A 144179-nucleotide genomic window follows, 5' to 3' on the forward strand; every position below is an offset into this window, starting at 1 on the left:
ATTTCATTGACAGGTTGATTAGCTCTTTCGGAGTGCAGATTAGCTCTTTTGGGCTCCCGAATCGCGTTCTTGGTCTCTATTGTAGCGTTTTGGCACCTAAAATGGTGTTTATGGGAGATTCCTCAATTCTGTTTTTATGTTTTTCTCTATTTTAGTGTTTTCAATCTGTAACTTAGCATTTTTGGTATGTTTTATAGAGTTTTTGGTATATTTGATAGCGTTTTTAGTCTATTTAACAACATTTTTGATGTGCAAAACAACATTTTTGGTCTACAGAATAGATTTTTTGGTCTATTTGGCAACGTTCTTGGCACATATGATGACGTTCTTGGTCAATTTGATGGCATTTTCAGTTTTTTATTGGTTTTGTAAATGTTGTATGTTGCATTCCTTATTTCTTCTTCTGGACTGTCATTTTCCTGAACCTAATTTGTAGATTATTGGTTTTGTAGGTACTCATTTCGCTATGAGAGACCGGAGTCATAAACCATTTTGTCATCAAAGAATGCAATCTAAACTACTAACTTTGTTTGCAGCCGCGAGATTTTGCACTTATTTTTGTTAAATTAGGCACATAGACTAATTAGATTTGAAATGAACAAACATGTCTTATGTGTTTTGATGATAGGCAAGTATGCTCTCACCTTTCTTAAGTGATCAGAAATCTAGACTCATCTTTTAATTTCAATAGTGCATATCTTTAGCGGGCCAACCCTCTCGAGGAGACTATTAGGCCAAAGCCATTAAGGCTGGTGAGAGGGGAATGACCCAAGTGGGAACGACTAATGCCAAGTACTCCAACCCACTATAAAATAAACATGATTTGATGAAAATCAAGTCAACAGAAGTGCTCGGGAATTTCTCTCCTACGTACCTTCGGGTATATCAAACCTTGGTTTTCAAGGTTGGGAGACCTCTTAATTGAGTTTATACCTTGACACTTTGAACAAATCCCATACTAGTTCCAATTAAAATTAGAAGCTACCTAGTTTACCTACGAACATTATTAAATTCTTAGTGCATGGAGGGGGAAGAATCTCTCCTTAAGATACTCGCCATATGTCCCTCTTGACCGTATGTGCGAACTCCCCTTTTGAGACCTTATTGCTAGGCTCATAATGGGACTCCACTAGCTCTCGCAAAGGCAAAAACACAGGCGCCCTTTAAGGGGTGACAAGGTTGTGTGAGCTGACAGGGTACCAAGTGTGGGCTAAGAACTAATAATGAAGTCAATCTCCTTAGGATAGACTGAATGATGTGTTTTCAATTGTTCAAAACCCGTGAAAACTTGGGATTTCTTTAAAGCTTCTTGAACATACACTTTATGTGTCCTTTGGGACAAAAATACAATCTGCTTTTTGTGTTTGTAAGTCAAGTCAAGATATCATCCATTGAAATACAACAAAAATTGCAAATTCAAACCTCAAATTGTCAAATTTACAAGTTTCACAACAGATTAGCTCTTTCGGTCCAAATAGTCACAACTACGATCTAAACAGTTGCACCTACGATCCAAACAATCACACCTATAGTCCAAACAGTTGTACTTTTAGTCCAGTCAAGATATCATCCATTAAAATACAACAAAAATTGCAAACTCGAACCTCAAATTGTCAAATTTACAAGTTTCATAACAGATTAGCTCTTTCGATCCAAACAGTCACACATACGGTCCAAACAGTCGCACATACGATCCAAATAGTCGCACATACAATCCAAATAGTCACGCTTTTAGTCCAAACGTCAGCTCTCTTGGTCTAAACATCAGCTCTCTTGGTCTAAATGTCAGCTCTTCTAGTCTAAATGTCATATCTCTCAATCTAAATGCCAGCTCTCTTGGTCTAAACATCAGCTCTTTTGGGTTGAATGTCAAATTGGTCATGTTTCAACACTAAATCTCCTAGTATGCACTTTTTGGGTCTAAATTTCAGTTATCTGAGTTTGAAAATTAAAAAGCTAGGTAAAAATAACAATCTCCTAAGTTCAAACACCCAATTTGTTGAGTCTAAACATCATTGTTTTGAACTTTAGAGTCACTGCACTACAAAATAGCATTTTTGGTATGTTCCTCAGTGTTCCTGGTCGGTTTGTCAGCATTTTTGGTTAGTATAGTAGTGTTCTCGGTCAACTCGTCAGTATTTCTAGTCAGTTTGTCAACGTTTATGGTCCATATAGTAGCATTTTTTGTCAATATAGCAGTGTTTTTGGTCAGTTTAGCAACATTTTTGGTCCATATAGCAATGTTTTTGATCATTTTATTAGCATTTCTAGTAAATTGCACCAAAATTAAAAAACAAAAACAACCCATTTCTCAGACAATCAAACATAGAGACTAGGTCATCTTCTTGGGTCACTCAATCAGGTTATCTTTTGCTAAAATAGATTCAAAGCAAGGCACACTAAGGTTCTCAAGTATTCATCTCGAACAAGTTTAAGATCTAACATCTCAAAGTGCAACATCACACCTTTTTTGATAAACTAATCACTCAACACATAGTTTCTCATCAGGATCTATCATCCTCTATCAAAAAACTGCAACATTTGACCAGGATAACATTGTCCCACATTGTAGGATATATCGTTCCTATTGGACTTGGTTTTATCAAAATCATCATCATTGCACTCCAAACTAAGATTGAAAAACTTACAAATCTACAAATACTTAAATTATCTTTTTGTGTCATATCACTCTATCATATCTACGTTGATAGTTGGTCACTTATCAAAACACCTTTAGACAATCGAATTCCTACACAATATTAAACACACATATATGCCCATTTTAACTAGAGTGCAAAGACATAAGATCGCTGAAACAAAAATTGAAACATTCAAAATAGTTGAAGATCATAGAAACATGGAATGCCAAAGCAAAATACAAGAAAACATAACAAGTCAACATATCAGAGAAATCAAACAAGTCCAAAATCAAAAGCCAACCATGTCAAAACCTCACAAGGATTCAAATACATCTCTGAAGAAAGGTGGCTCTTTTATGCAACTCTTAAAGAGATCCCTAAGGGATTTTGATGAGAAAGATCACAATCGCCCACCTATGTCTAGCAATGGCTCATTCCCCCATAAGCAAATTGACTCTCCAAAGGCATCTATTCCTACACCTCTTGAAAGCTTGCAAGAACCTTCCATAGAATCATCACCAAAAAATACACCCAAAGATGAAGTTCCCCAAGGGATATCCTTGATTGCCATAAAACCTATTTTAGAGGATCCTATTCAAATCTTATCTCCTTCATATCTAAGAATTGATTCCTTGCAACATCCCCATAATGCTCCCTTGCAAATTGAAGTCCTCATTCATAGAATGCTCGTTAAACGTGTCCTAATAGATGGTGGAGCTGGCTTAAACATTTACTCATTGAGTCTTGTCTGTGCTTTAGGTTATTCAGAAGATGCAATTGATCCCCCAAAAAAGATCACATTCAAAGCATATGATGAAGAAGAGCATTCCTCTAAAGCAATTGTGATATTACCCATCACAGTGGGACCTTTGCACAAAGAGACAGCATGCCAAGTTCTAGACTTGGACTTACCATACAACATACTCTTGGGAAGACCATGGATATATGACATACAAGATATTCCATCAACATGTCACCAGTGCCTGAAATTTCCATACAATGGCCAAGAAATCATGATCTCAACAGACTCAAATCCATTGCAGTGTTGTAGTAATCTAAAACTAGCTCAAGAGGTCATTGTTCCACTTAACAAAGAGGCAACATCTTCAAACACACAATCTAAGGAACAATCATTTGCATCAATTTTGTCAAGCATGGAAAAACAAATGTAGCTAAGAGATCGAGAGAAGGGAGAATATTTGCTATCATGGAAAAACAAACAAGAGAAACTTGAAATTGAAAGGGATGAAGAAGATGTAGGTGTCAATATAGTTCACACGTATGCAGGATAAACGTTAGGAACTAGTCCACTTGAATCAGAATCACATTCAACTGACTTGGACTTAATCGAGGACAATCAGGAGCTACTTGTGAAAGGTCATTTTGATGAGAGTATTGTTCTAGACATGGAAATACATATTGAAAATTTTGACATTTCTATCATGACCCCTAATATCCTCGAAACAATTCAACCTGAGGATCCTTTACCTTTAATCCATCTTGAACCTATGGACTGGGAAAATGAAAGACATACTGCCATTGATACCTTTCCTAATGACCATGCCATATCCTTATATCTTAATGCAATCGAACCCACAACAACTTTCACCAGGAATTTCGCTAATGTATCTTCAAGTCAAGTGGGTGCCAAATCTCCTAGTCACAAAAAATTAAAATAAAGAAAACAATATCAGGTCTAATGTTGGAAACCATTTATTGGCAACATTAGACTGAGAAAAAGTAAAAAGAAAGGATGCATCTAACGGTGAAAACCTCCTCGAGGCACCAGAAGATGGGAGATTTGACACTTTACCTAAACACTGTCAAGAAAGGTCATCTATCCTGATAGAACCAATAGAGGCAGATACCATTGGCATAACTGATCTATATCCAACAACTTCTCTATCAGAACTAGAAAGGCAAAAATATTTAGAACTCTTAAAAATGAGGCAAATCAAAAGATGGTCATATGTAGACATTCCAGGGTTCGATCCAGATCTTATTATACATCACCTGAATATTAGTCCAGAAGCAAGCATCAATAATAGAACACAACATGGATTAGGAGCAAGCATTTTATTCATTACACTACAAGGTCATACAATTCCAAAAGCATACAAATTAAGCTTTCCATGTACCAAAAAATATAGCAGAATATGAAGCTTTGGTTACAGGTATCAAAATGGCTATAGAATGGAACATTACACAACTCCAAGTCTTTGGAGACTCTCAGCTAGTTATCAATCAAATTAACAACGATTACCAAACAAAGGATGACAAACTAATGCTTTAAAAAAAGGTGGTAGATGATTTCAAGAAGTATTTTATAGAAATAAATTTTGAGCAAATTCCAAGGAATGACAACAAAGCAGCAGATGCCATGGCAACACTTGCTTCTCTCCTTCAAACACAGGAAAATCAAGAGCGTTACGAATTCCTGGTGGAAGAGTTGTTTTACCCTACTCATAATTGTCCTGATTCCCAAACTATTTGTCACCTTGTTGGGCATGATTCCTCCCGCTATGGCCAAACTTATACATACCTAAAAGATAACACCCTCCCTCCGGACTTGTCAAAAAACCAAAAGCAAAATTTCATTTGCCAATCCTCCCATTATACTCTTGTCACGGATACCCTTTTTAAACAAGATCTGGAAAGTACTCTTTTAAGATGTCTCGAGCAAGAAGAATCTAAGAAGGCCTTAAATGAAGTCCATAATGGCATTTGTGGCACTCATTCAAGTGGTCTTACCCTTTTGAAAAAAACTCATACGCTTGGGCTATTATTGGCCAACTATGGAACGAGATTCTTTCCAGATAGCTAGAACATGCAAACAATGTCAGATCCATGGAAATTTAATTCATGCACCAGCACAAGAACTTCATGCTTTGGTGACATATTGGCCTTTATGCCAATGGGGTCTTGATCTAGTAGGAAATATAAATCCATCTTCATCCAATGGTCACAAATTCATCCTTGTAGCTACATAATATTTCACAAAATGGATTGAGGTGGTACCTCTCATCAATATCACAGGAAAACAAATTGTTGCATTTATCTTGAACTACATCATCTGTCACTATGGAATGCCCATGACCATTATCACTGATAATGGGCGACCGTTCAAGAATCAGGATGTCCAAGAACTATGTTATAAATTCAAGATCCAACATAGATTTTCCACACCCTACTATCCACAAGGGAATGGGCAAGCAGAAGCATCAAATAAAACTATCTTGAAAATCCTCAAAAAGACAGTGAATGATGATGGCAGAGATTGGCATATTTAATTGAACCCTGCTCTATGGGCCTACCGTACTAGTATCCGCACACCAACACGTGCCACACCTTTCTCTCTTGTTTATGGATCATAAGTAATACTACCAATAGAAGTATAGATGCCTTCTCTACGATATCATTAAAAGGTCTTATCCCAAATGAAGAACAATGAGTATCTAGATTGCAAGAGTTAGAATTAATCCATGAACGAAGACAAAATGCCTTTGATCATTTAAAAGTATATCAACAAAGAATGTGTCGAAGTTACAATCACAAGGTCAAACCACGAGTCTTTCAAATTGGGGAACTAGTACTAAAGGAAAATCCATGAAACCAGTCAGATCGAGAAAAGAAAGGAAAGTTTGGAACAAACTGGTTAGGTCCATTTGTGATCACAACAGTATTTGGGTCAGGAGCATATCAACTATCAACACAGGACGGGGATCAGCTCAAGGAACCCATCAATAGCATGCATCTGAAGGAGTTTTATGTCTGAAAAAGCAAAAAAATCCAAAAACAGTGGAAAAAAAGAAAAATCCAAAAACAGTGGAAAAGCAAAAAAATCCAAAAACAGTGGAAAAGCGGAAAATACAAAAATAGTGAAAAACAATGAAAAAAATAAAAAAAATCAAATATGAGAAAAAGTGCAATAAAAACATATGGTGAAAACCTAACAAACATGCGTTATTTGTCAACTAGCTCTTCCATCTATCGGTTCATGCATCCTTCCACTTGCATTCCTTTCCATCAGCGTTGTTCATATCCATAATAAAGCCTTTGTACATACGCAGGCATCCCAGGTGATTTCTTGTCATGATTTGGATCATTGTATATATCATAATAAAGTTTGTTTCTAGACTGGGGGCAAAATCTTGAACCTAGCTAGGGGCAAAACATTTCATCGTTTTGAGCTTACTCAAACAGGTATAACAACAATTAGACAACACTTGTCAAGCAAAAAAATGAGGCACATCCAACATTGAACATAAGATCACATTGTCAACCATCAACTATCACATATCAGTCTAAACATGACAAACACATATCAATGGATGATATATCTTGACTTATGATTTTAACACTTTAACAATAATGGTTCAACTATTTTATCTTGATTTTTTGCTATCATGATTTCTAAGTAACTTCAAGATGTCTTTTACTAGAGGAACAAGGAAGGAACATGATATTTTTCTTGTCTGTTGTCTGTAAATTAATCGTTGATATGTGCAAAGTTGTCTCGGGACATGATCATCGGAGTATCATAGAAGACATTTCGGACTTGCATATAGAAATGATTAATACTATCTATTTTATGCGAGCAACACTCAGGTCATCTTGGTTCAATTATACCTTGATGCTTGTGCTAACTTGCAATATCAAAACCTAGGAAAGTAGTGCTCAGGTCATCATGGTTCAATTATACCACTGATGTTTGCACTCACTTCCCACATTTTAAAGGCTCAATGATGAAACAAATCAATGACCACATGACCGGTCCGATCACGGCATTGCATTTCATTCTTGCATAGGATCACAAAAGCTCATCTTATCCGAGGTCAAATCTATCACACGAATCATCAATGTATCATCATAGGTGTATACACAATTAGAATGATGACTCATCTCTCTCCAGTTATTGTCAACCCAACACAAATATTATGCTACCCCCTCAAATGAACCCACATCAACATATATGCATCTTCCTGCAACATGATATCAACAAACTATCAGTTATTTATCCAATCAATCTTATCAATTCTATCAATTGATCTCATCTGATCTATTCTATTATATCTTATACAAGAGGTGTCATTCCTTAAACTAGACTAAATCTCGATCTTATCAATCTTATCATCTTCAATCAAACTCTATCAATCATCACATCAAGAACCACATCAAAGTGATCGAAGAACTTGCACTTTGATCAACCACAGTTGCAGGAATCATCCTATAATCTATCAACAAATCAATTTCGCAAAGATCCAAAAACTCCAAAGGTCAATTTTCTCAATTGATCTCTCAAGGGGGCATCATTGTATCACAATTTAGCAATCAATGGCTGGGGCATCCTATCAAACCAATATCACGTCAACATCATCACATTGAGATTATTCTTTGATTCAACGTGTCATCACACATTGCTTCAAAGAGGGACAAAATATATACACCTAAAAATGGTTTGAAGATAATTAATTAAATAAGCAATTATTTAATTAATCCCCTTCCCAATTTAATTGAATTCATTAGCAATTTGATTAAATTCTCCCATTCATCTACTTATTAATAAATCTAAGGATTTATTTAATAGGTTCATTTCAATAGTCCCCTTTGATTCATTCCTTCTAATCCCCTAATTAATTAAAACAAATCAATTTATGAGTTGTTGAAAGTTAATTAGCCTTTTCCTATTATTTGAATTTTTAAATTCAAATTACCTACATGCCTCCTAAATTCTAACCACCTCCTAACCATCCTCTAACCTCAACCATTCCACCTAACCTTGGGTTTAACTAACCCTATCCTATCTTGCACATTCTAACCTCCTTATCCTAACCTCCTATGGTGTGGATACTATCTCCTTGAGACACATGGCACTTTTTCCACATGTCTCCTCCCTTGGACACTTGCCCTCTCACGAGAAAGTTTCCTTGACACTTGTCACCACAGAGATGACAAGTGTCCCTTCCTCCAACCTCTTCTCTAACTTCCTCAATCTTGGCCCTTGATATCTTCAGATTAGATCTGGACCGTCGATTCCTGCCACCTCAGCTTTGGCCTTGGAATTCCTATAAGTATTCCCCATTTTGGAGCAATAAGGATCCCTTGCATTCATATTCTTAGCATCGTTACTATAAGAAATTTGCATTTCAATTATCTAGTAATTAGCTTTTGGATTAATCATAGCATGTTAATCTAGTTTCTTCGATCATGCATTTCATATCATTTTCATAATCAATCATGATCAAATAGCTACTCAACTCTTGAGTTGCCACTTTGGAGGTTATTACTCTGCTGAGAGCCAACCAATCCAACACCTTCAAGGTCCTCGGGAATAGAGGAAAATGGGATATTTCAAGGAAGGCTTATGGTTTGCATTTTTAATCTAGTTTTCAATTAAGCTTTCCATTATGTTTTTATTGTCTCATTATATGTGTATGCCTTTCCTATATACCACATTTTTAGCATCATAGAAATTAATCCAAGAATTGAATTAAGGTATTTTTCCTAGGGGGACTTGTCATGAAAATCCTATGCACCCCTTATAGCAGATGATACTCAAATTTGACAGATTGGTAGATGCTATATTAGGGTAACACAAATGATTTGAGGTGTTCTCTAGAAGAATTTGAGCTCCAATGAAGATTCATCGATGAAATCTATGAAGTAGTTTGTAAAAGCTGAGTATCCGAAAGGTTTAGGGCATAACACATTTAATGCACCCTAAAAGTTAGATATGCAAGTAATAAAAGGAAACTTTATGCCTTCACTTGTCACTTTGCATTCGAGAGAAGAGAAGGAGAGCACTCTGCGAGAAGATTATCCAAGAGATCGAAGCATGAAAGTGATTCTTGTGCAAAACCCTAATCTGGGTAAGAAAGTATTTCTCTGCAAAACTTTTCTATTCAAGAATTATGAAGATGGATACCCCTCTGGTTGCCAATATTACTGAAAGAGCTCAACCCAATTTCAAGAAACATTCATTTCTTTCAGTCGAAGTAGACCTGTAAGGTGCATTCTCATTGGTTCCATACAGTGTTCTTCATGTGGAGGACATTAGGGTTTATATCCATGCAAACCTTGAGGAGTTAGGAAGATCTCATTTGTTTAATCTCTACAATAAGTAGTTGATAGATAAGAATTTTAGGCTAAAACCAGAATTCAAAGTATTGGAAGAGAAAAAAATTGTGTAGCTTGTCAAATTCTTGATGCTCGATGAACACGAGTGGGTCCAGTATGTGCTTAGTAGGATGCACGATGAGTTTATGTGGTTAAACAAGGCATTCAAAATCACCAAGAGTGTCATTAGGGTTGTAATAGGGTTATGCTCAACCAGTGATTTGTCTTCTTTGAAATTTGTGAAGAACCAGATAGCCATTGATGCAACTAGTTTGAAATTCGACAGAAGGGCTATGACTATAAATAATACTCTTGAGGATGATGTAAGATGTGCTTCCATGGTTATTAGGTATAAGATTTATAGCTCCACCAGGGAGAACTAAATACTCAATACTAGTATTTATGCAGCTTATGAGATGATCTAGGAAGACAAGAAGTATGATCTATGTGAGTTGCTCTGAAGTGAGGTGATGTAGAACCTAGAAAAGATCAAGCATGACAAGAATCATACTTTCAAATATGGTACTTTAATTATGTGATTATTCTTTTATTTCATGAATGAGTTTATGGGAACAAGTCAAGTGTAATGGACATATGACAGATTGGTAGCTATCTAGATCAGATAACACTTATACAATGTTGGTGACAATAGGACCCAGAAAGCCGCTCTTTGGGGATATTTCAAAAAAAATCAGAGTGCAATGCAGGATAGGGAGAGAATCTCTAAATATATTGTTGAGAAGTATAAGGATATTATTTGCTTCATGGTTGATATAGACCAATGCCTAATGGAAGCCATTGAACCTAGAACTGTTTGAATCATACCCATGGGGTATGAAGTTGATGAGAAAATTCTTGAGCTATATGCTCAATAGATCGCTTGAACAAATCAGTAGATCCATCAGAAGAGAGGTTTGACACATTTGCTGAGAAGGACATGCAATTACATTCATAGTTCAAGAAGTTGGAAATTTAGAAGAAGGTGAGGAAGCACAAAGAAGAATGTAGAAAGTATTGGCATCTCTAAGGAAGCAGTCTAAGAGGCCAAGAAAATATTTCAGCAAGTAGAGAAGCTAATAAAAGTTGAACCAACTGGTCTAGAAGCCTCTGCTCCTAAGCCAAGACAGACTAGAAGTGATGCTCCCTCCTCTGGTTCTGCCAAATTAACCCAATCTCCAACAAAGCCATCTGGTAAAGGTGAAAAGAGGAAGAAAGAGAAGAGTGCAAGTGTATATGTTACTATGAAGGATAATTAGGAGAATGGATCTAATGAAGAGGTGAAGCAAATGAAGACCAAGGGCACCAAAGCTACAAAAGTCTCTAAGGACAAGCCCTTCAGTGAAGGCAAAGCCAACAAAAAAGTGAAGATAGATTCTGATAAGCCTGACATGACAATCCAAGAGGCTAAGGAAGCTTTAATAGTGCAAGGTAATCTAAAGCCTCTTTCTAATTTTTATTACAAGTTTGATGATGCTAGGAAAAGAAATCTAGAAGAAGCCAATATAAAGTATTTAAACATTTTCAATAGGTCTCTTGTTGAGATCATGTCAGAGATCCCTAAAAGTTTATATAACCTGTGTGAGCTTGAATTTCATCCTTAGAATATTACCTGTAATAAGTTAGTTTCACAAAATACAATGGAAATGCATACAGGAAATCCAAAATCCACCAATGAAACTGCATGAAATAAATATTAAAATAAAACATTATTTTACCTTCATGGCTTATGTCTCATTGTGTCCTAACTCCACTATTCCTTGTTGCAGATGGTGTGCTCTCAAACAATGCACTATTGGCTTCCAAGATGGCATATGAAGAATGGACTGATAACTTGTAGTTAACTGATAGTATGATATGCAAAAGCTACATGATTATGCTAAAATGATTATGCTAAAATGCTATATGATAATTGCTATTGCTATTTGCTTCAAAAACTCACGGATTCATATGATTAGCTTGCAAAATGCACTTGAAGTCTCTTCAAGTCTAACTCTCTCTCAACTGAATCTCTTGATTTTATAGACCTTGAGAGGATAAGATGATGTAGCTCAAATCAACGATCATGATTAGATCTGCAAATTTGAATGGTTGTGAGCAAAGGTGAAGGTTGAGAGAAAGGGGGAAGGAGAAGACAAGTGTCACTCATCTCACCTTGACTGGGTTGTTGACTGAGGGAATCTAGGGATGGTTGAAGGAAATTTAGGCATGGTAGGACAAGTGGACTCAAGTCCTTCCCAAGATGTAGGGGGTGTTGGAGAGAATATAGGAAATGGTTATGAAATGTGTGTATGTACACAATTTCATTAATTTTGGAGGTTGAAGAAAAATGATGAATTAATATTTAAGGAATATTAATTTCCTTAGCCACATGTTTGATGAGTTGGCAAAGGGAAGATGAAGTGGAGATGGAGGGTGAGTTAGAAAAGGGGATTAAATAATTTAGAAATTATTTAATATTTGAGACTATAGGATAGGAGAATAACTATTAAATATTAGATATTTAATTGTTTGGAGAAGATAATTAAACATTAGATATTTAATTAACTTGGAGGAGATAATTAAATATTAGATATTTAATTAACTTGATTAGAGGAATAATTAAATATTAGATATTTAATTAATTAGAGGAATAAGATAGATGAATTAATTAATAGAAAGACATGAAATGAATTAAACAGATTAATCTTTTCAAATTAACTATTTAATAGATGAATAATTATTAAATAAATATAAAATATTTATTTAATTGCTCATAGCCAATTTTTAGGTGTATACATAACCTATTAGAATTGAGGAGAGGTATTGCAAAGGCGGAAGATGATAGGTTAAAGGAGTATGTGATATTTAATTTATGTCAGGTAATAGAAATAGAAGAGCTTAAGAGAATACTTAAGGAAGCCCAAAATCAATTTAGGAGAAAAACAAGAATAAACAAGATCATGATTGGGCATATAGATGAAGTGATTAAATATACTTAAAATATTTTGAAGCCAATTTTAAAACATAACTAGTATGATGTTGTTTCATCAACAAATGATCAAGTTGATGTAAATATTCACTATGTTCCGGAAAAGGAAGATGTGGATAAAGATAAGTAGCAAGATGAGTTGAATAAGGGTGAAGAGGAGGTAGGTAAAGGTAATGAGAATAAGGATACACAGAATCCTCCAAATTAGCCTATGGATTCAATGCCTTCTGTGGAGGCTCAAGCTCCAGTTGATGGTGTAGGTCTGAAAGAAGTCAAAGTAGAAATTGATGCTAAGCAAGAGACACTGCATAGGATGTACAATATTTTTTTGAGAAGGATAAGAAGATTTTCAATGATCCAACACTATCCCAAGGGTCTATTAACTTAGCCACCCTCTCTCATGTACAAAAACTAAAGTTAGCAACATTTGCTCAGGCTAAGGCTAGAGAGGAAATTTTGAAATCTCATTGAGGATAGTGAGCTACTTAATCTTGCATCTGGTTTCCTACAAAAGATAATGCCTACATATGTCAAGGAAATTTCAAATTATCCATCCAGGAAGCCAAAGAACTTAATTAACTTTGTGAGTACTCATTTTGAATCTTTAGAGAAGTGAGTGGAGATTAAGGTTCAGAATGAGTTTGTGATGCAGAGCCCTGGTATAGGTATAAGATAGGTTCCCCTAATCCAAGAGTGCACCAAGGACCCTAGAAATCACAACACACTAGAAGGGGTTAAGGAATATCAGTTTGACAAGTCCCACATCCCTTTCTTTCAAAGAAGCTCCCTCACAAGGTCTCTTTCATTGAGCATCTCATAAGGTCTTCTAGAGGCTCTTAAGGACCCTATGGCCAACAATAGGTTGGTCCCTTCTCAAATGAAAAAATGGATATTTAAGGTTTGGTTTGAAGTCCCTTAGATCAGAGAGACCCCCCTTCTATCATTGATTTAGGTTCCCTCTACTATTTTGGGGTAATTACTGCAACAAGGCCTACTAATCCTAGTAGTCCTGCCAGACCGGTTTTCCACACTTAGCTCCTTATTTATCCAAAAGACCTAGACAAAAAATACCATATTTGGATACCTTTTTTAGAGTTACAAAACATATCCTAAGGGTTTTGACTGGTTGGGAAAACAAGAACTCAAACCCTATTCTAGTTAGGAGACCTAATAGCCCCAATTAGGCCTATTTTACAAAGGAGTGTGTAGACACATACCTTAACTCACCAAAAAAAATCAAGGAAAACTCTTAGGACATGGAAAATACACAAATTACTAAGTCTTAGGTCATGATCAAACCTCTAACCTTTGATGTGAGACCTGTTTGCTTACACTTGCACGGTGGCCACATGTAGTTGCCCACCTTAATGCATCAAACCCTCACCTCCAACTGGTCCTAACCTGAAAAAGGCCTTCAAAATCATAAAATAAATTGGCCATACTTGCATCCCCTCCAAAGTCATGAGCCACCAATGAAGGATCAACAAGATGAGGCCATTTCTTTGCAAAACCTTAAGCAAAACTGTCAAATCTAGACCACTTCCAGAAAATGGCAGGTTTCTCCCTTGTCTTGGTGAATTAGGACCTTAGACTTGATGCATATGAAAGGTTATTGGCCACTCTAGCATATCCAAATGGTTTCCTAATTCCAAAATGATTGTACAGTACAATACACTATGTAGAATAACAAAATTTCAGGAAATTTTCAGAATTGTATTACTTCAATGATGCCAAAATATTTACAAAGTCATCTTCTCCCTCCAATGATGATTGGGAATGAAATTTTATACCTTCCTAAATGTTTATCAACCACCTTTTGAACCGAGGTGACCGTTGGAAAGAAGTTGCTATTTGCAACCAAAAGTTGTCATTAAAAGTTGTCAAGTCTGAGCAACTTTTGACATATGTTAAATCCGCCTACCTAGAGATGTTTCAACATGTCCTAAACATTCCTAAGACATCTCCAATACATAAACACCTATAAAATACTCAACTAAATACCCCTAGGCCCATATGCCCATGGTGGCTCATCAATTTGACAAATCCATGTCATTGGGTGACAAGGTGGGGTTTATTACAAAAATCAAACAAACAAGACTACCCTATCACATAGATTGAAAGGTCACATTCCCATGTGTGACCTTTATCCTTTATTTCACTTATCATCTTAGTCTTGAGGTGCTCCTGCACCATACTCCCAGGGTGAATGAATCTCAAGTTCACTTGAGATGAGGTCATGTAATGTAGTGCCATGCTTCTTGATCTGATCTTCATCCAACCAAATAGCTTTAGAGTCTGGTTTTCCTTTCCATTTGACCAAGTATTGTTTTTACTCATTGTTCCTGGTCTTCTTTATAATCTTGGTGTCCAACACTTTCTCAAGTCTAGGTGGCTCATGTTTGGGAATGTCTATGTCTGCTACATCTTCTAGGACCTGTTGTGAGTTGCCTGCATTAGAGTCACCTTTAAAAGAAGTTAGATCTCACACATTAAAAATAGGAGACATGCCAAGGTCTAGTGGTAATTGAATTTCATAAGCACTGGTGCCAAACTTCTTCAAGATTTGACATGGTCCTACTTTCCTCTGCATGAGTTTAGTGTGTTTGCCCTTGGGTAACCTTTCCTTCTTCAAATTTGCCCAAACCAAATCTCCAATTTAAAATTTCACTTCTCTCCTTTTCTGATCTACATGTTCCTTTTACTTGTCTAATGACCTTTGAAGTTGTATTTTGACTTGCTCATGAACTTCCTTTATGGCCTCAACAAACCTCTCACCATCTGCACTTATGGGATCCGTATGGGGCAGTTTTCTCAACTCCAATACCCCTCTTGGATGTAACCCATAGACAATCTGAAATGGTGACTTTCTTGTGCTTCTGTTTATAGTGTCATTGTAGAAAAACTTAGCTTGAGGTAAGATTGAATCCCACTTTTCACCATGTTGCCTTGTAAGACATCTCAACAAATTCCCTAATGACCGGTTTACTACCTTTGTCTGTCCATCCGTTTGTGGATGATAGGCTGATGAGAAGGACAAATTGGTGCCAAGTTTCCTCCATAAAGTTCTTCAAAAATGGCCAAAAAATTTGACATCCCTGTCAAACACTATGTTCAATGGGAGTCAATGAATCCTTGCTACTTCTCTGAAAAACAAATCTACTATATAGGATGCATCACTAGTGGACTTACATGGCAAGAAATGTGCCATTTTACTAAACCTACTCGCTACCACAATTACACTATCAAACCCCTTTTGGGTCCTAGGTAAACCCATTACAAAGTCCACTAACACACTTTCCCAAGGTCTTGAGGGAATGGGTAAGGGTTGATAGAGACCAACATTGGTGCTTCTTCCTTTTGCCTTTTGGCAAATGGTGCATGCATCGACAAACTTTCATACATCAACCTACAATTTGGGCCAAAAGTAGTGCCTCCTTACCAATTCAAGTGTCTTGTCCAAGCCAAAATGACCTGCCATAGCCCCACTATGCTTTTCCTTTATGATATTAGTCCTCATTGAGCACTTTGGTATGCACAATTGCCCACCTTTGAAAAGAAGTCCATCTTGGATCAGAAAATTAGAAAAATCCACATGATACCTTTCACCAAATTCAGTACATGCCTTGTATATCTCCTTAAAGTCCTCATCCGCAACATACATATCTTTCATTGCATCAATCCCAATGCTTTCTAATTAGATTTCAGATATGGTTAACACTCTCCTACTTAGTGCATCAACCACTTTGTTGGCTAGTCCTTTCTTGTGTTTTATAGAAAAGGTATAGGCTTGTAAGGATTCTACCCACTTCATATGCCTATGGTTTAACTTTTCTTGGTTATTAATGAAACTCAAGGCTTGGTTGTCAGTATAGACCACAAATTCCTTTGGTAACAAATAGTGCCTCCATTTTTTCAAAACTTGAACTAGTGAATGCATTTCTAGGTCATAAGAAGAATATTTTCTCTTTGCCTCATTGAGCTTTTCACTAAAGAATGTTATAGGTATGCCTTCTTGGATTATGACTGCTCCTATGGCCACATGGCTAGCATCATATTCAATCTGAAACACTTTGTTAAAGTCAGGTAAGGCAAGTACCGATTGTTGAGCTACCTTTTTCTTGAGAGTTTTAAATGCCTCATCTACTTCCTTTGTCCAAGAGAACTTGCACTTTTGACCACCTTTTATGGTTTCCAACATTGGAGCACATATCTGACTGAAACCTCTTATGAACTTTCTATAAAATGTGGCTAATCCATGGAAACTTCTAACTTCACCAATAGTCTTAAGAGTAGGCCAAGAAAGAATTGCATTTATCTTATCCTGATCCATCTTCAAGTGACCTTTGGAGATCACAAATCCAAGGTAGATGAGCTCTTCTTGCATGAACAAACACTTCTCCATATTGATCATCAGTTCCTCTTCACTCAACTTTTTCAAAACCATGTCTAGATGCCTCAAGTGTTCTTCCTTAGTCCTGCTAAATATTGAGATGTCATCCAAATACACTATGACAAACTTCCCTGTGAATTCTTTCAAAACTTCATTCATGAATCTCATGAATGTACTTGGAGAATTAGACAAACCAAATGGCATAACCTTCCACTCATACAACCCTTCATTTGTTTTGAAGGTTGTTTTCCACTCATCACCAGGCCTAATCCCAATTTGGTGGTATCCACTCTTCAAATCAATTTTAGAAAAATATTTTGCACCTCCCAAACAATCAAGCAAATCCTCTATCCTAGGCATTGGAAATTTATACCTTATGGTGATATTGTTGAGAGCTCTTGAGTCAGTACAAAGCCTCCATGTTCCATCCTTTTTGGGTGCCAAAACTGCAGGGACTGCACATGGGCTAAGGTTCTTTCCAATCAGGTCAGAATCTAGCAACTCTTGAATCTGCCTTGCCGTCTCCTCATTTTGTTGTGGTATGAGTTTGTATGCAGCCTTGTTAGGCAATGTAGCCCCTGGGATCAAGTCAATACAGTGACTGATCTCTCTCATTGGCGGCAAACTCCTTGGCACTCCATCTGCAACTATTCCTTGGTATTTACCAATGGTCTCCTTTACTTTTGGACTGAGATCCTTGTCCTTTCCTTCTGCTTTGTCATCTGCAACAAGCTTCTCCTTTGAGGTTGGTATTGGAAGCAATGCAAAGAATATTCCTTCTTCCATCTTTATCTCCTTGAGGAATGGTTTTCCCTCCATCATCATCACTTTGGACTTAGTTTCTTTATGCTCTTCATTGTTTTCAGTCAGGGGCAATGGCTCTATGACCTTGCCATTCTTTGTGATGGAGTAGGTATTCCTAAATCTATCATGGTGTGCTTTGAGATCATACTACCATGTTCTTCCAAACAAGAGGTGACAAGCATCCATGTTAACAACATCAAACAAAATCTTATCTTTATATGCACCTATCTGGAATTCAACCCATGACTGCTCTTCTACAAGTGTTTGTTGCCCATTTGTGGGCCAATACACCTTATAGGGGTATGGATGGGGTATCATCCTCAATTTCAACTTCTCTACCATTTCTATTGACACAAAATTCTCAGTAGACCTTGAGTCAATCAAAACTTTACATACCTTTCCTCCTGATTGGCAAGTGGTGCGGAAGATAGACTTCCTCCGAGGTGGCTCCATAGGTGTTGGTACCTTCAAGAGGGTTCTTCTCAACATTAGTGCCTCTCATGTCTCTAGATAACCATATGAATCAAGTTTACTACTACCTTGGTAATCTGATTCTTGGGTTAGGTTGGCTCTCCTCTCTCCTTGGGAAATAGACCCCATCTTCTCCAGGCATCTGCTGGCAATGTGTCCCTCTTGGTTGTAGTTAAAACATTTTATTGATCCTAATCCTCTTCCCAATGATCTACCTTTGAAATCAGGCCTTCTCCCTCTCAAGTTGCCTTTGTTGTTGTTGTTGTCATTCCTTGAGTATTCTTTACTGCCCTCTCCTTGAAACTCAAAATTTGATCCTCTTCCTTTGAAGTTGCTCCTTCCTCTTGGTTTCCTCTACTGATCAATATGCAAATGATCAACTAGATTAACCAATACAATGAATATAGGCCTACTTATATAGGCAAGGCCATATGGATGTACGAGCACACAATTATGACATGTGGCTCAATGAGAAACAAGGGTAGGTAAGAAATACTAAGGGTAGGTAGGAGAAATAATATAATATTCCACAAGAGGTGGATGACCCACCGAATGTGGAGTGTAATGGCAAAATAAGACCACAAAAGGTGGAATTTCTCCTACAAGCTCTATCCCTATGTGCACACTTCCCTAAGTGTCTCAAATCCAAACTACGAAGAGATGCATTATCCTAAGTTAACTTAAGTAAAGTGTAATAATATCCAAAATGAATATTTATTTACACCAACACCCCCCCTTAAGTGCAACTTAGGGGAATGAAGACTCAAGTCAATAATGCAAGATGGGTCCCGACTACTAGGCCATGATAGGTACCCATGTACAATATGCAAATGCAAGCAAAATAATGCAATGCAATCTCTCACAAACGAAGAAAGGGGGAAAACCCAGTGGGAAAAAAACTCCCCCCCAAAAGAGAGATGCATGTACAAAAGACTCTCAAAGAAGAAGGACAAAACCTCAAAGACGAAAAAGTCCCCCCCATAAGAGAGGAAGGAGAAGTCAGCTGACCCCCCCTAATGACACATCCCGCACCCCCAAGAGAGCTCGCAACTGCTAGAACTTACTCTCGGTGAAATGTTTGGTGAATATGTCAGCAACCTGCTCCGCTGTAGGACAATACTGCAAATCAATGACCTGCTCCTAAATGAGCTCTTGGATATAGTGCATATGAATCTCGATGTGCTTGGTCCGCTAGTGTTGGACCGGGTTCTTCAAGATCGCAATAGCACTCTGATTGTCACAATGTAGAACTGTCAGTCGTGGAGCGGTGAATCCAAACTCTGTGAGAATCTGTTGGAGCCAAATGGTCTCAGTCGCTATGTTATCAACACCTCAATACTCAGCCTCAATTGAAGAGAGAGCAATAGCATGTTGCTTCTTGCCTTGCCAACAAATGGGGCCCGAACCAAGGTGAAAACTGTAACCAGAAGTAGACTTATAATCATCAAGATCACCAGCCCAATCGGAGTTTGTGTAACCAACCAAGCAAAGTTCTGTGTCGGCTGCATAGTGAATCCCATAGTGATGTGTACCCTAGATGTAATGAAGGATGCGTTTGGCAGCTTTCCAATGAAGCTCATGTGGTTCCTGCATGAAGCGGGAAACCATGCCAACTGCAAATGAAATATCAGGGCCTGTATGGGTCAAGTAGATGAGACCACCCACAAGCTGACGATACAAAGTGGCATCAACTGGTGGAGAAGAACAATGAGCCTCAAGCTTAACTCCTGAAAGAAAGGGAGTCGGAGCAGGCTTACAATTAGCCATATGAAAGCGTGCAAGTAGATCAAGAGCATACTTGGGCTGCGATAGTGTAATCCCAGAAGGTGACTGTGAAATCTCTATCCCGAGAAAGTAGTGCAAAAGACCCAAGTCAGTCATAGCAAATCTGTCATGCAAAGCAGATTTGACCCTGCTAATGATGGATGAAGTACTCCCTATAATGATCAAGTCATCAACATAGAGCACAAGTATCAAGTGAGAGTCATCCTGTCGCAAAATGTAGACATTCGGATTAGAATGACACCTGGTGAACCCTATAGAGAGAAGAAAGAAATCCATCTTGGCGTACCAAGCCCTGGGGGCCTGCTTAAGGCCATAGAGAGATTTCCTTAGTCTGCAAACCAAGGAAGTATCCGGGATGAAACCCTGTGGCTGCTCCATATAAATCTCCTCATCAAGATCGCCATGAAGAAAAGCACTCTTCACATCCATCTGATGTACAACCCAACCATGAGCTACAGCAATAGCAAGTGTCAAACGAATGGAGTTCATCTTGGCTACGGGTGCAAAGGTCTCAGTATAGTCAACACCTGCAACCTAAGAGAAACCTTTCGCAACAAGTCGAGCCTTATACTTATCCACACTACCATCTGCTGCAAACTTGGTCTGATAGATCCACTTACATCGAACCAACTTTCTCCCCTTAGGGAGATGGACTAAATCCCATGTGTTGTTCCTCATCAAGGAACTATACTCTTCCTCCATAGCTTGGTCCCACTCAAGAACCCCTGATGCTTCCCTAAATGTCTATGGATTGGAAGCAGAAGCAATGAATGCATGTGGTAGATCCTGATGTTGTGATCGGGTTCTCCATGTATTTGAAGGATCCCCAATAAGAGAACCCGCGGACTCAAGTGTCTGTCGAGCCCAACGAGGTCTAGGTGGAGGTGGAGAATGAGGCTCCTCAACTGCAAGTGGACCCTGCGGAGGTGTAACCCTGCGAGTCGGAGTTGAAGGAGTCTCATCATCTGAATCACTAGCATCACTATCCACAATGGAGGAAGGTGGAGGTAGAGAGGCTAAGCTAGGAGAGCTTTCCTCAAAGTGAACACTCCTCTCAATGAACACCTCATGTGTCTCAGGATCCATCAATCTATATGCCTTAACACCTTCAGGATATCCAACAAATATGCAAGGCCAACTCTGAGGTTCCAATGCCTTGCATTTCTATGGAGGTATGCGAGACCATGCTGGACACCCAAAGACTCTGAAATGTCTCACAGTCGGTTTCCTACCAGCCCAAGCTTCAAAAGGAGTAATACCTTGCAAAGCTTTGTGAGGAACCCGATTCTGGATGTGTGTAGCACAACTAATAGCCTCTGCCCAAAAGGCAGGATCAAGAGAACATGCATGTATCATACAACTAGCCATTTCTTTGAGAGTTCTATTCTTGTGTTCTGCAACCTCGTTCTGCTGTGGAGTGTACACGACAGAATGCTGAAGATCAATCCTCTCAAATGTACAAAAATCCTCAAGTCTTTTGTTCACATATTCCCTTCCATTATTTGTGTGAAGAATCTTGACCACTTTCCCTGATTGCTTCTCTACATGAGTCTTGAAGTCCTGAAATCTGTCAAATACTTCACTCTTATGAATAAGAAAGTAGACCCAAGTGAAGCGGGATTAGTCATCAATGAAGGTGAGGACATAGCGGGCCTTACTAAATGAAGGTGCTGGAAATGGACCTACTACATCGCTATGAACAAGTTGAAGAACTTCCAAAGCTCTCCAAGCTGTCCCCTTATCAAACTTCTCTTTGGGATGCTTGCCCATGGAACAACCTAAACATACACCCTCTGAAAAACTGATTCAAGGTAAACCTGTGACCATGTCTTTAGTGCTGAGCTGCTGAAGATAGTGGTAGTTGAGGTGACCAAACTGCTCATGCCATAGCTTACTTTCTGAATTTGAATGAGTAAGCAAGGCCCTAGAAGGTGAACTTGGCACAAAGTGGGAGAATGAATAAAGCCTTGAGTTGTCATTGACTTGTCCCACTGCTACCAAGGCATCATCATCAAGTTCCTTTACCACAACTGAATCTGGTGAAAACTCAACCTTTTTCCCATTCCCATAGTGAGTGATTTGGTAGATAGAGAGAAGGTTGGTAGACAAGTTAGGAACATAGAGAACATTCTCAAATGTTCCATCATCCATGTCAACTGAACCTTTCCCTTCAACCTCTACTTGTGTATCATCACCTATGTAAATGTGAGGTACCTTAGATGGCTCCAATGAAGAAAACTGCTCCTTTGTAGAACCCATGTGATATGAGGCACCCGAGTCAAGTATCCATTGCTGTGAAGAACCTATTGTAGCCACAAATGCTTGCCCTTTTCCCTTAGAATGTGAGGAAGAGGAAGGAGATGAATCCTTCTTTGTGTAGGCGGAGGGCAAGTTGATGTTGTTTTTCTTAAGAAGATTAGTTAACTCATCAACTTGCTTTGTGTGGCATCGATGCTCATCATGACCATACTTCTTGCAATATGCACAAGTTGGTTTATCCTTCTTGGGTGGCGTCCCCTTCTTGGAAGAGGATGAAAAATCGCCTTGTGATGGAGAGGATGATTGTCTTTTTTCCTATTGTGGCTTAGACTTAGAGTGCTTCTTCTTCTTGTTGGAATCTTTGCCTTGACTTTCCTTGATTCCCTTGATTAGCCACCAAAGCCTTGGACTTTGAAGACTTGAGAAGTCCCATGTTCAACAACTTAGATTGTTCCAATATCAACATTTCTGTGAAAGCATCAAATGAAGGCATAACATAGGAACTCCCCATTGTCAAACGATGAGTTTGGAAGCTAGACACAAATGCTGCATATTCTGGTGCAAGCTTGTCCAACAAGTTGAATATCAACTGAGCATCCTTTTTGTCAATTCCACAATCCTTAAGCTTTGCTCTTAACTCATTTGCTTTAGTGACATAATCTTGGATTGTATCAAAACTCTTGGGATCCAAGTTGGTGAGCTCATTATCAATTTTGTAACCTCTGATTTCATCAACTTGACCATACAATTTCTAAAACATATCCCAAGCCTCCTTGATTGTTGTACACTTCTCAATGTGAAAAATGAGGTCATCTGATACATACTTGCGTAAAGTTCCAAGAGCCATGCAATTCTTTGTGAGCCATTCTAACTGAGCATTAGGATCAACTTTAGGATCAGGTGGTGCTGCTATTGTTCCATCTATGTAATGTGTGAGACCCTTTTCCATTAATTTACTCCATACTTTAATTTTCCATGATGCATAATTATGTGGAGTTAAAGGTGGAAACTTATGAGGACTCATTGCAACAAAAATGAAAGAGCACAAAGAGAGGCACAATCACACAAGCCACCCCCCCAAATTCACTCAATCAAAGAACCCCCCCAAAAGTGATGATTTGGCACTTTATAATTAGTGCGTATACAATGGGCCACTTGCAAAAAATGGCAAAGTGGACTTTTGATTACAATTTTACAACTGCCTCAATAAGGCCAAAAGAGACTCAAACAAGAATGCAAGAGATCTTAACTAAGATCCAAGCACTTTACAAGTACCTAATAGGCCAAATAAGACCAATATCTAAAAGTACAATTTCCACTCAAAATCTTTTAAATCTGATCATAGATTATGAAAGTAAACAAAAAAACATGCACTTTCAAAAAAAACGGCACCTGAAATGGAGGTCGTATGAGCTCAAACGAGGCCTTTGAAGTTGTAGAATTGAGGATTGGACAGGTACAGTTGAGAGAATCCAAAAATTCTAAAAAACTTGTGCACCAAAATCAAAAAATAACCACACCACTATGAAGATCATGAAATTTTAGCCCATTTCAAAAAAAATTGCACCAAAAAAGGAGCAAAAATGAGCAAGATATGGCCTTTCAAAGTTGGATTGCAAAACTGAAAAGCTCAATGAAGAGGGGGTCAAAAAATTTCAAAAGTCTGCTGATGTAGCGTTGACGTCAGCAATTTACTGACTTAAATTTAATGGCCGTATGATCGTTGTGAAAACTTCACTTCCCTGCTGATTGGGCGTCCGTACCGTACGGACTGCTGACTGGGCGCGGTGACTGAGCAGCTGACTGGGCATACAGACTGCTGACGTGGTGCGATGACTGGGCGTACGGTTGTTGACCGTGGGGCAGTGGCCCTCTGCCAAGTGGCGGGCGCGGGTTCGCCAGTTTAGAGGATTGCCGGCAGGAGGGAGGCGTCGCCGGAGGGACGGGCGGCGTGAGTTTGCAGGTCGCCGGAGGTGGAGGCGCGACGGTAAGCAGAGTAGCCAGCGATGTGCAGAGCAGCCGGTGGGAGGTACACGATGGTGGCGTGCGGAGCGAGGCGGTTGAGGAGAGTACACGACGACGGTGGGACCTGTAACCTGTAGGGTACTGCGGAGTACGGGGGGGGTCTGCGGACCCCCAAAACAACAAAAATATTTTTTTTTGATTTTTTTTTTATAATTTTTTTTTTCTGATCGCCGTTTTTTTTCCGAAAATTTTTTTTCCTTTTTTTTTTCGGAAAATAATAATTTTTTTTTCGAAATCCGTACAATAATAGCCAAAATGGGGAAAAAAAAATTCTCACCAAAATAGGTCGACTTTATAGTCGAAATTCATGGAAACGGCCTCCCGGATTCAACGATGATGTCTAAATCGTTGTACGACGCCCCCAAAAAATGAAGATCCCCAAATCCGAAAATAGAAGCCTCCAAAATGTCTCCAAAAAACTAATCAATGAAGCCCTATAGGCTCTGATACCATGTAGGATTTTGCCAAGATCAAGGGCACAATGAAAAGCATAAAAAAAGAGACAATAGAATGACAATAACAAACTTTATTCTCATCAATATGCAAATGATCAACTGATTTAACCAATACAATGAATATAGGCCTGCTTATATAGGCAAGGCCATATGGATGTACGAGCACACAATTATGACATGTGGCTCAATGAAAAACAAGGGTAGGTAGGAGAAATAATATAATATTCCACAAGAGGTGGATGACCCACCGAATGTGGAGTGTAATAGCAAAATAAGACCACAAAAGGTGGAATTTCTCCTACAAGCTCTATCCCTATGTGCACACTTCCCTAAGTGTCTCAAATCCAAACTACGAAGAGATGCATTATCCTAAGTTAACTTAAGTAAAGTGTAATAATATCCAAAATGAATATTTATTTACACCAACAATGAAAGGTATCCAAAATAGCTTATCTGAAGGTGGAAATGTCTACAAGTCTTGTTTATCATTTTCTAAGTTTGTTGTAGATATTGAAAAATAGGTTATAGAGAATGAGAAGCTACTGGAAGGTATATCTCAGTCATTTGACCCTTTGTCAATCTCGATAGCCAGTCAAGAAACTCAAGTTATATCATTTCTTGACAAGATCAAGAATCCAGGCCATGAAAAGGAGAAGATTATTGGTGGAGTTGGTGAGCTCTGAAGCTTCATTACTCCCAAGTTAGACACCATGCTTAGTACATTGAAGGAAGTTCGGGATTCTATTACCACAAATGATCCTGCAGATCTTCAGTTAGTGGAAATGCAAGCATATCTCTTCAATGGCCTAATCTTAGTTTTGGAGTGCCTTAAGAAAGATTGGGATAGTCACTTGAGTTTATTGAAGAACACTTTTTTAGATATCTTTAATTTCGTGTAAAGGTCTGTGTGTACATATGTATATAGAATTTTTGTGCAAATTTTTGGCATGCGGATTTCTACCTTTGCCATTGATGTCAAAGGGGGAGTGTAGAGAAGTGAAAAAGTAAAGAATGTTGTATTCATCTTGGGGAGAGTTCCAGAATTTTGAGATTTTTGAGTTTTGCAGTGTATTCATATGTTAGATTACTAATTCCGACACTTAGTCATTTTTCACTAACTTAGTCATTTTTCACTAAGTGTTGCCATCAATGCCAAAGGGGGAGATTATTGGCAAGAGACACTACTCAGGTCATTACATGTTGTCATTTATGGCAACTAAGGTTAGCATTCCCATCCGTAGTGATTGATTTGCTTATACCGGAAGTCAGAGCGAAGATTTGGTTAAGTCTAGTAAATTAGAATAGGGCATCTGACTGAGTACATTATATTGACCAGTATTTCATTTCAGTTGAATATCTTATGTTGCGGGGCTAAGGGAAGATTGATAGATGTCTATAGTACCTTATTCCATGATGTTAGCCTCTGGTGATAATTGTTGCAAGGTAGTAGATCTGGTATATCGATTTTTGAGCTGAACAGTGTAGTATGGTTGACTTGTAAGATTGATCATTGTGCGAAATTGATGGAGAAGTTTTGGTGATTATTTTTGTGTTCGAGGATGTTTAGCCAACATTTGGGAAGCATGTGGACAATTCTTTTTGGTCTGCACATGCATTGGAGATCAGATTCAGTCAATAGTTCATACACGTTTGATGAATATGTTAAATGTTCTTGAGTCGACATGTAGCCGATATGATTCCATGTTGTGGATATATAAGGATGATGTAATTTAATATTTTGAATACAATAAGGTTGTGTGATCGATGGTGCATAGTTTCACGTGTGCAATTCAAAGATTTGTGCTCCAGATTAATGCAAAACATCGAATCAGAGTAGTATAAGGAAGAGTATGAAATGCTTGATTATTGTGCTTAACGAAAACTATTATCAGGCAATTGTAGATGCTATCATTTAGTTCAAAAGGTTCTATGATCTTCTGTAATTGTTCTAAAGGTAGTGAGCCTAACCTTTTGAGAAGTGAGCTCTAGGTAGTGTGCCTGAATGCATGTGCATTCCCTATTGTAATATTTCTATAATTCTACAGAGTATAACTATATTGTGGCTTCATCCCCACCATGGTTTTTTCCTTAATTGGGTTTCCACATATAAAAATCTTGGTGTTATGGTGCTGTGGCTATTTGGTTTATGTTCTTGCATCTTTCTTTTGTTCATATACATTAAGTGGTTGAAATTACAATTCTATAACATTAAAGATTGCAGAACACTGATTCACCCCCCCTCTCAATGTTCCTTGATTCCAATAGCTATCTTGAACGTGGAATGACTTTTTCCTGATGTTGGAGAACTTGAAACTTAATTAATTTTTAACACATTTCATTCAAAAAATACCATAGGTTTTATATTTATATTAGCTATTAAAGGAGCTAATAATCATAAAATTTAGCTTTTGGCATTGATCACAAGTAAAATTCTATTCTAGAATGTAATTCAACATGAATTCCACTCTTATACCTAACTAATTTGTATAAAGCAAATAAAAGATAAAAGGGTTAAGTGAGAAAGTAAATGAGCCTATATTTGTGTTAGTGCCAAATCCAATTTGGTTGAAGAGGTAAATCCCACCAAATCAATCTTACTTGAGTAGTAAACACCTATCTGGAAACAAAATAAGGTGGGCATGTTTAAGAATAACTCAATCATAAAGAAAAATGAATCACTTGCACTAGATTCTACAATATGCTTAATATCTTCACACCATGTACTCAAGGTCGTAGTTCTATGTCCAAATAATTCTTGATTAATTTGCAATGAACAAAGTGATTCTTAATTGTACTAATCAATTCTCATGTTCCAAAAGAAAAAGAAAGAAAGAAAGAAAGAAGACCACTATACACCACATCCTTAAAACATAAAAGATGCACCTATGCATTATGGAAATTAAAAGGATTCCTGTATCCTAGAATGAATCCAATCATACTTTCAAATAGGAAGTTATAGACATATCACTAAACTCACAATCGACACTAAGTATATGCATATACTCCCAAAATGTGGCAAGATTAGATATACTAGGTCATAAAATGAATGGTTAACAAAAAGACAAATGTAATGGCCCAAGTTTTCCGTAGAGTGTCACAAAAGTGGAGCCTTGAAGAGCTCCTTATTTTCCTTGAGAAAAACATGACATGCACAAGCAAACAAGAGTAATTTGATACAAGTTGGAAGTTGGAATTTACACCCTTAATTTTTTATATTTGTATTTGTGTAAAGATAAGCAATGTTCACAAAATCCTTCAAAGAATTTGTTGAATTGCAACAATTTCATTCTCTTTGGTCAAATTCTTAGATGAACTAATTTACTAATGATGAACTATACTCAAGAACAATAAGCAAGTGTGCAAATATGCTTCTAGAATTACTTGCAATCAAATTTTGGATGTGCTTAATAAATTCTTCTATCACAATTCATTTACAATTGGAGTAAATCTTTACATAGACGGGTGTGACATTAATAGCACTTTCCTTTGATGATATAGTTAGAATTCATGTGATATATAAAATGAGCATTACTCCACCAAGATTATAGAATAGGGATAAATCCACATTTTCTATGTTCTACTAACTCTCTAAAAAGAGTCCCAATTTTATTAGCTTTCATTATAATGAGTAGAAGTATATAATCTTAAATTAATCTTTTGTACAAAAAATTTCAATACTATGGGTTGTTGTTTGATATTCTATATTGCTGCATCAAGTACTTAATATTTCCTTTCCTTAGTTCACAAACTTTCACATTTCTATATTTTGTATCTTTTACTTATTAACATTCGTGCATTCCTTAAATAAAAATCAACTAACTTCTTTTTTCAATGTGCAGGACCAAAATAAATTAATGATTGTTCTAACAAAATAAATCATCAACTTCAAAATCATGAAAATTGATATTCTGAATTTTTTTTTTCTCAATTACAAAATATTCACAATTAAAAATGTTGCAAATCTTTCCTTCAATTAAGTATAAGAAAATATATAATTCAATTATTTTTCTATTGTTTCACGATATATATGTATTTCGAAATCATACTAAAAATTATAAACACGATAAACAATATATATCTATCGTATATTAACTTACAACCTTTTAGTGCAAGTGCTAGTTTACTAATGATGGACTATACTCAAGAACAATCAACAATTGTGCAATATGCTCCCAGAATGATGATGCAATTCTTGTTATTACTTGCAATCAAATTTTAGATGTGCTTAATAAATTCTTCTATCTCAATTCATTTACAATTGGAGTAAATCTTTACATAGACGGGTGACGGATAATTTAGAACAACATAACTTTACTTGACTCCTAACAACAAGTATAAAAATTACATCCTACATAAAATTTGAAATTCAAATTTAGGTTTCAATTTTTTAAATTTTTTGACACAGGTTCAAACCACGAGCATGACAACCTAGCAGGGTACAAAGCTCGCAAGCATACCAGTCCAGTTAAGGATTTCATAAAGTAGTTTTAGCTACCCGACATGGGAGCATGAGTCTATAGGTTGAAACTTCTTCGACTAAGAGTAAAGGACTGAGGTATCCATTTTGCCAAATTCATCCAGAGCACGATCCAAACCTCAACCCCATTCAACCAAATTCATCCTCAACATGATCCCAACCTAGCTCCATTTGGAATCATATCATAACCTCATCCTAATGAACTCATTTTATACCAGAATAATATGAATCAATTTTGCATCTACAATCCCGAAATGTACAAAATATACATCTTACACACTAATTAATATCAAATACAAACTACTAGTTACCATTGACCCAAAACTCACGGAAAATAGGCATGAGTGCGAATTTCACCATTGTATATTTCGTTACAGTTCTGCATAAGATATCTAGATAAAATGAACAAGATAAAAGATTGCGTTGATTAAGTGTACGTAGAACAGCCACAGCTACAACGAAGCCACAACACAGCTACGGCTCCGACGCAGCCACAACACCCTCGAGGAAAAATATGTATGTAACAATGTTAATTTGAATCAGCCGTATGTTAATTTCAATGGCAGCCAACAAACTCATAGTGGGTACTTTCTCAATCAGAGAAACACCCATGTTTGATACAATAACAGCCTCCCTCTCACCCCAACTAAAAACACATCCTAAACCGTTTGCATTGCCATCACCAAGAATTCGCACAAAAAAATTGAATACGAAGAAGCTGTGTATATCCTCAGGCAAAGTATCCACATTTAATTTCAATACAGAACAACTCTGTCTATCCTCAAGTACCCCCTTATTACTAAGTGGATCATCATGTGACCATAGGCTTTGGGCTGTAAGGACCAGCAGCAGTGGGGACGATGGGTTTATTCCTGCTTTGTTAGAGAGACCTTCTTATGTTCCTAAGCAGGAAAGTGTAGATTATAACGACTTCGAGGAGGAGGAGGAGGAGGAGGAGGAAGAGGAAGAAGAGGAGGAGAATTCGGGGAGTTTGAGTTTTTTGTTAAATTATGTGAAGGATTCTGAAAAGGAAGATGAAAATAAATTTTTTAATTGGAATGATTGGGAGCTTGAAATTCTCAGGGAGACTCAGCCTCTTATAAGATTTTCGAAGATGTTACTTCATTCTACCAGGTAAGTCCTGTTTTTATTTTCTATTCTGGTAATTTTTTTGTTTTTAAAATTCCTGTGTGGGGGGCTGTTTTTATTTTCCTTTTGTAAATCTTCGGTAGGGTTATATAACTCATTTTAAATCCCGGGTGAAGCTGTAGGCTGAATTGTAAATCGTGGTTGGGCCAATAAAGTTCAATCATAAATCTTGGGTGAGGCTGTAGGCTGTATTTTATCTTGGCTGTTGCATTCTAGCTATTAGGGTTTAATGAAAGACAATCTTACCTAGCAGCCTAAACAATTCTAAGACAATATTCTGCATTAGAAAAAAATAACAACCATGTCTCTTGTATTAATTCTGAAAATTAACCTTGCTGAGAAAGAACCTAAAACTATTAAAGAGAACAGAAAAAAACGGCACAGGACTGTTTTACACCTCGAGATGGACAATAGTCTGATTGTTTTCTTCTTCTGGTTAATATCTGGTTTTACCTGTTTTTCTCAATGTCTTTCTTACTCCACATGGCTGGTCTCTTCCTCTGTTATGCCCCTGCTCTGTATTTTGGGCTTTCTTGCCGTCGTGTTCCCTTGTGCCACAATCTAGGGCACGTTCTTCCTTCATGAATAACTTGCCTGCGTCTCTGCATTTCATTCGGTTCCTTGCAGCTGTTTTCTTCATCTTCTTGTCCCCAGACATCCTCATGGATGATTGGGTAATGATCCCTAATCGTCAAAGACTCTGTGTTCATCTTCCAGGCAGATTTATATTCATGCTAGGACCATTATTAAACAAAGTTTCTTGAGTTTGAAACTCACATTACATTTCAGACAAATCTTATCATATCATCTCAGACAAAACCCTTAAATTCCATTTGCTATATTCTGATTAAATGGCTTCAAGACTTTGCACACCAATTGTTCGACAAAAAGTCAAAAGAATAAATGCAACTAAGAACAATTGCATAGCAACTAGGAAGTATTGTGCAACCACTGTAAACCTTTATGCAGCCACTGAAAACTGTTGAAGAGCCACATGAGACTTATTTGCATGTTCTATTTATTCAGAAGATATCATGTCCTTAATCGGGATCATTTATTATTATTTGCTATATTCTGATTAAATGGCTATTATCAAACTTCTTAGCCTTGAGGATGGCTTCCTCTAAGCTTGTGGGTTCCATGGCACTTACTATGTTGCGGGTTGATTCTTTTAATCCTTCCACAAAGAGGTAAATGAGTCTTTCTTGAGAAATTTCTGGCACCATGACAGCTAATTTTTGGAAATCGGAGGCAAACTTTTCTTCTGACCCTTGTTGCCTTAGTTGAGTTAGTTCTTTGAAGTACCATTGTGGATGCTTTTGATCAAATCTCTTGATGAGTTTTTGTTTAAACTCATTGTAAGTGATTATGTGTTGATGGCCTTGGGTGATAAGACCATGGTGCCACCATTCGTGGGCTGTTCCTGTTAAGTGTAGCATTGGAAATTTGATTGCATTCTCCTCTGTCATGGGACTTAGTGATAGATAAGTATCTAACTTTTGGAACCATGAGTATGCTGTAAATTTTCCAGATCCATCAAAGCAAGGGTGGGTTATTTTACTTATTCTATCTTTAAGATCCTCGTGAGATTGTCTTTTTCTTTTCATATTAGGGATGTCCTTCATTTTGCAATCACAATAATCTCTAAAATACACATTCCCCTTTAATTCGGGGTCAAGTTTAGAATATGCTTCTAGGATTGCATCAGCATTATCCACAGGCTGGGTGTTTGCTTCTTCTCCTTTGTCCTCCTGAACTTCGTTAGGTAAGAAGGGGGGTCTAGTTGGTCTCATATTGGAAGTATTATTGTTATGATTATTCTCTGAATGGTTGGAATTGGTGTCCCTTCCATTACTCTGGTGGGGTCTAGTCTGATTGTTACTGATTGATTTTATAGCTTGAAGGAGAAGTTGATTGGTTCTCTCATTTTGTTTAATCAGTTCTTGGGTGGTTTGAGCTGTTTGCTCCATAAAGGCTCTCAAATCATTGCTAAGCTGTTCACTTATCTTGTTTCCCCTTCTCTGCATTAATTAACTCCCACAGGATGGCAGGAAAGTTGCTCTGATACCACTTGTAATGTCCCCTTATGTTAGAACTTAGGAAATAGGGACAATAACTTACAAAGATCAATTGCAATAGACTTATTTCCACAAAATCTCTAATAATAATTAAAATAATGATAAACAATGCTAATCAGTGTAAGAATGATAGATTTGACATGCTGTTGATATTACTTATAATATGATGATATAAGTACCAATATCATTGATGTCTCTGATTCAACACTTAGATGTATGCTAGAGGATCTTGTCCTATATATCTGTACTTAGTGTAATGTAATTAATGTTAAGATTGTCTCTGCTGTATCTAATATGTTCACTGATAATTGTGCAAGAATGATCTCCAACCTCTGTGTTTCCCCCTTTTACATTTCTTACTCTTCTTTTATATCTTTATGTCACTCAAGAAGGGTTGCGATTCAATGAAAGGAGGTATTCCCTCCCAATGGATATGTCTTTTATTAGTATTACACTCTATGCTTTATCGCCGTCTTTCTATAACTATGTGCTGCTTTGTTATATACTTAATTGTTGTCGCCTTGTGTGCTATTTGTTTCTTTCTAACATATATACATAAGTCTGATTGGTCAATATATTATTCCTAACGTAGCAAATAATATCTTAGCCTTCTTTAATGAGGGTCGGTATGCTAAATTGTTTGCCATATGGTCATTACGGTTTGTTAGACAAATCGTCACCTTAATCTTTATATCCATAATCGCTGCCTTTTATCTTTCATAGAAAGTTGACCTTATTACTGCCTTAATGCAAAGTCAGCCACCTTACGAAGCATTTTCTTTACTATTCTGCAGGATGTATCTTTCAAATGTTACCAATATACCCCTGACTCTTACGCACCTCTTATCAATATGTATTCTTTCACGTATTCTTCTGGATAAGCCAAACAGAATGAGTATATGATCGACTGGTTATTTACTTATGTCTGCTATGAAAGATCAGTGAGTGGATGACTGAATATTGCCTTTCTTGAGTGTCTGTATATTGTATTGCTTGTTGTAACTGATATCCATTATTAATATAGTCCCTACTCATGATTGAGTGATGCTTTTAAATGATCATCCTCATCACCGTGAAATACTTCAATATTCTTCTTTGACTGGTTCATGAGAATCCTTCTAAACGGTGTTTAAGTAGGAAGCAACTCTGTTATTCTTAGAGTGCCCGACCAATGAAATAGCACCTTACTTTTGCAAAGATTACATATAAGATCCGATATGTCCTTAATCGGGATCACTGATTATTATCGGCGGTGCTCAATATGAATATTGTAACTGTTGGTATAGGAGTAAGATTTGTGATATCTTATTCACCCCTTCAGCCAATACCATACTTGGACTGTCTATTCTTTTTCAAGTTTTGTCAGAAATTGATGGGGACATCACACTATAATTGGCTTATTATCGCCTCGTGTAAAGTTTCACTCAAGAAGGCGGCATTTATTGGCAATTTCCAGAATCTGATCAGATTTCCTGAATAAAACAAGTCAGTGCAAATTTGCACGATGAATACCAATATCTTACTGCTATTAGAATTTAGGTCGTCAGTTTAATGAACCTACTGTTTCATCAACTGGAAAATCACTCAGTATTTTTTTTTCTTTTGAAACAACTAATACTATGTTATTTGAAAACATAATATCATGAGATTGATTTCTGACTTCAAAAAGGATAGAAATAGAAATAGTAACATTTATAATATGCCAAAATTCTTTACATCAGATACTCACACTTATTTATAAGATAAGGACATTGATTCATACTGGTAACAACTAATGCAAACATGGCATTTATGCTGAAAAGTAGGGAATGGGATAGTTCATAGTATAATTCTGGTCATTGGTGGAATCTTCCTTTTACATTTCATGGTCTTTTTATCACACTCATTAATGTTTTGCCCACACAACTATGCCCAAATGCAAATGATTCTGTTGAATGATTATAAAAGAAATACTTCTCACATGAAAATACAAGCATGCTACAGCATTTATTTCAGTTTATTATATTTGCAAGATATGCTCAGAGAACTATATTTACCATATTAATTAGGTAACAGCAGTAGTTAGTCAGTTTGGTAATGCTGTGCAGTGTATTTAGGAATTTAAGGATTCTCTGCTTGCAGATACAAAAGTGGGGAGAGGCTGACAGCACTGGATGAGAAAATTATTCTTGAAAAGCTTCTTCCATATCATCCAGAGATGGAAGAAAAAGTTGGCCCCGGGGTTGATTTTATCTCGGTATGAGCAGTTTCTCTCTTACATCTAGTTTTGTAGTGGTTACTTTTGTGCAAACAGTAGTCACTCTATGTTCAACAATAACCTTTGTGCATAAAATATCATTGTGTAAGAGACAGCTTCTGGAACAAGTAGATTATTAGCAACTATAAAGAAAACTAGTACTTTCCGTTAGTTGGAGGGTCAAGCCATCAAGCAAATGAACTCATTTTTACTGTTCCAAAATTTTCTGTATGGGAAATTTTCAGCATTGATTTACCAAATAAATTTGTACATCTATGATTGCCAAATTCTTTTAAGTTTTAACAGAGTATGTAACAATCTATCAAAATGCAGAGATAACTTATTCAAATACTTTTATCATAGAGCTTGATAACTTTGATGCCATGCCAAAGTTAATTTTATGAGTTGTAACTTGTGAAAATTATGAATTATTAATAAAAAATTTTACATGCCTTTAGAGGGTTGTACCATAATCAACTTCACGTTTGTAGGAGTAAACATGAAGATGCATTGTCTATTATAAATTTGGATAATTTGGGATTCATATCCAGAACCTACTCTTAGCTGGTTAATTTCTTTATCACGAGCTACCTGCCCATCGCATGATGAAACTTCCACAATTGTTTATCAGGTATCGGCAAATCAAGCCACACATGCTTTGGCCTTCATCTGGCTGTACTAACCATTTTTTGAGCCACGTGTAGTTTGTGTCCCTATACAGCTTACCTCAGGCCATGTTTCAAAGAATCTACCTCAACCATAAGGTAGAATTTAACCATTGCTTTGATACAACATTGAAACTTTGGATGAGCTAGGATTTGAACCTAGGGGTCAGTTGCTCTACCAATGATCTACTTTCCCATCTCATGGTGGGAACTTCATTAGGGACTCTTAATTGTACATTGGCACTTCCAATGCTCACCTTGGAAGATATAGTTCAGAAATCCAATGTTTTACTTGCTGCAAATAACAATTCTAATCAAGAGTAGGTTGTGGTCTCAAGATTTTTTTATTAAGTACATGTAAGAATAGTGATTTAGGGCATGTTGGTGTCTGTTTTATCATCTACCAAACATTAGAATAAGATACCCAAGGTATCCTATCCTCTCCTAAAAAATCACTGCTGATTCCAAGGTCTATATGTGCGAACAAGCGATATTAGTGGGATAGCTACTTGGGTAGTGTATGCTGAAAATCTCAAGGGGGACTTACGTTTATGAATGTCTTTTAAGCTTTTGGACTTAGATAGATTTATCAGTTTCAGGTTCTCTCTCTTTTTTTGGATTTTCCGGGATTTAGACTTTCAAAAAGGAAAAAAGGGATAGGGTTTAAGAAAGCTGATCTAAACCTACGAATTCTAGAGACAGTATTAACTAGGTGTTCTTAGGAAACCATACTTTGCTTCGCCACACTAAGGACAACTACACAAAGCGGGTGCAATATTCAACGGGTTGTGCTTATGATCGAAATGTTGGCATACACAGGGTATAGGCTCAGACTAACTTTGCACAGTGAAATGGAAATCATCCATTCACCAAAAGTATGAGCAGAGATACACCGTTAATTAATACTTATCAAATCCTTCATTCAATTCTAGCAACATGAAAGCAAATCTAAATTAACTTTTAACTAATGTGTTGAGGAAATTGAAACCATGCTAATCACTCAAATAATAGAGATTACAAAGCCTTAAGAGAAAGCGCACATGCAATGTATTATTTGAAAAATGACCTTCACGCAACAATATATCAAAAACCTCACACTCTCCAAATGAGAGGAGGTAGCCTTATATAGTTTTTCAGAAATCAATGAACGATCGAGATCAAACAATGATCAAGGGTCCAGATTGAAAGTTATAAACCCTAATTAGGGTTTCTCAATACTCTATCAGTTTGAAGGAATGAGAACATGACAAGTGGCACAGTTGCTATTCTCACTAAAGTATGCATCTAGTTTGCTTTTTGGATAAGTCAAGTTCATTGAATCTGGGCATGTTGACTTGGAGCACTCTGATTGGTCGAAAGATGACGAGGCGCCACCACAGCGTGAGTCACTCCTAATCTTGTTGAGGCGGTGCAGGAGCAGGTACAGGTACAGGAGTTGGCTCTTGGTCTCTTCTTATCTCAGCGTTGATATGTGCGGCAATTCCTAGTTCCTCGTCAAGGATAAAACACATGCGATGCCAATCAAGAGTGTTTCTTTTCACTTCCCATGCCAAGCTGTACAATTCTGTGATAATGTGTTCTTGTTCGTCGCTGAAATCCAAGTCTGGCTGAAGTACTGGACGAGGTTCTCTGCCTAGTTCAAGAGGAATGGTTGGCAGGCCCATGAAGCTCGGAAGGAAAATTGTTGAATTTCTTAGAATAATTTCTTGTTGACGACTCTATGCCTGCATCTTCGTGGCCCCAATTTATGTTACGCGAGAGGAGGGTGAAAGCTCTAAATAACCCCTTGCAAATATGAAATGATAGAATCAAGCTGTTTTGACATTAGCTATGATCATGCCCTCCTTCTTGATACCCTGAAATTTGGAGAAGAATTTCTCCATGCCTTCATCATAATTGAGGAAATTGGAATTTTTTTTGTGAAACATTTCCCATACTTAGCCAAATTTTGGCTATCTTCACGCTCGGATGAACCTTGCCCGTGAACTTGTCCTCAATCCTCCGTTTGGCTTGAAACTCTAGGTGCGATCTCTATGATGATCCTGCTTCTACGACCATCTGCGACCTGCAAAACCAAAGGAAATTAAGTTAGAAATCTATCTTTTAGTGCAAAGTTTCGAAGGTTAGATGGCAGAATGCTTTGATCTTCCGATTTCTCAACACTTTTAGCTTTGAAACAAGCTGCAAACACTTAGAAGGTCAGGCTTGAAAGAAAGAACGTTCAATCCAAAATGATCCTCTTATCAAAATTTTGGATAAACCCAATAAAGACACCTCCAATACACTCAGCAAAAAATGAGAAAATTGATAAGTCTGCCCACCAATCAACTTCACCTTAGACAGAAATGAGAATATAGAAGGAACAAAACTCAGAAAACTTGAAAGTTTTGGACTTGATAAGAAAAATTTAAATTCCCTCAAAAGTTCGCTCAATCTGCAAGAGATCATCCTGCAATACCTCCAATCTGCAATAAAACTTCTTAAAAAACCCTCAAACATGCAAGAAGCTTGCTTGAAAATGCTCTCACTCTTTATAAAATTCGAACTCTTATTGTGCAATAATGAGAGGAGAGATTGTTTATTAGTATTCAAACTTAAATTCAAAGTTAGAAACATGCAAATGCACTTCCATTCTTGACTTCAATTCGATCTTGTTTATGGAGGAAGTTTCTAATTTTAAATGGATTTGTACAATCATCTCCTTCAGTTCGAACCTCTTTACTCTTGCAAGTTCCTAAATTAATTTTTAGTTAAAATTCAATCCAGATCTGCAGACCTTAACCTTGACAAACTTTCTAATTAAGGTTCAAGTTCGAACTCCTCTCGAAATCCAAGTTTCCAATTTAATTTCTAGTTCTGATTCGAACTGAATCCTCAAGATTACATCCTTAAAAACTTTCTATATTGGCTACAAGTTCGAGTTCTTTGTCAATCTTCCAATATTTCCTCTTTGAAAACTTTCTATTTTGGATTTTAAGTTCGAATTGCTTCTCAAGTCTGCAAGATTCCTTATGATTTCCATTCCAATAAATTTCTAATTCAGTTAGCAATTCGAATTCTTTCATGGATTTGATGACATCACTTGCATTTTAAACTTATTTTTGAACTTGCTGTTGACTTTGCTTGACCTCCAAGTGTAGGGCAGACTTTTTGGAACTTCTACTTTATGTAGGGCGGAGTTTTGAGACTACCAAGTGTTGACACCTAAATATAACATTGGGCGGGCTTTTTGGAACTTCTATTTGGCACCAAGTATCACTTCATATTTAGCTAAATTTCTGTCATCAATTCTCCTTCAGATTGCATCATGTTAACCTCTGACTTGGTCTCGCTTGATCCATTTACTGACTTCCAATCTTCATGTTGCCATCATTGATGTCTCTTACATAGGGTGGAGGTTTTAGGTTCTTTGACACCACACTTGGAAGTGTTTACTAGGTAGGGCGGACTTTCTAGCTCATGGATGGCGGACTTTCTTGCTTCTTCACACTTTAACTCTCCCTTCATGGCGGACTTTGAATGGCTTGTTCTCTTCTCAAGTGGGAGGGCGGACTTTCTAATGATCACTCACCATCTCCTTAGGAAGACTTTACCGGGTGGTCTTTTAGCTCATGCTCCAATGCAGTCAATTATAGGGCAGGGTTTTGCAGCTGTGCACCTTTCACTTCACCCTAGGCAGACTTTGAATGACTTGGGAACTTTGAAGGGCAGGCTTTCCGTGCCTCATGCTCCAATGCTTGGGCGGACTTTGTGAAGTTGGGCATCTCCACTCATCATCTTGGGTGGACTTTTAGAGAGATCACCAAGGGCGAAGTTCATTCATTTTGTTCAAGGCAAGGGAAGGGTGTAGTTTTGAAGCTATTTCACTTGCTATCATCCCACAAGGCGGACTTTGATAGATATGCTTTGATGTCATCATGGATAGGGCGGAGTTCGGACAGGCCATAACTATTCACCATCATCCCATAGGGCGGACTTTTGAACTTCCTGCCATAACACTCACCATCAATCATTGATTAGCCAGACTTAGAAAATATTTGGAAAACTTCAAATATTTCACAATTTCTTCAATTTTAACTAGATTAACTTGAAATTTGAAATCCATACTCAAGCAAACCATCTGAAGCATCATGACCCCTAAAATGTAGGAACTTAGCTATTTAGGTCAAAACTTAAAAGTTTTCGATCACAATTGAAGCAGGTCAGTGGTACCAGTGCAAACCCTAGCTAGGTCCCCACTCCGAAAAAGCAAAAAGCAGACATCCCTAAAAAATAGGGAAAACTTTCTAAAAATAGCCATACTGAGGATCGGGCTAAAAATGCCAAAAACGAAACTTCCTAAAAAATAGGAAAAAGCAAAAAAGCAAACTTTCTAAAAATAGAGAGTTGTTCAAATTTGTTCAAATCAATTGTGTTCTTCATCCTTTGGCCTTTCTAGGCACTTTGACCGTATCCGGACTCTAATATCACTTGGCTTTGCACAAACTGACTTTCAATCTCTAAGACTTAAACCGTTCAAAACTTGACAAAACCGAGCAGAACTGAAGCAGAAGGCCACGAGCACTAACGAAAACCCTAGAAAGCAGGAAAAAAGGGAGGGTCCCCATTTGCAATGGGGCGATGTGTGAAAAAGGTCACAACAGGGCATAGGGTTAGAATCTTGGTGGACAACTCTCTAGATGAGAATCCAGACAAGTGATAGCATTTAACAAAATAAATAAGAATGCAAAAAGAGAGATATAACACTAAACATTGAATCTACTTTGTTCATCTATCTATTCCATGCATACTTTCGAGAAAGGTGTATGGATGTTTATCTTCTGTGTCATTACAGTTATCTATCTGCTATATTACAGATGTATAATAGTAGGAAGTTGAGCCATCTCCACAAGAAATGTAGTTGTTTTCTATGTTAGATTCCTATCTCTTGATGGTTTTGGATCTAAAGTGATTGTTGATGTGTACCAACCGAATGAGTTGGCATGTGACTTGACATACCGCATGTGTAGTGGGTGCCACCTTGGTTGCTATCTCGATTGTTGTCTGCTGACTGAAAAGTGATAGTTTGGATGCTGCTGTCAGAAGCTTTGTGAATTGGCCTTTGCGGTTCTGCTAGAAGGTTTATTGGATCCTACTAGAGCTGTGGTAGAAAGTGTATAATGTTTGATGGAGGTATCTTTATTGCAGAAGTATTTGTCTCTCTGTAGAGTGTGCTATGCTGCTGCTAGAGCATGTGTGGTGTTTGCGGGAAGGTGGACATGGGTCTTTGTGTTCTCTTGAGCATTTGGAGGTTCATTGGTGTATTGCAGACCTGGTAAGTAGTCCCACAGATGTTGCAAGCCATAAGAATGGCCTGGATGTTACCATAGGTACCTGGTTTGGTGAATCGTCTTGGATTAGTCACCTCTCCATGTGAAGCAATAGTCTCAATTGTGTCGAGTCTAGGAAGCAGTTGTGGAGCCTTGACTTCTAGCTGCTGCTTCACGAACCACTTGGCTTGCTGTAGTAGCTGACTCTTTCTAATGACTCTGCATACAGGAATAGCTGAGTTCTGTTAAAACATGGTTTCCATAATTTGATCTATCTTTGCTACAGAAGACCATTCTTTAGATAGTGATGAGGTGGAAAATGCTCAATACACATAGCTGCACAACACAATCTTCTTTTGAGTCAGTGCATTAGGTATTGAGCATGAGTTCACCTATATAATCTTGTATCACTTGTCCACTATCACAACAAGGCTGTGAGAATTTGCACTGCATGTACACATTTGACTCTGCATGTATGGATGCACGAATAGTAGTTTGCGTATCTCTATTGGCACTACATCATAGACTATTTCTTCTTAAAAAGGATGAATAGAATATGTGAAGTGATATTGGTGACTGGATTTTATACCTTGGGTGTTGCAAGAGTTGAAGCCATCTGTATTTGTAGGGTTTTAGATGAGGTGTGGTTGGTAGCCTCAATCTCTCAACAGTTTTCTAAGAATTGGATTCTTCACATTGTTGCTATCTATCATGAAGTCTTGTAGTTATCCTTTCATCTACATCTGTGACTAGAATAGCTCCTCTACGTCATCTTTCTTAGGAAGAAGGGTTGTTGCTTATGCGATGTTTACTTGGATGTTGGTTTTGCATAAATAATTTCATTTGTCTTGACATTAGTATCTCCAACTTCTACCTTTGTGAGCAGGTTCCTCTAAGCATGGCTCTCAGAGTTGGAAATTTGGAATAACTTCTTGTGCTTGCCACACTGCTTATCAATCTTGGATGTTTTGTTCTTGTCTGAAGGTAGTGTGTTCTTTGGTTTGTTGGTTGCCTCCTGCTTGACACATCCTCCGTTGTTTTGATCTTGATTGACTTTAGTTGGATTGTATTGCTAGATGAAGGCTACTGTAGTATTTGAGGATTCAATTGCTTTAACTTCATAGTAGGGAATGTATAAATTTCCACAATAGAACTCATCCTTGAAGGCTTCTAGGAATTGCTCCCAAGTTGGTCTATATTTTGCTTTTGATTGCTCCTATTCCTAGAGTGCATGGGCTTGCCACCATTTCTTGGTAGGCTAGGAAACCTTTAGGCAGACAATCTTAATCTTATCTTTGTTGGTAAAATCATTCATGGAAAAGTAAGATTCCATCTAATCTACCTAGTTATCTACAATCTTTTCATTAGTCTTACCCTCAGGCATTGGAATATCTAGGTTTACCTAATAACCTAGTTGAGACTCAACTACCAAAAAGTTTTTCTTGATGATGAGGTCAATGGGATGAACTATTCAAGGACCTCTTCGAATTGGTTGAATAGGAATTTTTGTTGATCCATGATTGCTTTTTTCATTTCTCTCTTGATCATCATGTGTATCTCCTCTTGCATTGGTTCGACCATTTTAAAATGGATTGGCAAGTCGTTTGATGGATCTTTTAGTTTGGTGCCAAGGCTCAAGAACTCTTACCATGTTCGAAAGGACATGTAAGATGCAAAGGAAACAACATTGATACCATTGATCTAGGGCCCTGTAATGTCCCCTCTCATTTGTCAGGCCACAGTTTGTCAAATTCTGGGCTGCAGCATTCCCAAGGCTAGAATTAAATAAGAAATTAAGGGAATAAGAGATTAAATAATTTGGAACTCCAAAAAGCTATAGTTATGAAAATAATTATTATAATTTTTCATTGAGTCTTAAGGAGGGGGCCACTTTAAGTTATAACATTATTTTCCTCTAGGCGATGGTACTTGGGGGTCATAAAATAATTAATATACTTGTATTCATTGCCTAAGTCATTTAAAGAAGAAGTCTCTAGAAGCATCGATGACTTTTTGTATTGGCTGGAGTTATTTTATTAAGGGGTGGAGGTAGCATTTCATTCATTTATTCAGCCAAAGTTTTTATCATTTTCTCTGCAATCGGCAATCTGTGTGCAACTTCTCAGGACGAAACCCCTGGAAGGAAAAATCTTTTGGACGAAACCCCAGGAGACTTAGCAGACTCATTACAGCGATCGAGTGCCTTGAATCACATCCAGAGCAGACTGCTGGTAATGAATTTCAGACGGTTAAAGACAAAGGAATTATTCTGAAACAATTTGAAGGGTTTTAGAAGTAATCTGAAAATAAAATCGCAGCACTTGGTATGAAGCATCTTAGCTATTCACAGAACACCCAATTGCCACGATCATTAATAAATTGCTAATTCCATCAGATCATTTCCAGCTATGTAATGAAATTTAGTTTATTACAAATATGGAAATCCAATGATGATTGCATGAAGCTCAAATTTTTCCTATAACTGTTGTGTATTGGTTTAATTTGTGATAAATCTATGAAATTTTTTATTCTCATAAGAATTGCCAGTTAGAATATTTCAGTGGTATCAAAGCTAGTGATCTTGCTAGCTTGTTAGGATTTTAGCGTTGCATGTCAATTTGGTAAATACCCAGATCTTGCATATCAGTTTTGGCGACTACCCAGATCTTGCATGTCAGTTTGGCGACTACCTAGATGGTTGCCTGTTGTTTTTGAGTGTTGCATGTTGCTTCTAATCAGTTGCATGTCAGAATCGTTGGTTGCATGTTATTTCTAACCAATTGTATGCGAGTTTGAATTGGTTCTATGCACTCTAGGGAGTCAGGATCGCACAAATTTAACACAAGGAGTAGGTCAGGGCAACGACAAGAGGCTGAAATTAACCCAGCTGAAGCAGAGATGGGTGAAAGAAGAAATGAAAGCCCACCAAGGGACTTGAATAATCAATTGAATAACTTTTTAACAGCTCTTGCACAATAGCAGCAACAAATGATGCAACAGTTTCAGGATCGTATGATCACAGCTATGGGACAAATGAGATAGTAGTGTACCTAGTAGAGGCAATGTTGGACATGAAAATCAAGATAGGCAGATTCTAATGCTACAAGGACAACAATCATATGGTCTGACAAACCTCTTTGCCCTACTTTTCTACCTAGACAAACTGAAGAAGAGGTGATTCTTGAGGAAGTAGCTGAGGAAACTCATATCACAAATGACGTGATGGCTACATATGATGACTACATGGCACCTCTGGAGCAGGTCAGGGGATTAATGAACTTGAATCAGTTCATGGGCTAGCGGAAAGATAAGGCTAGGTACCACCTAAACAGGCAAGATAGGAGGCCTAGAGGACAGACTACACAGGGTGCTCAGCCGGTGGAAATAAAGATGCACTGAATAAAACTCCCTTACCAACTTTTGATGGCAGCGGACAGTTGAGTGCCAGATCTTGGGTCCACAAGCTTGACACATTCCTATTATTCAAACCGATGGAAGAAGACAAGGCCATACAATTTGCCACGATGCATTTGGAGGGTGTGGCGTACGACTAGTGGTACCATGGACTAGTTATGTAGGATCATGCATTAATTCATTCATATGAGGAATTTGTTAATAAATTGATTGCATAGTTTGACAAGAAGGATGTTGAGGTTTATTATAGGGAGTTGGCACAACTGAAGCAGATTGGTCATGTTGAATCGTATATCAACGAATTTCAAAAAATAGTAGTTATGGTTCCTAACATGTCTGAGAAGCGTGTTACCATGCTATTTGTTGAGGTTCTAAGTGATAGATTGCGGGGTTTGGTGTGAAGGAATCACCGCTGCCGTTACGCCAAAAGCTTGAGCTATCAATGAATGCCACAATGGCTAGAGACAAGGATCCACAGGAGGTGGTTAAGCACATGTCACAAATCCTGAAGGAGTAGCTGACCACCAAGTCAACGATCTCCCCCTTAGCATTGATTGAGGGTTCCGCACCGATGGAATGAAGACCTCCCAAGATTCTAAGTGATAGATTGCGGGGTTTGGTGTGAAGGAATCATCGTTGCCGTTATGCCAAAAGCTTGAGCTATCAATGAATGCCACAACGGCTAGAGACAAGGATCCACAGGAGGTGGTTAAGCACATGTCACAAATCTCGAAGGAGAAGCTGACCACCAAGTCAACAATCTCCCCCTTAGCATTGACTGAGGGTTCCGCACCAATGGAATGAAGACCTCCCAAGATTCGAACCTGTAACCCAACGCTCTGATACCACTTGAAGGAATCACCGTTGCCATTACGCCAAAAGCTCGAGCTGTCAACGAATGCCACAACGACCAAAGACAAGGATCCACAAGAGGCGGTTAAGCACATGTCACTAATCCCGAAGGAGGTGCTGACCACCAAGTCAACTTGGTGAAGACTCATAAGCCTAGCACACTTCATGATGCCATTGACCTAGCACTTGATTTGGAGACCACACCTCCCTTCCAACCGTAGAAGACCTTCGGTGAATTTCAGTCAAAACAAAAAGGTTTCAAACAGACACTCCACCAAAATCAGAACAGGAATCTAGAAATAAATTGCATAGGAAAAAGTTATGTTTCAATTGTAAGGAACCATGGGAGCTCGACCATCGTTGCCTTGGTAAAGGCAAAGTGCACCTGATTGAGGCAATATTTGAAGATGAAGAACAAGATGAGCAGGAGATTAGTACTGATGAGGATAGTGCACAGGAGGATCAGCCATAGATAGAACTGGAATACACTCCAACAAAAGAAACTCCACGCATTGCAGCTCTTTCAGGAGTTCCTCGCAGTCGGCCTTTCTGGTTGAAAGGTGCTCTTAAAGGACAACGAATGGTGTGTTTAGTGGATAGCAGAGCCACACACAACTTCATAGATAGGCACTAGTGCTGAAACATGGACTTCAAGCCAAGGAGTTTCCTGGATTTAGTGTTATAGTTGCAGATGGCTTCCCATTGACTTGCACTAGGGTAGTACCTCAATTGAGTATTAAGATTGGCGACTACACATTAATAAGTGATTTTTATGTACTTGGGCTTAGTAACATAGATTCTGTTTTGGGATTAGAGTGGCTAGACTCACTTGAACGTTATGTTCAGGACTTCAAACAGATGCTGTTGGAATTTATGGTGGATGGTAAGAAGATGGTGCTTAAGGCAATGTCTGATTGTGGTCCACGAGTTGTGTCAGCTAGAAGGATTGAGGCTTTATTTCGACATGGTGATGTGGACTGGGTAGCCCAGTGTTTTGTATCCACTAAGCCTACTTCTAGCAATAAACCAAAATATCACGTGGATGTACAAATAGTGCTATATAAGAACAACATAGGCTCTGGTGATATACCTCCTGGACGTCCACCTGATCGGGGGTTCGAGCATGTGATAGAATTGGAGGAGGGCGCAAAGCCGGTAATTGCCATGCCCTATCGTCATCCGCGTCACTTCAAGGAGGAGATTGAGAAGACAATTAAGGAGCTTCTTAGCATGGGACACATACGGCCTAGCTCAAGCCCATTTGCCTCGTCGGTAGTTTTGGTGAAGAAGGATGGGACTATGCGCATGTGCATAGATTACAGTGCGTTGAATAAGAGGACTATAAAAAACAGGTATCCTATACCCAGGATTGATGAGTTGATCGATGAGTTACATGGGGCCGTGTACTTTTCCAAAATTGATCTACGCTTTAGATACCATTAGATACGGGTATGAGAGGACATTCATAAGACAACTTTCCGTTGCCATTATGGGCATTTTGAGCTCTTGGTTATGTCATTTGGACTCACAAATGCACCGACAACATTTTGGTCCTGCATGAATCATGTGTTTCGTGATTAGCTGAGAAAATATGTGTTGGTTTTCTTCGATGATATCTTGATTTACAACAAGACTTGGGGTGATCATGTATATCATCTGGATGTGGTCTTGGGCATCATGGAGACATAGTCATTATATGCAAAGGCTTCCAAATGCGAATTTGGAATGACAAAAATCTTGTATTTGGGACATGTCATCAGTGTTGAAGGAGTCAAAGTGCATTGAGAGAAAATTCAGGAGATCTTGGACTGGCCACCACCAACAAACATAATGGAGTTGTGTGGTTTTCTTGGCTTATGTTCATTTTTTAAGTGATTTGTTAGAGGATTTTCACAATTAGCATCTCCTTTGATGGATTTGACCAAGAAGGGTGCTTTCCTATGGTCAGAAGAAGCGCAAAAATCTTTTGATAAGCTTAAGGATGCTATGACCACATGTCCAGTACTTGCACTACCATACTTTGCATAGCCATTTGTCCTGGATTGTGATACTTCAGGACAGGGTATAGGAGCTGTACTTATGTAGAACAAGCACACGATTGCCTATGAGAGTAGGAAGCTTAAAGATGCTGAGAGGCTGTATTCAACTTATGATAAGGAAGTGCTAGCCATCATGCACATGCTAGCAAAATTTAGACAGTACCTAGAGGGGGCGAAATTTGTGGTCCACACTGATCATAACAACCTCAAGTATTTCCTGGAGGAGAAATACTTGAATGAACGGAAGAAAAATGGGTGAGTAAAGTACAAGCTTATGGTTTTGATGTTGAATATGTTAACGGAAAAAATAATATAGCTGCTGATGCATTATCCAAGAAACCGATGTTGTTGTGACCTAATCACACATCACCCCATCCCAGATAGGGACCCCCTAGCTTTTAGGCCCTTTCGGTCATTTGGTCTTGGTTTTTTGTGTGTTTTGGCGGCAGTCTCGTCAATCTCTCTGCTTTGTGGATGTTCAGGGGTCAGTTAGAGTTGATATGCTTCTCTGTCGAGCGAGTTCTAGGAAATCTAAGGCCTGTTTTGTTCCTTTTTATGGTTTTTGCCATTTGTCCTAGATTTTAGGGGTTTCTGTTAGGGTTTTCGGAAAATTGAACATACAATCGGAATCGGGATCCTTCAAGGAACCTCCCAGTAAAATTAGAACCCAAACGGTGCAACTTTCTATTTTTAGAAAGTTCTTATTTTTTAGGGATTTTTTTGAGTCCCAGAATGTCATCATTTTGCCAAAAATCAAACTTACTATTTTAATAATTTCTATTTTTAGTAAGTTGCTATTTATAGTAAGTCATTTCTGCACCCTGTCTAGGGGTCTAACGTTGACACTTTGAAGGTTTCTATTTTTGGAAAGTCAGTACTGGCAGGGTCAGTCAGACAAGGCGACAAAGATCAGACGTTTGCAGACATTTCTAATTCCGGAAAGTCAGATAGCAGACAGAGAAGGCCAAAATTGGTTAAGTGTTGGAAGCCCATGCCTAAAATGGAAAGCTCGGAAATTCACCAAGCTTCAAGAAAACACTTCAAAATCACAAGGAGGTCAAAATAGTCTAAGTCTGGGAGATTGAATGATAAAAAAATCCATGCTAGAATGAGAATTCCGCCTGAGGAAATAATTGGGCGCTAGATGAGGCAGGTCAGGAAATGTTTAAAAAATCCATGAATCCTCCACATAGTCAAAATTCCGCTGAACTGTGGACTTGGGCGCTAAAAAGAGGGTCTCAAGGATTCACAAAAATTTGTGAATTCCTTCACATAGTCAAAATTGCACCCTAGCTTGATGGAAGGTGCCAAAGTGGGGGGTGCATAGATAACATGAAAATGTTGAAATTCCTTGCCTTGTTGGAAATTGCGCCCTAGCAAGGAAGAAGGCTCCAAACCAGGATTTCGATGGACAATTCACAAATCAATGAATTCCATCACCTATGTAGAATTCCGCCCCAGCCTTGTGGAGGGCGCCAAAATGGAGAAGGCAAGGAGAAATGGATAAATTGTGAGAATCCACTACCTATGCAGAATTCCGCCCTAACACTTGGGAGGGCGCCAAATGGCAAGAGCCATGGAGAAAATGAAAACATGAAAATTCCACACCTCATGAAAAATAACGCCCAAAGGAAGAGAAGGGCGCCAAAGCTAGGTTACCAAGGACAACAAGAAAAGACATGAATTCCTTGCCTTGTTGGAAATAGCGCCCAGGTATGCAGTTGGGCGCCAAATTGAGGAGATTAAGGAAGGAAGGACAAAAATGGGAATTCCTTCCATTGAGGGAAATGGCGCTTGGATATGAGCAAGGGCGCTGAAATGCAAGGTGCATGGATAATGGACAAAATGCAGAATTCCTTGCCTTAGCCAAAATTCCGCCCAAGGGAGTGATTGGGCGCCAAAATGGACATTCCATGGAAGGCGTGGAAAATGAAAAATTCCAAGGTACAATGAATTCAATGCCCAAGGTTTAAAAAATTGAAATTTTGCCTAAGGCGTGGAATCCAAGAGGTCAAGGAGGAATAAAAAGTAAAATTCCCCTTGAGTGAATTTTTGAATTTGCTATTTTTAGACACTGAATCTCGACGAAGTGTGGAAAATTTAATAGATTCGGAATTAGGGTGAAATTCTCCATCCAATGAACCTGACTCCTAAAATTTAGGAGGATCCCTAAAAAGTAGGGATGTTGAAAAGAGACATGGAAATTCCTTCAAAGGCAGGAGACGACAAGTTAGAATGAAATCAAGCAAATCCTGAGAGAATCCTTCGAATTCCCTCCAAAATTGGAAAGAATGAAAATCAACAAGTTGGCGAAGAGAATCTTCCTAGTATGACCCATGACTTGGAGCATTTAAGGAAATTTCTAAATTCAAACTCACTCGCATGGGAAGTTTCCTTTGCATGGCGCAGTAATTGGGGAAAGTATGACACGTCATGAATGCAATTACTAATTTAATGCCTCCTAACTTAGCAAGACGTTTTGAAGAATTCTATATAAGTTTGGAAAGGCATTTCATTTCTCACGCGCAAGATTTAGGAAAGAAGAGGTGGAGAAGCGAAGAGTGGTCATACTTAGTCTCTGTTTTCATCATTTTCAAGGTGCTTCTAGGATGGTGGAATCAAACAAGGCAGGTACTCTCTCCAGGCAGGCGTTGATCAAGGCAGAAATGAAAGGTTTCCTTCCCCATTCCCGGTTGAATTCAAGATGGGAAGAAATCAGCGATACTAATTTAGGCACATTCAATTTGGCTGCCTTCAAGATCAGAATGTTCGGGACAGCAAGGCACAATCCATCACCAACAGCTGTCAAAATTGTCAAAATTGGAATTGTTGTGGTAGCTGGCTTTCCTCCTGCTATTCAGTGCCCGGACTTGGTCCAGGAATGTGCAGCAAATTATAATTTGGAGTGAAAGACAATCTCAACACCTGATGGCAAGCTGCTGGCAACATTGACTTTGGAGTCAATTGGTGAGGCTTTCGGAATTCCTTTGCACTATTCCATGACATACAGTACCAACAGTGGAGCTCAGGCAATATATGAAGCAGGTCCTGCTAGGTGTGAAGATTTGATTAATAACAGTGGTTGCTGAAGCCCAGAGTGCACGTTTCCAAGATGCTAAAAACTCTCACCATCTTCGAGTTCAAGCAGGAGTATGTGGACCTGATAAAAATGTTAAGCAAAGTAATGGGGTGTTCATATTCTGTGAACTTTGAGACCTGGATGTTCTTCTATATAGGCAAGATCATGAATTCAAATGGGCTAATCGACTGGGCCAGATTGATCAATCACTACTTGCACGAGCAGTTGAAGAACTTAAAAGAAAAAAGGTCCCAATCCTTTTTCATGAGCTCCTACCTGTTCTATATGCTTGCGCGAAGAGGAGGATTCGATGGGCTGCCAGCAAGAGGAATCATGGGTTGCGGACCAGCTCAGTTAAAAGTACATGAATGTTATCTCCAACTACAGCTTCACAATGTCAATTCTTACAGGTTGGCAAATGACACCTTCATCATGTACTTGACACGGCTTATGCAAAAGAAGTTGCACGTGAGGGTGTCATCGCAAGCAAATGCCTTGGTCCAGAAATATGGAGCTGCATTCTTACAATTTCCTAAATTCACCTACATCAGGAAGCAAGGATTCTCATTCCAGTCATTCAAGTTGTCCAAATATCCATCATACAAGCTTGTATTGCTGGAGCTTATGAGACAGTTAACTGCCTATGATCAGCTGCAAAAGAAGAAGAAGAAGCAATCAATTGAATTTCCAATTGTCTTGGGTGACTTCATGGAAATATGCCCAGGCTTGGAAGCCGCTGAAAGTGCAACAGGGGAATTAGCATTCTATCGCCTACCATTTTATTCATCCAGGGCCCAATACGATCTTTACAGCCAAATCGAAAAGGTTGTTGGTGTCAAATTCATTCACAAGTTTCACTTAGAGGATTAATGGGCAAGTGCCGAGGATGACCTTGAAGTCCGGAAGAGAATGCATTCCAGATTGCCCCTCGACACCATCAGGGTAAGTGAAATTTATCAAATGCCAGATCAGGTGAAGGAAGATGTAGATTTGACATAGCCTGAATTCGAGAAAGTAAAGGATCAGCCTGTTCAGTTGCCAGATTGGTCAGAGTCTGAGATGGATGATTTGAGTATCTTAGCTAGACCAGTGCTGAAATTCACTAAGCATTGGATTAACAGGCAGATAAGGAGGATGGCGGAAGGGAATGTTTATCTAACATATCAGCTAATGGGAAGTTTAGATTCCCACGGCGAGGTAACCAAAGGCTCTTCGCAGGTTCAGGCAAAAAAGGAAGTTCGGATGGATAGAGGAAAAAATGCCCAAAAGAGACCAAGGACAGCAAAGAATAAGGATATCCAGCAGGAAATCCCATAGGAGGTTCAACAAGAAATCCAACAGGAAGAGCCTCTACAAAAGAAAGCAAGGACGGAAAGGGATCACTCATCGACAAGTTTCTCAAGTGTGCAGGAGGTAGAGATGTTTCCACATCCCACAGGTCCACTTTCAGAGAGCATTCCGGCACCGGATATACTCAACATCAACGCTTCACAAGAACACCTTCGGCCAAGAAGTCAAAGGCAAGAAAGTCCCCCACATCAAAGGCAAGAAAGTCCCCCACATCAGAAAGAGGCTCGCCACGATAGCTTCGTGAAGCTATCCTTGGTGAAATGGAGGAAGAGTCGCAGGAACAGGAACACGTAGAGGATCATAGTCACTCCATCCCTACTCCAGATTTGCTGGTGGGAAGGCTAACAAGGGAATTAGAAAGGGAAATTGATCCTGCTCGGGAGTTAGAAGAATTATTGAAAAGGATGGATCAGCCAGCAGAAGAGAAGGCTCCACGAAAATTTTCCAAGGTTGTTAGGGGAGAATCTGGATCTCGAACCTTGCACATTGTTGAGCCTGCAGTGGATAAAGACAGAAATGAGATCAGGCAGGAGGATTACATCATCAGACAAATTGATCTTGGCCATGCTTCCACAGGTCAAGTGATGGGAGACTTTGAAGAATCTTCCTTGGCCATGAAGGAGAAACTGCTGAAATCAAAGGCGAAATGTAAGCGACTGAGGGAAGAAAATAGAGTCCTATGCGAGTACGTTAGGAGTTTCAAAAGACCCCTCAGGGAAGCAGGTCCTTCATTCACTCCTCCTTCCTCTCTTCCTAAGGAAGTGGCTGATGATGCAGAGGTTATTAGAGCGATGGCGCAAAATTCCAGGGAATGGATAGAGGATGTTTATACCGAAGTAGGAAAATTCATTGAAGACCTAGCTCTGCTTCACTCAAAATTCGTGACCCTCCTGAATAGACTAGAGACAACAAAAGGATTATGGGAGGATGTGCACATTTACCAGGACTTAACCATTCTGCGACTCAGGGCTTTGACGAAGACTCCAAGGCAAATTCTGGTGGACAGGAAAGTGATTCAAGAAAATGAAGCTTATGACTTTCCTCGATGGTTCTACGCCATTTGCTCAAGAAAGAACACCTTTGACAAATTCAGCGTTGAATCTTTTACCTTGAAGGAGTCCATCAGAGGGGTACAGGAGGAAATCATTAGTGCAATAGAAGCATTGTTTGTGAAGAAACTCAATGATGGAGGAATAATGGTGAACTCCCTGAAATATCAGTTGCACGATTTCTTCTTCGTAGGTTCATTCCCCAAGGAGCATTTTGCAAATTTTTCTTCATTCTCCGATATAATGAAGAAGACATAGGAAGTCATGACGGAGTGGGAGAGCTTCCTTTCCAAGAGCGAGGAAGAAATTGCTGTAATGGAATTTGACATTGAAAATGTGCCAAGTGTCTCCATCGGAGAGCTGGAAGCAGTCGTCGGCAGATTCATTGCATACGCCATAAATGAATGGGATAATGGTCGTCCATTTTTGGACGAGAATCTTTTGGTTGAATAATGGTGGCGTATTTACTATTGGAGGTATTTTGACTAGGTGTGGGTCCGGTCAATGCATGTTGCCATCGGATGAGGAATCTTCTTGCATGCAACCTCCTCATTTATTGTTTTATTCTCCGTGCATGTCGCCGTCATTTGGAGAATGATGGGTATTTGTTCCTTGCATGGTGTTTGCTATATTCTAGGCATAATCAACATCATGGGGCACATTTAATGTGCTAGTGGGTGCTATTTTAGGCTCTTTGAATTAATTGTACATGGGCATAATGGGTTATTTATTACCAATTCCCACCTTGTTGCACCTTGAGTGGGGAATCTTCTAGGGTGAAACCCTAATTAGGGTTTGCATGGCCTGAGGCCTATATAAAGGGGTGACCCCCCTCATTTGTACAGGAGGAGAGATTATTGTTTGAGATTGTTGCATCAGGATTGTGAAGTAGCCAACTTAATGCATTGTTCAATTTGATGGTGTATTCTTGTTCTACTTTGGCAATCTGCATGGTCTTGCTCTCTTCAATTAGATTAGATTTGCTTATATGTTGTTAGAAGAATTGGACCTGATAGGAGTGCTTGTTGCAGAATCCGAGCTCATACTTTTGGTGTGCAGCTGATTGCTGTACACCGTGCAAAGTTAGCCTGAGCCCTTTTGATGTGTATATGCTTAACTTCGATCATCAGTAGAGATTGTTCGATCCAATGGTCCATATTGATGATCTGAAAAACCTTTATGCACCCTTTGAAGATTGCACCGCCTTCGTGTATTTGTGCTCTGCTGGCGAAACAAAGTGTGGTTTGATTTTGCATAAGTGATCTTGTCTCCTGTTCTTAGGATTAATTTAGTTTTAGCATAATCTTCTCTACACTACTCCTATTTTACTTTCCGCATATTTTGAAAAGTCCAAAAGATCTAAAACTAGAGGTTTCACTGCAAATCATTCGTGTAGGAATCCATGAGCTTGCATAAGTTTTCTTCAATTGAGCACACATAAGGCCCCTTGGGTTATCAGCAAACCCATCAAACAACTGAGTCATGTCCACACACTAAAGGAACCTTGGGATTAGCCGTTTGAACTTTAAGCAATCCTAGCATACGGACTAATCTTGATCAAGAGAGGATAAGGTGACCGTTGGTGACTTTATTATGTGTTAGATGTGGTCATAAAAAACACGTCAACAATTGTTCTCCCTCATAGAGATTTCCTCAGATTGGAAATGCCAATTAATTTTAGAATATGTAAAGAATTCTTTTGCTTTAGATTTGTTGGATGGAAAGGTACAAGATGATAAATATTCAATGATTGACAATGTCATCTATTATAAGAACAAAATTTTCTTTGTACCTGGTTCCAAATTGAAGGTCAGAATTTTGAGGGCGGTCCATGATGCGCCCATGGCAGGGCATCAAGGCTTCTTCAAGACCTATCGTTAGGTGCGTGAGAGATTTTTATGGAACAGGTTAAAAGATGATGTTCTGCAACATGTTCAAGAGTGTTTGACTTGTCAAAAGAACAAGTTTGAGCACACGTTTCCAACAGACCTTCTACAACCACTTCCTATTCCTGAGCAGAAGTGGATGACACTCTCAATGGATTTCATTACTGGAATTCCTCGCGTACAGGGGAAGGATTACATATTTGTGGTAGTTGATAGACTCACAAAATATGCCCACTTCTTTGCAATTCCCACAGAATCCTTAGAACAACAGATTGTAGAACTATTCTTCAGAGAGATCTTCAGATTGCATGGGCTCCCCAAAACCATTGTCAGTGACAGAGACAATAGATTCATGAGCATGTTTTGACAGGAGTTGTTCAGGTTAGTGGGAACTGAATTGACACCATGTACTAGCTACCATCCTCAAACGGATGGACAGACAAAAGTAGTGAATAAGTGGTTAGAAGGGTACCTTCACAATTATGTAACGGGATAGCAACGTGCATGGATGAGATGGCTCTATTTAGGTGAGTATTGCTACAATACCACCTATCATTTGTCCATAGGCATGTCTCCTTTCAGAGCACTTTACGGATATGATGCACTTTCATTCATGGATTCGGCATTTGAGGATAGCAAAGTACCCCGGGCTAAGGAGATAGTTCAGACTTATCAGGATATTCTCTGAGCATTGAAGGACAACATTCAACATGCACAAAATCAACAAAAGATGTACGCAGATAGACATCGTGTTGAAAGGACTTTCGAGGTTGGTGATCTGGTTTTCTTATGCCTTCAATCATACAAACAGTCATCACTAAAGAAAAGCGGAGCAGAAAAGTTGTAACCACGATTCTACGGTCCCTACAGGATTCTTAGGGGGATAGGTGAAGTTGCGTATGAGCTAGAGTTACCTGAAGGCAGTAAGATCCATGATGTATTTCATGTCTCTTGTTTGAAAAAAGCATTGGGCCAGCATATCGTGCCATCCCCAGAGCTTCCACCCTTGGACGAGGAAGGAAATTTGGTACTTGTTCTAGAAGGTATTGCTGATTGGAGAGAAAGGAGACTAAGAAACAAGGTGGTCCGAGAATATTTGTTAAGTGGAAAGAATTACCAATTGAGGATGCGACTTGGGAAGGAGAGGAGATTCTACAACATCCCAATTTACAATTACTGGAGGGCCAGCACTCTCAGGAAGGGAGAACTGTAATGCCCCCTCTCATTTGACAGGCCAGAGGTTGTCAAATTCTGACCTGCAGCATTCCCAAGGCTAGAATTAAATAAGAAATTAAGGGAATGAGAGATTAAATAATTTGGAACCCCAAAAAGCTATAGTTATGAAAATAATTATTATAATTTTTCGTTGAGTCTTAAAGAGGGGGCCACTATAAGTTATAACATTATTTTCCTCTAGGCGATGGTACTTGGGGGTCATAAAATAATTAATATACTTGTATTTATTGCCTAAGTCAACTAAAGAAGAAGTCTCTAGAAGCATCAATGACTTTTTGTATTGGTTGGAGTTAATTTATTAAGGGATGGAGGTAGCATTTCATTCATTCATTCAGCCAAAGTTTTTATTATTTTTTCTGTAATCTGCAATCTGTGTGCAACTTCTCAGGACGAAACCCCTGGAAGGAAAATCTTCTGGACTAAACCCCAGGAGACTCAGCAGACTCATTACAGCGATCAAGTGCCTTGAATTACATCCAGAGCAGATTGCTGGTAATGAATTTCGGATGGTTAAAGACAAAGGAATTATTCTGAAACAGTTTGAAGGGTTTTAGAAGCAATCTGAAAATAAAATCGCAGCACCTGGTATGAAGCATCTTAGCTATTCACTGAACACCCAATTGCTGTGATTATTAAATTGCTAATTCCATCAGATCATTTCCAGCTATGTAATGAAATTTAGTTTATTACAAATATGGGAAATTCAATAATGATTGCATGAAGCTCGAATTTTTCCTATAACTCTATTGTGTATTGGTTTAATTTGTGATAAATCTATGAAATTTTGTATTTCTCATAAGAATTGCTAGTTAGAATATTTCAGGCCCAGTGTTAGAGTCCTAGTTGACAACTCTCTAGATCTGAATCTAGATGAGTTATGGCATATGGATAAGCTTAGTAACATAATTTAAAAGAACAAAGATTGATGGGTAAAGAACTAAACAATGAATGCATTTTATTCATCTATATATTTTGTTCATGGCAGACCCTTGAGAAAGTTGTATGGTTGTTTATCATCTATATATCTGCAATATTACAGATGTATACATAAATTACATGGATCCATGCCATTGAAGCCAAGAATCGCTAGGAAGTTGAACTATCTATAAAAAAGGTGAATTCATTTCCTTTTTCAGACCCTCATCTGTGATGGTTGGGGATCTAGATTCTAAACTGATTGTTGATGTGTCCTCGACGATCTGGCATGTGATTTGGCATATGAGCTTCATGGTTGCCATTTTGGTCACCACATCAACTGTTATGTTTGAAGATTGGAAAGTAATACTCTGAATGCTACGGTAAGAAGCTTTGTGGATGGGACTTTGCTGCAGTTATACTAGAAGGTATAGTGGACCCAATTGGAGCTACGTTATAAACTGCAGGATGTAATCTTTTTTATAGAAGTGAAACTGGATATGGGTCTTCATTGGAGCATGTGTAGTATTTTTTGGAGAGTGGATATGGATTTGTGTTCTCTTGAGTATTTGAGAGGTGCTTTGATGTATTTTAAACTTGAGAAGTAGCTCAACAGCCACATACCGTGAGAATGGCTTGGGTGTTACTACAAGTACCTTCTTGGGTGAATCCTCTTGGATAAAAAAGGCATGGTTGACATCATATGATTAAGCACCAATGAGTTGGAGTAGTACTAGGATGGGTGATTTCGGAAGAAGTTTTACTTTTTCACCCATGTGAGCATCATCTAGATGTAGTGAGTGCTACATGGACCATTCGGGCTCATGAAATATGGGTTGACATAGATTGAATTAAAACTATGTAGTTGAATCCCAAAAAATCATTACATAATCAGATAAATTATAGAACCATCACTTGTAGTGATATAATGAATGGTTTAGAAGGCATTGTCCTTACCAAAGAATTTCCAATGGGTAGCAAGCTAAGTAGGTTTGCTTGTGGGGGAAACTACATTTTGTTTGAGATGGAGTAGTATTGGGATGGGTTACTGTTGTGACCATTTCACACATTACCCCATTGCAAATGGGGACCCCCTCTTTTCGCTTTTGTTTTGCCTGTTCTTCTCTCTGCTTTTAGGGTTTGAGTGAGTGAGTCGTCTGTCTGAGCTAGGGCTAAGCCTTAGGGGTTTCTTTTGGATATTTTTCAAGCCGAGTCTAGTCAAATTTTGAAAGTTATAAACCGTCCTTTCGAAGATTGATTATTGAAGTAAGATAAGTCTGTCAGGAAGTCAGCTATGTCTCAGGTTAGGTCTAGTCAGGGTTTTTTGAGGGAAAATTCAAATTTTGTCTAAGTGTTAGCACTTTGAAGATGAAATTGTATATTCTTGCCTAGGTAAATTTTGATCAAATTTCAGAGGCAAGATGAAGTTTTTGCCTAGAAGGTAAAAAGTGCTCCCGTCCCTCACTGAAGGACCATGCCACTTTTTCAAGATAACTGATTCCTGGCCTTGAAGATGACCTAATTCTGCCTTGTGAAATGATTGGAGACCTAAATTTTGAATATTTTAGCCAAAAAGGACAAAAGTGCTCTCGTCCCCCACTGAGGGACCAGAGCACAAATGTTATTTTATGCATATTTGTCACTAACTTTTCTATTTTGTTTTGTGCAGGGTCTTCTAGAATGATAATTGGACATGACTTGATACTTTTGAAGATTTTGAAGGCACAAAATTGGTGAATTTTTGAAGGTTAAAGGAAAAAGTGCTCCCGTCCCTCACCAAGGGACCAAGGCAAAAGTGCTCCCGTCCCTCACTGAGGGACCAGGGCAAAAAGACTTATTTGGGCCATTCCTGGCCTTGTTTGGTTAAATTGAGACATCAAAGGCATGGTGAAGGACGAAATGAACATTATAGAGCATCCAGACTTGATTGAAAACAATGAAATGATGAAGTTTTGGCCTAGAAGGTCAAAAGTGCTCCCGTCCCTCACTGAAGGACCAGAGCACTTTTCTTTATATGCACAATTTTAGACCTTTATTGGACATTAACTTCTATTCATAGCATGAAGTAAGATGAAATCTTCCCTAGCAAAGGAATTTCGAGGTGGAAAGAGAGACAATTTGGCTTAGAGCACAAAAAGTGCTCCCGTCCCTCACTGAAGGACCGTGCCACTTTTTTTCAAATTTGCACTATCTTTGCAAGGTTAAGGTGATTTTATGATTTGAAGAGGTTAAGGGAAGCATGTTTTGTCCATTGAATATAATTTAAGCAGTCTACAAAGGAGTAAATCAACCCAAATGACAAAAAGTGCTCCTGTCCCTCACTGAAGGACCATGCCACTTTTTCAAGTTTCTCTTCTTTGTTTGATATTTTATGGCAAAACTTGGCTCGGATAGGAGGGAGAAAGGATGTTTTATGCATTAGACGTGATCGAAGGTTTAAAAGACAAAAAAGTATGCCAAAAAGTCAAAAAGTGCTCCCGTCCCTCACCAAGGATAGGAGGGAGAAAGGACGTTTTATGCATTAGACGCGATCGAAGGTTTAAAAGACAAAAAAGTATGCCAAAAAGTCAAAAAGTGCTCCCGTCCCTCACCAAGGGACCAAGACAAAGTGCTCCTGTCCCTCACTGAAGGACCAGAGCACTTTTCTAAAAATACAAATTTCTTGCAAAGGCAAGGCAAGTTGCGTGATTGAAATGAATTAAAGAAGGCAAGATTCATCCATTGAAGATAATTTGGAAGACTAGCAAAGGACGAATTGGCTTGGAATTGCAAAAGTGCTCCCATCCCTCTCCAAGGGACCAGAGCACTTAACATGTTATCTTGCCTTTCTCACCAATTTTGGACAAATTGAGACCAAGGCGCAAGTTTGAAAAAGTGTTTAAAATGCCTTGAAGTTGAATTGAGATGCGAGAGTTGCAAATTTTGACGACAACTGGCAAAAGTGCTCCCGTCCCTCACCAAGGGACCAGAGCGCTTTTTCCAAATATGACCATTTACCTTGCATTTTGAAATGATATTTTTTACCAAGGCTCAAGATGGTGTGAAATGTGATATTCTACGCCTTGAGGGTAAATTGAAGATTAATATGATCAAGAATTCATGCAATGGACTCAAAAGTGCTCCCGTCCCCCACTGAAGGACCGTCCCACTTTTTATGAAAACAACTAATTCCCTCCGAGATTATGCTAAGGCAACGTTGTATGAGATGGGAAGAATCTTCTAAAGCGTGGTGAACAAAGGTTTGACTTAAAAAATTGAGAATCCTAGCCTAAAAATGAAAAAAGTGCTCCTGTCCCTCTCCAAGGGACCAGAGCGAAGTTATTGGCATTCACTATTTTCTACCATATTTTGGACGTTAACATCTTCCAAATCGCATTAGAAGCTAAATTTGCCAACTTTGAAATATTTGAAAAAATTAATTAAATTGGCATTTAATAAATTAATTTTGGGCCTCAAAAAAATCGAATTTCTATTATAAAGGCATTTAAAATTAATTTTTGTGAAATAAAAAATTAAAAGTTGAGCGCACAAGGCATTATTTTACCTTTATTTGCTAGGTCGGCCTACTCCTTTTGAGGTTTTATTTATTATTTCACCTTTTATTTGCTAAGTCGGCCTCATGGTTGAAGAAGGTGAGCGCTCTATAAGAGAGGAGTGTTGTGGACAAATGCAAATCATTCATTCATTGTTTTAAAATGCGAATTGGAGGAGCAAATTGGAGAGGCAAATTTCTTGCTAGTTTGGAGGATAATTTCCAGGTTTTTGAAGATATTTGAAAGCGAATTTCTAGATCTTGAAGAAGCTAGTGGAAGGTGGAGTTCTTTTCCAAGCTAAAGGAGGCGCAATTTGTTCAAGAGAAGGCTTTGATCTACACTTTGCCTAGCGAAATCTATATTTTACATCATTTCTTAGAGTTTAAAACTCAAGAGGAGGTATGGCGAAATCATCTTGACACCCTTGTTCAAGGTTTGATTTTTTTAGACATTTGTTTTGGAAAATCTAAGTATTACATGGTTAATTAGGAAATGATAACTCAAGATTTATCATGAAGTTTCCTAATTAAAATCTTGAATCTTCCTTTTAAGTTTAAATTTTAGACTTAAAGATATATTACTAATTTTGAAATGTTGTGTAGGCATCAAATGGAGATCTCATCAAGGAAAATCAAGCCAGATCAAGGACGGTCTCCTCTGGGACGATCAAGCAAGGATAAGGGTGACCTCCTACAGTCTAGCATCGACAAGGATGGCCTTCTTTGGACTAACGTCATCAAGGGCGACTTCTCCAATCCAGCATTCCAAGGCGAGGTACATAATCGTCTTGCACATCAAAGAAAAGGAAGTCAGAGCAAGGGTTCGTTGAAGAAGCAGATAGTTCTAGATGAATTAATTAAAGCTAGCTTCTCAACAACATCAAGTTGAATATCTACTAAGTTACAAGTGTCAGACGAGGTGGCATCCTAGTCATCACTTCTCCAGTCAGTGTGGTCCACCTCAGCATGTCCAGATTCAATGTACCTAACTCATGGGAGGTGGCACAAACTTCGATGTACCTACCCCGACTATTCATTGGTGGAATTTTCCAGAGAGGACATGTGTCCAAGCAATACAATTTTATCATTGGTCAAGCATTAAATGTTATGTAATGGTTGTAACAAACCCTAATTAGGGTTTTCATTGTAAAATCTTGGCCATTGATCTCAAATTGATCTAAGCCATTGAATTGTATTGAGGGCACTATATACGCCATGGGATTTCATTTTGTAAAGGTAATATAGAAATAGTTGGAACCAGTTAGAAAGGAGTTAGTGAATAGAGAGTAGTTAGCTAGTTGATAGAATAGCAATTAGAGTAGAGTAGAGAGAGAAGGCAAAGATTGTTCCCAAGATGTTGTTGTAAAAGACTTGTAAAACTTCATTGAAGAAATGGTGAATTTATGGGTCGATTCGACAATTTGCATGGTCTTTATACTTATCATATTTGATTTCATGTTATTAGATGAGTGGAAGAAATGTGCTTGATTGATGGTGAAATTCGTATATCCATACTACTAGCAGTTTGTTGATTGCAGACTTGCCTTGTGTAGTCAACTGGAATCATTCAGCTTAAGCTTAACTTCAATTGTCGCTTCTTCATTGATATGCATCAGCCTGATGGTGTCTATGCCTGCAGTGATGATTTGAACATCATAAAGCTTTCCTTCGAAGATCGCACTAGCCTTGTGGAGATGGTTGTGCGATGTCAAAACAAGACTTAGTTAGAATTTCATCAAAGATCATTCATTGCTCCTACATTCGTAGTGTTAGGATTAGATCCTTTCCTTGCCCTCGTCTTTTTTTCTTTTTTCAAATCAAAGCTAGTGAAATCCTGTGTTCCAGCAATATTCAAAGCAAATTAGAAGTTCAATCATCAAATGTAAGTCCCCTTGTGATTCCAGCAAATCACATCATACCACAAAGAGCTTATCCACACGTAGAGATCCTACAACGAAGAACCTTGGAGTCATCCTGATTGATCCTTTTTTGCGATATCTTCAGCAATCAGAGGCTTTACTCAAGAGAGGATAAGGTACCCTTGGGTATTTTATTTTGTGTTTGATTGTGTACAAAATACACGTCAACAGTTACTACAAAGGAAGTCATGCTTCACCACTAGGAGAATTACCTAGTTGCAAGGGGCACCAAGCGGACATTTATGCTCATGAGATTAATCACTACAGGTGCCAAGTCTGATGTATATTTACTGGAAACACACCATTGAGTCCTAATTTTTTTTAACATAATTTATGCTGTGGACGTATTGGTTATGTGAAAATGAAAAGCCATGCTTTAGAAGAGGTTCTCAATTTTACATAAGGAGCACAATTTTGTGCAAGGTCAATCCTCATAGAGGTTTTGGGGGCCACATTGAAATTCTCCTTCTAAATGATGGCTAAAAATTAGGATAAGCAAGTTTGGGGGTCACATTAAATTTTTAATGGTCTTCTCAAATGACATTTATTGATCATGTAGAAACTCAATATTGATGAATCATCAATATCGGATAAGTTTTGCAATCTGTTATCGGATAAGTAGTTTAGAGCCTTGTGTTATGGATTGTTTGCTGCTTATACCACCACCTAACTGTTGTCACATGGGACCCTCAACCCTTCTCGACACCCTAACTTCTTCGGTGGTGCTCTCACTAATAGTCAGGGTGGCACTAGGCTCTCACCCCCCCTCTCACTAGCCTAGTTCAGCCCCCCTCTCAGTGTTCATTGATTCCAACAATTGGTATCAGAGCCTAGTTCCTCAGAAGAAGCCTAATAGCTGGAGGTTTATTCGAGAAGGTGAATCAATGGATTCTGGTAGTTTGAAACAACAGTTGGTTGTTACTCTTGAAGCTCTTGATCATGCACAAGATGAGAATCGACAAGTGAAGGCAAATCTTAAAGATGCTGAGGAATACATTGAGACATCGAAAGATTAGTTGAACAAGTCAAGGGATAAGAGGAAAGAACTTGTTGATAAACTAAAGGAAAAAGAAAGTCAAAGCATTGATGAAGAAGCCCTGAAGCAGAAGTCTGAAGAGTGTGAAAGACTTGCTAGAGCTAATATATTCTAGAAGAATGAGATGGAAGCTATTGTGATGAGATTGATGAAGGAGATAGAAGAAAGAAAGAAAAACGAAGAAAAGCTTGCTTAGTCCCTAGAAGACAAATTAGATGAATACTGTAGACTTGAATATGAAATTGGATAGTTGAAGAATGACCTACAAGATGCTAGAGAACATGAGGAAGATCTTGGAAAGCAAGTTCTACTTCTCAAAGTTGATCTTGATGCTGCAAATGAATACAAGGAGGAACAGTCCAGCCAGACTTGATGAGATGCTTGCAAGTCAGAAGATTCCTAATGACACTCAAGGTCTTGGATTTGAGAAAGGTGAAAGCTTCGAGTCAGCCCAATAGAAGAACAACTCAAGAAGGCCTCCGGTTAGGCAACCTAATGCTTGTAAATTCAATGGCAATTGCTTTGTTTGCAATAAATTTGGTCATATGGCTAGTCAATGCAGAAATAGGATGATCAATAATGGTCCTACTTTTACCGGTCAATGTTTCAAGTGCAACAAATATGGTCATAAGTCAAATGATGCAGAACTGTGATGAATAACTTCCAGAATAGGAGAAATGTCAAATGCTATGCATGTGGTATGTTTGGACATGTTGCTAACTAATGCAAAATGAGAAGGAATCAGATGAATTTCAGGCCTATGCAAGAAAATGTTGTTTGTGTGAGATTTTGCCAAGATCTAGGGCTCAATGAAAAATACAATAGAGAGACAAAATAGATGATAGAAATAAACTGTATTCTATCAAGATGAAAATATTGATCAACTGGATCATTAATCGTTACATACAATGAATAGGAGCCTGCTTATATAGGCAAGGCTATATGGATATGTGAGCACACAAACATGACATGTGGCTCAATAAGAAACAAGGGTAGGTAGGAAATAGGTGTGGGTAGGTAGGAGAAACAATATAATATTCCACATGATGTGGATCACCCATTGAATGTGGAATGTAACAACAAGATAAGTCCACAAAAGGTGGAAATTCTCCTACACACACTATCCCAATGTGGCACAAACACCCAAGTGTCTCATACCCAAATTACTATGAAATGCATGTACCTAAGTAAACTTAAGTAAAGTATAATAATATCCAAGATGAATAATTATTTACACCAACACCCCCCCTTAAGTGCAACTTAGGGGAATGCACTCAAGTCTACAATGCAACTAAGCAATGCAAGATGGGTCCTGGCTACAAGGCCATGTTAGGTACCCATGTACAAATGCAAATGCATGCAAACCAATGCAATGAAATCTCTCACAAAGCAGCGAAAGAGAGAAAAACCCAATGGGAAAAAACCCTCTCCCAAAAGAGATGAAGACTAGATACAAAGAACTCTCATAGAAGTATGTGAAGCACAAAACCCCATGTGAGGAAAAAGTCCTCCCCATATGAGAGAAGAAGAAGAAGAGAGACTAGGGAGTCCCCCCTCAATGTGGAATCTGCACCAATGATAGAAGCTCAATGATGAATGAAGAAACTGCTCCACGAACGTCGAACCACGTTCCTCCCCTTAGGAAGAAACAAAACCAAAGGTGTATCCATGAAGTCTCCCCAACCATGAAGGGAAGATGTAGGAAAAATACTCATGATGAATGAAATCTCTGAAAACTGCTCAAGTGTCCCCATGTCGATGCTGAAAGTTACCCCCTCCAAAGGTGATAAACTGCGCCACACTGCTAAAAAAGGCACTTCAAGATCTAGTGGAGATGAATATAGAACAATATCCAAAGACTCACATGTCTCCTCAAAAGATAAAGAGACCTCCTCCAAGTGTTGTACGAAAGTATCCACAATCATGTCAAACTCTAAAGATTGATCATGTAGAGAATGCACAAGAGGGTCAGAGTGATCCCTTGCAACAATCAAAGAAGGATCATCTTCATCAAAGAGAAGATGAATGTTATCAATGATGTCTCCCAAATCTGCAATGTAGGACTCCACAAACAAACCTGCAATGTCTGTCAAGTAGGCATCCCAATCAACTGAAGCTAGAAGACATGGAATATCCTGCTGCACTGAATCACAAGAAGGCAAAACTGTCGCACTAGCTGCATCATCAGGTACAATAGGTGGTGTGATATCAAGAGAAGGAGATGAAATGCAATGCTCAAGAACGGGATCACAAGTGAGAATCCCCAAGTTCAAATGCCCAAAGTTCTCAAAATCTGAATCATCAACATAGGAAGAATCAACCTCATCAATAGGACCAAAATGTGAAAAGAGTACAATCGAAATTCATGATCAACCACCCTAGTCGCAATGATTGCTCCACTCTCCAATTCGCTAATGATAACTGAATCAGGTGTGAACTCCACAGTTTTTGTAGTTGCCCCATGTGTGATTTGATAGATGGAAAGAAGATTGTTTGTCAAATGAGGTACACACAACACATCATTGAAGGAGTTATCCCCAATGGCAATAGATCCTTTCCCAATCACATCCATGTATGTATGATTGCCCATCATAATCTGCGGCATGTGGCAAGGCTCAAATGTAGAAAACATAGACTGCGAAGATGCCATATCATGAGAAGCCCCTGAATCTAGAAGCCATCTCCCTGAATCATGAATTGTAGTAGCACAAAGAGCTTGTCCCTTTCCTTTATCTGTCCCAAAAGAGTGATCCTTTCCTTTATCCTTATCCTTAGAAGAAGCCGATGTAGACATTCTGGAAGTTAGGTCGATTTTGTTCTTCTCAAGAAGATTCTTCAACTCATCAATATGCTTCTTATAACAATGATGTTCATCATGTCCCGACTTCTTGCAATATCCACAAAAAAGATTGTCCTTATATGATTTCCTCTTAGGTGAGAATGGTGAATCACCTTGTTGTGGAGAGGAAGATTGTGCTCCATCTTGTTGTGGTTTTGACTTAGGTTGCTTTTGATTCTTGCCTTTTCCTTGATTGCTTTGATTCCCTTTATTAGCCACCAAAGCTTGTGACTTTGAAGAATTGAGAATCCCCATCGTGGTCAACTTAGATTGCTCAAGTATCAACATCTCCGTGAATGAATCAAATGAGGGAGAAGTGTATGAGGAACCTTGAGCTAACCTATGGGTGTGAATGCTAGATACAAAGGCTGCATACTCTGGAGGAAGCTTGTCTATCAAGTTGTAAACCAATTGAGCATCCTTTTTGTCATTTCCACAATCCTTTAGCTTGGCTCTTATCTCATTTGCTTTTGTGACATAATCTTGGATTGTATCAAAATCCTTGGGATCCAAAGTTGTGAGTTCACTATCAAGCTTGTAGCCTTTAATCTCATCAACTTGATCATACAATTTCTGAAAAATATCCCAAGCCTCTTTAATTATTGTACACTTCTCAATGTGAAAAATGAGGTCATTTGATACATACTTTCTAAGAGTTCCAAGTGCCATAGCATTCTTAGTAAGCCATTCAATTTGAGCATTAGGATCAGCCTTAGGATCAGGTGGTGCTGTAATAGTTTCATTTACATAATGAATGAGTCAATTTTCCATTAGTTTACTCCATGCCTTAATCTTCCATGATGCATAATTATGAGGAGTTAAAAGTGGAAATTTAGGAGAACCCATAGCACCAAAATGAAAAAACACAAGATAGAGAGGCACAATCACACGACACCCCCCCAAAATACTCAATCAAGAAACCCCCCCCAAAATGGTGATTTGACACTTTATACTTAGTGTGTATACAATGGGCCACTTGCAAAACAAGGCAAAGTGGACTTCTGATTTCAATTTACAACTTCTCAAAATGAGATATAAGAGACTTCAACAAATATTGCTAGTAATCTAAACTGAGATCCAAGCAAAATACAAGTACCAAATATGCCAAGAATGGCCAAATACTAAAAGTACAATTTCTACTTAAAATCACTGCAAACAAATGGCAGATTATGAAAGTAGACGAAAAAATATGCACTTTGAAAAAAAATGGCACCTAAAAAGGAGGTCGTATGACCCCAAACAAAGCCTCTGAAGTTGCAAAATCGGGGATTAGATAGGTACAGTCACGAAGATCTACAATTTTTGAAAAATCCGTCCATCAAAATCAGAAAATTATTCCACCACTGCGAAGAGCACGAAATTCTAGCCCATTTCAAAAAAATTGCACCAAAAAAGGAGCAAAAATGAGCAAGATATGGCCTTCCAAAGTTGAACTGCAAAACTGAAAAGCTCAATGAGAGGGGGTTAACAAATTTCAAAATACTGTTGATGTGGCATTGACGTCAGCAAATGATGGGCTTAAATTTGACGCCCGTCTGCTAGTCAAAAAAATTTCGCCTCCCCGCCCATTCGACGTCCGTACGATACAGACTTGTTGATGTGGCGATCTGATTGGGCGTACGGTATGTTGAAGTGGCAGGTGCAGACTAGTTAGGGTCTGCTGATGTGGCGCTCGAGGTGTCGGGCTGACGTGGTAGAGGGGCTTGGCTGGAAGGTTGAGGTGGCTGCCGACGGTGTTCTGGCTGCTGTGGTCTACCGGCAGCGGGATCGGGCTGACAGGGCAGAGAGCTACCGGTAGTGGGGAGAGAGTTGCCGACAGTGCAGAGAGCTGCTGGTGTTCCGGTTGTGGTGGAGCCTGGAAGTAGGGAGCCGGCGAGGGGCCCAGCGGCGCAGAGGACTGGAGGAAAAAGTGCCCGGACGACGAGTTCCAACGGACGGCGGAGACCGGACGGGACTGTAGCAAGAGCCAGAGGAGGTACGGGGTCCAGCAAGGAGGTATGACGGACTTCTGCGGGCCCTGCAAAAACTTTGCGGATTACGGAGATCACGGGGGGGGTCTTGTTGATGTGTATTTTGTACACGACCAAACATAGAATAAAATACCTAAAGGTACCTTATCCTCTCTTGATTAAAGTCTCTGAATGCTAAAGATGTTGCGAAAAGGATCAATCAGGGTGACTTCAAGGTTCTTTTTGTAGGATCTCTACATGTGGATAAGCACCAGTGGTCATTGTATATGCTGTTTCTTCAAGGGGTCTTACGTACTTTCAGAGAAAGCTTATCTGTGCTACTTTCTTTCCAAATGCAGGAACAGGATTTTCCTAACACTAACAGATTTCAAAAATATCAAAAGATAAGGGTTTCAAGGAAGGAATACTTGAACTAATCCTAAGAATGACTCAATGAAGACTAGACTTGATAAGATTCTACCAATTTCAATATCGCCAAGAAATTACAACTCTACTGGAATTGATGCGATCTTCTAAGGGGATTCAATAACTTTCAAATCATCAAGGATATAGTTACTATCATAGAGATACATATCAATACTTCCAAGAATGACTGAATTCTTAATCAATCTCAACGTTTCCAGTTGACCACACAAGGCGTTTTTACAATCAGTAAGAAGCTAGTGGTTTGGAATGTGAATCTTATCAAAGATCAAGCACAACACTTCGTCCTTCAAACTTAGAACTTAAATGCTATTTCAACTGAGAGTGATTCAAGAAGATAAACAATCATGAAGGTAGCCACAAGTATTGCAATAAAACACCATAACTTCAATATTTTATTGATCTCATAGCCAAATGGACAACAATTGTTCAAAATTCTTTCTTCACTACTCAATCTTGCTACAACAATAACTTTCTAATTTTCTTCTCTCTAAGCTCTCTCTCTTTTTCTAACTTTTCTAACCCTTTAAAATGAAATGAGTGAGGGCATATATAGCATCCTCAAATACAATGAACAGCTTGGATCAATTCAAGATCAATGGCCAAGATTTCAAAATGAAACCCTAATTAGGGTTTGTTACAACAAACTTAATTTTGACCAATGAAATAATTGCATTATTTGGACACATGTCTTCTTTGGAATATTCGACCAATGGATAGCCGGGGTAGGTACATCGAAGTTTGTGCCATCTTTGATGAGCCAGGTACATTGAATCTGGACATGCTGAGGTGGACCAACCCGAATGGAGGAGTGATGACTGGGATGCCACCTTGTCCAACACTTGGTTGATGCTCAATTTGGTGATGCCTTCCTTCAAATGCTGGACTGGAAGATAGATGGAGAAGGTCGTCCTTAATGATGCTGGACTGGAGAAGGCAGTCCTTGATGACTTGATCTTCTTTGATGAGGGTCTGCCAAGTAGTTGATCCTCCGGCTTTGGGGGTTGCCATTTGATGCCTACACAAAAGATTAAAGTTAGTCTTTGAGCATCATACCTTAAAGCATAGAATTTAAGACCTTTCAAGGGAATAATTCAAAACATCAATTTGAAAATGACATGATAAATCAAGAATTCTAAATTTTCAAATTAATTATGAATGGAAATTAGATTTTTCAAGACTTAGACTTTAAAAGATTGCTATGGAAATCAAAACAAGTCTTGAATAAGAACTTCAAAAAGGATTCTTCATACCTTCCTCTTGAATGCTTAACTATGAACCTTGGAAAATGGAAGAAAGAAGATCAGATTTTGCTGGACAAAAATTGAATTTATGGCCCTCTTTTGGATGAACTACACCTCAATTAGCCTTCAAAAGAACTTCACCTTCACTAGCCTCCAACACATAGCAAGAAATTCGCCTCCAATCTGCTAGAATTCGCTCCTCTAATCTGCTCTTCAAATTCGCATAAGAAGGAATGAATGAATGATTTGAATTCACCACAAAGCATCTCCCTTAAATAGGGCGATCACCCTAATCCTCATGAGGCCGACTTAGGTATTTAGCAATAAAATGAAATAAAATCCCTTTTAAAAGGGGGCCGACTTGCTTGTAAAAGCGAAGAAATGAACTTGAGCGCTCACTGTTTATTTTTTTTAAATTTTAAAATTAATTTCAAGGCCTCCAAGGTGGATTTTTTTTTCATTTGTTTTAAGGCTTAAAATTAATTGATTCAATTACAAATGCCTTAATTTATGTGAATTTGATCTAACTTCCCAAATGTCTTGAATCTGGCAAATTTGGTGAAAATTTAGGAATATGGAGGTTTGATTGATGGTTAGTGAAGTTTCCTTTCTCCCTTAGGCTTTGAAATATTCAAAGTGATGAAGGTCTAGATTCACTTCAAGACTTGTTTGAACCCCTTATCCATGCTTGTTCTCTTGATGAAATTGAAACTTTATCAACCTACATTTGCAAATTTCCATGTCTTTGTCTTTACAATCTTGCAATTTGCCCTAAACTTAATCAATCAAGGTTGAATGATAGCTTTTTTGATGATTTCGCCCTGGACCCTTTGGAAGGGTCAAGAGCGATTTTTCAAATTAAAACTTGAATACCTTATTCCCTTCACTTCAAAATCTTCTGGAAGGCTAGCTTATGTTTGTTTTGACCTAATCAAAGTCTTGCATTTCAAACTTTTATCATTTTTCATGAGGAAATCAGGTGAAAATGTGAATTTCACCTTGGACCTTCTCGAAGGGTCAAGAGCGATTTTTACATTTTAGGCCAAAATTCACCTTAGTTTGATCATTAACCTCTTTCAAGGCAATTTCCAGGGTATATCTATCTCCATCACTGAGTTGGCTCATCAAAACTTTGAAGGCAATACTGCATTTTTGGGAATTTCGCTCTGGACCCTTTGGAAGGGTCAGGAGCGAAATTCTCTCCTGAGCTCAAAATTCTTATTTTTGAAGGTCAAAAACCTCTCCAACGCATTCCAAATAGGTTCTTTCATTGTAGTCCAGGCTTAGTTTTACTTGAATTTTGGAGGAAAAGGTGACTTTAGTGTTTTTCGCCCTAGACCCTTTGGAAGGGTTAGGAGCGATTTTCCTTGCTTAGGCTTACTCCATCATTTTGTCTTGAATCCTCCACTCAAGGTTAGGCAATGGTCTTCTTCATTCACTCCACCCAAGCTTGGTTTGTTCTTGCAAGGCAAAATAGGGAATTTTGAGATTTTCGCCTTGGACCCTTTGGAAGGGTCAGGAGCAAAAATCTTCTTCTGACCTAGAATCATCATTTTGGAACAAACATCCACTCAAAGGTGGTCTCAAGGGCTTTTTCTCCCTTGGTTTAGCCCTATCTTAGCACAAACTTGAAAGGAACTCATTGGTTTTAGGATTTTCGCCCTGGACCCTTTGGAAGGGTCAGGAGCGATTTTTAGGTTTTAGGGCAATTCCTTCATCCTTTCAACTTCAAATCATTTCCAAGGCATAGAACATCATGCCTTACTCCTCTTTGAGTCCTGAAAACCAAAATCTTATCTTGAACTGCAAGGAAAATAGGAGGATTTGGAAATTTCGCCCTGGACCCTCTGGAAGGGTCAGGAGCGAATTTCCCTCTAGGCATCAAAACTTGCATTCTTGGCAATCCAATTCAACTCTAAGGCATTTCAAAAGTCCTCTCACACCCTTGTCTAAGTTTAGCTTTGCCTAAATTTTGAAAAAAAGATGACTTTTGAGGATTTTCGCTCTGGACCCTTTGGAAGGGTCAGGAGTGAAAATCATGTTCTAGGGTCAATTCCTTCATCTTTTCAACCTCAATCATCCTCAAAAGGCAAAAACACACTTCCTCACACCTATTCAAGCCATAAAAACCAACAAGTTGTCTTGACCTTGCAAAGAAAATAGGTGTTTTTAGGAATTTCGCTCTGGACCCTTTGGAAGGGTCAGGAGCGAAATTCACCATTTGGCTCAATTCCTTCACTTTTTAATGATTTCTTGCAACCTCAAGTCACTCCCAGGGGCAATTCCTTCTATGTTTCACCTTATCCCACATTTGACTTAGCAAAATTTGATAGCAAAAGGTGATTTTGAGAAAATTCGCTCTGAACCCTTTGGAAGGGTCAGGAGTGAATTTCTCAATCTTGACCAAAATCCTTCATTTTTTCACCTCGAAACTTCTTTGCCAAGTGGGATTTCATCTTTCATTGTGCTATGAATAGAATTTTATGTCCAAGAAAGGCTAAAAAATGTGTTTATAAGGAATTTCGCTTTGGACCCTTTGGAAGGGTCAGGAGCAAAATTGCCTTTCCTGGCTAGAAACCTCCATTTTCATGATTTCTAAACATGCCTAAGGGTTTCAACATGCTCTCTCTTCCCTTTTTCATGCCTTTGACACCTCAATTTGACCAAGCAAGACAAGAAATGCCTTCTATAGAAATTTTCGCTATGGTCCCTTTGGAAGGGTCAGGAGCGATTTTTAGGTTTTAGGCCTATTCCATCATTAGTTCAAGTTGAATTCACCTCTCAAAGGAAGAAAACACTACTCCTCTCTCATCCAAGCCATAAAAACCAAACAGTGACTTGATTTTGCAAGAAAAATAGGTGATTGAGGAATTTTCGCCCTGGACCCTCTGGAAGGGTCAGGAGTGAAAATTCTCCTTTTGGACAAAATCCTTCATTTTTCCAAGTTAAAACATCTTCAAGAGGCAAAAGCAAGTTGTTCTTGTTTCATTCATGCCAAAAGCTTGACCTTCTCCACTGCACAACAAGAGCTTTTGAGAATTTCGCTCTAGACCCTTTGGAAGGGTCATGAGCGAAATTTCCCTTCTTGTCCAAAATTCTTCATTTTGCACGCTTCCAAATCCTCAAAGGTATCAAATGATGTCCAATCTTCATTCCAAGAGACCCTGCACATGAAAAGTTAGCCAAAGTTAGGAAGAAATAAGCTTTAATAAGATTTTCGCTCTGGACCCTCTGGAAGGGTCAGGAGCGAAATCTCCATTCTAGGCCAAATTGCTCAGTCTTCAAGTTTCAAACCACCTCACAAGGCAAAGTTAGATCATTTTCTAAGCTAGGAACAGGATTGCAAGTCTATCCAAGGCAAGAAATAGTGTTTAGGATGAAATTCGCTCTGGACCCTTTGGAAGGGTCAGGAGCGAAAATCCTCTTTCAGGCATCATCTTGTTCTTCAAAAATCAATCAAATCCCTCTCCAGGCAAGAACATATCAATTCACCTCCAAACATGCCCTAGAAAGCATCATTCAATCAAAAATGAGAAGAAAAGGAGGTCTACAAGGATTTTCGCCCTGGACCCTCTGGAAGGGTTAGGAGCGATTTTGACATTTCCAGGCTAGATGTTACCTTGATTTGCTTCATCCTCCATCAAACTTGATCAAACCAACTCCTTTTCTTCACTGGCTCTGTCCAACTGACTTAGACGGGGAAACAAATAGGACCCTGACAAGACAACCCTCTTTCAATCTAGACCTGACCTGAGACCTATTCTCCCTGTCCCCTGATCTAACCAACTTGACTCCCCTAAAAGGCATGCTTCATTATAGCAATCTTGAGGCTACAGGCAGACGACTAACAACCTCCCAAAACAAGACTAGACTTAGCTTGAAAGAAACCCTAAAACGAGCTTCCAAAGTTTAGCTCTAATCTAGCAAACCACTCACTCACTCAAAATCCCAAAAAGTAGAGAGAAAAACAAGCAAAGAGAAAGCAAAACCTTAAGCAAAAAAAAAAAAAAAAAGGGTCCCCATTCTAATGGGGCGATGTGTGAAATGGTCACAACAGGTCTGTGGACCCCCCCAAATTGATTTTTTTTATTTTGTTTTTTTTAGACTCGCTTTTTTTTGCCGATTTTTTTTTCGAAATCCGTACGACTATAGCCAAATTAGGCAAAAAAAATTTCTCACCAAATATAGTCGACTTTATAGTTGAACTTTATGGAAACGGCCTCCCGGACGCAATCATGATGTCCAAATCGCTGTACGACACCCCCCAAAAAGGAAGATCCCCAAATCCGAAAATTGAAGCCTCCAAAATGTCTCCAAAAGACCAATCAATGAAACCCTATAGGCTCTGATACCATGTGAGATTTTGCCAAGATCTGGGGCTCAATGAAAAATACAATAAAGAGACAAAATAGATGATAGAAATAAATTGTATTCTATCAAGATGAAAATACTGATCAACTAGATCATCAATCGTTACATACAATGAATATGAGTCTGCTTATATAGGCAAGGCTATATGGATATGTGAGCACACAAACATGACATGTGGCTCAATAAGAAACAAGGGTAGGTAGGAAATAGGTGTGGCTAGGTAGGAGAAACAATATAATATTCCACATGAGGTGGATCACTCACTGAATGTGGAATGTAACAACAAGATAAGTCCACAAAAGGTGGGAATTCTTCTACACACACTATCCCAATGTGGCACAAACACCCAAGTGTTTCATACCCAAACTACTATGAAATGCATGTACCTAAGTAAACTTAAGTAAAGCGTAATAATATCCAAGATGAATAATTATTTACACCAACAGTTTGCTATGCATGCAACGAATCCAGTCACATTGCTAAGTATTGCAGAAGCAGAAACGTGAATAGGAGAGGTCCGGAAGATAAAAGCAAGAATGTGAAGACAGATGAGAAGGGTAAAGCCAAAGTTGAAGAGATCAGAGATTAGATGAAGAAGACATGGGTCAAGAAGATTGATTTAGAGGTAGGAAGTGGCTCCACACCTGATTCTGGTGTTGGAACTACATCTAGTAATTGAACCTAGGCATCCAGCCTTGGGGGAGTAATAAAGCAAATCTTTCAAACCCCTTGATTGTAGATTTGTGCCTGTTTTCGGCAGGTTGTAGAAGCGCATATGTTGGTTACAAATGTTTTTGATGAATCTACGGAATATTTGAGCCGATCGGAAGATCCGGAGAAGAATTCCTATCATATAGAGAATATTCGGAAGAGTTAGGGCAAAGTGCATTTATTACAGTGAAAAGTTAGGTCTGCGATGGAGAAAAGGTGACTTTTCACTTCATTTCTCACATTGCGAATTGAAGAGAAGAAGCTTAGAGTGTTCTGCAATGAAGGTGATCAGCGAAACCAAGTGCTACTAATTTCTGAAGAGATTTAGTAAGTAAACATATTCCGGCATCAAAGGTATTTTGCAAACCCCTTTTTGGTTGATATTTGGAATTTAAATCTGCAAAATGGCTATGTCTGGTACCACAACCCCTCTTGTTGTGAGTATCACTGAGCTGCCCCATCCGGATCTCAAAGATCACCTGTTTATCTCTATGGATGATGATTTGAAGAGTGTTTTTTCATTCGTACCTCGCAAAGTGTTATACAAGGAAGATGTCAGAGCTTATGTACAGTTTCTGATTGAAGAATTGGGGAGTTCCCAGATGTTGAATCTATATAATAACAAGCTATCTGATGGAAGCTCTATGTTGAAACCTGAATTTCTTGATTTGGATAGAAAGGGTTTTGTGCAGTTTGTGAAATTCCCGATGGCATATGAGCAGGAGTGGATTTGGTATATACTGAGCTGTGTTCATGATGAATTTATATGGTTGGATAAGCTGCATAAGATCACGAAGGGAGTAATTCAGGCGGTCACAAGGTTATGTCCATCTGGTCAGCTACTGTCCTTGAAAGTTGCAAAGAATGGTGTTGTAACAAATGCAACCGGGTCGCAATTCGACAGAAGAGCGATGACAATCGATGACATCTCGGAGGATGACATCCGGTTTGCCTCCATGGTAATAGGATACAAAATCTATTATTCCAGCAGGATGAACTTTGTTTCCGGTACTACCATTTATGCTGCATATGAGATGTTGAGGGAAGCTACTCAACATCTTTGCGAGTTGCCTTGGAGTGAGCTGATCAAAAACTTGAAACAAGTCAAAGAAAACAAGAAGAATTCTTTCAAGTATGGGTATCTACTCTTTTGTATTTTCTTTCATTTCAAGAATGAGATTTCGGGAGTTGGTCCGGTTCAATGGGCATTTGACAGGCCCTTTGGAGTACAAATTTGGGAGTATCTCTATAGCTTCTGTGATTCCAAAGTCCGCAATGCAAACCTGTGGGGCTATTTCAGGAATTTTCTAAAGGAGATGCATGACAGGGAAATAATCCCTAAAGCTATTGTTGAGAAGTATGCTGACACAATCTGTTTCATGGTTGACACTGACCAATGTCTAATGGAAGCAGTAGAACCACGAACATCATGGATACTACCGATGGGCTATGAGGTTGATGGATAGGTTTTTGAACTTTATGCTCAACATTTATTGAGTCAATTGGTGGATCTGAATGAAGAAAGGTTCGAAACCTATAAGGAGAAGAGCCTAAAATTACTTGTGCAGAAACCAGTTATGCATAAGAAAGCCAGGAAGGAACCGACATCGGTTGCTAAACCCAAAGCTAGAACCAGAAGCACTGCTCCTATTTCCCGCCCTCATAAGCCAACACTAAAATCATTAGCTAAGCCATCTGGTGATGTGAAGAAGAAGAAATCAGTCCGGTTTGTAGTTATTGATGATGAAGAGACAAAATTGGATGAGATAGTCAAAGAGGTAAAGGCAAAAGCTCCTAAGGTTTCTAAGGAGAAACCATCCGACAAAGCTAGACCAAGCAAGAAGCCCAAATCTGAGCTTGATGAGGCATTGAAGACTTGAAAACTTCAAGGTAATTGCACTATTGTGCCTCCCATTACATGAGAACAAATTGTTAATATAGTTGTCAAGGAAGGAAATTTCAAACCACTATCTGAATGGTATGCAAATTGTGATGACAATAGGAAGAGAACATTAGAAGAAGCTACTGTTGAGTATATGAATGTGTACAGTAAAGCCTTGATAGAGCTATCGTCAGCAATTCCGAAAAGCTTATATGAAATTTTGGATTCTAGGAGACTTACGGCTAATAAAGAAGATGAGAGACTGAAAGAGTATGCATTAGTTAATTTATGCTTAGTAATTTCTGAGGCAGAAACTGATAGAATTCTTAAGATAGCAAGGAATAAATTTAGAAGTGTAATGTCCCCTAATTAGTTACATTGTAATTTAACCTAAATTTGGCCAAATCTATAAATAGGTAATTGGGTTTTATAGGCGTACCTTTATATACTGTTTTCCTGCAACAAAATTAGAGAACATATATGAAACAATACTTAAAACTGAAATATATTAAATAATATCAAATCTGCTATATTAATGACTCTTAGAACTATAATTGTTGAACATAATCAGCTTATTATATTTCCTAGATGAGATCAGATTATTATATAAAGTCAGTTTGTGAATCAGTTACTAATCCATTCCTTTAGTCCATTAGTTGGATAGGGTGTCTAAGAAACCATCCCTCCTAGGCCCAAGGGCAGAACACCATATCCCCCTCGGTTCCATATGGCAGGTGTTAGGCATCCATTATGGAGTGGCATACCCAGCGAGGTGTTCTATCGCCGTTCTCCCTCATCACAACCATCCTCTCTCATAAACCCAAGAGCAGATGCTTCATCCCTCTTGGCTCCATGTGGCAGGGGTTAGGCATCCACTATGGAGTGGTGTACCTAAGAGAGGGTCCCATTTAAGCAGTAAAATGCAGTTGATTTGATTAACAATCTCATATAGATTTTAAGTTCCTTTGTTGAGTTACATCAGTTTACTATTAGTATCCTCATATTTATCACAGCCTTATTTAATATTTATCAATGATAGTTTAGTTTATTGTGTTATATCAGATTCTGTGATAGTCTTTAGGTTACACTTATTTATCAGATTTATGATAAACTAAATTCAAACCATTGTATTATCCTTTTTTTTATGTTAACAACATTATAGAATCCATCATCATCACATTCGTATTCCTCATTATGATATTATATTTGATTATATTCATTAACTGATCTCAGTATTAAATTATATGTATTGATCATTTATCAGATGATCGATTGCATTATTATACCTTATTTACTGTAGATGATCATTTACCAGATAATCGTTTGCATTATTAGATTGTAGTAATTGTGTCATTGTGCATATATTTCTAGGTAAAACTAGGGTAATATAGAATCCATACCTTTGCTAAGGGCAGTTTGATGGAGCAACTCCTTTATTGATCCCTCCTCTCTTTTTCCTGTCTGACGCTTTCTATTTATATTCCTTGCTGGCAGATACGTTTTCCTGTTTCCTTATCAATAGTTCATTCCTTTCATTTGGGTCTGCAAAGTCTATATAGTAATCTTCTTCCCTGTGTTCTCAACAAATCTGCACTTGATCCTCTTTAAAATTCTCCCTATACCTTCAATATTATACACTTCTCACTTACAGGTGTATATAATTATTATAATCTCAGCACATATACACCCAAAAATTTCTCTTTATTCTGAACTATATTTTTCATATATTCCCTCCTCCATCACAAACCACACAATTTATCCCATATATATCTTTTATCTCCTATATATCTTTTATCTCCAACAGACATAACTCTTAAAAATAAAGAGACATCTATTTGTTTAACTATCGTATTCCATCTTGGGTTTGTTTTATATAATAATGATATGTTTCATTCCATGATCTTTTGTTATTTGACTATATCGTATTTCATAGTCTTTTTAATTTTTGCTTAATCGCTGCTTTCCTTAGCCACGTCAATGACTCTTAATAAGTCGGTTGTGTAAAACATTGATGCACCTTTTCATAAATCGAATGCATTCTTAATTCAAACTTCATCGCATCACATTGTATATCGGTTCAGTTTTTGTTTATTAACCACCACTCTTTAAGCTTCAAACTTTACTTTGACCACCATTTAGATTATTGAAATATAGCTTCTTCACAAGTTGTATCCATGTCAGACTTGGTAGCTTTTGCATTCAATATTTTAGATATTCAAATATCTTATTAAATATTTTTATAATATTATTATGAAGTGCTTTGCTTAATAATATTGTATTATTATTTGTTTTATTTATCATATTTATCACTGAGTTTGTTGCTGCATATATACTGAATTTATCACTGTATTTATTTGTACATTATACTGAGTTTATCGCTGCATATATACTTCTAACTCCTTTAGAGATAAACATACACCATGATCGCTGCATTGTGAAGATCTAATTGAATCTCCTGTCTTCGTTATATTGACTACTAATATTTTATAAATATACTACAAGGAGCTTTCTCCTGGGTATTGTTGTGACGTTTTCACACATCGCCCCATTGCAAATGGGGGCCACCTACTTTTTAGGCCCTCCTGGTCTTTTGGCTTGCGTTTTTGGGGTCTTTTCGCAGCAGTCTCGTCAGTCTCTCTGCTTTGCAAGTGTTTGGGGGTCATATTGATCAAGTCTGCTTTTGTTTGAGTAAATTTGGTGAAGTCTAGGGCTCGTTTTGTCAATTTTAGGGTTTCTGCCTTTGGTCCTAGATTTTAGGGGTTTCTGTTAGGGTTTGGAAAACTGAACATACGACTGGAATTAGGACCCTTAAAGGAACCTCCCAGTAAAATTTGAGCCAAAACGAAGCAACTTTCTATTTTTAGAAAGTTCCTATTTTTTAGGGATTTTACTGAGTCCTGGATTGGTCTAATTTTGCCAAAAATCAAACTTACTTTTTTTAGTAAGTTTCTATTTTTAGTAAGTGCTTTTCTGACCTATTTTGCCCAAACCTTGACATTTTGAAACACTTACTATTTGGGAAAATCTATTTTTGGCAGGATCTTCGCAGGAAAACACTGAAAGCTGAATATCTCTGAAGATGCTGAAGACTGAACGTTCCTGAAGACCATTTCTAAATCTGGAAGAGTCAGAAGGTAGACAAGTTGGATCAAAAAATGGTTAAGTTTGGAACTCCTATTCCAGAAGAAGAAAGCATGCAAAATCATCCAAGTCCAGAAATTCACATCAATCCACCAATGTCATCCTGATTCGAAAATGGCCTAAAATTTGACTAAGTTTGAAAACTTTAAAGATCTTCCAAAATCCAGAATTTGCATTATGATTCCTATGGACCTGAACCACTCTCAAACATATTGACAATATACATGAAATATAACTTAAAATATAAGAAAGGAAAAAGACATATTGAAGATGCCATTATGATTTCATATATATATCTTGACGAAGAGCCCGAAACTTGTGAAAAGCATCAAATTCCATGAATCCTTCACATAGTGAAAATTCCACCCCAGGAAGTGATTGGGCGCCAGAATGGAGGAGGCAAGGATAAATGAAAAAATTTCATGAATCCTCCACAGGGGTGAAAATCTGCCCAACTGTGGACTTGGGCTCCAAAATGAGGGTCTCAAGGATTCACAAAAAATTCCATGAATCCTTCACATAGTGAAAATTCCGCCCTAGGAAGTGATTGGGTGCCAGAATGGAGGAGGCAAGGATAAATGAAAAAATTTCATGAATCCTCCATAGGGGTGAAAATCGGCCCAAGATGAAGGACATGCGCCAAAACCAAGGAGGCATGGAGGATTCACAAAATTCACTGAATCCTCCACCAAGTCAAAATTGTGCCCAAGAAGAAGAAATTCCAAGAAAGTGAAAAAATTGGGTAAGTGTTGGAAATTCCTTCAGGACAAAATTCCAGGAAAGGTAAAAAATTGACTAATTGTTTGAAATTTCTTCCTTCAAGACATAGTTCTTGGAAATCATGAAAATTGGCCAAGGCATGAAGAATTTTCTTCCTCAAGTTAAGGAACAAATTCCTTTCCAAAGGAGAATTCCTCCACAACAAGAAATTACACCCAAGGATGAATTGAAGATAAAATTTCTAAGGTAAGGAAGGAATCAGGGATGAACTGAACAAGAAATTCCCCCCCCCAACGAAAAATTTGAAAAATTCATTTTCAGGGCTCAAATGACCTCCAAATTTAGAAATTTTGGAAGATATGGATACGTGAGAGAATTCTCCCTCCTGGACCAAAACCCTAAAATTGTGGAAATTCCTAAAAAGAAGGAGATGGTGGAGAATTGTTGAAAATCTCCTCCAAAGCAAGGAGAGTTCGAGAAACTTCAAGAAAAAATTCTTCATGGATCAAATTCTTCTCTCCTGAAGTTTTCTCTCTCCAAGGTTTTTTCGCCAAGTGGTAGCCGAGTCAACGGACGTTGAATTAATGAAGCATCTCTCTGCATGCAGCCGTCACATTTATGGCATTATGACATATTCCTTCTGCATGCAGTCGTCACATTTAGAAGATGATGGTGCATTTATGGCATCATGGGTGATTTTTGCGTGAGGGTACATTCATTGCATAGTGGGCACTTCTAGAATGTAATTAATTGTAATGGGATGGAATTAATTGTATATGCGCATGATGGGTTATTAATTGGAGATTCCCACCTTGTTGCATCTTGAGTGTAGAATCTTTAGGGTAAACCCTAATTAGGGTTTTGCATGTAATCATGGCTTGAGGCCTATATAAAGGGGTGACCCCCTCATTTGTAAAAGGGAGGGAGCTTTGTATGACATTGTTGCAATAGGTTTTGAGATAATAACAGTGAAACATTGTTCTCTGATGGTGTCCACTTCAGTTATTTTTTCATGACTTGCATGGTTTCACCTTCCTCACTCAGAGTAGAAGTAGTATAGTGCTTTGATTTCAATGGAGAATGTAATGGTGTTTAATGAATTTCCATGGTTCATACTTTTTGCATCTTGCTGATTGTAAGTTGCAGTGTAAAGATAGCCCGAACCCCTTAAATTTGTGATAAGTTCGATTGTAGATGGTTGTTTGGATTGCACCGTTTTGGGTATTCAAATGTACTTTCTCAATTTGAAAATCCTTCAACATCCTCAAAAGATTGCATCGGTTCTTGTGGAGTTGTAGTTGATCTTGGCGAAGCAGAACTTGGTTTATTTGGAATTTGTCCACTAGAGCACTATTCATTGTTATCATTGCCCTTAGGAGTAGATTTAGATCCTTCTGAACCCTTTCCCTTTTCTTTCAGTTCATTTTAGTCCGTTCGAAGCAGCAGCATTGCAGAATTGCCATATCCGATGATGGAGTTCCAGCCACAACAAAGAAGTGAAAGAACGATGCAAACGTAAGACCCCTTGGATTACCAACAATCACATCAGCCAACCGAGTCGCGTTCGTAGCATAGAGGAACCTTGGAGTCGATTGTTTGAACTTCTTGCAATCTTAGCATGCAATCGTACTTTGATCAAGAGAGAGTGAAGTGACCGTTAGGCAACTTTATTCTGTGTTCGACGCTGTCATAAAAAACACGTCAACAGGTATGTAATATTGGATTACTTATTTTGATCTGGGGACATGACAAGAAGCAAGCATAGAGTTAATAAGATTATGTTCAGAAAGATTGATGAGGTAGTTCAGGAAACCGAGACAACTTTGAAGAAAATTTTGACTGAGATCTAGTATGAAGTGAATCCGGTAAAAGAGGACACCAATCCAGAAGTGCAGGCATAGGATGATACTTCTATTCCGGAAGTACAGATTGAAGTTTCGGATATGTAGTCAGTCGAACCGAAACAGGATAAGGTTGAGGAAGCAACAGATAAATCAGAGGATACAAGAGCAAAAGAAGGAGATAAGTTTGATATTCCTTCGGTAAATGATCTGAAAGCACCTGCAGAGAATTTTGAACCAGATAAGGTGCAGGTCAAAGTTGAAGTTGAAGTCAAGACTGAAGCAAGAGATATTGTTGAGGCAATAAAAGGGAAAAGCAATAGATGATCCTGACCTCATTCAAGGACCAATCAATCTTGCCTCCTTGTCTCCCATTCAAAAGCTTCAACTTGCATCTTTTGCACAGGCAAAGGCCAGTGAGGATCTATTGAAGTCTCACACCGAGGACAGTTTGCTATTGGGTATGGCATAAGGCATTTTGGAGAAGCTTATGCCATCATTTCAGAAAGATCCATCCATCACCCCGTTTGGTAATTTGAAGAGTTTGATATATTCTGTTAGCTCCCATTTTCAATCCTTTGAGAACGCTGCAGAAGAGAAAGTCAGAAATGAGTTTAATGACAAAAGGCTCCGCACCTTGAAGAAGATGATTTTAAAGGATAGAGCCACATTAGAAGATTGTATAAAGAGCATGAAGGATACAACAGCTGAAGGTGGTAATCTGTATAAATCATGCTTATCTTTGAACAAATTTACTGATGATATTGAAAAGAAGTCTTAGGAGTACAAGGATCAGTTGGAAAGCATAACTCAGCTAGTTGATCCTTTGAAAAATTCATTGAGCAATCATGAAAATCAAGTTATATCATTGCTTGAAAAGATCCAAAGTCTGAGCTATGACAAGGAAAGGATAATTAGCAAAGTCAGAGAATTCAGGAGTCTCATCACTCCTTAGTTGGACATAATGGTTACTGCTATTCAAGATGCTCAGAATGCTCTCACGGAAGATCAAGCGGAAAACTTGAAGACTGCTGAAAAACAATCCTATCTTTTTGGTGGGTTTATAACAGTTTTTGCGAATATGGAGAAAGGTTGGGCAACTCATCTAGACACATTAAAGAACACCTATGCAGATATTGTTCAATTTTTGTGAGAATGTACATAGTATTTTTTTGATTTCCGGAACTCTACCTTTGCCATTGATATCAAAGGGGGAGAGTGAGTGAAAAATGTTGATCTAAGGGGGAATTCTTTGATTCTTTTTGATTCTTTTGATTCTTTGGAATCCGGTGATCAAATTTTGGTTGCAGTGTACATATTTTTGTTTTGGTTCAACGCTTAGTCATTTTTCACTAAGTGTTGCCATCAATGCCAAAGGGGGAGATTGTTGGCAAGAGACATTGCAGGCATGTTGAGATGTTGTCATTGATGGCAACTCATATCAGTTTCGGCATCCGCACTTCATGTTTTCATCATTCCGAAAGATTGGGTTTTGATCAAGTCTAGTGAGGTCCAGTAAGCAGATGTGTATCTGGTAGTGTACAGTTTTGTTTGGCGGATTATCTTGGTTATGTATTTTGCCTTGCGGATCTGGGAGGTCCGTGGTCATGTAATTCATCTTATTCCAGGTTTATGGCCTCCGATGTTAAGTTTGGTATCAGTTAGAAGATCCAGTAATCATGTTTTTGGCAAGAACAGTGTATATTTGTGGTAACGTGTGGTGGTTTGCTTTGCGGATCTTGCGGATTGATTTTGGCGATTGTTTGCATGTTCGAGGATGATGAGCTATCATGTGGGAAGCGTGTGGACATTTTGCTTTGGTCGGCATGTGTATTGGAGTTGGATTTGAGCTGACTTATTTACACGTTTCATCTTTTGTGGTGTGTTCTTGAAGTCGACATGAAATGGTTCTTAATTTGTAATGTGGATATATAAGACCGATTGTTTTGATCATTTTAGATATCGATGGATGTATGTGTCGAGACATGGACCAACTAGGACTCAAACCTAGGACCTTCCATACGTTGCTGGAGTGCTCTACCATTGAGCTATTGGCCCCTCTTGGACCAGTCTATCGTCGGTCCGGGTGTGGCTTATTTCCAACACCAACACCCCCCTTAAGCCACACCTCTTGTGTGCTTGGGGCTCCTACCCTGGACCTGGCTTTGATACCATGTTGAGACATGGACCAGTTAGGACTCAAATCTAGGACCTTCCATACGCTACTGGAGTGCTCTACCATTGAGCTACTGGCCCCTCTTGGACCAATCCATCGTTGGTCCGAGTGTGGCTCATTTCCAACACCAACAGTATGGGATGTATGTATGAGTGAATATGAACAGTTTCACGTGCAAATGGTGAAGATTTGTGCTCCAGTATACAACAGAGTATCTGAAAAGAGCAGTGTTGCAAAATTGAGTAAGAACACGTGTTGTACTTAACTAGAACTATATCCAGGCATTTGTAGATGCTATTTGATAGTTCAAAGTTCTTTGTAATCTCCTACAATCATTTATAAGGTAGTGAACCTTCCCTAAGGCCCTAAGGGTTGGAGCTTGTTGACGTGTATTTTGTACACTATCAAACACAGAATAAAATACCCAAGGGTACCTTATCCTCTCTTGAATAAAGCCTTTGATTGCTGAAGATGTCGCGAAAAAGGATCAATTAGGATGACTCCAAGGTTCTTTGATGTAGGGTCTCTATGTGTGGATAAGCACCAGCGGTCGTTGTGAATGTTGTTTCTTCAAGGGGCCTTACGTTTCTGAATTGTAGGAACAAAATTTCCTAAAACTAACGAGTTCTTAAAAAAGATCAAAAGGTAGGGTTTGCAAGAGATGAATTCTAATCTAATCCTAAGAATGAATCAATGTAGGCTAGACTTGGTAAGATTCTACCAATCTCAATATTGCCAAGTGATTACAACTCAATTGAAATTGATGCAATCTTCTAAGGTGTTTAATGATTTTCAAATCATCAAGAGTTATAGATACTATCATAAAGATACATATCAATAGTTCAATAATGATTGAAGGTTCTAGCAATCCAAATGTTTCCAGTTGACCACACAAGGCGTCCTTACAATCAGTAAGAAGCTAGTGGTTTGGAACGTGAACCTCACCAAAGATCAAGCCCAACACTTAGTCCTTCAACCTATAATACTACTTCGACTGAGAATGATTCAAGAAAGTAAACAACCATGAAAATAGCCACAAGAATTGCAATAAAACACCATAACTTCAATATTTTATTGATCTCAAAGCCAAAATAGACAACAATTGCTTGAAATTCTCTCTCCAATGCTCAATCTTGCTACAAAATAACTTTCTTCTCTCCAAAAGCTCTAATATCTAATTTCTCTAATGACAAAATGAAAATGAGTGAGGGTATATATAGCATCCTCAATTACAATGAACGGCCCAGATCAAAAGAAGATCAACAGCTGAGATTTTGACACCTAAACCCTAATTAGGGTTTGTTACAAAAAATTCCCCTTTTATGGAACAATATTAAATGCATAGCCAAATATTTAATTGGCACAAAAATCTAGGAAACATAGACCAATGATAATTAAGGCGCCACATCATCTACAACAACCTCTCTTCTAGAACTTTATTCCCTTTCCAATGCTCTTTCTTAGCATATGCAATGAATCTGGACACAATTCCTTCAATCTCAGCAATAGGAATCTCGGGAAGACTCCTCATTCGCTCCTCCAAGTGGATAACCTGATCAAAGGCCTTGAGAAGAGCCGCATCCCACCCAGGTTCGAGTTCTTTGATCTTCTCAATCAGGAGCATAGTAGCGAACATTTGATCTCGTTGTTCATTCGTGATGACATTCTCATCTTTGCAAAAGATGACCTTGACTCTTTCTTCCAGCTCTTGAAGGTCCACATCTGTCTCAGCTTCGATCCTCCTGTCAAGAATGGTACATAACACTTCAAACACCTTGTCCTGAATTGGATGGATGACGCCTTCAACTTGATTGCATTTGGTGTTGATATCCTTGAAAAGAACTTCTTTCATCTGGAGTAGAGTTGACCACTGAAGTAAATTATGAGCTCCTCCATCCATTATCTTTTCTTGTGCTAGGATCTTCCTTGGTGTTTGCCTGATTACTTGTAGAACAGGAATGATAACATCTCTAGTGTGAGCAAAAGCGGCTACTGTTATCATTAGGTTGTGGATGATCTCAAGGACCTGGATAGCTCGGTGGATTGTTTGCATCATTCTTGTTGCAAATTCAACGACAACTGTGTGGGATTTGTCAATCCAAGAGCTCATAAGTTGAACCAAGCTCTTGACTCTCTTTGCTTCGCCAACTGATTCAAGGGGAAGTGCTTGCACAGGAGACATTGCTGGATCCTGACGTCCCAAGGGCTGATTGAGATGGCTAAAGTAGCCTCTCCAAGCACCGACCTCTCTCTCAAGCTTTCTATTCTTTTCCATTTCTTCCTTAAGCTTGTCTTTAAGTACTTCAAACGAATCGGTTGCCTCATCCAGTGCTTGCTCAGCAGTGAGTGGACCAAGCTCAAATGTTTCTACATCGTACTCTTCTGCGAGGATTTCACCTTCATACTTGTCCACTGCCGGTGTAGCTATCTGCAACTTCCTGGACCCTGTCTCATCTCTAATCATCTTGGACATCTTGGTGGCCTTCTTCTTCTCCGTTATTTCCTGAGAATTTCCTACAAGGCTCTCTAAGTCAATCACATTATCTTCATCCTCGATCGCAATCACCCTTGTCAGTCTCTCCTTCAACCAATCTGGAATGGCGGATCTCGTCTCTCTAACTTGTATTTCTTTAGGCAATGGTTCTTCTCGGAGAGGAGATGTCACTTCATCATCATTCTTGTCTTCATGTAGCTCATTGACTTGGGGAGATCGACTTGATGAATGCTGGGGTGCCTTCCCTTTTTTAGGTCTATCATTTTGTACTATTGACTCCATAGACTCATCCACCTCAGGTATCGTCATCTCTTGTCCTTCAACTTGACTTGTCCTTTTCTCATGTCGAGATGATGTACCTGATGAGCAATCTCGATTAGCCTCTTGCTTCTTCTTGGAGGGTTCCCTTTTCTCAGGTCTTTCTTTCCTCTTCGCGCCTCTGGATGAGAATTGTCTTCACTTGCGCTTGCTCCTCCTTCTTCTGGTCTTTCCTCCAAAGTATAAGTCATTTGTACGTTTTGTTCTCTTAACTTTTGATGTTGTACATCCATCCATCTGCGAGTAGATGACAAAATTGGAGCCATCAAAGCTCTCAAGTCTGTAATCTCAAGCTCGTTCCAATCTATCTTCACTGCCTTGTCTTCTCTATCATAGGATGACTGGAGATGTCTGCCACTGTCCTGAGCTTGATCGGCCACTCTGTAAACTTTACATTTCTTGATGAAATCTAAAGGCAATCTGGAATGCATCTTTCTTTTCACTTCTAAATCACTTGAGAGATTCATCCAAAAGTCTTCTACCTGAAATTCGTGCTTGTACTTCCTACCATATGTCTCTTCTATAGACCCATAAGGATCAAAATTCTCCCTTGAGGCAAAGAACGTGAATGAATATGAGGCCAACTCCCTCTCTGCATCATCCAAGGCTAGAGCATTAGGACATACCTCAACTGAATTCCCCAATATAATGGGCACGGGAGCTCCATTTCTATGTCTGTGTCTGAATGCCTTCGCATAGTCTGCCAACTGCCTAGTGACCTCGAGTAGCACTATCTTGTCTGTCGGATACCTCAGCAACATGTAGGGGGGTGAAGACATCCATGGACTTTGATATATGTAAACTTTGGAAACTGGATGAACCAAGCACCATACCTCTTTACAAGCTCTTGTGCATCCAGAGATAGCCGATTGTGAATCCCGCCTTGCAATATCCTAGTGATGTTCATCGTGAAGGTATCATTGACTAACTTGTAGTCACTTCCTGGTGGATGATGCAAATGAACATAAGAATCACAAACTCTGACTTCTCCGGGTCCTCTTCCGATCACTCCTCTGTGAGGTAGTCCTGCATATTCAAAACTCCTGATCAAGGCATATATGATGTATGAGCTCATGTGAAATGACTTGGTAGCCTTTAGTCTTCTCAACTGCACGTCCAAGCAATGGCTAATAATTCTAGCCCAATGAATCGTTCCTTTTCCTTGAACTATCTCTTGGACGAAGTAGAACATCCACTTCTCAAAATAGAAGGCCTGAGGAGCCCCTGTAACTCGATTGAGCAAAGTTATCAAATCTCTGTACTCCTCCTGGAAGTCGATCCTACGTGGTGTGTTGGGAATCTTGCTCAGGCGAGGACGACTTTTGAGTAACCAACTCTTATTGATGATGTTCAAGCAAGAGTCTGGATCATCTTCATACATGGACCTGGCTCCTTCTAGGCTCTTGTAAATCATATCTTTATGCTTTGGAAGATGGAGAGCCTCACTTATAGTCTCCTTTGAAAGGTAAGCCAAAGTGTTCCCTTCCTTGGACACAATTGATCTTGATTGTGGGTCATAATGGCGAGCACACTCGATCATCAGCTCATGGCACTGGACTGCTGGAGGGAAACCGGCCGCCTTGATGATGCCACTTTCAATTATTCTCTTTGTGACAGGTGATGGCTTTCCAATGTAAGGGAACTCTTGAAACTTCTTCACACTGAAGTTTCCCAAGTTGGTATCTCCAATGTTGCTCCACTTTGACACGATCTTAGTCTCCAATTCTTCATTCCTCTGATCTTCCTTCATGAGAGCTGGACGACTAGTGGATGCTCCTGCCTTTGGGGTCGCCATCTTGACACCTACACAACATTTCATAATGAGTAATATATTTTGCAACGTAGAAATATAGAGTAGAAAGGAAGACAAAAGATTTTAATTAGGAAACTTCATGATAAATCTTTGAGTTATCATTTCCTAATTAACTACGCAATTTCAAAAACTTGAAGTTCAAAATTCAAAATTTCAACATTGGGACTAGGATGATCACGCCATACCTCCACTTGAGAATTAATTCTAAAAAATGATGCAAAAATAAGGTGAATTTTGGCTAGGCGAAATGTAGATTGAAGTCCTTCCTTTAGCAAAATGCGCCTCCTTTAGTCTTCTCAAGCATCAATTCCACCACCTTTAGTCTTCAACACTTAAGATAATTCGCTCCAACTAAACCAGATTTCGCACCTCCTTCCTTGCTCCTCATATCGGACTTGAAATAATGGATGAATGATGGATCAAATTTGATCAAAGCACCTCCATTATATAGGGCGTTCACCATTTCATTTCCCTATAGGCCGACTTGATGAAAATAGGCCAAAAAAATAAATAAAATTAAAAAGGAAGAGGCCGTCTTAATAAAATATAAAAATGATACCTCAAGCGCTCCTTTTTTTAATTTTAATTTAATAAAAATTAATTTTAAATGCCTTAATAAAAAAAATCGTTTTTTTGAGGCTAAAAATTAATTTATTAAATGCTATGCGCCTTTATTAAATGCCAATTTAATTTAATTTTTTTTTTAAAAAATATTTTGAAGTTGATGATTTTGGCATTTCATGCGATTTGGAGGATGTTAACGTTGGGATATTGCAAAATAAAGAATGCACATGTTAAGCGCTCTGGTCCCTTGGAGAGGGACAGGAGCACTTTTTTCATTTTTAGGCTAGGATTCTCAATTTTTTGAAGTCAAACCTTTGTTCACCATGTTTTGGAATATCCTTACCATCTCATACAACTTTGGCTTAGCATAATCTTGGAGGGAATTAGTTGTTTTCATAAAAAGCGCTCTGGTCCTTCAGTGAGGGACGGGAGCACTTTTTGTCATTTGGGTTGATTTACTCCTTTGTAGACTGCTTAAATTATATTCAATGGACAAAACATGCTTCCCTTAACCTCTTCAAATCATAACCTTAACCTTGCAAAGATAGTGCAAATTTGAAATTCAGTGCTCCGGTCCTTAAGTGGGGGACGGGAGCACTTTTTGCCCTCTAAGCCAAATTGTCTCACTTTCCACCTCGAAATTCCTTTGCTAGGGAAGATTTCATCTTACTTCATGCTATGAATAGAAGTTAATGTCCAATAAAGGTCTAAAATTGTGCATATAAAGAAAAGTGCTCTGGTCCTTCAGTGAGGGACGGGAGCACTTTTTGACCTTCTAGGCCAAAACTTCATCATTTCATTGTTTTCAATCAAGTCTGGATGCTTTATCATGTTCATTTCGTCCTTTACCATGCTTTTGATGTCTCAATTTAGCCAAACAAGGCCAGGAATGGCTCCAATAAGTCTTTTCGCCTTGGTCCTTCAGTGAAGGACGGGAGCACTTTTTCTTGGTCCCTTGGAGAGGGACAGGAGCACTTTTTCCTTTAACCTTCAAAATTCACCATTTTTGTGCCTTCAAAATCTTCAAAAATATCGAGTCATGTCCAATTATCATTCCGGAAGACCCTGCACAAAACAAAATAGAAAAGTCAGTGACAAATATGCATCAAATAACATTTGTGCTTTGGTCCCTTAGTGGGTGACGGGAGCACTTTCGTCCTTTCTGGCTAAAATATTCAAAATTTAGGTCTCCAATCATTTCACAAGGTAGAGTTAGGTCATCTTCAAGGCCAGGAATCAGTTAGCAAGCCCTCGCAAAACGAGAAATTGCACTTAGAATGAAATTCGCCCTGGGCCACCAGTGAAGGACAGGAGCACTTTTGTTGTTTCAGGTATCATCTTGCCTCCAAAATTTGATCAAAATTTACCTAGGCAAAAATGTACAATTTCATCTTCAAAATGTTAACACTTAGACAAAATTTGAACTGTACCCCCAAAAAAAAAAAAAATTTCCCGAATCTAGACCTAACCTGGGACATATTTGACTTTCCTGACAAACTCACCTTATTTCAAAAATCTCAATCTTCAGGAGGATGCGTAATAACTTTCAAAATTTTGATTGGACTTATCTTGAACAATATCCAAAAGAAACCCCTAAGGTTTAGCCTTAGCCCAGACAACTCACTCACTCACTCAAAACCCTAAAAGCAGAGAGAAGAACAGGCAAAACAAAAGCAAAAAGAGGGGGTCCCCATTTTAATGGGGCGATGTGTGAAATGGTCACAACAGAGCCCTTCTGGGTTTTTGTAATTTGAGCAGTGAGCTCTAGGCAATGTGCCTAAATGCATGTGCATTCCCCTTATGTAATATTTTTATACTTTTAACAGAGTATACTAATATTGTCGGTTTGAATCCCACCATGGTTTTTCCCTTAACGGGGTTTCCACGTAAAAATCTTGGTGTTATGGTGTTGCTGTTCTTTTCTTTGTGTTTCTACACTTTCTTTCATATGCATTAAGTGGTTCAAAGATCATATTGATAAAGTTAAGTATTGCAGATTATTGATTCACCCCTCCCTTTCAGTATTCATTGATTCCAACACTTCACCATATCATAATCTTCTAATAAATATATGAAGTTATGTATTAAATATGCTATCACATTGCATTCCACAATTATTTACTATGTCACCAAATTGCTGAGTGAAAATGCAGGTTCTTATATTAGAGATGATCTGATCTGAATTGCTTGATCTTGTTTGATGCCTTTCTTCCATTGGAATCTCTCCTTAAGTTTTTTCTATGTTTTCTGGTGTTTTTGTGAATATTGGAAAATAAATGCAGAGAAATATAAAATTAAATAACTTATATCATTAAAAAGTAGTTTCACAAACCCTCAACTCCATTTCATTAATTCTAAAATAAGCTGCGCATGCTAGGTCCAATGCCTTAGCCAGGTAGGAAAGTTCAGCAAATAATAACTTTGTGATCTTATTAATAATCTTCAACAGCAGCATACAGGTAAACTCCAAATCTGAAAGTGGATACAAGACCCAAAAATCCCTCGCCTAGAGTCTCACAATAGATTCAATCTCCATCGCCCAGCTGGAATAATTATGCCTGGTATGGCCTGTATATTGGAGAATTTTGATCTGAAAATGATCAGATTAGCAAAACAAATCCCCCGTGGGTCTCTACAATTCTCACTTCCAATCTGCAATAATATATTCCCTAATCTGCCTTCAATCAACCTCAGGATGCCGTATCAGCTCTGTAAAATTGAATCCAATGATGCACAATTATAATCTCTGAATGATATTATTAAAGGGTGACCTTGAGTGATCTTCCACACTTGTAGACATTGGTATCACTGAGGGATTTTGTCTTCAACAAGCTTGAAACTTCACTAGCAAACCCTTGCTCTCCAAAAACTTAATTGATTTCCAAAACATGGATGAATGAATAAATTTCAATGAGCCTTTATATATATCTCTCCAAAACCCACAACCCATATGGAATTAAAAACATTTAATACATTTTATTTCATTTGCTTGATGTCATTAAATGTAAGTTGGCGTCTCATAAAGGCTTAATAAATTACTTTATATCATTAATATAATTAATGCAATAAAGACCCCTTATATCCCCTTAAAATATAAAGTCAATGCTTTATTAAACTTTAATTAATTAAATTAAATTATTAAATTCAATTAATTGCCAAACATCAAACCAACGACTGATTCTGCCAACTTCCCGGGTATAACCATAGTGCCCCTGATCGTACCTGGTGACTTACTAAAAATAATGTCTATCAAATAGCTTTGAATGATCCCTAGAAGGCAAATCCATGAACCAACTGTTGAACTGAGTTGGAGAACACTAGAAAAGACACCGAAGTGTCAGCTAAAGAACCCTGAATTACCTTCTAAGGGCCCCCTAATCACCACATTAGCCTATGGACCATTGATAATAGGCTAACTTCTGAAAATAACTAATGCTTAGGAAGGCACAAAAATAGGCACATTACAATCTGCCCTTCCCAAAGATTTATTGTTTTCAAGTAATGCAAATACAACCCCACAATCATCAATTGATCCAAAATGAAACGTAGAATGATCCTTGGATCCCAAGCCAACCTAGTTGACTTGTAGCACCATCTGCACAAGGCACTGTCCTGCAAGGTACTAACATAAGAGACCTCCTGAAAACTTCTTGTAAGAAGAGGAATAAAAAACGGTGTAAGCTCAAACAACACCTCAGAGAATTTCTCTTCGAAAGAACCATCCCGATGCACCATAGGGGTGAACTCCAATAAGCCAACACTTGCTCCCTCAACCTCAATTACTGAACTGCAAACCCATGTGATCCCAGGGTTCCAAATCAATATCAGAAAGGAGCCACCGTGCTGACGATGCACTACTTTGATCAAAACTGTGAACCCACCATCCACCAACCACATTCTCCTCTCCTCAGTGAAGTCCAACTCAGCAATCCCGTTGTCAAACTCGATCTAGGGTAATGGAAAAGAAAAATTGCCCAACCTTAAAGTATAATTCCCAGCATATCCCTTTGAGTTGTCCCTAAAAATGAAACTCTTCAATCACTACCAAGGTACTGGTATAGAAAATGTTAGCATGACAAACTCTGAAATCTGTTAACCATGGAACACCTCTATGGCTGCCAACTGAAAACATGTCATCGACACTGAATCTTAGAGTGTCCAAAGGATGATCCTGAGCACACCAATTGACCCAACCGAGTGAAGAATCTCCCACAACCCACTGCCATAAAGCTTGCAAGGGCTCAAAAATCTTCTACTAATAGACTAATGATACCGTAATCAGTGCGGAAATTCTAAGGCAGCAGTTAACGATATGAAAGATCTTTGAAATCATAGGAGATGAGAGCATGGAAATCACTTATTAGACTTCTCCTATGATTGGATTATGTCTAGTAACCAACTCCAACCACCAAATATTCCACTGCTGGACTGAAAAGGTATACCAACTCATTTACGTGCGAAGAATCAAAATCCTGTGGAGGCTGATTGGTGAGTGGACAGCAGTGCTAACACTCATGGTAACAACTCCAAGGGCCTCTGAAAGATGAACCACAACATACAGAAATCCGCTGTCCTGAACCAACTCCCAGAGAAAACTGTCAAAGCTTACAACACAAACCTTCATAAGATGAACTCTCCGTTTGGAAGGTCTGAAATAAACAATAATAACTGCTGCTCATGACTAAAATCAATGAAGGACAATCTGATTTAAGAGCTCTACACAGAGAATAACAGTAGTATCCATGGAAATCCCAAGTATGAGCATGTCAGATGAGCATTTTGTTGCACCCAAACAACTTAGAAGTGGCTGAGAAACACTCCCAAGCAATCTCCAATTGATAATTTCACTTCCTTGACAAAGAATAGTGTGCCAACTCCCCTGAATGAGAGCAAACCATGATGTAAAGTGATTGACCTGCAACCAATCAGCAAGCTCACAACTGAAAATTTGAGTCATTCTTCGCCAAGGAACACCCCCAAGAGTGTCCATTTGATCAATGCTCCATTCCTTACTTCCATAGATGAACCATTAAAATCACATTGTGGCTGGTAAGGAAAGGAATAGCTCCCTCAAGTCTGAAATTTTGATCCTTATCACTCTAAAGAGCACTTTCATGACTCCCAATAAACTACCTAAATTCTTGTGAAGATCCCAAGCATGGATATCTAACCAAGAGCTAACTCTACCATATCTAGAAAGGTACACATCAAAGCTCCGAGTGCCATAAAAAACAAAACCAACACAACTCCCTATGCAATCTTCATTGATCTCCTCAGCACATTTCATATTTGGAGGTCTCCCAGGAGGGTAACCAATTTCCTCATAATGTGAACTAAGATCAACACCAAGATGGAAATCACACTACAACTTAAGTCCTGGCCATGTGCAATGCAACAACTAAGAGTTGATTTATCTCCCAACTCAAAAAGTGGATTGTCATATGTTTTCTCAACACCCATCTCAAATAATGGATTATCAATGGATATCACAAATTGATTATGCAAAGAAAGTAAACTGCTGCTATGATGGATACCAAAATCAGAATTATCATACCTGTCATTAGAGTCTCCAAGGCGATCAAAAATCAGTTGTGCCTTCCCATTAACATTTTCAACTGTAAACTTTGATCCCATTCATCAAAGACATTAAACCTCTGCTCAAAGTCAGCTCGATGCACAGATAAATCAGATTTGTCCTCAAGAATAAAATCAATTTCATCACTGTAATGAGATAAAAAATCATCATCTCAGCTGTTTTGAAAACTTCATCATTTTCTCCTTCAATAAGCCCATTACCTAAAGGTGAATTAATGATCTCATCTACACCAATTTTTGTACTAGTGCCAACTTCATTGGAAAGCTCTAGAGGTGTATTTAAGGCTTTTGTTATGTTATTTCTTTCATCTACAACCTTATCAACCGTAGCTGCATGTATGACCAAAGTGATATGTTGTGGCTTTGTCTCACGTTCATCCTATTTTGGTCTTGTCAATGTCTTAAGAAATTCGTTTATATCTTGGTCCTTCATTAGCTTAGAAAGTTCTTGAATCAACACACCTATAGACTTATTTGTTGTAGACATTCTTCCAACTATATTATGCAAACAATGACCACTACCCAACTGGCTGACAGGCAGGGAAAACTTATGCTTTGATACCATTGAAATATCCCACCCTGTTTTGGATATTTAATTTCTGATTTTTTTGTTTTTTCTGTGATTTCTGATGTTTTGGTGTTTTTGCAAATATTAGAAAATAAATGCAAGGAAATATGAAATTAAATAATTTTTATCCTTAAAAACTATTAATTTCACAAACCCTCAATTCCATTTCATTAATTCTAAAACAAGCTGTGCATACTAGGTCTAACGCCTTAACCTAGGCAGGAAATGTTAGAAAATAATAACTCTATGATCTGATTAATGATAGGTAAACTCCAAATCTGAAAGTGCATATAGGACACCAAAATCCCATGCCTAGGGTCTCACAACAGATTTAAACTCCATCTGCTAGCTGGATGGTGAAGAAATGAATAAATATGGGACGGCTGGTAATAAGTATGCCTGGTATGGCTTGAATATCGGACAATTCTGATTTGAAAATGATTGGATCAGCAAAAAAAATCCCACGTGGGTCTCTGGCAACCTTGATTGGTATGGCTAGCTTGTGAAGCAATTCTCACTCTCAATCTGCAATAATCTTCTCTAATCTGCCTTTAATCAACCTGAGGATGCCGTATCTGTTGGCAACAAGGCAGAAAATTGAGAAGGGGGGGCGGGGCTGAATCAGCTTTCTCACAAACTTAACCACAATTTCAGATCTGATATTTAACAGTGAAAACATAGATCGACACCACATCAATAACACACATAACACCAAGATTTTTGACGTGGAAAACTCGGTTAAGGAAAAAACCACGGTGGGAACACAACCACAATGAGATGATACCTTGTTAGGAGTATATGAAATATTACAATGGGGAATTGACATGCATTCAGGCACACTACCTAGATCTCACTGCTTAAATCACATAACAAGAAGGGCTACAACCCTAAGGAAGACTCATTGTCTTACAAAAACATTCGGATTACATCCGGAGGATCGTGAATTGAAAATATAGTATCTCCTCATGCTTGGTTACAGTTCCAGTTAAGCACAAAACACTCAATCTGCTCTTTCTCACTTATTCACACTTCTTTACTGCTACCGAATGATCAAAACATTATTCGCACACACAGATACCTCTCTCACATGATTATTACATTTATATATAGTATATACATATCATCAACCTATATTTCAAGGTCGGCTCAACACTCATCACCTAATCACAAAATATAATCACACGCTACAGTATCATATGCAGACCAATACAATGTCAGCTAAGACATAGTATGGACCTAACTCACCAACACAAATATGAAACACCTTCATGAATTATGCCTCGAACATCTACAACACGTTACAATCATCATGTCGGCCAAGAACATGAAGAACACCACCGAACTGAAGACAATCATGAATAACGTGCACAACGATCAATGCGGACCATCAACACAAATAGGACACGATCTAGAAACATCCACAAGCAATGTGAATCACGACAACAACATCCACACCAACTCAAAATACAAGAATCAACATCATCACTATACCGGATCTCAAGAACACCAACAAAACTGACTGTCAAATTGAAAGATCCACTTGCGGACCTCCAAATCACGAACTATCTGAATTGAGGACACATGTGAATGTCCCAAATACCTCCCACACATCCGCAACAAGGGATATTACAATTCCGGAGCAATGCAAATCAAAATACCGAATACTGAACAACACTGAATGACGGAAAAACCAACTGCAGTACCAGATTTCATAACTCGATCAAATCAACACACGGACCTCTGAAACTTCCACTGAATCAACTAGAGATACTTATCACAAAACCCATTAATCTGCAACAACTCATCTGCAAAACATTGGCCAAACCAACTTACACAATCTGTTTGCAACATTGAAACACACAGAGGAATATGTTGACATCAAGGACAACACATCACTTAGCAAACTTCTCAGCAATATCCAACACTATCAACTCCGTAAAACTAAATCCAATGACGCACAATTATAATTTTTGAATGAGATTATCAAAGGGTGACTTTGGGTAATCTTCCACACCTACAGACACTGATCTCATTGGGGGATTTCGTCCTAAAGAAGCTTGAAACTTCAGCAGCAAACCTTTGCTCTCCAAAAAGTTCATTGATTTCCAAAACATGAATGAATGAATAAGCTTCGGTGAGCCTTTATATGTATCTCTCCAAAACCCATGGCCCATATGGGAGTAAAAACATTTAATACATTTTATTTCATTTGCTTGATGCCATTAAATGCAAGTTGGCGTCTCATGAAGCTTTAATAAATGACTTTATAACATTAATATAATTAATGCAATAAAGACCCCTTATATCTCCTTAAAATATAAAGTCACTTAATTCGATTTAACTGATTAAATTCAATGCTTTATTTAACTTTAATTAATTAAATTATATTATTAAACTTACATTTATTGCCAAATATCAAACCAACAACTGATTCTGCTAGCTTCCCAAGTATAACCATAGTGCCCTTGATCATCCCTGGTGACCTACTACATATAGTATGGACCCCAACATCCTAGTGACTTAGTAAAAATAGTGTCTATCAAATAGCATTGAATGATCCCTAGAAGGCAAATCCATGAACCAATTGATGAATTGAGCTGGTGAATCCTAGAAAAGACACCAAATGTTAGCTGAGGAACCCTGGATTACCCTCTAAGGCCCCCCTAATCACCACATTATCCTACATGGACCACTGATAATAGGCTAACCTCTGAAACAAGCTAATGCTTAGGAAGGGATAAAAATGGGAACATTACACCTTAAATTCACCATGGAAGGTTGTGTCCTTTCCTTTGCTCAAATCCCTTTTGAAGAGTGGGGTCTCCTCTAACTCATGGTTGTTAACATGCTGAAATTGTCGCCTTAATCCATAATGAGATTCACTGCCTTTATTAACTGTAAATGTGTGGAAATGGGGACTTACTAGTTTAAACATGCAAACTAGGAATCAAACCCAATCCCATCAATTACATTAGAGAACAACCAACTAAGCCTCAACTTCAGATTTTTGGTGGGAGTTGGGAACTTAATGGGGACTTACTAGTTTAAACATGCAAATTAGGAATCAAACCCAATCCCATCAATTACATTAGAGAACAACCAACTAAGCTTCAACTTTAGACTTATTGGTGAGAGTTGGGAATTGTTGATGTGTTTTTTATGCACAATGTAACGCGGAATAAAATACCAAAGGCATTCTATCCTCTCTTGATCAAAATCTCCTCGAATGCTAAATGATATGATCAACTGAGATGACTCTAAGGTTTCTATAGTCAGGTCTTGACTTTATGTTTGATATAGAATTAGTGATATGATGTGTTTTTGCTGGAATCACAAGGTGGACTTACGTTGAATCTTGAATGCTTGAATGTTGCTGGAACTTAGATTCTAATAACGAAATAGCAATGGACAATTTTGGTGAAACTCAAACTAGTCTTTGCTTTGACATACCAAGAACAACTTCGCAAATGCTAGTGCAATATTCTAAGGTAAATATTTGATGTTGAAATTACCACCAACAACATAGATACCATCAAAGCAATGCATATCAATGGGTGGATAGAAATCGAAGTTAAGCTTGAATAAGGATTCCAGTTGACCATGCAAGGCAAGTTTACAATCAGCAAATTGCTAGTACCATGGACATGCGAATTCCACCATTAAGCACCCACTAAATCTTCCATTCATCTAATCAACATTAAAGCAAATGAGAAATAGAAACCATGCAACTTGTTGAAACAACACATTTCCCCATATCTTTATGGACATGCGAATTCCACCATTAAGCACCCACTAAATCTTCCATTCATCTAATCAACATTAAAGCAAATGAGAAATAGAAACCATGCAACTTGTTGAAACAACACATTTCACCATATCTTTAATGAAAAGAGTTTTATCCATTTACAAGTCTTAGCCACAATTTCTTCTTCTCCTACTCTATTCTAACCTCTAACTTCTAATCTATCTATTCTTCTACTCTTCTCACATTAACCCTTACAAGTGATAACTTCATCACAGTATGAAATCGAACGAATTTTTTATGAATGATTTTACTGCTTTTTGAAAGTGATAATTTCATCACAATATGAAATCAAACGAATTTTTATGCAAACCAAAATTTGAAAAGTTACTAATGGACAAATGTTGATCACTAGAGACTATTGAGAGGTCCTAGGATTCAACAAGTGAGAATTTACCTTGGAGACACATGTTTTTATTCTACCATATAGGACTATGTGGGATTTGTGCCATCGTTGGACATACAATTTTAGCTCATATGATTTAGGCATCACTCCATCACAAATGGGGACTCCATCTTTTTGCTTTAGTTTTAGGTTTTATATATGTTTGGCAATTGTCAGATCCTTTGGATGAGATGAGGTTGAGTTGATTTGCTCCTCAACTCCTTGACTATGAACGACATATGATGATCATTTCATTTGACTATCATCATTAGAGATAGAGACAATGAGTGCAAGCATGAAGATCAAACATGAGATCGAGATGATAGATGCAAGATGAAGGCTTAAACTGCATGAGAAGGCTTTGATGAAGATGATGGACCCTCTGAGTTGGCAAGGTGAGTGCTACTACTCACAAAATTTGACAAGGTTGAGTCATTGTCAGTGACCTCCCAAAACCCCCGCTTTGCCTTAGTTGACAGTCAGTGACCTCTCCAAATTCCAAACTTTTCCAATCAGTGTCCCCTCAAAAGTTCAACCTCTTTCAGTCAATGGGGTAGGGAAAGTCCGATCTCTTCCTTGCTTAGTCAGTGACCCTGAAAGTTCGATCTATGATGACAGACCCTTTTGCTTAGCAAGATAAACCTTTCTAACGGGTCAATGCTTGCTTAACATTTTTTATGCACAGTTAGTGCCCTATCAAAAGTCCGACCTTTCTCAGTTAGTGCTCTATCAAATCCATGACCTTATAAGATGACCATCAATGCTAGGTGAGATCCCCACCCAAGGATAGAAGAAGATGTTTAAGTTAATGATCAAACCAATGGTGAAGGGAGGGTCAATTCAAAGCATTAAGTATGATAGAGGAAGATCAAGACGAATCATCAACAAGTTGGAAGGCACGGTCAGTGCTCCCCAAGAAGCCCGATCCACCTCAGTCAGTGCCTCCCAAGAAGTCCGAACTTTCTCAATTGACGACCCTTCAAAAGTCCAAACTTTTCCAGTCAGTGGGGTAGCCAATGTTTGATCCTTCTTGTGTCTCAGTCAGTGCCCTAGCAAAAGTTTGATCCATCCCAGTCAGTGCTCAAGTGGAAGTCAGAAGTTTCTTGTGCTTGTCCAAATTGTGATGAGGAAGTATATTTAGAGTGCTTATGCTTTAGAAAAGGACCCGCCTAGGAAATAAACGTTTTAATTCAAATTTGAAAGGTAAAGCAAGTCGGCTTTTGTCTTGAAACTCTCAATTGCAAAACATTAAATAAAATATCAAGTCGGCTTAATGCAATCAAGAGACACACCCTTGCATCTCTATAAAGGTGGGATTGATCATTTCGTTTGATCAATCCACGATTCTATCCTTCATTTGTAGCGACCTTGCATTATCAAGTGGCAGCGATTTTGATCAAGAGAAGACAAATTCATTCAAAAAACAGCAAATCTGCCATTGGCCAAGCCAATTGTCATCCATGGACAGCGAATTTGTCATTACAAGCAGCGATCTTGCATTCATCCAAGCAAGGTGAATTCAACTTCAGCAGTCAGTGAATTCATTATTGCATATCAGCGATCCTACATTGACAAAAAGTGAGATCAACATCAATAATCAGAGAAAATATCAGCATTGGACATCATTATCACAGCGAAAGCTTATTGGCACAAGGGCAATTTTGCCGAACTGAAGATTAATTTGAAGCTACCAGGCTGTTTAGAGCTTGTTTGCAGGTCTGAATCAGGTTATTCTTGATCATTTTGATTAAAATCAGACCTTAATATAATGCTGATACAGCTTCAGGTTCAAGATTTCAAAGAGGTTTCAGTCGTAGGACACTTCTTTCATCATGGTTTGATCGTCTAAAATGCTTTAATGCGCAATGCATTACGATTAGATGATTACTTTCAGATTTTGACAAGTCTAGGGTTTATATTTACTCCTAGGGTTTTAGTAATTCATCAAGATTTTAATGATTATACAAGTTTTTAAGGTCAAATTGCTAAGCTAGATGCATCTTAGATGTTGCCCTAGATGCATCTTATGTTGTAGACAATAAATTTATATCAAAACCCTAACTTTGATGCTTTTTTCAACTAGAACATGGCAGCCCCGAAGACAGGAACAGAATGTATGGGCTCGATGAAGGCAGATTTCATTCAGAATTTTATTTTCTTTTATACTTCAAGGCAACTTTCAGTCTGAATTTCTAATTTTCCAGACATGCAAGAGAATTTTCATTTCAAATTCTTCAAATTTTGGTCAAGATCATTTTGCTTTTTATGCTTTTATGCAGATTCAGAGGCAAAAATTTCATACTCAGACTTAATTTCAATTTTCAAAATTTTACTAAGTCTGATTTTAGTTACAATTTCTAGAATTTCATAAAATCAGAATTATCCTTTGAAATTCCATTAAATTTTGCACTCCAGGATGGAAGCTAACATCAAACCCCTTTTTTTAAAAAAAATATTAGAAATTTTTCATGTTTCTCAAGTGGTGGATGTCAATTCAAGGAGGGATTTCCAAAAAGGTGCAGATGAAGTTCAATAACAAAGGACCACAACTGGAATCCAAGATTGTGACAAAATGGAAGAAGGTTGGAGATACCAACCTTGGCCATGTCGACCTCGATGACTTCAAGAAAAGAATGCATGGGCTCGATGAATGCTTTCCTTCACCCTTAGCACGCAATATGACGAGAAATGGAATTGTCCAAGCAGTTGGTTTTCCTCCAGCTATGCAATGCAACGAGCTGATAGTAGAATGTGCAAGACATTAGAACATCCAGGAGAGACAAATTGTGGCCCTTGATGGCAGAGTGCTGGCCTACCTTGGAGAAATGGCCATAAAAGAAGCATTTGGCATTCCAGATTACCATTCCTTATACAAGACCAAAGAGGAGACCTGAAGAATTTTTGAAGCAAAACCTGACTCCTGTGTTGAAGTAATCAACAAGGAATGGTTGCAAAAGCCAAGGGCTCATTATACCAAAATGTCTAAGAAACTTTTCTGGACAGATTTCATAGAAGAGTATGGAGACCTCATCTTATTGCTAAACAGAGTCATGGGAAGCCCTCGAGTGCCCCCATTCGAGTCTTGGATGTTCTACTTCATCGATGAGGTCACTTTCGGTGTCAAGATGATAAATTGGGCAAAAAGAATCAATAATAGCATAGATGAGCAGCTGAGAAACATGGAGCACACAAAGTCTTTTTACATGAGTTCCTATATCATTTTCATATTGGCAAGATGTTACAGATTTAAGGGATTGATTTGCAAAGGCATTGTGGGAAACAAGGATGGTCAATTCAAAGCATATGATTGCTATCTGCAATTGCATATACAGGAGAAATCCCATTTCAAAAGAGTTAATTATGTATTCCTAATATACATCACCAGGATATTCCAAGGAGACACTCATCAACGATTGACAGAGGAGGCCAAGGATTTGATAAGTTTGGATCTTGGTATATTCAATTCCCCAGATTCACATACTTGAGGGTCCAAGGATTTACAAGATGCCCATACAAACTTCCAAGATATCCTACAACTAAGATGATACTACTAGAACTCATTAGACAACTCGACACATGAGAATCCAAAGAGGCAAGAAAAAGGCTGGAATTTCTTTGCCCCTTTTCGTTGGAAAGATGTTAGAATCATGTCCATCGACATAGGCAGCTAATAAGGTAGATGTGGAAATGCAATGGTACCCATTCTCCTTCTATTGATCAAGGTCCAACTTTGATCCCCATCACCATATTGGGATGGTAAACAAAAAGAAGTATAAACATTGAGTTGATCTTGAGGATTTTTGGGCCAATGTGGTTGATGAGTATGAAACAAGAAAGAGAATGTGGTCCAGGATATTAGTGAGTATGATCAGAACAATTGATCTTTTCCCCATACTTGATCAACTAGAAGATGATGAATATTACACCTAGCCATGCTATGAAGAAGAAAAAGATAAATCTCTTCCCGCAAGAGATTGGTATGAACCTGAGCTTTCAGATGTGGATACATTAATAAGGCCAGTCATGAAATACACTAAGTGGTGGGTGGATCAACAAACCCACAAATTGAAGGAGAAGAATACTGCCCACACCTATAATTTAATAGGAATTATGGATTCTTGTTCTTCCAATAAGGATGAAGTGACTCACAATGTTGAGAAGCCAGAAAGTGGAAATTCTAGGAAAAGGAAGGATACAACAGGTAGCTCACTAAGGCCAAGAAGAAAGAGGACTTCAGTTGAGGAGATTATACACAAGAAGTAAAAAACAAACAATGCATCTTCCTCTACCAACACTTCTTTGGTTGAAGAAGTTGGCTCATCCATTGATAGAAACAAAGCTCTAGTTGCAGTCAATTGACAAATTGAGATGGAAATTCCTCCTCCAATTTGTGAAGAACCAAATGAAGAACTAGTCCAGCAGCAAGTTGTTCCTTAGCCTTGATAATCTAGTGATGGTAATGGATGAGGAACTAGAGAATATTGAAGTTGATATCTTGGAAGGAGATTTTCAGGAGGGATTGATTTCTGCAATCAGGGGAAATGGAGAAAATGAAGGGAATGAAGGAAATGAAGAAGGTGATGGCATTGAACAGCCATATTAGAGAACAAGAATTTGATGTTGTGAATGAGAGCAAAATTAAAATCTCATCCTTTAGCAAAGAGAGGATCAAGGAAACCACCTATAGGGTCTCCTTCGATAGTGGCTGCCCCACATTCTTTCTTGGAGACACCATCTACCCAAGAAGAAGAAGATCCCTCTATTAAGAGGACCATTGGAGAAGGCTTGCCAAAATGAAGTTAGTGACAATGTGTATGAACATACACCAATAGTCTTCCTTTCAACCTAGTAAGATCACCATATTGACAAGAAATGGTGATGACAATCAGTTGAATGCCTGTTGGTTACATAGGTCTTGGGCAGGAGAAGAATCAGAAGATACACACCACCTTATTTGCAAAAGAAGTTCTTTTTATATAGACATCACTAAAATTGATAAGGAATTCCGTTTTCTATGGATGGAAAGATTGTAAAAACCAGTCTTAAATAAATGTCATTGTAGTGCCCTCTAAATGTGCAAGGTTTTTGAAAATAGTTTATTGTGAGGGGCAAGTGAAGCATGCAATTTTTTTTTTCAAAATCCTCACTGAGTCCATAGAGATAGTGGGTGTTGAGAAGGTTGTGGGAGTCGTAACAGACAATGCAAAAAATTGTAGTACAATAGGTGCTTTGGTTGAGGAAAGATATGGGCATATTTTTTGGACACCATCTACTACCCACTCCCTCAACTTGGTGATGCAAAAGATTGGTATTTAGATAAAGTGGGTGAAAAAATATATCTCAATCAGCTATTTCCTGATTCGATTGTGTGTAAATGTTTTGCATCAACATTTCGGATCACACTCCGTGATTTATCATCAGGATGAACAGAGCTAGAGTGCATGCAGAGATGAAAAATGATCAGGCAGCAGACCAAGGTAGCTAAAAAATATATGCCAATGGTGAGGAGATTCAACAATTTATGAAAAACCATCGTATGTTGCAAGGCATCTTTAGGACTTTCTTCAATTTGGAATTGTTGAAGGTAGATTAATGAAATTTAATAGTTATTTTAAATTCAATTTATATGACATTTATTTATTTAAATCTAAATTTGTTATTAACTTAGTTTTCACACTACATTATTTTGTTGAAACTCTTTTTGCATCACACTAAATTGTTTTGAAACAACTTGTGAACTTGCAAGAGGTTTAGAATGGCATGGTCATTAGCAACCAATGGATTGTGGAGGGGCAATCAAATTCATAGAGGGCCCAAAAGGTCAAATAATTGATTTTGGATGATGATTGGTGGGATTGTGTGGAATATGTCTTGAGTTTCATCAAGCCCATCATGAGTATGATTAGTTTTGTTGATATAGATCAGCTATGTTTGAGAGAAACCTATAATGACATAGACTCTATGATAGAAACAATATAGTCTATACTAGCAAGGAAGGAGAATGATCTCAAAGAAACATTTTTCCTAAGGTTGAAAAATCAATGTTGACTGTTGGAACAAGATGACCACGCCCTTGCATATCCTTGCATATGCATAATCTTCCAAATATTGTAGTACAAAAATATTTTCTTTGCCTAGTAGAATGGCACCATATAGAGACAAGGAAGTTGCTAATGGGTACAAGAAAGCATTTCAAAGAATATTGTCAAATCCAGAAGTCGTCGATAAGGTCTGTATTGAATTTGGTAGGTTCGTCACAAGACAAGATCATATATTTGTGCTCTTTGAGACAAATATAAGATGAATGCTCATACATGGTGGTACCTTCATGGGAAAAGTTATATGTTCCTCCAACCTCTTGCAATCAAAATTCTATCACAAGTAAACATTTTTAATTTTCAAGTTTTAATATTCCTACCATTATTTCACTTTTTTTAAGTTCTATTGACTTTCTCTTCAATTTCAACATGTTGTGAATTCTTCCATTGAGTGGAGTTGGAGTGCATACTCCTTTATGCACTTAGTTAAGTGCAAACAGTTGGTTGCTATAAAAACAAATATTTGGTCTATGTCCATTCAACTTTCCTGTCCTATCACTTAAAGAAGTTGACTACAAGGAAGTGGTGATAAAAAATTGGAATATAGCTTCTGAGTGTGCTATTTTGTATGCATTTGTGTTTGAGCTTCCCAAAGTCAATATAGATGATGACTAGGGTCCTACATATGATGTTCATGTAGCTAGTGGGAGTGGCATTGTAGTTTCTTGTGGTTGAGATGAAGATGACTTAGATCTAGATGCTTTCTATGGAGAGCGAGATACAATTTTTGACTGTATTTAATATTTTGAGTTTTGTAATGATATGCCATATAGATATATCATAAACATTGAATGAATTATGAAATGTATTTTCAATTCTGTTATTAAACTTATTTTTAGTTTCAAGTATCAAATATATTTTAAATTTATTTGTTCACACACACACACACAGCCATACCTGTACACAGAAAATAAAATAGCCATACCAGCATACTTGAACCTGAAGCTAATCTTGTAACCACACCAGCAACTTAGGCATCAACAAGACTAGGTAAGTAGGTAGGTAGGTTTTTACATAAGTACTTAAAAACTAGAATACCTTGGCAGGCTAAGGTAGTAAGCTTACCACTTTAAAATCAATGATGTTGATATCTCCATTAGACTGAAAGTGGATTCACTGCCATGCCAAAAAAGGAGATGTATAATGTTGAAGAGGTTGAAATTGATTTTCATTTATCTTTTAAGCTATGAAATACTTATAATTTTTTAAGTTCAGCAGCCTTCACTAATTTCTCAAATAGAATCTTAAGGCTATGGTCTCATAGAGGGTGGCTTGAATCAATGTTACCAGCCGTCAATTCGAACCCTTTGGTATTCCCCGTTTATCCGGATAAAACTGCCACATATACATAAAAGTCCCTTAGCTGGTGCAGAAAACTTTCAGCACTCCCCTTTCCAAAATCATTAAAAAATTTGTAGCTGTAATGTGAGGCACCTATTTTAAAGTTAAAGGAAAAGATTAGTTTAAATCTGATAACTGCATTTTTTCTATGTTAGCAGTTTTGGTATGGATCTTGGTTTGGGTTCGTAGGTCCAACAAATGTTTTTTGGGGGCTGGGTTCATTTTGGGGTTGTCTGCACAAAAAACATGTAAAATTTATATATAAGGATTTTTTGAATCATCAAATTCATCAACATCAACATCATCATTGCCATTAGATAATATAGGAACTTTCGAAGAACTGCAATTAGTGCCATCGCCATTTGCACTTAAACTGTGCTCACTTTTAGACTCAAGTGTCACTTCGAAAGTGGAAGCATCCAAGTCAATTGGCTTTGGTTTCATATCTGATGATTTGTAGGGGTTTATGCCCCTGGTAGGGTTAGGTGGCAGTGCCCCTAGCAGGGTTGACGGGCAGCACCCCTAGTGAGGTCAAAGGACAATGCCCTTGGCACATTCCTTATCATGATATAGGTTTGGGTCAAAAGGTAGAACCCTTGCTATGAAGCCTGTTGTGATCTTTTAACACATCACCCCATTCCAAACGGGGACCCCCTACATTTTTGTCCACTTGGTCTTTTGTTTGCGAGTTTTTGGATAGTTTGGCAATGATTTCCTCAAATCCCTAGGTGTTTGGATGAGTTGGGATGATTTTGTGCTAAGTCTGGAAGCGAGCTTTGTTTATTTTAGGGTTTCTATCCTGTAGACTTAGAATGGAAGTCGGTAATCTTGAGCACAGTGAAATTTGGTTGTGTAGAAAAGAAAATCTTTCAAAGGGCCTTCCAGTGAAATTTGAGTGTTTTTTCATGTACTTACTATTTTTGGTAAGTTTCAGTGTGGCTCCTATTGGCCCAATTTTGAGTTTGAACAAACTTACTATTTTTAGTAAGTTTCACTGTGTCCCCATTTGTCCTAGTTTTGTGTTTGGAAGAAATCACTATTTTTAGTAAGTCTTTTCTTAGAAAATCTATCCTTGGCAACGGGTGAGCATTGACTGTAGAAAGAACCAAGGTGTCTAGTTCCAAATAGAAAAATGAGCCAAGAGATGATCGAATTTTGACTGTGTGGAAATCTTCCTTCAAGGTCTGAGCACATCAAAGAACTTTCCTTAGGCACAAATCCCAAGAGAATTCATCCTTTGTTCGAAATTTCTCCTCAACCCTCAAATGCGCTAGGAATGTGTTGGATGTGGGAAAAAGTACTGCTACTCTTTCGGTCAACACAAAATAGAATGCTGAGTATCCTATCCTTTCTTGAATAAGGAAATCCCTAATGCTGTTCGGACTAATTAAAGGGGATAACCTCAAGGTTCCAACTGCTAGGTCTTGTCTACTCAGGATAACTTAGTGGTTATGTGTTTTGCTGGTAAATACGAGGGGACTTATGGATACAACAAGCTGGTTTGCATCTGACGATGCCTTGATCTTCAAAACTGGGGAAAATAAAAGCAAAAGAGATAGGGTTTAGGAATCCTAAGAACAATGATGGTAATAGTTGGTGTTGCAGGTAGACAAATTTCCATAAACTAATTCCTGTTTCGCCATAGATATACTCACAACTTTACAAGAATAGTGCAAGCTTCAAGGGATAAAAGGATTTTTAGTCTATGGATATCTATTCAGGCACCCAATTCTGCCGCAGCCTAAGACAAATACCGACAGTTGAACTAAGAACGGTTTTGGGTTCAGACTAACCATACACAAAGACCTACAATCAACAAGCCCCCAATGGTATGAACCTAAATTCAAATCAGATACCTTGACACTTCACAATTAAAATCATTGAACTCTAACTAGAAAATCTGATGAAAAGAAACCATGCAAACAGAAGAGAAGAAAGGAAAAACACCATACTTCAATGTTTATTGATTTGTTTCAACTACCATTACAAAAATTTCTGTTCAACAACTCTATTCTATCCTACTTCTACTCCTAATTTGCTAGCTGTCTAACTGTTCTAACTCCGTAACCCCTAAAAGTCTAAACCTTTACAAAGAGAGAGGCCTAGTCCTTTTATAGATTTTACATTTTGAATTGATGGCTAGGATTGAATCCATCCAATGGTTGAGATATATCTTCTAGAAGCTTGACAACTTAGCCCATGCCTAGTAATTCTCATAACTTCCCAACTGCCTTTTCAACCACTTCTTTAGCTACCTACAATTGTTTTACATCAATTTTGCAAATCAGGTAGCTGAGAAATAACTAACCTGTGTCTCCCTTTTGTTTTGAATTACATTAATGGGGCCCACATGTAGTCACTTTATAATAAAGCAATTTTTGTTTTACACAAACTGATTTTTCTACTGTTTCTAACCGTTCACTTCTTATTCTACGTGTCCTGTAGCATTTTGAGTGTTCTATCACTTTGCCCATGGGTTCCATTTGTGGGCATCCTCAGGATACAAGCTGTGGGATTCTTTCTCTAGCTCTGTCACTGCTTCAAATGGTAGTGTTGTAGAGGCCACTTTATCCCAAGCATCTCCAGTTGGCCCCCTTTGTGTTATTGACCTGCAACGACAAGCTTAATTAGAACCAATTATCATAAATTGTTTAAATGACCAGAGTCAATATTTTGAGTTCAATATCATAGGGCCACAGACTTGCTTCTGGTGATAAGATCCCAACCTTTGACCTCTTGAAGATGTCGGTATTTACCTCGGCGATGACAAGGGAATAAAAACACAACACTTATGCTTTGCAACAACATTTTTAGATCAAGTCTCTGCTGCTTTGAAAAAAATTTGGGTTACTTTTTGGTGATACCAAAGAGGACTTACAATTTCACCCTTTTAATAAAAATGACCGAACTTTGACTAAGTCTATAGCTTAGGTGATAACGACATTTACTTCGGGCTTTGAAGGCGATTTAAAAAAAAAAGATCTCGACTTAAAAAGGACAAACAAACTTAAACCTTTAATCGCTTCAATTTCAACCTGTACTTTCCTCGGTGTAAACTTCGGCGTGTGCAATGCACGATAACAAAATGTGTTGCCTTAAGACATACGAATTTTATTTAAACTCGCATCCAACCAAGTTCTCAGTCAGTATGGGGACGACACGATGGGAAAGAGGCTTTTTTGTGTTTTTAAAACATTCGAATTTGTTTTATATTCACCTCAACTGAGTCATAACTTCATGTTGGTATAATTTTCAGCCTTTACAAGGCAAAATGACAAAAGCGCCTTGTTCTTAATCTTCATGAACTCTATTCGTATTTGTGCCAACTTAACTTTGCCCTTTTTGGTATAAATTTCGGCACTTTTGGAAGTCAATAAAAAAGGTACTTTGTTTTTAAAACATACAAAGTTCATTAAATCAACTTCCCCCTCTTTATCGACCTTTTCATGGGAATGACAAAGCGTTAGGCTCTTTTCCTTTAATGCCCCATTTTACTTTATTCACCTTGACTCTAACCTCAAGCAAAGGAATGCATTTGGACAATGTTCTTGGCTTCATGGGATAATCTTCGGCCTTTTCATCGACAAACACAAGACCTCTTCACCCAAGTTTATTCCATCCTTTGCTTCATTTTGGCATGTAAGCAATTTAGACATCTATCGGTGTTTTTATTGGTATATTTGAGGCCTTGTGAGGCGCGATTTTTTATTTGCTTGATCTTGATCACCCAATAACATATTCAACGTTGGTTCTCGAGATCATTATTGGCTTCAACAGGGATGTTGAAAAAGAATGTTGGAAATGCTTTGAACGTATCACCATTTTACAGACTCTTTCAAGTCGTTTTCTGTACTTCACGATTTCGGGCCTTAGCATAGAGCTCCCTCTACCTCTTTCACGCAAGCGGATAGACTATAGGCAAAAGGGAGTTTTTATTGTGCTTTTTATTGGGCCTAGGTGTTGAGAAATACGATCCTATCAAACTTTTGGATTTTGTGATTTTGGCTTTGCCAAGCTTCGGTATTTTCTACGGGAAGGGTAGGGTCAAGGAGGCAACAAAAGGTTTGACTCTTTACCCACATAGCTTCCTCTCTTTCTCCCATGCGAAGTAGGTTAGACAAAAATTAAAGAGGGGGTTCCTGTCATCTCTGACGGGGATGTGTGCTATGCACAACATTGGGCGCAGATCTCAAGACAAGGAGAAATTGTCCTCAAACCAAAATTTCTCCTCTAGGCCCATTATGCGTCTAAGCATGCATGAAGTCTTGGAAATGATGAAAAATGGCTTAGTGTTAGAAAGTTCCTCCTTCACCTCTAGAACATGCTCAACCTCATGAAGTCTTGGAAATGGTCAAATTTCACTTAGGCATTGGAAAATCCTCTCCCTCCCCTTAGTGCGCCAGGGATCTCTCCTTGGGCACAAATTCCAAGACAAAGAGGATTTGTCCTTATGCTAAAAAATCTTTCTTCTCCCTCCATATGCCCCCAAGTCTCAGGATAGCATGGAAACTTGAAATTTTACAAGTATGGGAAAATTCCTTCCACAAGCTCCAAGAGTGCCCAAGCATTTAGGAAATCATAGAAACTCAAGAATATGGCCAAGTGTTGGAAGAATTCCTCCTTCCCCCTCGAAGTGCGCTTAAGCATTCTATAGACATGGAAACTACAAATTTGGCTAAATATGAAAGAAATCCTTCTCCAACCCTAATATGTGCCTTAGCAAGAAGAATCCTTCATCATGGCAAATTGGTGCTCAAACATTTAAAATAAATAATCCCCATCCCTCTCTAGAATGCGCTTAAGTAACATGAGTAAGTTTTAATGCCCAAAATGGAATATTCCTCATTAATGAGGTGTGACACTAGGCATAATGGAAATTGCTATTTTGAAAACAAGTATGAGGAGTGGGGTCCATCGTAACAACTAATCATCTCCCCCTCAATAATGGAAACACGAAATGTGTTTTGGAAGGAATTGATGAAGTTACGAAAATTATCCCAGTGCCAACTTGGCAGCATAGTGGGTGAATTTCCTATTTAAAGAAGACATGAGAGTCTCATTTTTCACATCGCATTTTGCAGAGCACAAGCTAGAAGCCAGACGTGCAAAGTAGCTAAAGTGTGGTCTTTTCATCTAGGAATCTTGTCCTCCAAGGTTTTAATTTATTCCAAGTGTGGATTATGTAACGTGGAATTCTCCTCATGGTGGATTTTAAATTTCCTTAGCATGATTATAATGTTAGTCATTTTGTTTTGTAGGAAGTTAGATGGCAGAATCAAGTAAGGTGGCAAGCACATCCAATTAGACTCAGATAAAAAATGAACAAAAAGGATTTCTCTCGAAGTCGCAGATCATTTCAAAGTGGAAGGAAGTCGGTGACACCAACTTAGGAACGTTCAATTTGGAGTAATTCAAGAAGAGAATGTTTGGTCACGATGGACATCCACCGTCAGCTATAGCCAAGAAGATAGTTCGAAGTGGAATTGTGGTAGTAGTTGGTTTCCCTCTGCCATCCAATGCCTAGAATTGATCATTGAATGTGCAAAATATTACAACTCAGTGCGAAGAGCAATTGTAGCTCTTGACGGCAAACTGTTGGTGAATCTCATCGTTAAGGCAATTATTGAAGCATTTGGAATTCCCACGTATCATTCCATGGTGTACAAGACAAAGGAAAGGGCAGGAAAGCTCTATGATTTTGGAGTGGATGGATGTGCAGGTATCATCAACCATAAATGGATGCAAAAGCCAAAGCCTCATCATTTTAAAATGCCTAAGCAACTTATCGGGATGGACTTCAAGCAGGAGTACAATGACATCGTGCTGCTGATGAGTCGAGTCATGGGATGTCTGCAGGCATTTATCTTCGAGCCATGGATGTTTTACTTCATCGAGGAAGTAATGGATGCAATAGAGATGATAGATTAGGCAAGGATAATTAGTGGACGAGCAACTGAAGAATTTGATGCATTCTCGATCCTTTACATGGGTGCATACATTGTTTATATGTTGGCAAGGATGGCCAAGTTTAGTGAATTATTAAGCGAAGGACCCATGGGATGTGGTCTAGGACAATTTAAAGTATATGAGTGCTATCCTTAGTTGCACTTGTATAGCACCTCCTATTTCAAGGGAGCTAATGATGCCTTTGACATGCACATTGTTTGGTCCCAATGAGGAGGCATTTACATGAGGCTGTCATAGGAAGCAAGGAAACTGATGAAGTATGGAGCATAGTTCATCTAGTTTCCAAGATTCACCTACATTTGGCTTCAAGGATTCTCCTCCTATCCTTACAGACTCTCGAGGTGCTCTATTGACAAGATGGTACTGCTTGAGGTGACAAGGTGATTGACAACTTATGACAAGATTCAGAAAAAGAAGGGTGGGATTGAGTTCCCAATCATCATGTGAGATTTCAATGAAGTGTGCCCATCATTAGCTGCAGCAGAGAAGTCAGTAGAGGAACTGCAGTTCTATCACCACATTCCACACAACGAGATCAAATTTTGATCCATATGACAAGATATGAATGGTGGCCGGCATGAGGCACAGGCATAAGATACAATTCGAATATTATTGGGCTAACGCCAATGATGATTATGAGGTCTAGAAGAGAATGTCTTCCAGGTTACCCTTCAAAATGATAAGGATATGTGAAATCCTTCTAGTGCTAGGTGGTGGAGGACGTGAACAATGGTATCTGGATTTTGAGAAAGAGAAAGACAAGCCAATCCAAGCACCTAATTGGTCAGAACTAGAGATTGTTGATCTTGGCACACTTAGCAGGCTAGTTACAAAATTTGCAAGACTTTGGGTTTAGCATCACATCAGCAAGCTGAAAGCAAAGAATGCTCACCTGATTTATGATTTAATGGACAATTCCACAAGGAAAGGTAGAATGAAGAAAGCGAAGAGTGTTGCTTGAGATTCACAGTCAAAGAAAAGGTAGGAGGTCCAAAAAGAAGAACCACAACAAAAGAAACAAAGATTAGAAGAGGTGCAGTCACTTGGCAACTCCTCAAGCGTGCAAGAAATTGGCATCTTCATAGGAGAAATAGCGGGATTCAACACAAGAAATCAGTCACAGGAAGAGGGCGAAGTCATTTCAAAGGCACAAGATACACTGAGTGTCAATGCTTCCGGGAGGTCTGCTTAGCAAAGGGATAAAGAACAAGAACTTCTTTCGGATATGGAGCAACATATCCAAGATTGTTTCAAAGTAACGACAATTGAAGACTTGGGGCTCCTTGAGGAAGTAATGCAGGAGCAAGAACAACTAGGAGTGCATGATCAGCAATTGGCCACTCCAAAATGGCTAAGGGAAAGAATGAGAAAGGATCCAGAAGAAGAAATTGATCTCTCAATAGAGTTGGAAGAATCTCTAAACCAGATAAATAAGTCAGTAGAGAAGGCAACAAAGAAATTCTCCAAGGTCACTAGGAATGAATCAGGATTTTGACAAGGCCAGGAATGAAATCACCCAAGAGGAATATGATGTAACAACAATTGGTTTGGGGCATGCTACCAGGGCACAAGTGATGGAGGATTTTGATGATTCCTCTCAGGCACTAAAAGAACAAATGAAGAAGACAAAAGAGAAATACAAGAAATTGAAAAGTGAGAACAAAGCTTTGTGTGCATATGTGCAACGCTTAATGCATCCATTCAAGCAAGAACGAATGAAGAAGACTAGGCTTTGTTCATCCTACAACTCTTTTGAAGGAATCAATTGATGGCCTTGAAGAAATGAGAAAAATCAGCCAAGGCACTAAGAAATGGGTGAACAACTTTTTAACTAGAGCATGTAAGTTCATTGAGGACTTGGCTCAGATATATGGGAGAGTCTTGGCTATCCTTGGCAGAATTGAGAATGTTGACCAAGCATGGGAAGACACACATCTACCTACCAGGACATTATGAAGGAATCAATTGATGGCCTTGAAGAAATGAGAAAAATCAGCCAAGGCACTAAGAAATTGGTGATTTACTTTTTCACTACAGCATTTAAGTTCATTAAGGACTTGGCTCAGATATATGGGAGAGTCTTGGCTATCCTTGGCAGAATTGAGAATGTTGACCAAGCATGGGAAGACACACATCTACCTACCAGGACGTTGATGAAGGAATCAATTGATGGCCTTGAAGAAATGAGAAAAATCAGCCAAGGCACTAAGAAATGGGTGAAGAACTTTTTCACTAGAGCATGTAAGTTCATTGAGGACTTGGCTCAGATATATGGGAGAGTCTTGGCTATCCTTGGCAGAATTGAGAATGTTGACCAAGCATGGGAAGACACACATCTACCTACCAAGACATGACCATTCCACGCCTAGAAGCTTTGATTGAAATCCCCAGACAAGCATTGATAGATGGTGGGGTCATAAGAGAAAATAAAGCCTATGACTTCCCTCAGTGGTATTGTGTAGTGACTACTGAGAAAGAATTCTTTGAAAGATCAAATGAGGGGCCAACTCGATTAAGGACAACAACCAAGAACATTCAAGAAGGAATCCTCAATATTGTCGAGGCATTGTTTGCAAAGAGACTAATTGACGAGGAGTTGACAGTGGATAATTTGAGGAATAGGTTGGAGGAATTCTTTTTCATGGAATCCTTCTCAGAGGATCATCTGGAGAATGTTTCCCTATTCTCAAGCATCATGTGCAGGACTCTGGAAGCAATGTCAGGATGGGAGAAGATTTTCTGCAAGTGTGAAAAGGACATAGCTATTTTGGAGTATATGCTTGAGACTACACCAAGTGTCTTTGTTGGCGAACTTGAAAACTGTCATAGATTGATTCATTGCATTTGCCATCAGAGAGATAGTGGGCGTGATGCCTTATTAATTGCTAGGCTCACTCCTTGGCACTACATAAGTCATTTTGGGTCAAACCCTAATTAGGGTTCGCATGGAGAAATCTTAGCCCCTGCTTTCAATTTGATCTTGGCTGTCCATTTCATTTTTGGGGCCTATAAAAGGAGTTTGACCCTTCATTTGTAATAGAGGGAGAAGTTTTGTGAAATTGTTGTTATAAATTATCAAGATAATAAAAGAGCAACTCTTTGAATTTTGGTGATTACTTGTGTTGTTTTGAAGTTTGCATGGTTTCCCTTCCTCAAGTAGATTAGATTTGTTTTCAAGCAATTAGATGAGCGACATGGATAATATTTTTTTGTGGTGAAATCATTTGCTGGTACCTTTTGCAAATAGATGATTTCTACTTGCAGTGTAAGGTTGGACTGAGCCTTTTACGTGTATGTTTAACTTCAATCATAGAATGTGCATTGTTCTTCTTGATGGTGTGAAAATTCTTAGCACAACCTTTGAAGATTGCACCTCCTTTGCGTAGTTGTCTAGGTTGGCGAAACAAAGTGTGGTCGATTTCACTTGAGCAGTTGTTGTCTTTTGAGTTCTTAAGGATTAGAATAGAGTCTCTCAACCTTTATTCTCATTTACATTCAGCATAATTCATTGAAAATGTTTCAAAAAAATACTACATTGCCAAATCATTCGCTGTATTTCCTTGAAGCCTAAATTTGCTCAAGTCTCCTTAAAGATTGTTTCACTTCGTGCAAGTCTCCCTTGGATTACCAGCATACATCAAGACAAACGAGCTCATATATATCACAAAGTTGTATGTTCGCAGTAGGAACCTTAGAATCACTTGTATGATCTTTCGTAATCTTAGCATACATGGGATTTTGCTCAAGAGATGATAGAGTGTCCTTTGGAAACTTCATTCTGTGTTGGTGTGGTCACAAAACACCCATCAACAAAGCCCAAATGAAGATCTTCAAAACTACATAGACCTTCATGATGCTCAGCATTTTCATAATTTTTTAAAAGTCAAAGTCAGGTGGAATTTTTTTTAAAAGCAAGTTAAAAGAAACGGCAGAAAAATGGATGGATTCGCCCTAAGTTCACTCGAGTCCCTTGGATCCTCCTTGGTTTTCCTGTGTTCATCCTAGACAAATACAATCCCCCTCCTGCATCCTACTTGTATCCATAGGTGGATGGGACTGGATCCTGCCAGTCTGCAGGTGGATCCAGTGACATAACATTTTTTGAATTCCATGGGACTCTGTGTGAAGTAAAAGTAGGAGCCCAAGTCTCTTCCATGGAACTACTAATTCATTTTACATTGGCTATATTTATATGTTAGTAATGGCCATACCCAGCTAGTACCCTTCCTAGGTAAACAAATTGAAGATAATGCCAAACCCAAACCTGAACAAGCAACTTAGATCGAACTCAATATCTTTTTGTGGTTTGGATTGATATTTTCTTATTATATTTTAATAATTATGGAGCTAAATTTTGTTATTCTATGCTAACTAAAATTTGCCCTTCCTCTTTGGATGGTTTGCAATTTAATATGCAGATTTTGGAAAAGAATTAACAGTATACAAATTTATCCAGTTTCCTATAAGATCAAAAGCTATCTTCAAGATAACTATACAAAGAAATTTTCTCTGATTCATTTCACAAATTTCAAGATCCAATTTCTTTAATGGTATTTAACCATCTCCAAGTAAAGGCAATAAATGCATCTATCTGGTATCATTTTTGGATACCAAAAATCATACAGGGGGCAGGATAAAAGTTTCTATTAATAATTCATATTGAGTACATGTTTTTGTTGTCAGCCTTTCAGATATTCCAGTTTTAGAACACATGGCATGATTAGACAAAACTTACGGCAATAATTATGATAACTAAAAGATAAACTGGATAGAAAACATCACATCAGTAATGAATAAATAAATTATGTTTACTCTTTTTAATGTAAAAAAATACATACATATTGATATAATATTTTTCAGAACATTTCACACTATCCTTTTTGATGCAGGTTGACTATCACCCAGATTTTCATAGATCCCGCTGCTTATTTCTTACTCGGATGGATGGGATATCAGTTGATTTCTCATTCTGGAAATGTTTGAAAGGGCTTGTCTGGAAAAAATACCCATTATATGCTGAGACATTCATACAAAAACATATGACTCGTCCCAGCAGTTGACATGGTGCCTTTCTATAAAGTATAAAGTGACTTGGGTAAGATTTGGATATTCCTCTGGCTTTGTTGAGGAAAGAATGTGGTGGGATCTTTTGACGTTAGTTCTGACCACCCAAGGAAGGTACATTGAATGCCATTGTTTAATCATATAACCTTGGTGACATTGCTTATTGTTATGCAAGAAGAAATGTCAAGGAAGTGCAGTAAGGGAATCCCCTCAACAAGCAATATGGATGGAATTGTTATTGTTGTAATATATGAAATTTGCTATAGGAATGCTGTTCTGGGAAGTAATCAATATGGGACTCCTTTGAACAAAGCCATCACACCTTATGGATATAAAATAACTTCTGCTTCTATCTGAATTGATGGGAATGTGTAGATTTGGTATCTATGTCAAACCTGGTGATGTAGATATGAGTGGGAAACGTAATGCCATAATACTTATTTCATCTTTTATTTTACTGTGATGGGTTTTATTCTTTATTTGACAGTATACGTATTTCATCTTTTATTTTACTGTGACGGGTTTTATTTTTTATTTGACAGTATACTTATTTCATCTTTTATTTTACTATGATGGGTTTTATTCTTAATTTGACAGTCAAACAACTGTGCAAGGTTGATATTGACAATATGGTGCTTTTTAACAGGCAAATGAAAATTTGTCAATAACATTTTAGATCTTACCACTAGATTCACACAAAGATAACAGAAAATGCAGCAAATTAGGGGCAATCCATACAAATTTTAATGTGATAAAGTTTGTTCTTTGGGGGTTTGCTGTCGCTAAATCATTTTGTTTTATAGGAGACGTTTTTGATAGTGGAAAATATATATATATGCATTTAGGCACCTTGCTTCTGGAAGAATCATATAACAGTTGTAATGGGCCTAGATGGAGATGACCATGGCTAGGGATAGATAGTCTTCTGAACTCAAGGTTGATAGCATAAATATCCTGGTTTTCAAGAAAGAACATTGGCATAGAGATTAGCTTCGTATCCATAAAGCATCCATACAGGTAAAATAAATTCTTTTTAGTAAGTTGTATATTTCAAGCTGGATTATATTTCCACTAAGAGTCGGACTTAACTGCAGTCAGATAAGTCACAGCATTTATCGTCTGAAAACAAAAAAATACTAAATGTTATATTTGCAATGTTATATCCATCCTTTACTTCCGTTGCGATTCTCTGTCAACTTTCTCTATTTTTCAGCACTTTTTGTGTTTTATTTCATAAGTTTTATGAAATCATTACAAAGTAATTTCCTTCTGCATATGTCACTGAAGTCTTGTTGCATATTTTTTCTACTCTTTCAATATGGTATATGCATTTTTGTGGTCAATGTATCACTTGTGCCTGTCACTGCAAATATTAAATTCAAACATGACAGGGAGATCGTAGAGGCCATTGTATGCAAGAAACCAAATACAAAAAAAATCAACATGAGGTTATGTTGCCATACAGCTCACAACCTGTGTATATATTATTGGTCTATAGAGATATAACAATCACATCACTGCAAATACAAAAAAAATCAGCATGAGGTAATGTTGCCATAAAGCTCACAACTTGTGTATATATTATTGGTTTATAGAGATATAACAATCACATCTAGCAGTAACTCTGCGGGGTCCTCTCTGCATGATTTTTCTTCGATTGTTCCTAATGATAGTGTCGCCTGGACGGTTATTTGTCGTAGGCGGAAGGGAAAATCTACCTCCCTTTTCCTACTCCCCCTTTGTCAAGATTTGGGTGTTTCTCCCCACTCGAGTTGGGGTGGGTTGTTGCAGGTTTGACAGGTTTGTTTGGGGTTTGTACCCCTGCTTGGTCTTCTTGCCGCCTTTGGGCTTTTGTTTAAATTTTTGATAGCCTTTTGGCTATGTAAAGGGTTAGCGCCCTAGTTAATGCTGCTTTTTTAATTAAAAACAATCACATCTTTTTATTCCAACTGTGCTATTCAATATGGTTCCTTCTTAGGTATACTAACTGTCTAGCCAACCTATATTTGAGCAGTATCCTCGAGGAGAAATTTTGTAATTGTCCTTGTTTTGAAGTAGCTTCTTAAACTTATGTATGAAATAATAGATAACTGTGAAACATCCCGAATAGGGCTACAAGAAATCAGATCCCTACCTTTCTGAATAATAATAAAAAAACTAACTCATTAAACTGCTATATACAGTAGTTGTAAGTGCATGTCAAAGTAGCACCAAAAGCTAAGAAAGCATCATAATCTTTAAGGAGGAATCATTCGATGGAGAATCAAGGGCATGAATCGTCAAGTGATCTATGTGAATGTTCATCTTCCAAGTAGCAATGCCCTTACATCGAGAGAGAGGGCAATCTATAGTCAGATGACTTATAGAGGAGCATTGAATTAATGAAGCTTCGATATCTGTTATTCATGGCTTAGATGAATGTGTCTTCATCTTGTTTTCGGTTTTGGGTGACAGGTATGCAATTATTGTCAATTTTGGTTAGGCGTAAGCATTACATGTCAACTTTGGGAGGAGATACTATGATGCCATATGGTAGATATCATTAGAACCATTGGTCTCACATTCTAAATCCAATGACCCTTCCAATCTTGAACATTGTCAAAGTTTTTCACTTCCCAGTCTTGCATCAATTGTTGGATGAAATCTAATCCGATAGTTATCACACTCCCAAGTGGTTTAGAATGCATGAGCCTTTCGGATTGTGTCAATTGTTTGATCCATCTTAATCATACGACCTTCACACTCCCAAGATGTCAACATAAATATGTGAAAGTAGAAGTTAGTGTAATTGGTCATGGGTTTACAAATCAACAAGATGTCGGACCCCACTCCTTTGGTTTTGAGCTCACCCCCTTGATAATCTCATTGTTGCTAAGGTTAAACCCCTTAAGTTTAAATTGCTAAAATGCATTCTATCACATGGTATTAGTGAGGTGCTATGTGGCATGCTTGCATTCTCAAGGAGTTGAGAGCTTTTGAACACATTAGATTACTTTGACCATTTGATCTTGGTTCACTTTATGACTCATGCAGCCTCTTGAAGGTTTTCCTAGAGGTGTTAGTTTGTTGTTGTGCCATTGGTCAGGTCCACATCATTGTTGGTGGGCCAATCTTTTATATAAAAACCAAGATGACGTGTCATGCAAATGTGCTTACGATGGTGCCAAAACTTTTAATCCCTTGGGATTGCATCGACCATTGCATCTTGTATGCATCACATGTTTCCTATAATTCCTAATTATTTTAAAAATTATTGTTATTAGTTTGTGTGAATTGCCTAATCATTTGTCATCCAATGGCTTGTGCATTCTCAAAGAGACAATCTTAAGGGTGTTTGCATGCAATTCCACTATTGGTTTGGATAAAAGTTGTCATCTTGGCATTGATACCCCTTGGCTAAAGCAACGATTGTTTGAATAACTTACATGCAACAATTCCTAGCTTGTGACCTCTTTGCCAAACTTGTGACATCCTTTAAGGGTTCAACCAAAGCTATAGATCTTAAACCCTTGATATGAAGCTTAACACTATTATGGAAAATGAGCTCATTATGTTTTACTATCAAGAGATTATGTCACCATGACTATGTATTAGCTTTGAAAAGCATAAAAAGTACCTCACAAAAAACATCATAAACTAAGGATTCAAATGGCTTCTCTATTTATAATTGCTTTCATCCAAAGGATCAAGGCTAAGCTACATATTCAAGATACCATTTAGTTTGAGGCATAAAACTTTGTCCCTGGCTAAAGTATCAACTGGACACTCATAACATAACTTCATTAATTGAAATCTTATACAACAATGCCAAATTGATTATCACTAGCATTATAAACTAGGTGAGGCATGGATTGTATGAATGATATTATAAATTGAATATGGGTCCTGATTGACAATGATTGACCATGCCAATAAACAACCAAAGTACCATAGGATCTTGGTCTAGCTCGAAGCCTAACTCATTGAGCCTTTTCTTAGGGAGCTTATAGAGGCCTTAGGCTAACTATACCAATTACTAGAACTAGATCAATTAACAAATATCTTTGCCCCCTTAACATTGTAAGTCATCTCAAAACTTCTTGTAGGATTTTATAGAAGCATTTCATACAAGCCAATATGTGATCATACTATGAACATATATTATGAATTTCTCTAAAATTTATATAGTTGAATCTTCAAGATATTTTGATATCCGTCCTTGTGATTCTTAAACAAGAATCTACAAATCATTCTTGGATCATTTCAAATCCCTTTTTCATCTCGTTGTCTCTATTTGAGAGATGTTATATGTTCACACCTTTCTTTGTTTCATTCGACCTATAGTCACACTAAGGAAATGTTAATCACATTTATTTAATTCCTTGTATCTTAGGGTTGTGAATTCACTTATACATCAATTAGAATTCAAGACCATGTTTTAGAATCAATCATGAACTGTTAAGGACAACCTTGTAGATATCACTAGTCATTTTTAGAAGGCAAATGAGTTTGTTTGAAGGCCAAATCCAAGTATGTGGTCTGCTTCTTCATTTACCCACCCTCATGGCCAAGTTCTTAGCTTCACAAGGCTACTGATGAGGTGCATGATGTGTGTTGAGAATTTAGATATAGTTTTTCAGTGGAGATTCTTTGTCTATCAATTCTTATCATTGTAGCATCCACTTTACTATTGCCTTGAGACCAAGATTTGCAACTTGGTATTAATGCGTACTTTTTCACACAATTCAAACACAAAAAAGGACAATGCTTAGACCACCAATAGATGCACACATATTGCATGTACACACGTGCATAGATCTCATCTCCCACTTAATACAAATGCAGAAGCATATAGATTTCAAAGAATTGATTGAATAATATAATGAGCAAGATGCTCATAAATAGTACAGGAGTATTTACAAGAATAGCAGGTTTCTAAAAAGAAACTGCTGATGAGATCGTAGAAGATCTTACGAAAAAAGAATATACACTATTGAGCATTAATACTAAAATTAACAATATTTTAATATTCTAATACCCTCCCTTAATGCTCAATCTATTAACTACACCTATAGACCCCCTGAATTTTACAAATTTATTAGGACCAAGGGGCTTGGTGAAGATCTCTGCTGGCTGCTCCGAGGTAGGAACATACAGCAACTGGATGGATCCGTCTTCAACCAGCTGTCGAATATAGTGACAATGAGTTTCCACATGCTTGGTTCTTTCATGGAAGACTGGATTCTTGGCGAGTTTGAGCACTCCCTGATTATCACAGAACAAGGAAGTTGGACCTGCTTGGGGGACATGCATATCCGCAAGCATTCGTCGAAGCCAAACCGCCTCACAAGATGCCTTAACTGCTCCGCGATACTCTGCTTCTGTCGAGGAGAGAGCCACTGCCTGCTGCTTCTTACTCGTCCATGTGACAACACCAGGTCCCAAACTAAACACATATCCTGCTGTAGATTTATGGTCATCAATCGAACCTGCCTAGTCAGAATCTGTGTAGCCACTGAGTGTAGGATTAGAACTCCGAGTGTACAGAAGTCCATAATCAGGAGTGCCACTCACATAACGTAGCACACGTTTCGCTGCTATCCAATGATCAGCCTTGGGAGCTGTCATGAAGCGTGAAATGTAGCTCACTGCAAAACTGATGTCAGGTCTCGTGGCAGTAAGATAGATGAGACTGCCCACTAGTTGCCTGAACAAAGATTCATCCACAACTGGTGAAGATGACTGAGCTAAAAGTTTGAGCCCGGGTTCCATAGGAGTAGAGGCAGGTTTGCAATCCTGCATTCTGAACCTGTCCACAAGACTTCTGGCATACTTGGACTGAGAGAGAAAGATACTGTTCTCAGTCTGCCATACTTCAACTCCTAAGCAGTAATGTAGAAGTCCCAAATTTGTCATATCAAAGGTGCGACACAAATCCTGTTTGATCCCAGTGATCAAATGTGCTGAACTACTATTAATGATTAAGTCATCCACATAGACAACCACAAATAGAACATCATTACTAGTATGCTTGATATACAGGTTTGCATCAGATGGACTTTGCTGAAAACCATGATCTGTCAGGTACTTATCAATTTTCATGTACCAAGCCCGAGGAGCTTGTTTCAGACCATAGAGTGCTTTGACTAGTCTATAGACCTTCTGTTCTTGACCAACAACCTTGAATCCTGGGGGTTGCATCATGTAGACTTCTTCCTGTAAGTCACCATTCAAAAAGGCACTCTTGACGTCCATCTGATGGACTTTGCAACTGAAATGGGCTGCCAAGGCAAGAACGAGCCCTATGGTACTCATTTTGGCTGTAGGAGCAAAAGTCTCCTCATAGTCAATGCCTTCTTTCTGTGAGAACCCACGAGCAACAAGACGAGCCTTATACTTGTCTAAGGTTCCATCAGCTTTGTATTTTACTTTGTACACCCATTTGCAGCTAATGGGCTTCTTCCCTGAAGGAAGATCAGAAAGGGCCCAAGTGTGATTCTTCTGAAGACTCTGGAACTCGGCTTCCATAGCCTGTTCCCACTCAGGTATACCTTTAGCCTTTGAATATGTCTGAGGCTCAAAAACACTGTGTATGTTAGCCATGAGAGCAAAATTGACTGTATGCTGTTGTTTGCTCTTATTACGGGAGGTTCTACCCTCAATGAGCTCATTATCCCTGAGATCACCAATGGTCTTGGCCCACCATTTAGGCCGGAGAGTAGAAGTGCTAACATCTGGAGGAGCTAGAAGAGGCTCAAGAGTAGGAACAGGAGCAGTAGGAGGAGGATTATTCTCCGGAGGGAACTCAGGTAGTGCATCATCGAAAATAGATTCTACATCATCCCTCCCATCAGGGGAACCTAATGGAATAAGAACACCGTGAGACTGATCCTTAGAACACTGCTCAGAAGAAGAGGACTAAAAGAATCCTCTGTCTTCATCAAATACAACATCACGACTGAAGATAAGGCGTTCAGTGTCTATATCGATCAGTCTGTAGGCCTTATGGCGATCACTGTATCCTGTCATCATGAGTTTTTGACTTTTGGAATCCAACTTGGAGCGCTTAGCATCTGGAATCCAAACATAGGCAATAGAGCCAAAAACCTTCAGGTGGCTGATCTTAGGCTTCCGACTAGACCAAACCTCTTCGGGAGTCTTCCCCTTAACAACCTAAGTAGGGGAACGATTAAGGAGGTAGACAGTAGTAAACATTGCTTCAGCCCAATACTTATTCGGAACACTCCTGTGTTGTAACATAGAGTGAGCCATCTCAACAACCGTACGATTGCGACATTCGACAACACTGTTTTGCTGAGGAGTGTAGGGTGTAGTCAATTGGCGTTTGATGCCATGGGTATCACAGAAGTTGGAGAAGGCAGAAGAACAAAATTCCCCCCCCATTATCTGTCCTAAGAGTAATGATGCTACATCCAGATTCTTTTTCAACGAAGGACTTAAACTTCTGAAAGATACTAAATACATCTGATTTATGTTTAAGAAAGTACACTCACATCTTTTTACTAAAATCATCTACAATAAGCAAAAAGTATTTGCAACCAGTAACAAAAGATGTATTCATAGGACCACAAATATCAGCATGAAGTAATTGAAGTACCTTAGATGCATGCCAAGACTTTCCATGTGTGAATGAAGTCTGATGCTGTTTGCTAGCTTGACAGGCGCCACATACTCCAAGATGCTGAGTCTGAATATCAGGTAACCCTGAAACAAGCCCCTCCCGAGATAGTTGAGAGATACTGAATGTTGAGATGTCCATATCTCTGATGCCACAAAGTGCTGAGAGGAGAAACACGAGCTGCCAGAGCTACTTCAGGAGAATCACTAGTGTCAAGAAGCCTGTATAGGCCATGATCCTCTAGACCAACAACAACAGTAAGACGAGTCTCCCGATCAATGATGGAACACTTGTGAGCACTGAACACCACATCTAGCTGAGGAGAATTCCTCATAATCTGACTGACAGAGAGCAGATTAAGTTCCATACCAGGAACATAGTACACATTCAGGAAGATGAGATTCCTGCCACCAGACTGTATCTGAACAGTGCCTCTGCTAACAACTGTATACTCCTCACCTCCGCCAAATACAACGGAATCACTGAAAGATGAGAAGTCTGTAAACCAGTCACACCGATGAGAAAAGTGACGTGACGCACCAGAGTCGATGTACCAAGCAGAAGACCTGACATGATCTGAAGACCTCTTAGCCATAAAGGCATAAAAGGCAGACTCCTTCTGCTCGAAATGTTCAGCAGCATGCGCCTTCTGGTGTGACCCTCCCTGCTTCTTTTGTTTAGAAGCGAGCCTCTGACGACAATCTTTCTTCATATGGCCGTACTTGTGACAGTAATTGCACTGCACATTCTTCTTCTTAGCACCATCCTGTGTCTGAGAAGAGCCTTTTTGCTGAAAAGATTGAGAGGACTGAAATTTGCCTTTATCCTTGTGAAAGGATTGGGCTGTGAAGGCATTTTCCGAAGAGGCTGACGTAGTACCACTACCAAACTGTTGTTTCCAGTGATCCTGCTATAGAAGTTTGGTGCACAATTCTGAAAACTTCAGGTCAACATTAGTTGAAGTAATATTGAGGGTCTCAATGAAGTGTTCATACGATTTCGGAAGACTTTTCAGAGTGATTACTACCATGTCTTCTTCCTCCATAGTCCGACCAATAGCTTTGAGCTGATCTCGAATGTCCTTAATCCTCGTGAGGTGTTCCTGTAAGGACATGCGTTCGTCCATCATGATGGAGAACAGTTGATTCTTCAGAAAGAATGCTCGGCTCTTGTCGGATGTCTCATGCAATTCCTTCAGATGCTTCCAGATGTCGGAAGCTGTCTTGCCGGAAGGAATCTGCGGTAACTGATCATCAGTCATGGAGAGTTTGAGAAGAATAACTGCCTCCCGATTGCGTTCATCAAACTTATCTTGATCTGTACTAGGTGTACCAGGACTAAGCTCTTTTCCCAAAACAAGCTGGTCAAGATGCCTATATTCAAAAATAGTCAACATAAGCTGTTTCCAGATGTTGTAATTGTTCCCATTAAAGCGTTGACTACCTTCTAACATCAGATTGGTGAGAGAATCCATTTGCACGTTTCCCAATGTACTGAAAAATGATAGGAAGAGAGAGGTTCAATAGCAATAGACACGGATTTCAAGATGAGTCTCGACCGACGCAGAAAAATGGATAGGTGCCTGAAAGATGAGAGAAAACCCAGAAGGAATCTGAAGACCAAATTCAAATCCGTTGGCTCGAAAATTGAGGCACGAAAAGCGATGCACCCAGAAAAAATGGGCAACTACCCAGATTAGGTTTCGAAAAACCCACCAAGAATCTGCAAGAAAAATTTATTTTCGATGAAAACTTGAAGGTAAACACCTTAATCGAAAAAATCAGAGGGTCGTGGAAGCCATGATATGCCCAGAAAATTTGCAGATAGAAGAAACTTGGCACGGGGAAGAAAAAAATGGGAGTCGCGTCGCAGAGGGTGCAGGTCGCGTCGCGATTGCAGGTCGTGTCGCGCCGATTGTGCAGATCGCGTCGTGGCGAGTGTGTAGGTCGCGTCGCGCCGAGGGTGCAGGCACAGAGCCACAAACGGTGGCGCGATTCGTCTTGTAGGTCACGTATAGAGCCACGACTGCCGCCGAACGGAAGACAACCTTCCTTTAAAAATTCACAGGAGCTAGGAAAAAAACCTTAGATGAGTTTTTTAACTGGAATAATACCATAATACAAATGCAGAAGCATATGGATTTCAAAGAATTGATTGAATAATAGAATGAGCAAGATGCTCATAAATAGTACAGGAGTATTTACAAGAATAGCAGGTTTCTAAAAAGAAACTGCTGATAAGATCGTAGAAGATCTTACTAAAAAAGAATATACACTATTGAGCATTAATACTAAAATTAACAATATTTTAATATTCTAATACCACTCCCCTTCTCAACTTCTCCCATCTTCAACTCCTACTAATGCACGATTCATGCTAACCCAACTTATAGTGGAGGTATCCTCCACCCCCTTAAATTGAGACTAGACTTGCCAATCAAAATTAACTCATACACATTTATGTACAGGGTCACATATGTGAAGAAATACACACACATTTGCATACAAGACACAATTGATCCACACTGGGCATGCACATATTATAAGCACAAACATGACACTCATCTTTGTATACCTTCTTAACTTCTCCCACTTCAACAATCACAACCTTCATCTTGAGTTTGTTCCTATTGCTCAATTTAATATAAAACTAAGTCTCTCACCATCACTTAGTTACCGCATTCTTTGAACTTTTCCCTATCACACAATTACCACATTTGTTGTGTTACTTCATATTGCTTAGTTACTCAATGATTCATACAAACTTACATTAATCATCGACAAGCTTAAAATCACTAACTCATCAAGCTCATATGAGGCACACATAGTACATGCATGCGCACACACTGTATCATGTACAAAGGATTTAATATCATTAGACCAATCATTAACATGTATCTTTTCAAAGCCTCTTTATTTCCTTTTTTCTAACAATCCCTTGTTCTTTTGTTTTGTAGCTTATGTGTTCATGCATCGAGTTTTAACAACCTCCTCATTCACTTTCTTCAAGTTTTTGAAGAGCCTTTTAAGCTTTTTATCTTCTCAAAATTGATTGGTTGTTCAATAAATGTCTTTCCTTTTTCAAATATATTATATTGGCTATGAGATTTAAGTCGTACCCTCGAGACTCCTTGCCTTGCATTCTATGGTTTCATTTCATTTACTAATTCTATGGTATTGCTATTTAGGCTAATATCTTCTCGTTTTTCTATGAATCTAGCATTCCTTATTTCTCCCTAATTATTTATTTTGGACATTTTTCTCAATATTCTTCAAACCATTTTAGCCATACAAATTGAGATTTTCTAGCTAGCGCTGTTGGCAAACACTTGGCCTTTTCTTGTGTGCTTCTACAACACTTGGCATATTTGTTCAAACTACTCGATATTAGGTCCTTTAATCAACACACGATTGTGCCAATTTTCTTTTGCTTAGCCACTCATGCACTTCCACCAATCACTAGTCACCAATCACCATTGTTGACTTGCAAAATAGAAGAACCCCCCATCAACTAGATTTAGCCTTATCCATATCAGCACCACATGCACACTAACATAATTTTATCAATACATTATGTCTTACAATGAATCCAAGATATTATATCCTAATTTAATCCTAATCTAAAGTTATGAACTAGAATAGAAGTATCTATTAAAGTATTGTTCTAAAACATTTAACCAAAGTGTGTGTTTTGAGAACACATAATAAGCCTTCTATTTATCAGTTTAATGACTTTTTGATTAACAACTGATTTCTGAAACCTTCACAACTAATTTGAACATCATTTTGCACAAGTATTAATTTTGTAAAACATGTTAGAAACAACACAAATCTTTAACATAAATAATTATTAAAAAAAATCATAATCAATTCATTAATCTGGGTCATTCTCACCTTCATCATAAATCAATATAGTAAACACATTAGTAACTGCTGAAGTACTTCTCATTGAGAGCATATACTATAATCAAACCAAAACATAATCTTTGATTGATGTCTCTTAATTTTAGTATCTGAATGGAGGCCCTTATACCACAATTCCTTAGAGTTTTGCCTCAATTGATAACCATGGTCAAAAAGAGAGATTGTGGGGTGTTACATTTCCCCTCTATATACTATAATCGAACCAAAACATAATCCTTAATTGACGTATCTTAATTTTGGTATCCGAATTGAGGCCCTTATACCATAACTCCTCAGAGTTTTGTCTCAGTTGCTAATCATGGCCAAAAAGAGAGAATGTGGTGTGTTACATTCCTCCCTTCTTTGCGAACTTTTTTCTTCAAGTTGTTTCATAGTAAACTTCTAGTATTGCCAAAAACTAGAATTATATTAGCTGCACCACACCTTATCTTGAGCAATGCCATGCTTATTCGATTTGTGTTGTGTGTCATTCCATAATTTGGGCATGATTTGTTTGAAAAATTATGGTCGCTATTACCCTAGACCTGGTTCTATTCATACGTGAGACCTTAATTCTATAGCTTAGCTTTTGATTGATCGTCGTATGATAGCATGAATGTGATGATTTGGTGAGTTGCTACCTTCTAACATTCTTTGTTCATTTCCAAGTGTTACACCCTTTTGATAACAAAATCTTATGTAATGGGTTCCTCTACATGTGTAACAAGCCACTGGTGGGGGTCGTTTTTGGGATTGAAGTTATTAAGAGCTTTACTTGAGTGACTAAGTGCTTTGATTCGTTTGTCACCTTCGAAATTTTTGGTAGGCTGCTCCTTGAAATCTTCATCCAAAGTCTTCATCCATTTTTCATCCAAATCATCGCGAATCGCTAGAAAAGTATGTAGACGATCTTGTTGTTGAACATCCTCTCAATCTTCTTTGGGATGAATTTGGTCCTCTTTAAGTTCTATCAGAATGGTATTTTCCAATCACCTCTTCCTCAGCCAATTGTGCCCTACGTGTTTCATCGAACAAAGTTGTTGGTACTTTCCCTTGGATTTTTTGGGACAATATACTAACATATTGATTTACTTTAGTTTTGTTATCGTGGATATGTCTAAGATATTTCCAAAGTTAAGAAAACAAGATTTTATTCCACTTCCATCTTGTCTTGCTGCTGTAGAGAATGGAATTCATTCATTGGAGCCGTTTAATATGAATATGTTGGGTAATGCCTTCAAAATTGCTCTTCGAATAGTTCGCATGTCATGGTGTCACTATTGACTATGAGCATATACTCATGGTCATCCCACCATATTGCAACTTCATTTCTGAATTGGTAAATAGTAAGATGACCTTTTTCATTGTTAGTCGTCTTCTAGATGTCAAAACATCTTTTCATCTAGATCAACCAAGATTTGGCCTCAAAACTTTGGTTTCACAATCTTCTTGATTTCTTCTATAGCACATTTAGATTTTTCTAATTGTTCTTCAATTTTGGCTTCTTTCCTTTCTTGACTCTATCATGACTATATTTGGTTTCTCAACTCATATCATGATTACATTTGATTTCTCAACTCCTAGAAAGTGAGAAGTAATTCCTCTTCAATTGTCCTTGTTGGTTCCTTTGTCATTATATCGTGGTACCCTCACTCTATTTATATATGCTCTTCCTCCATTTTGGGGCTTTGTAATTGAAGTATTACATGTCCCCATTCTTCCTTTTCCATTTCACATTCCCTCATCTTTTATCCTAGCCTTTTTAAATTTATCGATTATCCGCATAAACAAAATATTTGCATGGTTAGTCATTTCATCATTTCTCATTTCAAACTTAAGAATTCATTGTTAATGATTGATTAGGCCCCTAATTTTTGAATCATGCTGATGATCAAAAGGGTTGGTAAGTTGTGCTAAGGCTTTGGGTTCATCCCATATAGGTCCAAGGTTCAACTCTTGTTGATTCTATTTACTTTGTGGTGGACATGTTCAAGCTCGATCCATCACCTTGAGGGGTGAGGGGGAGGGGACGACTCACCCTATCTTGAGATAAGCTCTAGGCCACCGGGCTACCCTACTAATTCCCCATGGTTAAAACAAATCTCCGAATAGTGCTACAATAACCCAAAATTAAAAAAGAAAAAGAAAAAAGAAAAAATTAAGCTACTATGTGGATTATCTATAGGAGAACAATATGACCAATGTATGATAGCCATAGCTTCCTTGGTAAGTCAACCTAGACTCTTCTTCACTTTGATGTTTCTTGGATGTATGGTTTGATGTTAGCTTTATGGTTTGATGTTAGCTTTGATCTCAATTATTCATGATCAAGTTGAATATGTCTTCTAATTGTTATTTTTGTTGGATTATGAGGAGGAAATGATTGTCGAATTCTACTAGCCTCAAGTGTTACTTGCTAACTTTGGAGGAGGTATAATGATGCAATATGACATATGCCATTGAGACTATTGATCTCATTTGAAATCTATTAGCCCTTGTAATTCTAGAAATTTGTTAGATCTCTCCACGCCTTTTATCAATTGTTGGATACAAAACTAATGCAAGGGCTCCTACACACCTCAAGTGTCGTTAGAATCTATTGGCCTTTATGATTGTTACAATTGTTTGATTCATTTCAATTGTAGGGCCGTCGTACTTCTAAGATTTCAATGCAAACATGTTAGTACAGGAGTTGCATAATGCATTTACAAATCAACAAGATGGTGGACCCTACTCTTTTTGTTTGATAACACACTATCAATTTAATCAAATACCACATGTGTAAAAGGATAAAGTTCTTACTACCACATAATATTAGTGAGGTACTTCTTGTCATGCTTCTACACTCATAAGGAGTTATTAAAGCTTTTAGACTCAATAGATTTCATTAATTGTTTGATCATGATTCAATATATGGCTCATAGAACCTCTTGAAGGTTTTATCAAAAGTGTCAATTTGCTACTGCAACATTAGTCAAGGGAGTCCACTTCGCACTCTTAACTTATTAAATTGTGACACATTCACATACATATATATCAACAAGGTGACGTGTCACACCCATGCATTTCAATGATGGTTCTAGAACTTATGAGCCATTGGGGTCACATTGAACATTGGATCTCATGTGCATCATGTGTGGTTCCAAAGTGCCTAATCATCTAAAAAATTATTAACCCCTTAGACTTGCATGAATTGTTTTATTGTTTCTTAAGCTTGCATGAATCGATTGATCATTTCTCATCTAAACACGTGTGCACTTTTGTAAGGAGACATTCCTAAGGGTGCTAGTGGATGATTGCACTTGCTTCCTTGATAAAAAGATGATAAAGAAATTTGATGACTCTTAGTTTGAGCAAATCATTTGATGGACTTGCATATAAGAGTTCTTGGCTAGTGACCCCTACTGTTGCAAATATGAGTTCTTGTTGTCATTGATGTCAAACTTGTTGATCTGGATATGTAATTGAGTGATATCCTTGATCTAGATGTTAAATATACTAAAAATACTATTTTCCAGTAACCTCTCCCTCAGCCAATTGTCTTATGTGTTTCATTGAACAAAGTTGTTAAATATACTAACAAATTTCCCTTGGATTTTTAGGGACAATATACTAACAAATTCATGTACTTTAGTTTAGTTATTTTGAATATATCTAAGATATTTCTAGAGTTAAGAAGATGAGATTTTATTCAACTACCATCGTACCTTGCTAGCGTAGATAATGGAATTCATTCATTTGAGTGGTATAATTTGTGTATGTTAGGTAATGCCTTCAAAATTGGTCTTCAAATATTCCACATGTCATGGTGTCACTATTGACTCTGACTGTGAGCATATACTCATAGCAATCCCACCATATTGCAACTTCATTTATGAATTGGTAAATAATAAGATGACCTTTTTCATTGTTAGTCCTTTTCTAGATGTCAACATCTTTTTATCTAGATCAACCAAGCTTTGGCCTTAGTCAAAAGGTTCTTCAATTGAACTTTTTCAAAGATTCACAAATTAAGACTGTATGGCCTAAACCAAGACCAAATCAATCAATCAATAGTTGGGAAAATCAAAAAGTGATTTCAATCTGAATTTTGTTTCGAAGGTTCAACTCCATCCTTCAAAAACAATTGTTGTTTTTATTTTTCGAATAAAATATTTCTTATACTTTTTACCAGAAAGTAGAAAAGGAACTAACAACTTTTCATCACTATGAAACAATTGCGATACAAATTGTGACTCTTACAGAAAGATAATATAGAGATCATCTTCACAAAACTTAGATAAGTTTCTAAACAAACACATACATTCAAAGGTAAACGTCTGCATCTAGATAATGTTCAAGACATATAAAATGATATCAATTATTGAGTATAGTAGAACACCAATATGAGCATTCATAGTACAAAGAGCACTATATTCAAAGATTTGAAAACAATGTCCCAAACTTAATCAACATTAAACCGGTTTTCCAAAAATATGTATAGAACTCAAAATTGACATTAACAAAACTTTTAGATTGATCTTGCAAAGTCAAAATAATTTCTCACTCATGTTTCAAAGAACAAGGAGGATTCCAAAATTGTCGATCCCTTGGAGTATTCTATTCCTATTTAAAGATTACAAAATATAATTGTTATTGAATTCTTAAACAAAAACGGTTCATTTAACTTTTTGAATCATTTCTCCTTTTCACTTGGGCTTTGTTGTAAACTAAACAAGTGCCACATAGTGGGTAGTACTTGCTGTCTTTATAGTATTGCAATAATGAAAAAATTGTCTAGTTAATAGATGAGTTATAAAATATTAATTTGGACATATGTTTCAACAATAGTCAGAGATAATATAACTATTGTTGAAAAATATGTCCAAATTGATATTTTATAATTCATTTATTAACTAGACAATTTTTTCATTATTGCAATACTATAAAATCGGCAAGTACTAGCCATTACATGACACTTGTTAAAAATTAAACGACATTATCTTTCTATAAATCTTAATACAATTATAAATTAAATTAAATTATATAATTTTAATTCATTATTTTTTTATTATTTTAATTAATTATATTTTACATGTTATTTCTATAATTCTATATATTTCTTAACTTTTAATCTATTTTTAGAAAATGTTAACTACCCTACTTATATACTGTCATTTTCTATTTTCTAAAATCTCATTATCAAATTTAAAACAAAACTTCAAATTCCTAAATTCTCGCATATTTCAGACATGAAACATCTCTAATATATTAAAAAGAAATTATTATATTTTCACATAAAGACATGATCTATTTATAATTTAATATATTTTTCCAAAATCTAGTATTTTCTTCCTTATATTTAATCTGTAATGACGTTTTCTTTTAAACTTCTTTCAACCATTCATTCTATTTTTAACACAATTTTGATTTTTCTAGATATAAGAAAATAATATTTTACTTTTTTATTTCTAGTATGTTTGTCTATCAAAATATAAGTACTATCATGTTCACCTTTGGCATTAAAAAGTAAATGACCTTAAAAAAATTATGCATAAAACCTCGTTTCTAATATAACCATAATCTTAAGTGTAACTTTAATTGAACCCTTATAAAATTGTATCATAAATTGTAACCCTAACATGAATTGAACTTAATTATACACCAAATCTAACTATAACCTTAACCCTAATGTTGACCAAAATCTTAATCTTAAAATCATAAGCCTAACCTAACAATTTAACTCTTGATGAAAGAGAAAGTACATATTGACATATCTATTACATTAATAAATTTAACTCTTTTGTGTAAATTTTTATTTTATTTTTTGATTGATAAAAGACCGAGGCCAAAGAATTTTATTAATTTAAAAAATTGATAGATTTAAATTTACACCTCCATTTGGTGTGGGCACCGATAGGAAAGAATGGAGGGAAGAAAACCTCGGTCTAGCCCAGATCCCTCAAGGATTAGAAAAAATTAAGAATGCGATACAGAATGGAGATACAAGATCACAAAGGGAACTTGTCCAAAATAATGAAGATTGTATGTAGAAATCCTCTGTGTAAAGTTGAGGAGCAGATTGCCCATCTCTTGGGGTGACGCTGCCATTTGTGGGCGACAGTTCTTGCTATTCTTGAAACACAGGGTTAAGCATGCTCTGCTCCTTATGCTGCACAAAATCTTGAGAAAATATCTCGCCAGAATGTTAGGAAAGGAAAACCAAACAGGTTAACTTATACAATATATCATACCTGCTTGGATGGTCACCCTGTTAGTATACACAACTCAAAATATTAGTCTAAAAAAATCTCCAAAAACATAATGCGAGAGTGATTACCCATCGAAGAGCATAAACTCAATAAATATTAACAAGGCAAATTCCATAAATATTCCTGCAAAGAGATCGCGGGGAGCTACCATCTTAAAGAATATGGTTCGAGAGCCTTCCAGGCCCTAATTGAGTGTCATGGGAAAGCTTTAAGTGAGATAAAATTTTATCAAGTCGACCCTTGATCTAATAATATGATGCTGGAGATTACTGGGAAGAAAGAGGAAAATTGACATATGCATCTGAGACTGATTTAACTTAAAACTGAGAGAACAGGCAGGAAAATAGGAAACTATATATGAATATGATTATATAGATGTGAGTTTGAACAAAATCCTAATATATAATGTGAATGATGATAAATATATATAAAAATATAAATACAAATATATATATATACACACACACATGGAAGGCCTAGAAAGCCTGAAGGTGGCTGGGGCCGATCATCATTAAGCCGGTTGTGAAACGCAGTGACAAAAGGATTCCTATCGAAAACAAGGTTTCGATGAACCGATGGAGGATTACCTCAGCACGTAAGGTAAAGCTTGCGATGAAAATGAGGAGATCGATGAAACCACAAGGCTCATTGACGATAAGGATGGTTTCATCAAAACAAGGTAACATCAACGAAACATGACATTTCAAAGGAAGATAAAGTGATGCCACCGAAGTGTATGATTCCATTGAAACAACAGTGTGCTATGGAAGTTTTCTATAAAAAAACTAAAAATAATTAAATTTTTTTTTAAAAAAAATCAAACATGCCCTTAAGAACTTCGGTAGAACCCTTGAAACTCCCACCGACATCAGAATCCTAAAAGTTATCGGCCAAGCCAAAGCCATCAGATATACACACTAACCTCTCACCGAAATGTCTAGTTTGACTGAAATGGTACACCTGTTGTATTGAAGAAACCTATCGATGTTTCATCGATAAGATGATTTATCGAACAGACTTGGGCCTCAATGAACTTCAAAAGGGACTTATCGAAAGCATTATTTTTCATCGATAGAAGGTATATCGAAGAAACCAAAGGAGGTTCCGTCGATGAAGCAAGGCTGCCAAAGAAACTACGGTATCGGTAGGACATGTAAAGAATTCATCGAAGATGATAGTTCTACCGAAATGATGAGATCGAAGAAACTAGGGAAGGTTTCATCGATAGGACTATTCGAGAAAAGAAAGGTGTCGAAGAGGTACTAAAGTTATTGGTCGACAGTGACAGTTTTATCGAAAGACAAAAGATCGATAAAACATAAGAGATTTTCATCGATAACATGCCATTGGTAAAAACAAAAGGTCGAAAGAAGATATTCTTCTTTCACCGCCATAAGGAATTTCATCGATGCCAATGCAAAAGCCGGATAATGAGGAGCCATTATCGATAAACTTAAAGATCAATAAGCCAGTTGTGAAACGCAGTGACAAAAGGATTCCTATGGAAAATAGGGTTTCGATGAACCGATGGAGGATTACATCGACACAAACACATAAGGTAAAGATTTCGATGAAAATGAGGAGATCGATGAAACCACAAGGCTTATTGATGATAAGGATGGTTTCATCGAAACAAGGTAACATCGATGAAACATGACATTTCGAAGGAAGACAAAGTGATGTTGCCGAAGTGTATGATTCCATTGAAACAACAGTGCACTACAGAAGTTCTCCATAAAAAAAAAAGAAATCAAACATGCCCTTAAGAACATCGATAGAACCCTTGAAACTACCACCGACATCAGAATCCTAAAAGTTATCGGCCAAACCAAAGCCATCGGATATACACACTAACCTCTCACCGAAATGTCTAGTTTGACTGAAATGGTACACCTGTTGTATTGAAGAAACCTATCGATGTTTCATCGATAAGATGATTTATCGAACAGACTTGGGCCTCGATGAACTTCAAAAGGGACTAATCGAAAGCATTATTTTTCATCGATAGAAGGTATATCGAAGAAACCAAAGGAGCTTCCGTCAATGAAGCAAGGCTGCCGAAGAAACTACGGTATTGGTAGGACATGTAAAGAATTCATCGAAGATGATAGTTCTACCGAAATGATGAGATCGAAGAAACTGGGGAAGGTTTCATCGATAGGAATTTTCAAGAAAAGAAAGGTGTCGAAGAGATACTAAAGTTATTGGCCGACAGTGATAGTTTCATCGAAAGACAAAAGGTCAATAAAACACAAGAGATTTTCATTGATAACATGCCATTGGTAAAAACAAAAGGTCAAAAGAAGATATTCTTCTTTCACTGACATAAGGAATTTCATCGATGCCAATGCAAAAGCCGGATAATGAGGAACCATTATCGATAAACTTGAAGATCGATAAGACGGTTGTGAAATGCAATGACAAAATGATCCCTATCAAAAACAGGGTTTCGATGAACCGATGGAGCATTACATCAACACAAACACATAAGGTAAAGATTTCGATGAAAATGAGGAGATCGATGAAACCACAAGGCTCAATGATGATAACGATGGTTTCATCGAAACAAAGGTAATATCGATGAAACATGACATTTTAGAGGAAGATAAAGTGATGCCACCAAAGTGTATGACTCTAAGAAATTATGAAAATCAGAAAAGACATATATACCTTCAGATAAATGAAGAGATGGATAAAAAAGGATTTAAGCCAATATTCAAGGATGAAAGATCAGTAAAATTCAAGAGACTAATAAGAATATATATATATATATATATATATATATATGTATGTATATATATATATATATATATATATGTATATATATATATATAATAAAAAATATAAATATGTCAATATATATATATATAAATATGAATATATATTCATATATATATATATATACATTTATATATATACTTATATATATATATATATAAGTATATATATAAATGTGTATATATATATATATATATATGTGAATCAAGGATCCAACTTAATATAGGCGTTAAGATATAAATATATATATCTATATGTGTATATATATATATATATATATATATATATATATATATATATATATATATATATATATATATATAAAGAGAAAATTATTACATGCGTTGAGAGTGCTTATCTGTCCCAAATAATTCATGAAAGGGTCCTGGGCTGCAAGAATGTGAGATAAAACCTGCATATATATATATATATATATATATATATATATATATATATATATATATATATATATATATATATATATATATATATATATATATATATATATATATATATATATATATATGCCGATGAGAGGTTGAATATGAGGATGAATGACTGAAACAAGGTGAGGGTTTGATAATGAAAGTTCCCAAATAAGTATATACAAAAATATTAGATGAGGGGCCTCTCCTTGGGATAAAGGATGGAAGACTAAATGGGTATTAAGGAGAGGAATAAAAATATATGATTGAGATTTGTGTTTTAATGATTATATCCGACCATGGATTGAGCCTAACTGCCTAAGTTAAAGTCTGGGAGAACAGATGTATTGGCATATTTAAACTGAATGTTACTCTGAGTATCTATACGTAAATACAGGGGGCAGGAAGAGGAATAAATAAGGGGGTTAAAATAGAGTCTGGGCAAGAGAAACATAAGGGGATGAAAGGAGAAACATGCTAACGACCACTTAAGACACAAAAACAAAAGAGGGGGTTGCCTTAAGGTGGCACAAACAGGAGATTGATGCCATCGGCTCCGGAGTTGGCCAACTCATCCGCTCTTTTATTGCCCTCCCTATAAATATGATTGACTGTGAACCTATCAAAATATCTGCATAAGTCAAGAGATTTTGACAACAAAGTATTTAGTCTCCAATTAGGCATACTACCTTTCCTCAGAGCATTGACAATTATAGCCGAATCTCCTTCAATTTCCATGTTCTTAACTCCTAGTTTCCTACATAAATGCAGACCCTCCACCAAGGCCATAAGTTCCGCCCAATTGTTGGTGTTGATGCCAACCGGAGAGGCAAGGGTTGCTAGTTCCTTGCTTTCCCAATTATGAAAAAAACATCCTATCCTTGCTTGCCCTGGGTTGCCATGGGATGCCCCATCAAAGTTTAGCTTCACCCAACTTTCACCTGGGGGCTGCCATTTGCATGCATCCCTTGATCGAAGAATTACAATAGGACCATCTCCTACAAAGGGAGGAAAGGATAAGCCTTCCCAACATTTTTTCATCTTTTCATCCCAATAAGTGATAGAGGCATTCTTCAATGAGCCTGATGACAGTCGGTTGTTCATGAGCTCAATGATAGCTAACTCTATCTAGTTAATGATTTTGGGAACCTCTAGTTTTTCATTCTTGAAGAGACGTCTATTTCTCTCCTTCCATAGTTCCCACATAATGGAAGAAGGAAGAGCTGTCCATAAACCTTCAAAGAGACAACCACGCTTGAGGAGAGGCCATGCCTTGAGCATTCCAAAGATGGTGTGGGGGAAGGCCGCAGACCATTCAAGTTTGTTGGTGAACCAAATCCAACATTTGTGAGCAAAGGGGCAGTTAAGGAGGATATGATTGGTGTCTTCCTCACTTGCCTCACAAAGAGGACATCTACTAGGGCCCTCATACCCCATTCTTCTAAATTTGTTTGCAGTTAGGAGCTTCTACTAGGGCCCTCATACCCCATTCTTCTAAATTTGTTTGCAGTTAGGAGCTTGTTCTGAGCCGTAAGCCAGGAGAAGATCCCTGCCTTAGGTAGACAATATTTATCCCAACAGAGTTTCAAGGGAAGCTCAGTCATAGGTCTTATAAATGATTTGGAGATGAGAGAGTACCCATCCTTGGAGTTGTATTCTCCTCTTAGGGAGCCATCCCAAATGAGCTTGTCCTCATTCTGACCTAAGGCAATGTTCCTTGATTTAAGAATTGCCACAAGTTTTTGTTTATCCCTTACCGGGATATCCTCATCTTCCTTCTCGATCCACTACCAACCAGCCCCATCCTTTGAAGGGGAGATATAGTTGTTTAACAGGGGTCCTCTATGAGATTCAAGAAGGATATGAGTAGCACCAAAGTCATGGATATGATCAATAGCCTTATATCCACACCATGAATCCGACCAGAAAAGAGCTTTATCCCCAGACCCCAAGTTCCAAGTAAGTCTATCAGAGATAATCCTCCTTCAGTCTAACATAAAATTCCATAGGCAGAACCCTCTGGGGAGGATTGGTTTCTTTGAAGATTTGGATAGGATTTCCTTCATTAAGGTATTTGTGGTGCAGCAAGCAAGCCCATTTGAGGTGAGGGGTTCTGAACATCCTCCAGACCAACTTGGCACCCAAGGCTTTGCCCTGATAACGAAGGTTTTTAATGCCAACTCCTCCTTCTTCTTTAGGTTTGCATATCTTGTCCCAGGATATGAGTGATATTTTATGGTTGTCATTAGCACCTTGCCAAAAGAAAGTCTTGAGATGCTTGTTGAGCTCTGCAAGTTTAGAAGAAGATAAATGTTAACAGGAGAGCTGGTAAATGGGCATAGCTGACTAGACCGATCTAACCAAGGTTGCTCTACCTGCAGATGAGAGCCATTTTCCTTTCCAAGTGTTAATCCTAGACTTGATTTTATCCACCAAGTTGTCCCATAATTTTGAGGGTCTTCTACCCTTGTCAAGGGGAATGCCTAGGTATTTGCAAGGAAGAGTTCCTTCACTAATCTCTAGGATATTGCTAATCACTTTTCCTAAGGACGGGTCTATGTTGAACATAAAAACTACAGACTTGGCCAGATTCACCAGTTGACCCGAGGCTAGAATATAGGAATTAAGGATGCCTTTGAAGGCGCTAGCTTCCCTTACACTTCCCTGCCCAAAAAGCATCGTGTCGTCGACAAATTGTTGGTGGGTAAAGGGAGGGAGGCCGCTCGTAATGGGGATTCCTTGGATCCCACCTTCCTCTTTGGCCTTAGAGATGGATCTACCTAGGGCTTCAGCCATGATGATGAAGAGGAAGGGGGACATAGGATCTCCTTTCCTGAGCCCTCTTGAGTTGCTGAAGAAACCTTCCGAGGAACCATTAACCAAGACCGAGAATTTGGGGGTGGCTATACATTCAAAGATTAGGTTGATCCAGGATTTGGAAAATCCAAAGGCCTCCAGTGGTGCAGGAGCACCCTTCAAAGGGCTCCCACCACTTTCTTTTTATTGTGTTCTTGCTTCTTAATGAAGCCATTGTATATAAAACAAGGGCCATGTGCTCATTGGTCCTAGTTAGGGTCCTAGTTGAGGTCCTAGGGTCATAAGTCAAAGTTGAGTTTTTCTTGAAAATAGAGGGTATGTGTGCCTTTGTGGTGTTTAGGGTCCTTATTAGCATGGAGGTGTCCTTAGGAGAGCCCAATGTGGGCCTAGGAGTCAAGAAAAGCAACATTGAGAAAGTTGCTCAAAAGTTGCAAAAGTTGCATGACAACTTTTCAAACTTGTCAAGCAACTTTTCCACCTAGTGGTCAAAATATTTAGTTTAGCGTGGACAACCCTAATATGAGCACACAAACCAATGAAAGGGTAGTATAAGTAGTTGCAAACCCTAGGAGAGGGGGTTGGATGTCAGTTGTTGTATGGCCCAAGAAAAGTGACTTGACTGTGACTGCAATTTTGTTGCCAGTCGACACAAATGGAGTAAGACAAGATCATTAATGGATTGATTTTCGAGTAAAATTATGTTGAGTGTCTTGTATGGTGTATTTACTTTCATTGTGAGCATTTAGATTAGGTTTTGTTTTGCAGGTTGTGTGTGTTTGTAAATAGTTTGTAAACTTGCTTCTCACTTTCCAGTTTTGGACTGGTTTGAGTCAATGGGTTCATAATTCCATTCCCCATTGTGGAATCACCATGAAACCATGGGGAATAGGAGTACAGACCCTGTACAATAATTCAGAGCAAGTAGGGCCCTTGAAGATGCAGGGAGGCCATCTAAAGACCCACTCCTAGGCGAGACTGGACAGTGTTCGGCTAGGAAGGGTTAAGTTGTAGAGGTCTTGGAGAGCAAGGAAGGACAAAGGAGGAGGCACCCTTTGGAGGAGTTGTAGAGGGGTGAGTGGAGTACCATTGGTGTGAAGGAGGAGCTTCCACCAATCCAAACAAGGTGGCAAGAACATCAAACCTACATTGTGACCTTGCTAGGACTAAAAACCCTCTTTAAAACCCTTAAAAACCTTAAAATCCACCTAGGGCAGTGTACGGACACTTGGAGGCCCAAAACTAGAAAAATCCTTGAGCCCTTGCCAAATAAATAGCAGGTCTTTTGGGAAGTTTCACAAGAATATGCATCGTTTGCAAGAGGGAGTCCTAAAAGTCCAGGTAGGAGGCCTAATTGGGCACAATCCTTGTAGCCCTATTTTGTAGGTAAAAGACAAAATAGTGAAATCGGTAAGGAGTTAGAAGTTGAAAACCTCTTGGGGGCACATGAATGCATGGATAAACATGTCCAAGACCTGTCCTATCCTTGCTAGGACCTAAGAAGGTGTGGAACAAGCCAAACCCTTATTAGCCTAAGTAAGGGTTCTTTGAGTCTCATGAGTAGGTGAGACCTTAGGAGTGAAAATTCAAATTGTTGGTGGGTAGATTGGGCAAGGTCAGGGGATTCCACAAGAAGAGGAAGTCCTAGAGACCCTAGGGTGTGGTTATAACACCTGGTGATCCAAGGAAAGGATCCAAGAGCATAGACTAGGCTAGTCTATCCCAAACCCCATCCCATCAGATTGGTATCAGAGCAAGTTAAAGATTTGGTGGACTGTGCATGTCTCTATATACTGGTGAATCAGTAGGGGAGAGCAGAATGGTCACTAATGCAGAGCTGGCTAGGGAGGTAGAAGAGCAGAAGGAGAAGAATAGACTCCTTGAAGAAGCTGTGAGTGAGATAAGGGACAAACTGCAGGAAGTGGTGGATC

At 38.1% G+C, this 144179-nt stretch overlaps 1 protein-coding gene across 1 annotated transcript; it reads left to right on the top strand.

The window, feature by feature from the left end:
• Window positions 1-29714: 29714 nt before the first annotated feature.
• On the top strand, window positions 29715-118917 carry LOC131076783 (protein DCL homolog, chloroplastic). The gene is made up of 3 exons (XM_058014101.2): window positions 29715-30523; window positions 34738-34852; window positions 118286-118917. Exons 1-3 carry the CDS (start codon window positions 29937-29939, stop codon window positions 118454-118456), a joined length of 873 nt encoding a protein of 290 aa, XP_057870084.1. The 5' UTR covers window positions 29715-29936; the 3' UTR covers window positions 118457-118917.
• The last annotated feature ends 25262 nt before the right edge of the window (window positions 118918-144179 follow it).

This window comes from Cryptomeria japonica, chromosome 11 (assembly GCF_030272615.1).
Source record: "Cryptomeria japonica chromosome 11, Sugi_1.0, whole genome shotgun sequence".
In the NCBI taxonomy this organism is placed as follows: Eukaryota; Viridiplantae; Streptophyta; class Pinopsida; order Cupressales; family Cupressaceae; genus Cryptomeria; species Cryptomeria japonica.

Coding starts and splice junctions, on each gene's coding strand:
- LOC131076783 (XM_058014101.2), top strand. CDS start 29,937: ATGTTAATTTCAATGGCAGCCAACAAACTCATAGTGGGTACTTTCTCA. Junction 30,524..34,737: donor ATGTTACTTCATTCTACCAG/GTAAGTCCTGTT, acceptor CTCTGCTTGCAG/ATACAAAAGTGGGGAGAGGC. Junction 34,853..118,285: donor CCGGGGTTGATTTTATCTCG/GTATGAGCAGTT, acceptor TTTTTGATGCAG/GTTGACTATCACCCAGATTT.